At 45.5% G+C, this 143,596-nt stretch overlaps 1 protein-coding gene across 4 annotated transcripts; it reads left to right on the top strand.

Moving 5' to 3' along the window:
* The first annotated feature begins 37,112 nt into the window (after positions 1–37,112).
* Positions 37,113–114,390, top strand: TNC (tenascin C). 4 transcript variants are annotated; one of them, XM_054646404.2, is made up of 26 exons: positions 62,751–63,340; positions 64,292–65,512; positions 66,786–67,049; positions 68,054–68,169; positions 68,252–68,408; positions 68,982–69,251; positions 70,290–70,475; positions 71,233–71,322; positions 73,030–73,293; positions 82,785–83,057; positions 84,962–85,234; positions 86,288–86,560; positions 88,812–89,087; positions 90,666–90,938; positions 92,784–93,056; positions 97,641–97,763; positions 98,957–99,100; positions 100,281–100,400; positions 101,410–101,553; positions 103,156–103,286; positions 104,238–104,370; positions 106,345–106,496; positions 109,005–109,101; positions 110,408–110,569; positions 112,481–112,644; positions 114,268–114,390. In XM_054646404.2, exons 1-26 carry the CDS (start codon positions 62,878–62,880, stop codon positions 114,376–114,378), a joined length of 6,153 nt encoding a protein of 2,050 aa, XP_054502379.2. In that variant the 5' UTR covers positions 62,751–62,877; the 3' UTR covers positions 114,379–114,390. The 4 variants fall into 4 exon arrangements, with proteins under 4 accessions (XP_077045291.1, XP_077045292.1, XP_077045293.1 ...); XM_077189176.1 differs by lacking the exons at positions 86,288–86,560; positions 88,812–89,087; positions 90,666–90,938 and adding an exon at positions 37,113–37,346 and having other exon boundaries at positions 62,747–63,340; XM_077189177.1 differs by lacking the exons at positions 82,785–83,057; positions 84,962–85,234; positions 86,288–86,560; positions 88,812–89,087; positions 90,666–90,938 and adding an exon at positions 37,114–37,346 and having other exon boundaries at positions 62,747–63,340.
* The last annotated feature ends 29,206 nt before the right edge of the window (positions 114,391–143,596 follow it).

Below are 143,596 nucleotides of genomic sequence, written 5' to 3'. Positions count from 1 at the left end.
GATTATATCCAGGCAGGAATGCTTGGCTCCTCCCTCTGGACTCACATCTCTCAATGGGATGCTGTAGTTCTTATCAGCCATGCAGGGACATTCAATAGCTGTTATCAGCAGATGTCTCCTCAGTTGTGGAACAGATAAGGAAAACTGCCCATTTAACAGAAGCCAACTGCCATACAGATGGTGAATAAAACACAATTTGCTTGGCAGTCCAGGACACACAGGAGCTTGGACCACAACGCTCTCACCAGATGCACACTCACACGAAAACATCACTCAAGTGCTAAAGGAAACCTCAGCTCGTGCCCAAACTCCCCAGTTACGGTGTGACTGGAGCCCCAGCTGTGCTGGGGAGGATTTCCCTGCCTTGCCAGCCCTGGAAGCCAAGCTCCAGCTGAATTTCTGGGCCAGAGCTGTCCTGTGTTGCCCCAGGAGTGCCAGGCGGAGGTGGCGGAGGAGGAGGAAGCCAGCGGAGCACGGGGATCATCCAGAGCAGGGCTTGGCTAAACCCTGCAATGGGATTTGGCCTCTGGCCACGCAGCAGCTCGGGATGACCTTAAAAAGCAGTGGAAGTTGTGTTAGCATGTGCTGCTGGATGCTGACTCACGGGCTGGGAGCTGAGGGGGAAGGAGGATGTTGGGTTACTCATCACCAGCCAGGCCGGGCTGGCACGGGCTGTCCGTGCTCTCCTGCAGGATTCCACACATCCCCAGGGTGTTTCTGTTGAGAGGAATAGCAGATTTGTATTTCCAAACAAGCTGTGGGTCTGCTGGTAGATAAAACCAGCACTAGGAGATAAAAGAAACAATGGGAAGGATTCCACTGATTGATGAATGGAAGATATTTGCTTTTACAAACAAACTTTAGGTTTGCTGGTAAATGAAATTAGACATTGAAAGAATCAATGGGGAAGAAAAACCCCTAAATTCTGTATGAATTAAAAATTAAAAGGAGGGTTATACAAGAGGGAAATCTTTGGTATCAGGTGTATTGGGAAGTCTGTACCTCTCAAGTACCTCAGTCAATGGGGAAAGAGAGAAGGGAAATGTGGCTGGGAAATTGGGATAAAAAGGAGGCTGCATCTTCCAGAAATTGGAGAGACCCCAGGGGAATGCCCCATGGCCTCTCCCTTTATTGGAATAAAGTCAAAGGACTCCTCTGTTTCCTTTTTGGACATAAACCTCTGATGTTTGTGGATTAATTTTCCTGACACTGTGGAAGAGGGAATCTTGGCAGGAGGCAGATTCAGCTGGAATCCAGATCAGGCTCTGGAGGTGCTGCTCGGTGTCGGAGGGGCAGTGTGGAGGTTGTTGTACCCACAGGAAGAGAAAGAGAGGAAGGGAAATAATCCAGTTTCAATGTGGCTCAGCCAAAACTGGAGCTAGTTATGGATTCCTCCAGCAATTATTCCAATAAACAACAGCACTTGGGTTTGACCCTCAATGAAACAAACAATGAAATGCCAGAATTGTCTCCAGGTACTTCTCCAGCAGCACCAGGCCTTGACCCCACAGGAGTCATCAGAAGAGAGGGTGAGGACTGCATCAAAACTCATTAAATCATCAGAAAATCTTTAATATTTGTAGGCTTATCTCTGCTCTCAGAGCTCAAGGGCACTTGAATAAAATTCTCATGGCTAGGAGTGAAAAATGAATGAAAAATATTAATGAGGGAGCTTCATGGGCATTTCCATTTGTACAGAATTTTTGTGCTTTGGGGGAAAGACCCAAAATTTAAAAAAAAAAAAGCTCACATTTTAAATAAAGCTTCTAAAAGTGTGTGCTGGGTGTTTAGGGCATGGTTAAGGTTATGATTTAGGTGTGGGGAGGGTGTGGGGCTCTCTGTGGGGACAGGCCAGGGCTGCCCTATGCCCTGCCCAGCTTTTCAGCCTCCTCAGAGCAGGGCACTGCTGGGCCTGGGAGTTACCAGGGTGGTGCCTTGGTGAAAAATGGGAGTTAAAAAGGGCCAAAATGTCAGCCAGGCAATGAGGGTGAGGAGAAAAGGGTGAGGAAGCAGCTCTGCAAACACCCAGGTCAGCAAAGGAGGAGGAGGAGGAGGAGGAGGAGGAGGAGGAGGAGCAGGGATTTTGCTGCAGCCCGGGGAGAGGAGCACAGCAGAGCAGGGACCCTGCAGGGAGCCCAGGCTGTAGCAGGGAAATATTTGGTGTTTCCTGACAGGAACTGTGGCCTCTGGAGGACCCACACTGGAACAGGTGGGAAATGTAAGGAGGGAAGAGGGTCAGGGGGAGTCATGGACTGACCATCACCCCCCATCCCCTGGCTGCCTGCACTGTGCAGGGCTTGGGAAGCAGAGGAGCCAGGAGTGAAGCTGAGCCTGTGAATACAGGGGTGGGGTAGGCAAAGACCTTTTAATTCCTCTTTCTCAACCTATTTTAATCAGCAATACATTATATTTTTTTAGCTATCTGTTTTGCCAATGGCTGCAGTTGCTAAGAGATCTCCCTGCCTTTATCTCAACCTACACATTTTCCATCTTGTGTTCTTCCCCTGCCCTGTTGAGGAGAGGATTTTTTTTCAGTCTCCTGCCAGGTAACCAGAATCTCTAGAGGAAGAACTGATGCATCAGCATCTTCCTCAGAAGAGCCACCCCTGCCCACGGCCCTGGCAGCTGCTGGAGCCTGGGAGGTCTGTGGGAAGCACAGCTGGAAGCACAGCTGGTGAGCACCACTACAAACACTCATTTCTGGAGGAGAATTTATTGTTACCTTGGGCTAATAGTTTTAAACCACATCATCTGAATCAGAGACACCTGCCCAGGTAATCACCATGGGGACACCAAAACAAACAGGAACCTTGACATGATCAGCCTGAGGAAAGTGAGGAGCTGGGTTGCAGTTTTGGAGGGGGTTTAAGATGATGCCTGTGTGGTTAAATATGAGCTTGTTCAGCACTGAAGTGACCAAAAGGCACAGGACTGTGCAGGGCTCTGTGCCTGAGCCAGCACAGCCAAATCTCTGCAGACCTCATTAGTTTGGACAAAAGAAGCAGGGATATCAAGATGATCAGAGAGATGGAGAACCTCTCCTGTGGGAAAAGGCTGAGATAATTGGGATTGTTCAGCCTGGAGAAGAGACCAGGGGTGACCTAATTGTGGCCTTCCCGTGCCTTAAGGGAACCAAAAGAGAGAGAGAGAGAGAGATTGACAGCAGCCTGGAGTGACAGGAAAAGGGGAATGGCTTCAAACTGACAGAAGGCAGGGAGGGATGGGATATTGGGAATTGGGAATTGTTCCCTGTGAGGGTGGGCAGGCCCTGGCACAGGGTGCCCAGAGCAGCTGGGGCTGCCCCTGGATCCCTGGCAGTGCCCAAGGCCAGGCTGGACAGGGCTGGGAGCACCTGGGACAGTGGGAGGTGTCCCTGCCATGGCAGGGCTGGGATGGGATGAATTTTAAGGTCCTTTCCAACCTATGATTCCATGAAAAGTCCACAGCTGCAGAAGCTCTGTCTGACCTGAACACAGGCAGAACAAACTCCTGTCACTGTGACAACACACCCACCCTGAATCAGGCAAGGACAATTGTCACAGACCCGTGGCTTAGGAAAGAAAAACAACACCAAACCCAGCCAAAAATAGAGAGAAAAGAGGAAAACCCTGCCTTTAGAACTGCTGGATGCCAAGTTTAACCTGGCTTTAATGGGATCTCTCCTCCATCCATCTAACAAAGCAGGTGGGGGTTATTTTGCATGGGAGAAAATATGAGCTATAAAAAGGAATTAGAAGAATGTTTCTGATTCTACAGATGCTAAAAATCCTGCTCTGTGGTCCATGGGCTGCCCATGGATCACCAGTCCCTGAGCCTCCCTGGTGTCCTCCCTGCTCACTCTGGGCAGGGAGCAGCTCCCTAGCTGTGTTTGTACATACTTTTCCCCCAAACTCACTCAGGCAGCTGGCTGAGATGCTTGAAAGGATCGTTTGGCTTAAAGAGGAAAACAGTAAACAGGATTAAATTGGTATTAAAAGGAGTCTGGAGGAAGGAAAAGGGCACGGACACCCATATATCTCACTCTGGGGTATCTGCACCAACAAAGGCAGGAAAGCAGCTGCTGGGATTGTTTTGGGGAGCTCTGGAGTGATGATGTTTCTGCAGGAAAATGTGCAGTTAGAGCCTGCTGGGGTAGGATCAGCAGAGCTCAGGCTCCACATGCAAAGCAGCTGAGCTCTGTCTGTCCCCATCGAGGGGGGAATACCAGGCCCTTGGACTGCTCCCACTGCTGGAAGCATCTGGAAGAATGATCGAGTTCACAGCTCAGGAATGCTCCCAAGAAACCACAACAAGGGAATCTGAGCAACTGCAGACATGGAAAGTCTGTGAAGCACAGCCCCGAGCTCCCTGTGGAGAAGCAAAGAAGAAAAGGGAGGTGAGGATGACCCAGAGAAGGAAAACCTCTGGGATTTCTGACACAGCTCCCTTGAGCAGCTGCTCCTCTGGAGAATGTGGCACTGCCTGGTGGCATCAGCGCCAGGCTGGGCCAGGTCTGGCTCCTCCAGGCCTCCCCTTGGTGTCCATGAGCTGAGCTGGGTGTGGATGCAGCGCTGGAATGGCTCTGGTGGCCTTCAAACACACATGGCAAGGACAATTGTCACAGACCCGTGGCTTAGGAAAGAAAAACAACACCAAACCCAGCCAAAATAGAGAGAAAAGAGGAAAACCCTGCCTTTAGAACTGCTGGATGCCAGTTTAACCTGGTTTCAATGGGATCTGTCCTCCATCCATCTGACAAAGCAGATGGGGGTTATTTTGCATGGGAGAAAATATGAGCTATAAAAAGGAATTAGAAGAATGTTTCTGATTCTACAGATGCTAAAAATCTTGCTCTGAGCATTGGTTATGATATTTCACTTATTTTTATTCTGAAATGATGCCCCAAACTGGTACAGTTGGTGCAGGAGGTCTATACAAAATAAAGCATTCTGTGGAAGTGTTTAAATCAGAGAAGAAAAAAACCAGGGATTTTTACACATAACAGGGATAGTGTATTTTTTCCAATATGTAACAGATAAAAGACAGACCAAACAACAAAAAGCAGCAGCATAAAAGATTTGCAGATATGATTTTAATACCAGCCTCACAGAGCTTTGATTATTTTTTTTCCAGTCAGACGCTCCTAATGGAAAATTACAGTGTAGCATCAAACAGTTCAGAGTAAATTAATGTGAAGAGTAATTCTGGGTAAAACACATGTTTGTAAAGCATGGTAACGATTAACAATTGTAAAAATTGTGGAAATACTTTCCCTAATGCCTTTTGGCCTAGTGCTGTAAGTTCCTCTGAAGGACAGAATCTTTCAGATGGGTCATGGGGAAAAATTCTTATTTGGCACCAAATAGTGCTTTGGGTTATAAAATAGTAAACTCTGGGTTATAAAATAGTAAGCTCTGAGTAATAAAATAGCAAACTCTCCTTCCATGGAGAGTTATATTTCTGCCACAGGTTTCTGTTGTCATAGTGGGGAAGAACTCTGATAACTCTGAAGGTATCATAAAATACTAATTAGTTAATTTAGACAGATCAATAGCTCTTGTATCACCAAAGGGGTTATCAGGGACAGCCAAAGGTGATACAGAGACTCCATCATCAGAAGGCATGAAAAGCCAATTTATTATTAGAAATCTACAGTTCTTATAGAAACAATGGCAGCCTCAGGCCTGTGGCCACATTTCCCTTCACAGAGAAAAGCAAGGCACAACTTCCCAAGGATTTTCTGGGATTCACATTCTCTGAACCTCAGAGAAAGAAAAAACAATTCTTATCTCATTTACTGCTCCTGTGTTGTTCACAGGTGGAATGCATCATGGAACATTGATTACCTGGAGGGAATTGGTGATTGGATTCTCTGTGAGTGTTTTGATTCCCTGACCAACTGGACCCAGGTGTGTGTCAGGACTGTCACTGACAGTCATGAGATTCTGGGCACTTCAGTGCAGTTGGGTGCTTGTGCAGATTCAGTTTAGATGTAATGTAATATAGCATAAAATAATATCGTATAATAAAGTAATTAATTAGCCTTCTGATATCCATGGAGTCCTCCTTGTCATTTCTCCCTGCCAGGGAGGTTGCTTTGAATACTATAAAGACCTGATTGGCCTTCAGGAATCTCCTCTTGCACTCTTGGTGAACTATGGATGGCACACTCTGGAGAACCATCTCTATAAACAATGGTTACAGAAAGAGTGATAACAATTGTTTGAATTCTTTCCTCTAAGTTTCCTACAGCTTCTACTGAGCTCCCCAGGATTTTCCTGGGAAAACCATGTCTCTCTCTGTTCAGAGGATATGTAATTACCACAGCTCTTGAACAGAAAAAAATGAATATTTTATTCAAATATCCAACAGGTTTCAACAAGGGCTGTCCCAGCTTGGACAATATTCTTTCCCCAGCATTCCCAACTGCTCTGGGAGTTCCCCAGAGCAGTTCTGGGCCTGCAGGTCATCCTGGGTTCTGATAACCCCGCTGGCTTCCTGTCTGCAAACCCTGCAGGAGGCTCTGCTCCTGCTCACCAGCTCCTGCTGTGGCACTGAGCACTTCCCCAGCCCTGGCTACCTCCACAGCAGTGCCCTCAAAGCCTGATTCTTTTAGGGAAATGCATTCTGCACATTCCTGATTGTCTGACTCACAGCCCTGGTGCCAACACTCCTCATTTCTATTTATTCACCACGGGAAACCTAAAGTGCAAATACATTGGATGAGAGCCTGGCTCCAGTGGAGTCAAGGACAGAATTCCCATTGATGTCTGTGGGCAGAGAACTTCACTTCTGTGCTTTTGGTTGTTCTTTCCCATTCCTGGCTGTGGGCTAAAGGGACATTTGAAAAGGCTCTGTTGCCCGGAGTGATGCTGAGTCCCAGTGGCGCTTCCAAACGCAGCCCCAGTGCACAAGAAGCATCTGTTTGCATCCTGGAGGCTTTGTAGCTTCTGAACCGAGGCAGGCTCGAAGGAGGGCACAGCAAAGGTTTTTTTTTTCCACTCACTCAGACTCTGAGTCTGTTTGTAGTTGTCCCTCAGGGGATAAAGGGGATTTGTGGCTGGTGCAGGTGTTGCTCAGCTTTTGGAAACACACAGAGCTCAATAACAAGGTTGGGATGGAGCTTTTGCCCACCTGTCCCACCAGGTCCAAACCTCAATTTTGATGGTTCCCTCAGAGCTGAAACAGCCCCTTGGTGGTGGAAGCAGCACAGAATCCCAGAATGGTTTGGGTTGCAACCTCTCCTCTCATTGCAACCCCCCCACCACAAACAGGGATCCATTTCAGCAGAATTAATGTGACTCTAATCTATGCTGCAGTACCTAATGTCACTTCTTCTCTACAGAAAAGAATGATTTTGGATTTTACACTAGTTAGGGAGAGAGACCTGGCTGTAGCCTTATTAACACATTGTAAGGGCTCACTTTGTGCTCCAACAAGTACAAATTCTGATAAAGAACCTTTAAGGAATAAAAACCCCACCAAAATAATCCTAAAAAGCAACTAAACCCAGAGCAAACCATGCACTTAGGAGCATAAAATTTCCAGGGAAAAAAAAACCCAACAAATACCTCCAAGTACTTTGCATCTGAGTTGAGGAAAAGTCCGTTGGTTAAAAAAAATAATAAATAATACTGACAGCTCCCCAGTGCTCAATTAATCATTTGCTTTTAACAACAGCCACTCAGAGGCAGCCACAAAAGTGGAGCAGGAAAGCAGGAGAAATGAAATGGGCCTTTGTGCTGGGGCTGAACTTGGTGCCCTTGCCAGGACACGAACGGTTCATCTGGGGAGAGGAGCCCACTGGCCCACTTGGCACCCTGCAGCTGCTGGCAGGGCTGAACAGGGCAGTAGGTGGTCTGGCACAGCCCTCCTGGACGTGCTGTCTCACCAGGCCCTCTGCACTGCAGGCAGCAGAAACAGCTCCACAGAAAGGGCTGGGCCATAGGATTCGTAAATGGGTTCGTGGTACGTGGAGTTCTGTGTGAAATATGAATTCTGTTAGAATATTACAGCTATTGGAGTTGTTTCATGCTGTCCCATAGATTTCCTTTGGAAACCTGTTTGTTTTGTCTCAGTGATCTACACTGTGACCGTGGTCACAAGGGTTTTCAGGATGAAGAAGAGGCAAGAATGCTGACTCCATGATCAGAAGGCTTGATTTATTATTTTATGATATATGTTACATTAAGACTATACTAAAAAGAAATAGAAAGGAAAAGGTTTCTTCAGCAGCTAGCTAAGCTAAGAATAGACAAGAATGAATAACAAAGATCTGTGTTTCAGACAGACCAAGAGCCAGCTCTGCCATGAGTGGTCAGCAAATCCCAACATCCACAGGAGACCAATCCCAGGTCTACCTGTTGCATTCCACAGCAGCAGATAACCATTGGTTACTTTTGGTTGCTGAAACTGCAGCTTCTCACAAGGAAAAATCCTAAGAAAGGATTTTTCATGAAAGATGTCTGCAACACTACACAACCATTTTAGCAGAGAAATTGCAAGCAAAACACAATTGGTGCATTCAGAAATTATTAAAATTATCAGGTGAAATAATGTGGCTGAAACTTTCAGATGAAGTGATGGAGAATCCCAGTGCTTCTCTTTGCCTTCGTGTCTGACTGTATTTTAGCTCCAAAGGTTGTGACATTTTTCACTTTCTTACTTCAAATCTACTGGGGAGTTGATTGTGTTGGTAGTTACAAGTGTCTTTTAATGTTTTGTTGTTTCATTTATTATTATTATTATTATTATTATTATTATTATTATTATTATTATTATTAGTGCAGGAATATATTCATCTTTATATAAAGGATGCCTGACCTGCACTAAACTCTTGGAAGAACATTCAGCTTTTAGTTGAGAAATTCAGATTTTAACTGGGGAATCAGATAGAAAAAGGAGGAAAGAAGAAGAAAATTCAGGACCTATTGGCTCAATTTGACAAGGTTTTCTGTCAGTTTGATGTTATCTCTTAGAGCTCCTCTGTTCAGGGCTCATGGAGGGGATGCCAGGCTGTGACTTCTGAGGTTGAGACAGGGACACATTATTTATTTTTATAATAACTCAGCAGAGTTATTTCTTAGCACTTTACTCAGCAAAAAGGAGACCCAGGGAGGAAGATTTTCTTCCACTGGTGTTTATTCTGGTGTGCTTTTGTTCATTTTCCTCCAACAGATCAAATTGGTGCCTTTTCCATGAAACACAGAGGATTTATATGTGCTGATGCCCTCAGAAATGGGCAACTCTTTATACAGGTGCGGTCCTATTTAGTTTGATAGAACTGTCCCAGTTTTTTATTTTAAAAATTTGGATTTACTTCAGTTTTTTATAAAGTGCATAAGTTATGTCCACCCTTCCTCTGTTAACTCAACAACTCTTTGGTTCTCTTCCTGCAGGGATGGTTCCCATCAGTGCCAAAGTTGAGAAAAGCCCTTCCCAGTACACGAGCTACATAAACTTTCCTGTGACATAAAAAACCAGAATTTTAGATATCAAATGGGTTTTGGTGGGAAAAAGTGTCAATAACAACAAAGTTAAATGGGATTTTGAAGCTGTTTGAGATGCCCAAATTCAGTTCACATCCCACTTCAGTACACTCAGACCTTATTTTTCCTTTGTCTTGTACAATTAGTGGAGGCAAGTTGCTTTCTTCCATGAGGAAGTTGGGAGTTTTTACTCTCTTGGGAGCTGTCAGTGCAGGAAAGGGATTCCTAAAATATATATGAACAACAGCTTTCCATCCAGTCTGTTCTGTCTTCCAAATCAAGAAGCTGAACGTGCTGCACAGCAAGATGGAAAAAATTAATTAGATTTCTCTTTGTTTTTAGTAGTGTGAGTGCAGAGTGCTTTTGTCTCACTGTCAAGCACAGTGTCTCCATGAAATCTGTCTTTAAACTTTGAAGATTTCAGGAGTTCTATCAGCACATGCCAAGTCAAGTCAGCAGAGGGTTTTTGGGAGATGCTCCCACTCCCTTTCCAGGTAAGTGTGCCCACTTTGTTGGTTTGGAATCACCCAGTGTTTGCATCCACTCCCCATCACTGCCTCCTTTTCCATGTGAATTTCTGCCTGCCTGGTTTGTGTACAAGTTGATAACCACACTTTTCCCCCTAAGAATCTGTTCCTCAAGAAGTAAAAAAACCAAAAAAAAAAAAAAAAAAGAAAAAGAAAAAGGAAAAGTCACTCTTTTCCAAACAATTGTCAAGAGCTCCTAAGCCTTCTGGAGCATCACACAAAAGCAGCTTAATCCTGCTCTCTCTGCAAATGTCACTTTGCCTTGATCCCTGTGAGCAGGAATTTGTTCAGTTGCTGCCCTGTGTCACCGCCTCGTGCCACAAATCACACGCAGGGAGCTGTCAGGGGTAACAAAAACACACCCAGGATGGAAAGGCTTAGTCCTGTCTGAGGGATGCAGGGTCATAATTCCAGGGCACTCCTTGGTTTGTCTCTGTTTGCTTCTGCTGGAGCCTTTGAGACTGAATTAGGTCATGGATCTGTAGGGGGGGTGGAATTTGCTGTGCAGAGCAGAAAAAAATTCGAGTTGAGTGTAGCTGGGGCTTGATGCCTTCATAAGGATTTACTGAAAGTGCTTTTGTAGTGTGACCTTGTCCAGAGAGGCAGAGGAGAAAGAGTTTGTGGCTGCCTGGCTGCTGGGGCAGAGAAGGGGACAGAGGAGCCCAGGGCTGCTCAGTCAGGGTGAAAGTTCTGCTGTTCAAGCTCATTTTCCTTTTATTTCCAGTCAAGTCTCTTGTGGCCATTCTGAGTGCCCCCATGAGTCCCAGCTCATGTGAGGGCAGCCTGGAGGAGGCAAACACAGACCTGGCCAGGGTGAGCTCTGAGCTGGCACTGACATCCCAGGGCATGCAGGCCTGTCACCCTGATTTTTTAAGATTTTCTAAGCCTTCTGATGTTTGCATTCTTGTAATGAACTTTTTTATACACATTATGTAAATAACTTCTTGTTTTGCATTCGTTTATGGAGGAGGAGAAATTTGATGGGCTGTTGGTTTGTCCAGTGTCATTGGAGAGGTGGCACTGTCACCCTCCAATCCACTGTCACTTTTGGGAATCTATAAATGCTGGAGTCAGAAATTAAACATACTCTTCTTTACCTTAGAAAGTCCAGTGTCCACGTGGTTTTATTTTATGTCCCAGAGCAACACAGGCCAGGCTGTGTCAGACTGTCCAGGTGGGGATTTGCTGGGTTGCAGCCTTTGGGTGGCCTTTGGAGGTAAATTGTTACAATCATGGAATGGTTTGGGTTGGAAGGGACCTTAAATCCCATCCAGTGCCACCCCTGCCATGGCAGGGACACCTCCCACTGTCCCAGGTGCTCCCAGCCCTGTCCAGCCTGGCCTTGGGCACTGCCAGGGATCCAGGGGCAGCCCCAGCTGCTCTGGGCACCCTGTGCCAGGGCCTGCCCACCCTCACAGGGAACAATTCCCAATTCCCAATATCCCATCCAGCCCTGCCCTCTGGCACTGGGAGCCATTCCCTGTGTCCTGTCCCTCCATCCCTTGTCAATTGTCCCTGCAGCACCTCTGCTTGGAGGAAAGGCTGGGAGGGTTGGGATTGTTCAGCCTGGAGAGGCTTTGGGGTGACCTCATTGTGACCTTAAGGAGCCTGCAGGAAAGATGGAGAGAGACTAAAGAACAAAATAGGACTAAAAACTTACCCCAGCCCTCAAGTGAATTGGTTGCAGACCTATTCTCCTAGAGTGAGAACTCTACTGAATGTAGGATCCCTCTGCTGCAGCTCTTTTATTTCAGAAATTGCTTTTCACAGGGGAATTCTCTTCACTTGTCAGTGCCTGGGTGACACCAGGTGTGTGGCAGTGGCAGCACACAGCCTCTGGAGGGGACACTTGGCACTGGATGGGGAGGGAGGTGCTGGAGCTGGCCAGGAAAGTGGGTTTGTGTAAGAGCTGAAATGAGGGATGTGGGACTCCAGGCAGCTCTCCAAAATGCAGTTTATTGTATCCAAAATGCAGTTTATTGTATCCAAAATGCAGTTTATTCCATCTAAGAGGTTACAGCAGCCCAGGGTCATGGGTGACAGAGCTGTGCCCACAGCTGTCAGCTCCAGCTGCAGGCAGGCCTGGAGACCCTTTGGTTTTGGTTACAATGCATTATAGACTTTTCTTTGCTGAGCATCTCAATACAGCAGAACCAATCTATACCTTAACTATTATCTACAGCCTATCATAACTACTGTAATTACCATATTCATGTTACTGTTCTCCAATCACTCAAAGTTAGCACATTACAGTTTAAGCTAGGAGTTGTTTTTCAGTTTTCTTGCAGTGGAAAATTCTGAGACCTTTTTCTACTTGCAACTTTGCTGCCTTGTTTGCCTGTGCTCTCTTTCTGCTTGGTAAAAACATCTTCTTGTTTAGGGTGGGTTTATCCTTTGCTCTAAGCCATAAAACCCCCTTCTAACTAACACAGCCTTTGCCTCCTTGGTTATCCAGTGAGACTGGCTCAGCAATTCTTTTCTTCTAGATCAAAACTTGCTTCCATCTCTATTCCTTCATCAGACTCTACATTTACAAATCTTTCTGCTAAGCATCCATATCTGTGAGACTTTCTTGTCAAACTTTCATCCTTCCCAACAGGTTTGTACATGCAGTTATGGCTCATTAGCTGCCACTCAGTGAGTTTATTTTGGTGGTTTAACTTTTCCAGTGAAAGATACACAAAAGGTACAAGAGGAGCCTTCATTTCCATGTCCTGATGAAAGTGTTCTTCATTCCTGGGAGAGTAAGTGGTAAAGGAAGCACATATTTATGTGGGAGGAGATCCAGGTCTTCTAAGACAGCTTTGACAAAATTGTCAGAGGGGATTTTTCTGTCCATGCTGCCCATTGAGGATTTGTAGAGAGCTTGGCTCTTTTGTCAGAGTGGTGTGGATTCCTGCAAAGAATTAATAATGGCCAGATACACCTACTACATGCAGCAGCACACCAGCACTGTGGGGAAAAAAAATAATTTGTTTTTCGACAGGATTAAAGGAAAATAGTTTGTTCTTTTTCTTATAACAGCCAATTTACACTTTAAATAGACCTTTGGAGAGAAGGAATTCCCCATCTGGAGGGAAGATGTGGTGTGTGCATTCAGGTTTGCTGCTGTAGAAACAAGATGAGGAGGGTTCTAGCTGGTTTTTGCAGCTGAATCACTGAGCCAAGTGTTTTGAGCTGGGTGAGGGAAGGCTGATCAAGAATGGTCCATAATGTTCTTACAAGATTTTCTCAGGGCTTGCAAGTAGAAATTATTGTGTCATCACAGCAGAAGGGCAGCCTGGAGGTCAGCTCTGGTATGGGAAACCCCAGGCAGGTCCTTTAAAATAGCAAGGGCAACTCAAAATGATGAAATAATGAGGGAAGACCAGCTTGTTACTCAGCATGGCTTCCCCAAAATCAGCACAGAGCTGTGGCCCTAAATCCCAAAACATGAGCAGTGTATTTAGACTAGAGGATGTCATATCCTTGAAACGTTTCAATGCAAGCAGAGTTTTTTCCTACACAAACAATGTAGGAAAATAGAGACTATATAACTGTAACTATTTATAGATATAAATAGTCTATAAATACAGGACTTATTAATTTGATTGTTCACACAAGTACAGACTGACATTTGCCCCACAATTCCACCTCTGCTCAGTTCCCAGCAGGGCTCTGAGCCGTGGGAAGGGCGACTTTGCCCTGGAGCGTTTGGAGCTGGAGCGCCAGTGCCTGGGACAGCAGCAGATGTTTCTGTGTGGATCCCCACACAGTCTGGGAGCACGGTGTGGCCACTTCATTTGTCTGTGTCCTGTGTGACATGGCAGCAGTGGTTCCTCCCTCCCCACGAGGCCAGGACGTGCCTGCAGCCAGCAGAGCAGGACGAGCAGCATCTGGCACGCAGGGCGCGGGATGTTTGCAGAGGAGCAGCACAGGACACTTGAAAGCAAACAAAAGGTTGAAACAATCAGGCTCCAGGCAGCTCCAAGAGGAAGAAGAAGAAGGGCTGAGGCTGTGGAATCCCAGCCAGCACAATGTAAAACAAGAACTCTTTCACACTTCAGTCCCCCCAGCTCTGGGCTGTTGTGCCGGGCTAAGTGTGACTTGACTTTGATGTTCTCCAGACAGGCCCCATATTTGTCCATGTTTACATATTTTGACAGGAAAGGAACAGCTCTGCTTAACATCCCCTGGGCTTCCTCACAGCAGATTTAAACACTGCAGGGCAAATAACAAACCCTGCAGGTCCTGCAGAAAGCAAACTGCCACGGGCAGGGGTGTGTGGGGACGGAATTACTGAGGAGATTTGGGAGCTGGGGCCTCTCCTGCCTGCAGATGTTTGGAAAGCTCCCATTCCCTCCAAACAGGGAGAGGAAAGCCATGGAGAGGCTGTGCTGGGCCAGCCAGGGAGCTGCCTCCTCATCCTCACCCCTGAGAATGCCTGGGGAATTCTCCTCACAGGGGCTGGGCATTGAGGAGTTATCCCAACACCCCCATGGCAGGGACATCTGGAATTCTGTGTGCAGGCAGTGGTGTCCTGCCTTCAACCCAGATGTGAATGTGTCACTGAATCCCAGGGCTGTGGAAAATGGGGGTTTATGGAGTTGATTCTTTCTTTTTGACATTGAACTTAATTCTGATTTGATACCTTGTATGTAAGAACTGGGATGGAGCACATTTACTGAGCAATCTTGGTCTAATTTTGGCCTCAGTTCCACTGGTTTTGTGCATTGCTTGTCTTACTGCAGGCCCTGCTTTAATCTGTTGTGTTATGGGCAGAGGACCTGAAAAGCTGGAAGAAATATAGGACAGGTATCAGTGGATGAGGAAACTCAGGCACAAAGAATATGAATAATTTTTCTGTGTCTTGGGGGTTATCAGGGCATTTATTGCAAGACTGCCTTTCCAGATCCTTCTGAACTTTGATCATATTTAATATATTCTGGTTTATTGATCTGTTTTGCCTTTTGATTTAAGGAGGAAAAGCAACAAAGAAAGCACAAGTAAACCTGCAATGGATAAAATCTGTACACTGAAGATGTAGCATGCCCTCCTCTGAAGGATCTTTCATCTAAATCCTGAGAAGCTGGATTACCACTACAGGGAATAACACAGAAACACTTTTATCTGAAAGTCAAGGCAAGGCTAGGGATAGATACACATGAAAATGAGTGACCCCTTTTAGGGCAAAGCTTTTTCTTGGAGAAGCAGCAGATTTGGTTTAGGGAATTCCAGCACTACTCTTTGTCTTTTTGAGAACTCACTCTTTCCTTGATTTCTCTCCTTTTTTTTCCCTCTCTGAATATTGTGAAACAGAACATTGTGTCACACTTTCAACTGGAATCCAACAAGCTGAAACTTTATTTACATTGAGGATCAATGAGAATAAATGCAGCAAGCCAAAACCTTCATTAAATGGCAATTTCAGTGTCCAGCAAGCAGAAACACAAAGAAGCAGCAACTGGAGGAGCTGCTGAAATTACATGACTCAATTTATATTTAATAGCTGTATTTAAAAAAGAAATAATAATCCAGTCTTATCAGTAACTAGAAATATGAGACAAAACTGAGAAGGGTAGAGCCTTGTTGTCTGTAAATTGATATTTTAAGAAAAAAACTGGCTGCTGCTCCTGCAGTAGAGTCAGGGATGAGACCTCAGGTCTGTTTAATTTTCTGTGATGAAGATGAAATGAGAGCAGATTCAGAGCCTTCCTCTTCCCGTCCCAAAGTTCCCTTCCATTTATAAATAATCCATTTGCAAATAACCCCTTGTAATAAAGGGGGAAAAAACCTAAAGCCCTGGGCCAAAAATTTAATCCAGAGTTGTGTTTGAGCTGTGCCTTTGGAGAAGCTCCAGCTGTGGCACTCAGAAGGGGTGACTGAGAACCCCCTGAATTCAGGAGAAACTTTTGAACTAAACCACCAGAAAACCTCAGCAGCTGCAGCAGACACAGCAGGTTCTGGAGCTCTCACAGGACACCAAGGAAAGAAGTGATGTGGTGAGGTCCTAAATGTAAAATATACACAAACCCTGATCTGCAGCTGAGGAAAATTGGCTGAACTCTCTTTGAGCACAGTTGAAGTGTGCTGCTTTATATTTCATGGAGTTCTGTGCATTTTGGCAGGGCAATAGTTTAGGCTCTCTGACACACTTAAGTGTGGATGGGTGGATGGAACAAAGTATGATTTCATTCAGCCAGTTGTAAATATTTATGAACACAGCCATCATTGGTAGGGAATGCACTGTTACTTGGCATTAATAATGATGGAAAGGGCAAACATGGCTGAGGCTCGCCAGGCACGTTGGGGGCCAGTGAAATTCATGTACTTCCCCAGATTTCTGATACTTTCCTGAAGCTCTGGACATCTGGGCAGCTCTGCAGTGATGCAGATGCTCATTTCAGACTGAGGATTACTTCTGTGTTGGTAGCAGGATACTGAAGAAATACAGGAAGTGTTTGGGTTTGTTGAGGGCAGAAGTTTGATTTCAGTGATGTGTTTGTTCCCTGCTGGCTCTAATAATCCATAAGCTTGGTTCAGTTCTGTGTTGTGGCCCCAGTGAGCCAATGTGACACCAGTGCAGCAGATTTGCTGAGGTGGTTGCAGCTGAATGTGTCTGCAAGTCCAGGCTCTGACAGACACCAGGAGTCATTAGGAAAAAGTAACTTTTAAAAGATGGGAAAGGATTGTTAGGTTGGTTTTCCTCCTTTTGGAAAAGCTGAAATGTTTTTTTTTCCCCAGCTATGTCCATTCCAAAGAACATTTCCTTCTGGTTCTGCCTTGCCCAGAAGCCACATTCCAGTGCAGCCTTGGGAAGTGAGGAAGGTTTGCTTTGGCTGAGGATGCTCCTGGGTGCTGGCAGATCTGGCTGCTCCTGTGCTGCCTTTTCTGTGTCACAGGGTGGGCACCAGGCAGAGGATTTTGGAAAGACAAGGAATAGATTTATGCACAATTCATTGTTCTTCAAGTACAACTTTCAAACTTAGCCCTGACTTATTGCAGGAAGGATTTTATGCTGTTTGATACACCAGGAAGAACAAGTTTTGTATCCCAGAATATTTATTCTTTCTCCTTTAGGAAAGTACCTCTACAAATATTCCCATCCTTCACTGTATGACTCCAACACTTTGATATCTTTCTGCAGGAAAAAGCTGCCACAGGAGGGGCTTTTTAACTAAGAAAACCTCAGCAGCTGCAGCAGACACAGCAGGTCCTGGAGCTCTCACAGGGCACCAAGGAAACGAGTGATGGGGTGAGGTCCTAAAGTAAAATGTAAAATGTTTCTAACCTGAAGGAGAGGAAACCCAAACCAAACATCTGCCCTCACACAGCTCCAGCCAGGCACCTTTGGGGCTGGGTTTGTGGGCACAGCTCCATTTGCCAGGCTGTCCTGACTGTCACCCTGCAGTTCCAGATGTGTTCAGCTCCTTGGTTTGGTGTCCCTTGGCTGCCAGAATTGATTCTTGCCATGAGAGCCCAGGAAGAATGTCACCCCTGAAATGTTGGGGAAGGTGAAACAGGAAAGCCTTATAAATGTGATTGCCTGGCAAAAGATTTTGAGAATATGGAAACTATAAGCGAGATTGAAATGAAAGCAAGCTTTGAGATCCCTCAGTTACTGAACAACTGGAAAACAATGGTGTGGCCAGCTGAAGGTGATCCCCTTTTGATGGAACAACACCCTCTGCTTGCAGACAGGCCCAAGGCTCAGAGCAGACCCTGCCAGCTTGGCAGAAGGGGCCCAAAGAGGAGTTTGTAGGGTTTAAAATGTAACACAGGATGGTAATGGAATGATTCTTATAGGCTGTATGGAAATGCTGTAGGATTTGTATCTTGTACTGGATTGGTTAGTGAGAATCAGAATATTCAACACAGAAGAAGATTTATGGTATTGTAATGGGAACCTCGCTCTCTTTCCCTTTTACTCTCTCACCCTCTCATCCTCTCTCCCCCTCTCTTCTCTCAGGCCTGCTCTGAGCTGTGCCTGGCAGCTCCCAGCAGGGCCCTGCCCCCAGGCCCTTTGCAATGAACCCCAAGTTCCAGCCCTGGCTCCAGAGATCTCTCATCTCTGTCCATCCCCACCATCCTACCCCTGACACTCCTACACCACCCCCCTGCCACCTTTTCCACAGCCACCCCTCAGCTCCCAGCCTGTCCTGCAGCACCTTCCTGAGCTCATTCCTGGAAGTCTGGGCTCACTGGATGAAGGCTTGGCCAGAGCCTGGCCTGTGGACATTGGTGGTAAACATTCTCACGAAGGGCTCGCTGTCTGTCACAATAATTTGCTAATCTGTTTATAGCTGGGATTCCTACAAAATGAAATCAGTCCCCCACATAGCCTCTGCATCCAAATGTCTCCAAGTAGTGACTTGATGCCTTTGATGAGATCACTTTGCTTGCTGCTGCTTGGCCCCATGACATTGAGCAACATCCCACAGGATTTATCCCACTTTGGAACTCACAAGGTGCAGGAGCAATTAAATCCTACATCCTGTTTCCTTACTGCAAGGGAACTCTGAGCTGAAGATGGCAAAATTGTCTGTCAGATTCTGGTTTGCAGTAAATGCTGGTCAGGCTGTAGATGGGAGCAAAGTCATGTTTGCCAATAAATCTGAAATGTGAGTGAGAGTTATGGAATGGGATCCACTGGGAGAGGAAGGGATTGAGAGCAGCCCTGAGAGGGAGCTGGGGGTGCTGGGGGTGAGAGCTGGAGCTGCCCCAGCCCTGAGCCCCTGCCCTGGGCTGAGCCCAGCGTGGGCAGCAGGGCAGGGGGGATTGTGCCCTGTGCCCTGTGCTCAGGTGAGACCCCACCTGCAGAGCTGCCCCAGCCCTGGCCCAGCACAGGCAGGAGCTGGAGCTGCTGCAGAGACCCAGAGGAGGCACCAGGGGGATCAGGGGATGGAGCAGCTCTGCTGGGAGGAGAGGCTGGCACAGCTGGGATTGTTCACCTGCACAGGAGAAGCTTTGGGGGGACCTCAGTGTGGCCTTGCAGGGCCTGGAGGGGCTGACAGGGAAGATGGAGAGAGACTGTCCAAGGGCCTGGAGTGCCAGGACAAGGGGGAATGGCTGCAAACCAACCTAGAGTAGATTTAGATTGGATATTGGGAAGGAATTCCTGGCTGTGAGGGGTCTGAGGCCCTGGCACAGGGTGCCCAGAGCAGCTGGGGCTGCCCCTGGATCCCTGGCAGTGCCCAAGGCCAGGCTGGACAGGACCTGGTCTAGGGGAAGGTGTCCCTGCCCAGAGCAGGGGGTGGGATGGGGTGACCTTAAGGGTCCCTTCCAACCCAAGCCTGTTCTTTTGTGATTCATTACCCACCTAAACAATGGAATGATTTCTGTCACAGAATCACAGAGCCTCTGTAGGCAGAGGGCCTGTGGATGTCATTTTGTGCCAGAACTTAGGGGATCTTCAACTGCTTTAAAAGGGCTCTGAACTCATCAGAGCCCACCTCTCCTCTCTGCCCTCACATTGGCCAGAAAAACAGAGAGTGGATAAACAAATATCATCAAAGGCAGGAATTCCAAGCTAGCTTCAAAATGGGAGGTTTGAATAGTGAAGACCTTTAAATAAGACCAGATTTTATTACTGGACAGTCACAGTCTCCTGCAGACCCTCAAAGGCAACTTGTTGTAGCCAAATCCCCAGCACCACCTCCTTATCACAGCCTTTATCTGTGTCTCTGCTGTGACAGCAGCATGGGAAGTTTTATCTACATTTTGCTGCATCCCAAAAATATTTTGGGGTGTGTGAACAGGACTCTTCATCAGAGATCACACTGCTGCAAGGCCAAAGATCCCTTTCATTCCAGGGCAGGGCTCACCTGGGAGCTTCTAAAAAGGAGTTGATGGTACAGATCTCTAAAGAACTCACTAACTGTTAATATAAAAAGTTTCCATGTTGCTGCAAATTTTTACACAGCAAAGATTCTTGGAAAATTTCTGCTACTCCATTACTTATATTTATATATTTAAAATAATTTATTTTAAATATATAAATGATATATATTTATATAAAATAAATATAAATAATATATAAATAATATATAAATAATATATAAATAATATATACATAATATAATATAATATAATATAATATAATATAATATAATATAATATAATATAATATAATATAAATAATAATAAAATGCAAAGTATAATATAAATATAATATTTATATATTTATATATTTATATATTTATATATTTATATATTTATATATTTATATATTTATATATTTACATATTTATATATTTATATATTTATATATTTATATATTTATATTTTTCTCTCAGCTAATAAAAAGGGATGAGTTTTACAGTCTATTCAGAGCTTTTAAAAAAAGTCCATATTTACTAGCAGTCCCCAGTTCATCTGTCAGGTTCCTTTCTTTTGTGCTTAAAGAAGTGCTCAGGAACTCGAGGGAAGGCACCCCAGCCAGGCAGGAATGCTCATGGGAAGTGGAAAATCCCTGGAAGTCAGGCAGGGCTGTGCCCAGGGCAGAGCTGTCCTGCCTGCTCTGGCAGGGACCCACACAGAGCTTAAGGTGCAGCCTGAGCCCCTGGAAACAAGGGAAAGCCCAGCCCAAAAGTCACTCCCAAAAATATTTCACTTGCTGGGAGTCTCTGGTATTTGGCAAGCACCTTTAGCTTTTATTTTTCTCTTTTTATTTGATAGAGACAGGCACTGCTATGGAGCCTTTGGGGATGGCTGTACTGCAGGGCAGTGCTGGGAGGGAAATTTAACCTTGGCTCAAGTGTAGACAAATAAACTCCCCAGTTCTGTGGTGCTCAAAGAGGGCTTGGAACACTCCTGGGATTCTGGAACACACCTGTGATGTGAGGCAAATGTTAGTAAATAATCTGTATAGAAACTTGATTTTCTGAGCCCTCACACCCACCCAAATCCAGACTAAAAGCAGTTGGCATCAGCTGCTCTCACAATTTTTAAATTGCATTTTGCCTGGACATCAAACCATGTTACATCTTTTAAAGGGATTGAAGAGGCTGCAGCAAGGGCTCTGTATGGTCATGGTAGGTTTTGAACACCTTTACAAGCTGTTTCTAACTTTTTCTCTGGATCCCAAATTCAGGTTGAATGAGGAGACAAATGTCTGGGGGGACAGAAGGTACCAAGGACCTGCTCCTGTACCTCTCATTTCCACTGCAGGCAGGAGGAACCAGAGGGGCTGGTGTGCACAAGGAGTGTAAAATGAGGAAGGAAAGATATTTCTCTGAGCAGATTTTGGCAGCAGTCTGGTGACAGCTGCACATCCTGGACAGGCTTGTCGAGGGCATGAGGGTCCAGGCATTGCTGGGAGAGCTGCTGGTCCTGGGCATGGCAGAGATGTTGAGCTGATTTCTAAAACCTCCTTCCCTCCTCAACCCTGCTGGTTAAGAGAAGGAGAAGGAGAAGGAGAAGGAGAAGGAGAAGGAGAAGGAGAAGAAGAAGAAGAAGAAGAAGAAGAAGAAGAAGAAGAAGAAGAAAGAAAAGAAGAAGTCAAGTCCCAGATGGGAGGGATGGGGATGCCTTGTTCTTGGGGCTGAAATCCTCTTGTAAAGCTATGGAAAAAGGCTCTTTTACCCTATAATGGATGAAACTATGGGGAGATGAAAGTGTTCAATTTGATATGGAGCAAAGGGCCTCCTTGCCAAACTAAGCAGATAATAAAGTAGTTCTGATCTATGAGAAGTTTGAACAGAGAGAGAGAAGAGTGATGAGACCCTGTGCCCCAAGGGAGAGACCTCTGAGACTATTCCCAGAGATAAAGATGATTTTAGAGATAAATAATGAGAATGAATGTAGGCTTTTGCTCCTGGAAAATATTATTTCTATGGATAATGATGCTAGGATCTGGTGAGAGGGATAGTTAAGTCCTCTAATATGATATTCCATGATTATCCAGCATTGGGAAGTCACATTAAGAGCCCAGTGGTTCTAATGTTGGTGTGCACTCAGACTTGCATGACCTTGGGGGTGTCAACTCCTATTCTTTGCCCACTCTGCAGAATGGAAATGGTTGGTTTTTCCCAAAAAGAATTTACTTCAGGTTGGGTCTGTGACCAGGAACTTTCATCCCTGGAAAAATAAGTCATCATCATGTTTATGTAATCCTCAAAACCTCTGGTGCAATTTGCATTTTTCAAGGACAAGAATTGTTCAAATTATGCTTGGCCAGTCTCTGAGGAGAGCTGGGGTCCTGCTGTGGCCAGCCTGCTTTCCAAGCCAAACTGACAGGGGGCATTTGGAGAAAGCTTTGTAGAACAGGCCAGATTGTTGACATTTCTCCAAACAGACCTATTAACCTGGGCAGGAATTTGAGAATAGCCCACCCTGAGTCCTGAGGGTCCCTGAGCCACATTCTCAATGATCGCATTATTCATATTCCTGAGGTGAAAAAACACCCCAGCAAGGAACTCTGTCTGGCCTTGTGTTTCCTCCTTCTGCAGAGGAGGCTGCAGCTCTGCCTTTCTGATGTCAAATTTGACCACATTCAGAAAGTTTCTGTCTCCAGGTGGAATTCAGTCTATTGACACAGTTGGATTTTTACAGCGCGGTGAAACATTAACCACTTCCTCTCCTCCTCCCTAACTCTTGACCTGTCATTTAGGGGCAAAACTCATTTACACCAATCAAAACCTCAGTAATGACATGTTTTTGCAGCGAGGCTATTTTTGATTTACACCCCCTTAAGAGCAGAATTTGCTCCTGAGTGCTCTCCTTCCTCTCAGCCTCTTCCTGCCCAGTTCAAACATTGGAGTTATTGTAGCTCCCACATTAAATCCCAGCAACCTGGAGGTCAGGCAGTCCTAGACCACTGTGGTAAATCTATCAACTCACCCTGAAATAGATCTGCCTTTCATCAGATTCTTCTTTAATGAGGTAAGAGATTTAATTTCACGGTTAAAAAAGTAAAATGAAATAAAGGATATGTGATACATGAGCAACTCCATTAGAGCCCACAAGGAAATGGGAATTGCCAGACCAGGTCTAGACAGCAGCACAGGCAGCGTCTCTGAAATGGTTAATTATGGAACAAATGGCTCACTTTGAGTGCTGCCCTGAGAGAACTCCCTCAGTCCAGGGTCTGGAGAGAAAATTCCCATTGGAGTTAGTGCATCCTATTCATTCTCACCTTGGCAAAGTGCACTGAAAAAAAATAAAGTGAAAGGACTGAAACCAGAAAGATTTGTTGGTTTTTTGGTTTTTTTTTCCTGGGTGTTTTTTGTGCTTTCTTTTATTTTTTTTATACATAGTACAGAAAATATTAATTCCCTGGGTTGTTTTCAGAAGAGGAATCCTGAAAGACTCCTGTTGTTCCTCTCAGTATTGCTCTTACACCAACTGCATCCCTTGCAGCCAGCTCCTGGACAGGACATGAGTTAAGGTGGAAAACCCAGAACATTCTGTATGTTCCCTGCTCTCATTACTGGGCTGTTTGCTTTTGTCTGTCAGTCGATGCAAAGAATGTAAAATAATCCTTTTCCTCTTTTACTGTGGGTTATTTTATTCATCTGTACCACAGCACTGGAACAGGCACAGGTGCCAAGAGTCACTTCCAAGATTATATTTTAACAACTTCCTCAAGTGTCCATTAGCCTGCAGATGCAAATTGCTTCACTGAGGCACTGCTTGTTACTCTCTCTGTACTTATTAAATCTAATTTCTGGATCTGAGACCCCCTGAATCCAAGTTTCTGCTGTCTGAGCCAGCTGCTGAAAGGAGTAAATTCTATTACACTGTCCTTCCTCAATTGTAATGTCTTTAAACAAACACAGCTCACAACTGAGAGCTCTAGGGAATAAAAAACCCATATTTTTTTCCCAATTCCTTGTCTGGCTGCTTGCTTGAGGAGCTTCTTACTTTGATGTTTTCCAGTGTTGTAGGACTGTGGCACCTCCACTAAACAGGACATGGGCTTGCTTATACCTGCTCACACTCTTGACTCATTAAAAACCTTTATTAAACCTCCTGAATGGGAGTGTTGGAGTGAGCAATGCTGCACTCACACTGCTGGCTCTGTGCTAGAGGCAGACTGGGAGCACCAAGGGTTAATCTGGCCCTGGAGGTGGGGAGCAGGGATGGGAGGGGGCACGGGCAGGGAAGATCCCCTCTGGCTCTGGGGGATCCTCTCTGTGCTGCCCCAGCTGAGGAAGAGCAGGGGCTGAACAGGTCCTGAGCTCACTCAGGGGGGCTGAGCATCCTCTGCTCCAGAGGAAAATTTACTGTGGCTGCTCCAAGGATCTGAGATGCTCCAGCTCACCTCCTTGTCATGTCCAGACTCCAGAGGTGAGCTCCTAAAGAGGAGGATGCTGCCTTCCCTTGGAAAAGGAAGCCCCCAACCCCATGGGCAGTTCTTTGAGATCACAATATCATTTTATTTGCTAAATGTTTTCCTCCTGGCTTGCCTTGGGATGGGCAGGCAGGGGAGCACCTGTGGATGATTGGGAACAGGGATTTGTCTGCAGGATTATTGGGAACAGGGATTTGACTGAATGGGTCCTGTTGTCACTTGGTGGGGCTGAGCATCCTCTGCTCCACAGGAAAATTTACTGTGGCTGCTCCAAGCATCTGAGATGCTCCAGCTCACTTCCTTATCATGTCCAGATTCCAGAGGTGAGCTCCTAAAGAGGAGGATGCTGCCTTCCCTTGGAAAATGAAGCCCCCAACCCCATGGGCAGTTCTTTGAGCTCACAATATCATTTTATTTGCTAAATGTTTTCCTCCTGGCTTGCCTTGGGATGGCAGGGGAGCACCTGTGGATGATTGGGAACAGGGATTTGTCTGCAGGATTATTGGAAACAGAGATTTGTCTGCAGGATTATTGGGAACAGGGATTTGACTGAACGGGTCCTGTTGTCACTTGGTGGGGCCGAGCATCCTCTGCTCCATCGACACTGGCATTGTGCCAGTGTGAAACCATGACAAGAGGAAAATTTACTGTGGCTGCTCCAAGGATCTGAGATGCTCCAGCTCACCTCCTTGTCATGTCCAGATTCCAGAGGTGGGCTCCTAAAGAGGAGGATGCTGCCTTCCCTTGGAAAATGAAGCCCCCAACCCCATGGGCAGTTCTTTGAGCACACAATATCATTTTATTTGCTAAATGTTTTCCTCCTGGCTTGCCTTGGGATGGGCAGGCAGGGGAGCACCTGTGGATGATTGGGAACAGGGATTTGTCTGCAGGATGAGTGGGAACAGGGATTTGACTGAATGGGTCCTGTTGTCACTTGGTGGGGCTGAGCATCCTCTGCTCCATTGACACTGGCATTGTGCCAGTGTCAAACCATGACAAGAGGAAAATTTACTGTGGCTGCTCCAAGGATCTGAGATGCTCCAGCTCACCTCCTTGTCATGTCCAGATTCCAGAGGTGGGCTCCTAAAGAGGAGGATGCTGCCTTCCCTTGGAAAATGAAGCCCCCAACCCCATGTGCAGTTCTTTGAGCACACAATATCATTTTATTTGCTAAATGTTTTCCTCCTGGCTTGCCTTGGGATGGCAGGGGAGCTCCTGTGGATGATTGGGAACAGGGATTTGTCTGCAGGTAACTGGGCCAGGCAGGAGCAGAGTCCACACCACCCCCAACATCCCAGCCAGCCCAGTTGGGATCAGGATGGATTTTTCACACCTGTTTCTCCAAACTCAATCATAATAAAAAATTCCATGCGAGCCCAAAGAAGGCAACATTCCAGTAACATTTTGCTTTTACTGACTGAAGTTTCCCGTAAGATGGGCCTCTGGCTATGGTGTGGAAAATGTGTCCTCACTCACTTCCCCCAGCCCTCTGTGGAGACTCTGCTGGGCTTTGTCCCTGCCAGGGCTGGTCCTGAAGCCAGAGCCACCAGTGTCCCCAGCAGCAATCCCTGCTCCAAAGGATTTCTACACCCTGGGTCACTGCATTGCAAAGCAAATTGGGAGCAGCCTCTGCTCGTGTAGACAGAATGGGGAGGGGAAAAGGAAAACGAAATAAAATAAAACCAGAAGTCACAATGCTATCAGAGAAATATGTGTGAAGTCCCCAAGTGCTCCTGACCCTAGGCCAAAAGCCAGTTTTGAAATCCCAGATTCCTGATGTGCTGAGTTCCCACCCCAATGCTCCTTTTCTTTGTAGTTTATTTTTATTTAGCAACACACAGTGAGATACAAACTTTTCTGTTGCCACGCTGAGGTTGTGGAAAACTCCAGTAGGAGGCCATGGGCTGAATTTGGCTATAATTGACTGGAATTCATGACATGGGAGTATCTTTTGTTGGCTTTACAGAATGGAATCACTTCCTAACTGTAATGAGCAATCTTGGACAGGATCATTTTGGGATAGTAAAGCCCTGGCTGTTACACAAGAGCTTCCAAAGCTCCTTGCACAACGGGCTCTGTAAAAGGCTTTGAGGAGAGAAATAAAATATTTGGAATTTGATACCTATGGAGGTTCTGACTTCTCTCTGTTCTCCAGACATCAGTCTCAGCCTTGTGGGAGGCACTGCCTTTGCCAGAATAAATGCAGTTTAAAACAACAGCAGTCCTAAAACCCTCATATGCAGACATTAGTCTTAAAAATTATTTTAGATGAAAAAACTTAACTGCAATCTCACAAATCAGGGCTGTTCTGGAGAGGAAAAATTAAATTAGAGATCTTATTCACAGCAGCAAGATTTTTTTTTAATAATTTTTCTGGGCTAAATAGATGAATGGGGATACAATTCAGCATCATAAAGTCACTCCAGTACAAATCCACATTTTAGTTGCATGCTTCCCATTTGTTTAGGAAAAAACCTCTTGATTTTACCCCTTTACAACAACAAGACTTTTCTGCTCTGTCTTGGTCATTTTGGAAACAAAGGTATTGTTAAATTGACAATATTGAGGTTTATTGATGTGTAATATCAGCAGGGAAATTTAAAAAAAGGAAATGTCAGTTCTTTTGTGACAGAGCTCGTGCATTCAGTCAACTTTAATGCTGTAAATGAAGTTTAGGAGGAGTATTTGTACAATACTATCATACCCCTGGCACTCAAACAATGTGGGGATAAAAGGATTGTATTCAGAATAAAAGCAGCTTACATGATGTCTATTGTTGCACTGTCATAAAATCAACCTTGTTTTAATGTGCAATGATTTGGATTATTCTCTCCTGGAGGTTTGCTTTATTTGCTGGCTCTGAAACAAAGATAAACTTAAATGTGGGCTGAGAAAGGTGGTTATGAGCAAGGAAAAAGTTTAAACTAAATTTGCTCTTGTGCTGTTGATGTTGAGAGAGCCCCAGATTTGTGAGGAGGTCACAGGGTGCTGCTGGGGTTTGGAGAACACAGGGAAGGCAGCTGGTATAAGAAGGAGCCATTCCAGCCTTATCCTGGTTTAGTCTGGTGTATATTTTTCTCTTTCTGTGCTATTTGATGGACTCTGCTCTCAGTCTAAGCTGGATGTGAAGAACAAAAGGATTGTTCTGGGCTCAGTTACAGCTTCCTTTTTTTTGCTCAATTCATGACAAATTCATGACAAATCCTCTGTCTCATTCCTTTTTTTTCTTTTCCTTCCCCCTCAAAATTCTTGCTGGGCTGGATTTCCAAAGGCCCAGCAGTGACGTCAGCAGTGAGCTCACGCATCCCAACAAGTCTGGGATTACAGCTGTGTTTAATAAAACCTGAGTTAGCTATAGGGAATGTAAGTAAGCTAAATCCCATCTGCTTTGAGGTTTCCCTTTGGTCCCAGAAGAAGCCAAATGCAGGATATGAGCAGAGGTGTCCAGGCTGCTTCCGGAAATGCTGGGGGGAAAGGCAGGGAAAGAGGGGCTCCCTCTGCTCCTCTGCTCTGCCTTGGTGACCTCAGCTGCTGTGGGAGAGGCTTCACAGGGAATTCTGAGAGCCAGAGAGAAGTTTGATCAGAGGATCCACGTTCAGCCCTGGAAGAATTTCCTACCAAGGTCATTGACACAGAAACCAAGAAAGAAAGAAGGAGAAATAAGAGAAACCTGCAAGTGCCTGTTCCAATGAGCACTTTGCTTGTGACCAATAAGTGCAAACTGATGAGTTTGTAAGAATGTATAAAAATCATGCAGGCTATAATAAAAGCAGGTTGGAAACCTTCTGAAAATGGAGTGTGTTGCTTCATATTGTGACTGTCTGGACTATGACAAGCTGTGAGCAGAGAGGGGAGGGCAGTAGGAGCTTCATTCATCCCCTCACTGCTGGTCTTTGGCTCCTTTTTTCTACCTCTGTCAAGAGGGATTGAAGCTCTTGAGACAATATTTCCTGTTCAGGCTCATTATTTCTTATCTATATTACAAGTGGGGAGTTCTACAGCATTCTACCACCAAGGAAGGGCTTTGGGACACTTGAGCACATCCAGAAGGGTCAATGAGGCTGGAGAGGGGCTGGGAACACAAACCCTGTGAGGAAGCCCTGAGGGAGCTGGGGGTGCTCAGCCTGGAGCAAAGGAGACTCAGGGCTGCCCCCATCACTGCACAGCTCCTGAAAGGTGCCTGTGCTCAGCTGGGGCTGGGCTCTTTCTCCAGCAGCACTGACACAACCAGAGCACACAGCCTCAAGCTGTGCCAAGGGAAATTCAGGTTGGATATCAGGAAAAAGTTTTTACAGAAGGAGTGATAAAGTTCTGGAATGGCTGCCCAGGGAGGTGGTGGAGTCCCCATCCCTGGGTGTGTTTAACAAAGCCTGGATGTGGCACTGGGGGCCAGGGTTGAGTTCAGGGGTTGGGGCTGGGTTGGACTCGATGGTCTTGAAGGTCTCTTCCAACCCAGTGATTCTGGGAATTCTGTGAACAAGCTACAAAATGGGTAACTAACTCTTGTTGCAAGGTGTTTTAAGGCTAAACTGTCCAATTAAGAAATTACACCTAAATTATTTTCACTTTTAACCCAATAACTAATCACTCAAAGTCTGCAATACAGACTCTTCTGTCCAATTACAAAATACCACCCAAACCCATGGAGAAGAAGGAAGAAGAAGGTGAAGAAGAAGGTGAAGAAGAAGGACCAGCCTCTGCCCTAAAACCCCCATCTTGTCCCATATATTTTGCTATATTCTAAAACTTTAAACTCTAAATCTTCTACCCGGTGATATCACACACTTCTAATCAAACTCCACACCCACAATCCCAGTGCTATCAATCAATTTTGGAGCCTTCTCCACGGCCCCAGGTCAAATATAGCATTTTCTTGCAGGTTTGTGCCCTTCAGCACAGAAAGTTTAAAATTCTCAGCATCCAGGCCTCCAACACCTCACTGCCAGGGAAATGGAGTCAGAGCTCTGGAACACAGAGCAGCTCCTCTGCCCTTGCTGGTTCCACTGAAATCCCAGATAAACGGGGCAGCAGCAGGATCTGGGCTGTGCTCCCCTCCCTTCACACCTGGACATGAGCAGCTCCTCAGTCCCCACAGCTCTCAGGGCTCCTGTGAGGGACAGGGGATGATCATGAGCTGGATCTTGCCAGTATTCAGCAATTTGGATATGATATTTCAGATGGACAGGGGGAAATTCAGATAAGAAACCGAGGAGAGATGTCGGGTCCGTCTGTCTGTCTGTCTCTGCCCCACACGGGTAGGGTGGTTCTTGGGTGGCACGCGATGCAAAGGACGAGTCTGGACTCTTCAGCTTTTCAATCTTCAGATTGTTTATTGTTTCTTATCTACAGAATTTTCTGTCTGCCCAACAGAGGTCTGACCTGCAAGGCAGCCAAGGGCACTCTGCCCACCCACAGGGCGGTCGTGTCTTTTTATACTAAAATCTACGTACATGATATTTACCTTTATTTCCCAATACTTTTCACCCATATTAGCAAGTACACCTTCACCATAAACCAATCCCCAAGTGCCAACATCACCACAGGAGATGGAAGACAAGAAGAAGAAAGAAGAAGGACAAGACACGCCCTGATCCCTCCATCTTGTCTCCATAACCCCCCTGTACCAAAAACCTTAAAGTCTGTATCTCACCCTATAAATGTGTCTCTTTTACACCTTTTACTCTAAAGTGATTATCATGCCCTCAAACTCTTGTTACTTCTGTGGATGGATCAAAATCAAGCCACCAAACACTCTTGGCAACATTCCAGGATTTTCGAGACCCCCCAAGGGTTCTCCTGGCATCTCTGGACATCGGGAACGATGTGCTGAGATCCCACAGAGAGAGAGAAACAACTTCAAACTTTCCACTCAAAATCAAGATAAAGCTGGGAAATCCAGTGGAAATCCCCACAAGTCTGCTTTTCCTTGACCATAGTTTTGATGTGTTATCAAGCAGTCAGGAAATAATCAGGTAAATTAAGCCATAAAAACCTCCTGGTTGGTAATTAAGGAAGCCAAAATTATGTTTTAATTATATGCATCTGTTGTTCCAAATAGCCCCCTGCCCCTGCTCCTGGGGTTTTGCTCTTGAACACGAGATTCTACATCCAAAGTTTGGTTCTTCCTTGGAAAATTACAGGCCAGTTCCAAATTTCACAGAAAACTCATGTGCCAGTGCTCACACAGCTCTGCTGCCTGCTCCTCTCTGCTCTCTCTGGGACCCCTTCACCTTCTGCTGCCTGCAGAGGTGAGAATTGCACAGCAAATTCCTGACTTCCCCTGGTGGCTTTACCTGCTGCATGGGGAGGTCAAATATCCCTTTTTTCCCTAATCTATGACCATGGTTTAATACTTTAAAACAAGTTTTTTTTTTAAGATATGCTTTGAAGGCCAGAGACTTCAGTGTCTAAGGCCAAAACAAACAGGTTTTCAGTTCTTTGGGGGATTTTTCTTGTCTTCTCAGCCACACCTAGAGATTCTCAGCATTGCACAGATGGCTTTCTTCTGGGGGAGGTTTTCCTTTTTACTCAAAGGACAGACAGACAGACAGACAAACAGACAGGTCCCTTCTGCTCTTACTGGGAGGAATTGAATAGAAATCATGGGATCCCAGATTGGTTTGGGCTGGAGGGGACCAGGCTGCATAGAGCTCTGGCCTGGTAGAAGGCAGGGAGATGAAATAAAATGAGTTTTAAGGTCCCTCCCAACCCAAACCACTCTGGGATTCTGTGGATTCCCATCGGTTTTTCTATCAAATGGATGCTCAGGTGTGCTGACATCTGTTTGTGCTGTATATTTATCCACTCTCTGCCCTTCCCTAGCAGCAGGAATCCTCTCCCCTGTGGGGCACATGCTGGTTTTCATCATATTGGAACATTTTTCCTCTGGAATGGATAAGAGCTACAGATTTGCCTTGCTGCTTTCCTTACTTAAGCTTCAGTAGGGAAACTGTGCCTGCAAGACATTTAGGGATATGTTTAACATGATTAGCTGCAATTTTGACACCAACAATCTTAAAAAACATGATTGCAGTAAAGTGCATGTAAGTATTTTGGGATGTGTAGAAGCACTTGAGCATTTTTATGAAGCCAAGCACTTAGAGGGTACAAATTGCTGTGGCACAGGATAAAACCTTTCCAGCAGCTGAGTTGTTTTCCCTGTGCCATCTCTGGATTAAACACTCTTGGATTGATGCTAACAAGCTGATCAACTTTACACCAGCCCACAGAGTGAGCTTCACTTTCTCCCTCAGTCCTCAGGGGTTTGATGTTCTCTTCTTTGTCAGTTTTCATACCTTGGTGCATAGCCAAAGCCATATTCTGTCATATAAACTCTTAATAAATCTACTGCAAATATGATAAAAGCCAAAGAAGTCACTCTGTCTCACCAAGTCTGACACCAGCAGCTTGCATGGAAAATATTTATGTACCAGCATAGTCGTCATTGTCTATTTATTCTTTTTATTTTGATTTTCCTCGAGGGAGTTTTGCCCAGAGATTATCTTTGTAAATGTTTGTGATATCACTAACAACACATTTTTTTGTCTGGTGATTATCAGTGTGCTGATGCCTCTCTTGCAAAGGACTTTTATTTTTGGATCAGGGAAAAAGAGGATCAAGGTCAGGTCCCACTCTCAGGTGTCCTCAGCTTTGGGACACTGATGTGACCGGAGAGCTGGAAATAAATTGATTAAACACCAATATTTGCTCAATCCCTGCTTGTTTGTCATTAGGCCTGTGGCTTCCCAGGTTGGCAGACACAGCCAGGACACTCTCAGCTCTTTGGAGAGCCTGTCCCAACCCCAGGCACTGCACAGCCCCTGTGGATCTGTCCCCAGCAGCTGCTTCCTATTTCTTCATTCAGGGAACAAATGCAGCCCTTGGGAAATGCCCTGATACAAACAAACAAAAAAATACAAATAATAGAGGAAATTTCCTTCTCCTTTTTGGAGATCATCACTTAAAAATTGCAAAATTGTCGAGCATTTTTTCTTTGTGTTTTTTTTAGTGTTTGGTGTGATATTTAATGTATCATTGACTATTATGGGGCATTGCCTTTACAGTTTTTTATTTCTGCAGCAGTTGTAAACTTGCACCTTCAGTCTCTGCATTTTATTTAGCTCAGACTTCCCCAGGGTTAGGAATGAGCTTCTGCATTCTCTGATCCCAAACCTGTGGGCACCTTTTAACATGGGCTGCAATTGTCAGGATCAATCCCTCCCCAGATTAATTCAGCGTGGTAGTCTGACCACTACTCATAGTATTTGGGAAAGCTCTATCAATATAGAATTATATAAATTATAATTATATAAATGAGGGTTTTCACTGGAAAAGTGGCCAAAATCAGCAGTGTTTAGAAGCCCTTTTGAATCATTAGGGAAGGGAGGGGGGAAGGGAGGGGGGAAGGGAGGGAGGGAGGGGAGAATTTTTTGAATCATGAAGGAAGGGAAAATTTTAGTGTAGAAATAACGTGAATTATTGTAAATAGATATTTAAAGCAATAACTGAGATGTTTTCTGGGGAAGTAACCTGAAGTGTCTTGTTTAATTGTGTTGAGTGGCTCTAAGGAAATGCTCTCATAAAAATCAGTTTACAAACAATTGTCAAAGAAGAAGCAGCAAATTATTTTCTGCAAATTCCTGGGAAACCAACAGAAAAGTAGCAGATAATGTGGTAATCCAAGAGCCAGTTTTAGCAGGATTGCTGGAATATTGCTCAATAAACCAGAATGAACTGAGCTGTATTTGGCTACAGTGGTAAAGGAATGAAGGCAATGCAGGTGGAAAGACAAAAGCATCTTGATCTTGGTTCTGTGCCAGGAAAACCTTGTGAATGTGGTCTGGAAAGGCAGAAAATTCAGGGAAAGGATACTCAGTGAAAAAGGGTCAAAGGAATTGACCTGAAATCATCAATCCTAAGACTGGAGCACAGAAAGGATCTTAAAGTCTCCTTAAGGACCAGCCCTGTGGTATCAGAGTCTCTTTAAACCTTGCTGTTTCCTCTTTCTCTGGCAGCTAAAGGAGCTGTTTCCAGCAGGATGGATTCCCTGGCACTCACCTGGGGCTGCTCCCTGTTCCTGCTCTGTGCTCCCATCCCCGAGGCTGCTGAGCTCCAGGGGCTCCCAGGGATGCCCAGGCTGGGATTGCTGGGGTGCCAGGAGCTGCACTGGGTGATCTCTGTGGGTCCCTTCCCACTCAGGATATTCTGTAATCCTATCCCAACATGAATTTTCTCTGTTAAATGCATTTCCTTCCAGCCACAAGCACTGAGTGCTCCTGAAATTGTTCAAATCTTGTCATTTACGTTTCGGATGTTGCATTCCAGTGCTCACTACATTCCCATCTCTGAGCTCCTGGAGCTGGCTGTGCTCTGTGCATGGCAAGAGATTCTCAGGCTCCACTAAGGCTGCTCTTAATTCACATTCAGGGCAGCTTTCACTCTCAAAAATGCTGCTACAAAGCAGATTATTCCCAGGGCTGAGTGAACCAGCAAAGGTATTAAATTTGAACTAAATCTAATTACCTGTGTTGTAACAATTTTGTCCCAAGGTAATAATGAGGAGCATTATTTTTGCATTTCACTAATATTTCCCCAAACAATTAGTTGCTCTCTTTTAGGCTTTCATAAATATCAAACTATTCCTAGATTTGTTTATAATTTATGACTTTCCGTAGATCTTTGAATTTCATCCCTAACACTGACTTGCAAGCCCATAAAACCACAGCAACAAACTCCAGCATATTCAGCTTGGTATGTTCATTTAATTTCTCCCTGTTCCTTTCATTTAAAAAAAAAAATCAATTTCTATCCACATTCATCTAATGAAAGAGGGCACCTCAGGGCACAGAATCCAGTGCTGGTCCTGCTCGTTAGAGATCACAACCTGGAGCTAACTTTCTGATTAAAATACATTTTCCCTGTTCTTTCATGTTATCATTTGTTTCTGACTCAGCCCATGGTTCAATGTTTGCCACAGACTGTGATTAAGGATGGGTGAGCCCAAAAAAGATAAAACAAGAACAAGCCTGAACTCTTACCTGGAACTTATCTCCTGTGGCATTTTTTTTTTTTTAAGTCAGGTAAGTGGGTGGTGAATTATTGGAGAAAAAAAATTAGTTTAACTTTTGATTCAACAGCTGTTGGTGGAAAAAATGGCATTAGCAAATGCTTCCAAAATAAATCCCAGTTTCTTCCCTCAGTTTGACTTTGTCTTGTGTAGACTTGTGTGTATGGACAGGGAAATAAAGTGTTTTGTCAAACAACTACTGGAATAAAAGACAGGGATTGGTTCATTGTAAGGAGAATTGTCATTTCCACAGTCCCATCTCCCATGCAGGTTTTGGTCTTGAGCACACACTTCATTGAATTAGAAATCAGCCTTAAATCACAGAATATTCTGAGCTGGAGGTGACACTCAAGGATTGAGTCCAGCTCTGAAGTGAAGGATCCCAGAAGCTCGGGGTTATTTCACACCCTGAATTGAAGCAGAGCTGGCCCAGGCTGGCTGCAGGACCAGCTGGAGAAGATTCTGAGAACTGCACACAGAAATTGGAGACCCGCTGATGACTGCATCCAACAACCCCACTGCCTTTGGGGCTGCTGGAGATGCCCAGAACAAGAAGTTCTTCTAAGAAATCAGTGCTCAAGGAGGGTGCAATGCCTTTACCAGGACTTAAGTAACATTTCTGACCCTCTTTTCATCACAGGCTCATTTCTTCTCAGAGGGCATGACTGTTATGAAACACAGCATTTCACAAAATTAACGCAGAAATTGGAAATGGGTGTTGATATTTGGAAAAAAAACTAAAATTTATGCCGTGCATAAAGACTGCAATTTATGGGGAGCTTGGGGTGAGCTCAGTGATATAATCAGAATAAGAGGAGGCACACAGGGGGTCTATTGTTATACAGAAAAGCCACAGCAAGGAAAATTTAGGTAGTTCAGTGGGCAAAAAAGCTCTGCATTTGATGGTCTCCTAAAACAGTCAGAATTTCAGTATCAGGGATTCCCCCATCCTTTTCTACATGTGTAGGATTGGTAGTGCTGTGGAGGAGCAAAAAGGAAGAAAATCCTGAACCACATAATCATGGAATATCCTGAGCTGGAAAGGACCCACCAGGATCACCCAGTGCCACCCCTGCACCTGCCCAGAGCCCCAACAAGCCCACCCTGGTGCCCCAGTTCTGGCAGGGAGGAACAGGAGCACAGCCTGGGGTTCAATCACTGCCTGTGGGGGACAGGGGCTGCCCTTGCTGAAAAGGGATGGGAAACTCAGCTGGTGCTGCATGGACTGAGGGAATCAGAGCAGCACAGAATGTCCTGAGCTGGGAGGGACTGAAGGGATCCCCCAGGCCAGCCCCTGTCCCTGCCCAGCCCCTGTCCCAGCAACCCCAGCCTGGGCATCCCTGGCAGCGCTGCCCAAAGGCTCCTGGAGCTCTGGCAGCCTCGGGGCCGTGCCCATTCCCTGGGGAGCCTGGGCAGTGCCAGCACCCTCTGGGGGAAGAACCTTGCCCTGAGCTCAGCCTGAGCCTGCCTGACACAGATTCACACCCTCCCCTCATAGAGAGATGTGCCCGTGGAGCCAGGGAAGGGCCAGCTGGGAGGGGATGTGTTCAGAGAGGAATATCACCCAAAATTCCCAGGCAATCTGCTTTTATCCTTATGAGCATCTTTGCTCCTGAGGGGGATGCCAGGAGCAGAGGTTTGTGCTTTCATGGCCCTCAGCCATGTTTGGGTAATTCTTGCTTTCTAAACTATCCAACAGAAGAGTGATTTCATCTTTTATCCTGGAAGACAGACCTGAAACTTCAAGATTAATCTTCCTCCTTCCTCCTCTGCCACAACCTCCCCAACAGCAGAACCCAAGGGAAACAGAAACCCAGACCACAGAGGGCTGGGGTGCAGTATTTTAGTGTTAGGGGAGGGAAATCCATGCTAATGAGAATTCTTTAACTGTGATCTTCTCTTTTTTGCCACAAGCTTCAGGTTCCAGGGTACTGAGAGACAACAAAGAGCCCTGGAAAGGTCCCAGCTGAGCTCTCTGTGTGTCACTGATAGCTCCAGGATGGGAAGCAGGGAAGCCCTGAGCCTCACACAAGTGCCTGGGTTATCTGTACACACAGACAGCCACGTAATCTCTTTTTATCTGATCTGAGAAGAAAAGGGAATCCCTTCTGTGTTGTCCTCTTCGGGCTTTTATCTCTCCTATTTTAGTTCGGGGGTTTTTTTGTTTGTGGTTTTTTTTTACAAAGACTCAGGCAAGGACTCTGCTCACTTTTCTCATTAATTCCCCACACTTCTGCCTGCAGGTCTTCAGAGCAGGAGGGCAAAAGGATGAAAAAGAGATGACAGCTTGAAAAAATGGGAATATGCCAGATCCTCTCTTTGTAAATCTGAATTTTGCAGTTGATTCCAGTAGAGTGGGGTCTATTTACACTGACATTAAACCCATTAATTTCTGTAGAAGTCCCTGGAATTTAAACCCTCCTTGTGATTCCCCCGATTTCAAATAAGCTTGCTACTATTTCACAACGTTCAAATAATGGGGGTGAGGGGATTAAAACTCCTGATAACGCACTCCGCTGATGCTGTAGGGAAAATATTCTGCTTTCTGAGTCATTTGCCCTGAGCTGACTTTCTTTTTGAATGGTTCAGGGGGTTTCCTTCTTTAGCCATAAATTGCATGCAAATTCTTTTTGTGTGTGTGTGTGTGTGTGTGCCTGTGGATGACAGCGTGAGTGTGTGAGTGTGTGCGCGCCAGGGAGAGAGAGAGAGGCTGTTCCTTTAAAGCAAAACTGAAAAAAAAAATGCCTTCAGGCGTCCTATTACAGTGGAACGAGCCAAGGATCAGGATTTGCAGCTCAGCTATATAAACCCAGCAGAATCTGGCTGCTCTGACCAGTTTGCCTTGCTGTCAAAGCTCGCTGCCTTGCGCTCGCACACGGCACCGGACAACGCAACTTCGCCGAGTTTTGACAGGACGGCAACGAAAGTCAGGAGAGCCCAGCTGGCTTTGAACAGAGTATTTATTTCATGGAGGCTGCTCACAGCGGGATCTAAGCTCTGGCAGAGTCTCTAAGGTAAGTCTGCTTCCCTCCTGAATTAAAAAGTCCTCTCACACACGAGTTTGTGGCGACCCCGTGCCCCGGCATCGCCCTGGTGGCTGCGGCTGCCAGGTCAATGGGCAGGGATGCTGGTAGGGAATCACTGGGGATCGGAGCATGCCTGTCCCAAAATCTGTCTGCATTGTCCTGTGCAGGAATGTCAGAAATGTCTCAATGGGCAGGGATGCTGTTAGGGAATCATTTGGGATTGGAGCACGCCTGCCTCAAACTCTGTCTTGCAAATTGTCCGGTGCGATAATGTCAGAAATGTCTCGATGACATCCACCCGACCCAATGAATGAATGGAGCAGGAGCTGGCTGGGTGCTGGACATCCTCACAGAGCCCAGATTGACAGGCAGGGCAGGAAAGCAGATTTGGGATTTCCTCTTGGCTCCTGGAGTGCTGTAAATGTTTCCCCCAGCCTCACCTCCCAAACCAGACTAAATCCACTCGCAGGTTTTAACCCTCCCAAGCACAACTCTTCTTGTGCTCCTGTTTGTGACCTGATGAGAGCTGGGCCTTTCCCACTGGTCATTGCTGTCCCCACACTTTTTTTCTTTGCACCAAAGCCTTTGTCACCTTCCTCCCTGCCCCCACTGGGCTCCAGTTTCTTTTCAAAGTTCTGTAATATTAACCTGCAGTGGGGAGCAAAGCACAAAGGAAGATCCAACTGGTATTTTATTACCTCTGCTTTGCTGGGTGGGTTCTGGGAGCGGGAGGGTGAAATTCTCCATCCTCATGGAAAAACAGAGGCACTTGCTCCCTGTCTCAGCTCCTTGCTCCCTGGTGCACTGAGATTTTCTGCATGACTGTGTCTGCGCTTACCAGCGAGGCTCAAATTGGCTTAAAAAGGAGAAGCTGGCTGGGAGAAGGTGAACACACTTAGATTCATTTAGGAGCTAAACTCACTCACTCAAGACTTTGTGTTGCACCACCTTTGCAGAGCTTTCCCTGCCTGATTTTGTGTCTGGCTACCAGGACAGAGAAGTTTTTGGCAGTTAATCTAAACTTCTGAAAAGTCTGTCTCATACTATGGAAAGGAATGTTCGGATTGAAATGATGGCGATGTGTGGTGCTGCACAGTGGAAATATAAAATTAAAAAGCAAAATAAAAACATTTATCAAAGTTTTTCCTCATGACAAAACAGAAAACAATGAGGTGGATGTGATTCTATGGTCTGGGTAAAAGCCTTGCTGTCCAGCTCTTGGGTTTGGTTTTCTCTCCTGGTTTAATTTTTTAAGATCATATTAAAAACTGGGAATTCATTTTACACACTTTCTGATTAATGTTCCATGTGGGGGTAGTTTTATTGTGCTGGGCTTGTGCATTTGCCTTTTAAAGCTGTGAAATCATGGAATGGTTTGGGTTGGATGGGACCATGGAGATCATCCAGCTCCAGCCATGGGCAGGGACACCTTCCACTAGACCAGGTTGCTCAGTTTAGGGGTGCTGCAGTCCAAAACTGAGGTGGACAATGGGGATGAGGGACCATCCTTTGAATCCTAGGGGAACTTGCAGAAATGTGATGGCTTTTGGGTTGTTGGGAACACAGGGGCAAACTGAATCTGAAGAAGTTTGACCAGATGAAAGTGTTTAGCCAAGAGAAGATAACTGGTCTGTCTGTCTGCAGCCCAGCTTCCCTGGCAGGGAATTTGGGGAGCAGCTGGAAGAGCTGTCAGGGTGCTCCCAGTGCAGCTCCTGTCCCGTGCTCAGGGCAGGATTTGCACCTGAGCTGAGCAGAGCAATGGGACAGGAGTGACCAGGGCTGTGCCTCCCATCACTGACCCAGTCACACTCTCCCAAATACCAAACTGCATTCACCTCCCATATTTTTTGCTCATTAATTTTATCCTCTGGCTCCTTTCAGCCCAGAGAAATTTCTTTACAAGTCCCAGCCCTTAATCCTGTCACTACAGTTACTTTATCAGTGTTTCCAAAGCTCTGGAAGAGCCAAAGGATCTGCTGCAAAGCCCCCAGCCTGCAGATGAGAATGTCAGGTCTCATCTGGAGGGAAAGCAGAAATTCTGCTACAGAAATCACTGATGGTGGTCATGGGCACATGGAAAAGACAAACAACCAGACCCAAATCTCCTGTTGAAATAGTGATGCTTAATGGTGTTAGAACTTACTGGGAACATCCCAAAGCACAGGCTAAAATGTGCTCCACAAATTCTGAGTAAGTGTTAGCTGGAGACTTTTTGAAAGCCATCCTCTTTTATTATCCCAGCTCTTTAAAACTGAATCATTTCTCCTCAGTATTCACTCAAACTTAACTATCATGTTGCTCTAACATAATTTCTAAAGGTGTTTGACATTCAGCTTTTTTTCATATTGGTGCTTTTTATAAAATATCTAAAAAAAGCCAAAGACTATTCATGGGTGAAGACGTTCTGACTTGCTATAAAGAGACTGTCAAAGTTTGTTCTTGAGTATTGTCTCACTTTTTGATAAGAAAATGAGATTAAATGGTAGGGTCTGTGCCTTTTGGGACTCTCATCCTTTTCAAGAGTCAGGCAGAACTAAAAAGCAGAAATGTCTGTGAAACAGTGATGCTGCTTTGGAGCCAGAGCTTTAACCCTTTCATCCCTCCTGGCAAAACCATTTGGAAAACCAGCTTGGCCAGTTCTGTGCTGCTTGCCTGGTGCAACACCCCAGTGCCTCTGTCTACCCAGCCTTGCAGGATGTACCTAAAGGTTTAAGTGGTGCTGATGGCATTAATTGTCCTGGCTTGGACAATGGGTGTGTGGTGGAAGTGAATGTAAGGGAGAAAGAGTTTCCATCCAGTCCTGCATCACTTAGAGAGCCCTGGTGCCACTGGAGGAATATTACCTTTGGAAGGAAGATTAATGCACAGGGTGGTGTCTGTCTGGTTATCAGCTACACATCCACCTGTCCTACCCCTGTGCCACGAGAAATCCACAGGGATTAAATAATTACTCTCACTTGAAGCCTGTGACTTGATAAATTCCTCCTTGGCCTCGTGCCATCACAGTCTGCTAAGCTGAAGGGCCACTGACAGTTTTAAGGTCTAGTGGCTCATAAAACTCCAGCTTAGGAGTGGATGATTTACATCCCTGGAAAGTTCGAAATCTCAGCTTTCCAATAATAAAAGGAATTTGTTTTGAACTGTGTCAGTTTGAGATGCAGGGCTTTGAAACTGGGCTCTGATTTACCAACGTGTGCTTTCTCAGATTTAATTACTGGTGTGAGTTTAGCACACCCTGCTCAGAGACTGAGCTCTGATCTAACCCTGTGGTTATAAACTGCAGATGTCTGAAACTACTGTAAAATGTAATAGCTGCCCTTAGTGGTTTTCAGGAAGCTGCTGAAGTCATATTGCAGAAAAAATCATTGTTGCTGAAGTGGGAAACTAAGGAAGACAGCAATCTAAGTGAAATAAGTTAATGTTTTGTCACCTACCAGGCTCAGAAATCTTCAAAACTGCAAGCAATTATAGGATTAGTAACTAATGAGTTCTGGACAGGAAACACCATAACCTGAGGTCATGAGCTCAAAATTAGGAATGTGTACAGATTGCTTATGAGTTTTTAAGATGCAATTTAGTTCATTAAACTGCTTCATATTAAAGAGGACTTGTTGTCCATGTCTTTGGTTGGTTGATGTTGTAATAATTGCTCCAGCATTTTAGAGCCTCACTGTATTAGGAATGAAGAGATTTAATAAATTATGCTCTCTGCCACAAAGAACTTGCAATTCCTATTATTAGCTATTCCCCAAAAAATTCTTTGTATAGTGAAGAGAAAAAGGAAATAAGAAGGCAGCTCTTTGAGGAAGGAGGCTGCTGGAAAGCAGAGAAATGAAGAACCCTGAGGGACAATCTTGAGTGGTCGCAGTTTCCACCAAGTTCAGGGCTTCCACAAGTGTGAAACCTCAGTGCTCACTGTCCACTCGTGTGTCTGACCCTCTGGCCAGCCAGAGCTGGAGTTAAAAGCCTTTCACATGTGGGAAAAGTTAGAGACTGGGCATGGTTCCAGCCCCTGAAATCCCTGAGTGCATGATGTAACCCCACGGTGTGGAATGGGCAGACTGGGAGGAGGAGCCAGTGGGATCCTGCCTGACAAGAGGTGGCTCTGGAGCCTGCAGGAAATGTCTGGGCATTGAAAAGAGGAATAGATGGGGATCCTTCTGCTAAAAGGGAAAAGTTTGAATAATTTTGTGTCACTTTTTAGCATTGAATGAAGGATAGATGTGCCTTAATAACTAGAATTGTCCTTAATATAAGATTTTCCTGGGTTTCTAAATCCATCATTTCTCTCTCCTATATGCTGCCTGTGCTGTTGCTGACCAAATAACATCAAAAAACCTCCACCTATAACTTCAGAGAGCATACCCAGATGTAGAATTTGAATAATACTTACTAATATAAATTATACCTCCCAACACACCCCTCCTAAACAAAAGTGAGATTTGGCTGTGGAGTCAATGGGAAATAACTCCCCATTTATGTCCTCGTTTGCCTTATACATGAGCCAATCACCCAAGACAAATCCATCCCAAGCTGATCTCGTCGCAAGAAATTTCTCCAAGCTCCCATCCTTAATTGTCTGCAGTTTCAATTAAACCAAGGTGGGCTGGTGCCAAGTTTTCAGCACTTCCAAGGGGAGAGCCCCGGTGCCCGAATAGGCAGTGGCATTTTGTATTCTTTGGGGAGCGGAGGGCAACGTTGCCAAGTTTGCATTCAGTCATCCATCACATATTAGCCCACTGGAGGTCCATTCTTCCCAAGCAATGGGGGAGCTCTGCTTCCTACTTTGAAAGATTACTCCCACAGAAAGGCCTTTCCCCAAACCCAGCAGAGAAAGGAAGCTTTTCTTCGATTCATACAAGCGCTCCCTTTCCAAACTCCCCACAAAAATGATATTGTTTCATGCTCAGAAAAACATATTCTCTTCAGCAACTGAGGAGAAAGTGCAGGGTGGTAGGACAGAAACCTTAAATACAGATTTTTCCTAAAGTGCTTGCTTGAATCCTAAGCTCAACAAAGGTCTATTGTAGTGGCTGTCTCTTCCCATGGCAGGCTGGAGCATTGACTATGTGTGGATAGATATTGGCCAGGAGCCTCCCAGGAGGCTGAAACTGAGAGCCTGGGGAAATTCCATTATAATGATTTTGGCTTTAACTCGTGCACCAGAACTTGCCAAGCTCATAAGCCTAACATTGCAAATGGTGATTTTGTTATGGAATTAGGATATTTACCAGAATATTCATCTAAACAGTCTTGATTCTTCTTTAAATTTATCTTCTTTTCCACCATGCTGGCAGCACAAAGCTTAAAGGGAATATAAATTTCTTCTTATACATGAAAATCAAACTGTGAGACCCTTTCCCTGTGTGCCCAGCAGAACTGGCTAAAGAGTTATTTCCACCATTAAGGAAAGGCTGGAAAAGGGCTAAAAAAAGCTTTATTTCCAAGACATAAGTTCACTTTCCTTTGCCAAGAAATCAAAAGACTTGGAAAGAGGCAGATTTTGTTGGTCAGTTTGGGGTTTTGTCAGGCACAGGATGCAAGTGAGAGAGGCTGTGGGCTGAGGACTCTGGGGACAGTGGTTCTGTGCCCCTTTGCTGTGATGAAAATCCTTTATTTGGACAGGAAAGGGTCACTCCCAGTGTGTGCTGAGCACTTCAGCACCAGCCCTTGGTGGTTATCTCCCTCCTCAGGATTTCATCTTGTCAGGAGCTGTTTGTTGGCCTCTCAAAAGGAGCTCAGTGCCCACTTTGCACTGGCTCTTTGTCTCTCCTGGTTCCTTTGGAAGGCCAGCCTCTTTTGGGCCTGCTGAATCCTCCTAAATAGCTCCTCTGTGCTGTGGGACAAAGGTCTATGCCAAGAAAGATATAAAGGTAGCTTGTGATCTGCAGGCAGCCCATTCCTCTTGGCCAGAGCCAGTGTAATGCATATTTTCCCTTTGCTTGTGGCTTGTACTTCCCTCCTGCATTGCTTGTAGCACAGTAATTCAGGGCTGACTCCTGATGAATGCTGCACACTGTGGGCCACAAGGCACTGGAGAACAGGATACATATGAAGGGAAAGTTCTCAGATCATTTTTCTTACTGAAGGATTTTGGCCATGTAAACAGTTTCCAGGAAAAAAAAAAAACAAAAACCCTCTGGCATTTCCCATGGTGAGGGCTCCTTATGAATGTCCTATCTATTTTTCCAGTTTGGTGGCCAAGTGGAGTGTTTAGAGGAGGATATACCACCTACAAGCCAGGGAATTTATATTTCCACTGCCAAGTGTTAATTATGATGTCGACTTAGCCACTTTACAGGTTAGCAAGTCAATCACAGGGAGCCAGCACTCCAAGGGCTGCAGCTCCAGGCTTGATGGGAAGCCTGCAGCACCCAGAGAGTGCCATTCTCAAACACATCAGCATTATTTGTGGCTTTATTTGTCATTCTCTGGCTCTTACCTCATATATTGTTTATTTGCCTTAGCAAGAGCAAAATAAATTGTAAGGTTACCAAAACCTACAGGGAAAGACACCAGAGAATTGGAGAAAAATCTGCAACGGATCCAAATGCACAGGCCCAGTTCATTCTTTTACATCAACTGAAGGTCCATTCATTGGGATTTGCCAGAGTTGCTGTCAGAAACAAGGAAATTCAGTTTATTACCACCAGCCATGTGGCAGGGACACCTTTTTGGTTGTTCTGATCCCTGATCTTGAACAATTCCAGGGATTGGGAATCCCCAGCCTCTCTGTGTTATTTATGCCCTAAATACCCTGTAATCTTGTACCCTAATACCCCAGTAATAAACTGAACAAATTTAACTAAAAAATTTAACTAAAAATTTAACTAAAATTTAACTAAAAATTGAATTTAACTAAATTTTAAACTAAATTTGAATTTAACGAAAAATTGAATTAATTAATTCAACCAAAATTAAATTAATTAACTTAAAATCGAGTTTGTGATGTCAAGCTCCACCTGGGAGAGAGTTCTCCTGCTGACAGGAGCAATATTGAATTCCCTTTGGTGTGGGGTGTTGGATGTCCATGGAACACCCATTGCCTTAGTGCTATCTTTGTGCAGAGGATGCCTTGGGCTGCTCCAGTTTGCTCTGTGCTCATATAGGTCATGGAGCAGCACAGGGCCAAACCCAGGCTGCCAGAGGGGAAATTAAAACCCATGGAGCATTTTCCATGCCCTTCTTTGCCTGCATTGTCCCCTGGCCCCTCCAGCCTGCCCTGCTGAGGGGATGGGTTTCTCCTGGGCAGACTTCGGGGGCTGCCAGCCAAATTCTCATGTGACACAATGGCATTGATTTCACTGGGGATCTGGTGCTGGATAATTGAGCTCCATGTCCCTCCTTTCACCATGGCACAGCTCAAATTGCTGCCAGCCAAGGCTTCAGCACAGGCAGGGCTCAAGTCACAGTGGGTTAAGAGAACGAGGTCAGAGCTGGTGGAGGTCTCTCAAGCCTCCCATTAATGGGGCAGTGGCCAATTTGTTGACATTTGAGGCAGCAGTGCAGATTTTTGTCCGAGTTCAGTCACTAATCACTGCTCAGGGCTGTGTTTATGGCTGTAATTTCCATCACATTACATAAGTGCCTCTGCTTTACATCAGAGCACTGCAAAACATCCCCAGACTGGACTTTTCAGAAGCAGCCTCCTCTCTTTTTCCAAACGCCTCGCACTCAATTTGTCTCAAATCTTGTGCCTCTCGTTTATCTTTCATTTTGCCTTGCCAAGCCATGGCTGATTTCATTCCATCTTCTCTTCATGAAGTGTTTTGCTCTGCTCAGGAGTTTGCTACCCTTCCCTGGGTTGCCAAAGATGCAAATTCTTGATGCTACCACATGTGACAGAACTAGGCCAGGCAGATCTGCAGCCCGGGGGCGATTACTGGAAGTCAGATTTCAAGGAACTCCTTCTGTGGTCTTGTGAGTTAAAAAAAAATGTGCACATTCCTGTGTGTTTGAGGTGCTAGTACCAAGGACAGAGGAGCTCCAGCAGGGAGGAAAAGCTGCCCAGGGAAACTTGTAATTGGTTTAAAAGCAAGGAGCTGCCTGGTGAAGGGTTACCCATCTGTTCCCTCAGCTTCTTTTAAAACCATGCCTGAAGTCTGCTAATGACAGGAATGATAATTCTGGTCCCCAGGAACAGTAGCAGGCTTTTATGGCTGAGTCCTGAGTAATTTTTAGTGCTTGAATAAGTATATAGTTAAATCAAAGTAAAATTATAAAGCACCTGCAAATATTCATAATGGATTCTGAAAGTACCCTGCTGCCTGCTGACCAATATCATCTGCAGCAATCCATACAATTAAATACTTTCCATTATTCCAGAGCAATATAAATGTAAATTGTTCATGCTCTTACTTACAGCAAAGCTGTTAGAAGAATTCCACCTTTCTTGCTTCTGAACGTGACATTCCTTCAGCTAAAATGATTTTAAATATGGAAAAATGTGGGGTTGGGTGTGTGGAGCAGAATTCTGGCTCATCTCTTGCTCCTGACCTCCAGGAGAAATTTGAAAAACAGCTTCCTCAGAGGTGCTGTACAAAGCAGTGCTGTCTCAGTGCTTATTCACTGTGTATTTGTTTAATATGTCAGTAGTTTATGATTCTTGGAAATGATCTTTATTTCTATTGCATAGATTTCACCAATATTTTTGGTTAATATATTAATTTGGCATCTGGTTTTCTTTATCAGACCAGCTATTCCTTCACTTATTGTTATTATATTTATCAAAAGTATTGATGGATTATTTGCTACCTCTCATTATCAGTAAAAAATATGATGTTTAATACCTAAATCATGAACTTGTGAGACAAATCACACTGGCTGTATTCCCATCTCCAGGACTGGCTGCTCCTTTGTTCTCAGCAACTCCTGCTTGGCACGAAAGGAGTGGGAAGAAAATTCAGAAGTCTTGAATTTCTGCTCTTCCCATCTCATCCCCAAACCACCTAGAACTTTGTGAAATGGGCTCTGGAAAATTTATAGGTGGTTTTGGAAGCAGGAGCGTGGAGAAGGGCCTGGAAATGAAGCAGAGCTGTGTGTGTGGAAGGAACACGAGTTGCCGTGATTCATGCACACCAACCTCATGCTCTGAAACTGCATCAGCAAAGCCCTCAAAGTATTTCAAAGCAAAGCCTCCAGAAAATAATGAGCTCCTGACAAAGTGTAACTTGGCAGAGAAACTTTCCAAAGACAAGTTTAGAAAACTGTAGATCTTTTCCAGCTCCGCGTCTTTGCTGCGAGCAGGGAAAAGCCAAGAGCCCGAGCGAATGCTTTTGCTATTAGCAAAGGCTTTATTAAAAGGTACAGGACGTACTTGAGAGGCAGCAGTGGTTTCTGCTGGGAGGTTATGCACAGGAGCTGCTTTTGCTGTGAAAGGATTTTTTTTTTTAATATTGGAAAAGGCACTAATTGAGGCTTCTGTGTCTGTGGCAGCTCTGCCATGGCCTGCGTTCAATTCCCTGCTCAGCAGCCCAGAGTTCTGCTGGTGTCCTCAGAGAGGGATGGGGAAAAGTCACTCCTGGGCTGGAAATGCAAACAAGGGGATCAGGCAGACACCAGGTGTTTCTGCAACCCTGGTTTTGAAAGTGCTCAGCTCATAACTTCGTATGAAGGAAGATGCAGCACACTCTCCTTTTATAAATGTGGCCTTGATATGCTCCTGGTTTATTTACCCAGCTATGAAATTAGCAGTATACACATTTCATAGAACAATGTAGGACTAAGTAATTCTTTCTATTTGTAAATCAGTCTGAGAGAGGAAAGCATTTTCAGCAGAAGTGCCAAGAATTGCTGCTCTGAACTCAAACCCACGTGCAAAGGTATGAGAAGGATATTCCCTTTTCAGTATCTGCATTTAGAATATGTGTCTGGCCATGATAGCCAGGTGATTCAAACCCAGGCAGAAGGAGGGTGTGACCCACCCACCCTGCTTTCCCCAAGTCCCTTGGATGTGACCCATTTCCACAGCTCTGCTTCTGTTTTTAGAACAGCACCAGTTTTAGTGAATCCATTGCTGCCTTTGCTGCTCCCATCTCTGCTGTGCCCTGCTGTTTCTAACCCACAGCTTTTGTCCAGGCTGTATCTGTCATGGCCTTTTTCTTCCCCTCCGACAGCTACAGCAAGAACAGAGGTTTCTTTGCAGATGTGAGAGAAAAGCATTTAGCAGATGGCTTTTTTTTCCCCCCTCTCCCGAGTTTGTAGCAAATTGCTCCACTTGGCTGATTGCTGTGCCCCCTGCCAGGAGCCTGAATGCAGCTCCAGAGCACCCCACCGACCTCCTTGTTTTGTTTCTCTTTTCTGAGCTCCCGTTTCCAGAAATTGATGCTCAAATGTCCGAGCCCTTAACAAAAAACCAAGTTCCAAGGGCAGACTGGGTTCCCTGTTGACTTGTGCCTCATCCCAGTCCCTGTGAGTTAGACCAGCTGGATTTGCTGTGAGCTCTCCCATGGTTACCTCTTGTAATGCTGCTTCTCTTTTTCTTTTTTACTTTATATGCAACACATTTGAGTGATCTGCTCTATAAAACAACCAGGCTGTTTCTTGTGGCTGCTGTAAAATTCCTTCTGTGGTCAGAGCTGGATGAAGGATTCTCCTGCACTTCCCATGCACAGGGGTGAATCACCTGGGTTGTGTAACAGCAGCAAACATTGGCACACCAAGGAGCAGGAGGATCGTGCTCATGTGTGGGAATGATCCCTCAGATCCCATAAAACTTCCAGAGATGAAAGGACCTTCAGTTGATGTAAGAGAATGAGCTGGGCATGTTCATTTTGGGTCAGTTGCAGCTTTTTCTCAAATTCTCTGGTGTCTTTCCCTGTGGGTTTTGGTAACCTTACAATTTATTTCCATGGATTCATCTTCTCATTCTGGTAATTGGCCTGGCACAACCTCTTGGCTTCAGAGTCAGGCTGCAGTTTTCTATTATTACCCCAGAATTTCAGGCAGTCCTGTGGCTCTGTGCATTTGTGCTGCACATCTGGTCAGACTTTCTTCTTCAGAGCAAAAGATTTCTGAGAAAGAAAAAGAAAGAAAAAAAAAGAGAAAAAGAAAAAAATCAAACAATGACAGAATGGCTTAGTTTGAAATGGGCATTAAAGCTCATCCCATCCCAGCCCTGCCATGGCAGGGACACCTCCCACTGTCCCAGGTGCTCCCAGCCCTGTCCAGCCTGGCCTTGGGCACTGCCAGGGATCCAGGGGCAGCCCCAGCTGCTCTGGGCACCCTGTGCCAGGGCCTGCCCACCCTCACAAGGAACAATTCCCAATTCCCAATATCCTATCCATCCCTGCCCTCTGGCAGGCTAAATTCCCCCTTGTCCTGTCACTCCAAGCCCTTGTAGAAAGTCTCTCTCCATCTTTTTGTTGGCTCCTTCAGGTCATGGAAAGCTACAATTACCCAAAGCTTCTCCTGTGCAGGTGAACAATCCCAGCTGTCCCAGCCTCTCCTCCCAGCAGAGCTGCTCCATCCCCTGATCCCCCTGGTGCCTCCTCTGGATCTCTGCAGCAGCTCCAGCTCCTGCCTGTGCTGGGCCAGGGCTGGGGCAGCTCTGCAGGTTTCCCTTTCTCTCCCACATTGCAGGGATAACATTCCAGCTCTTTGCTTTTTAATGGTGTGTTTTCTGACAATTTTACAGCACTCTTCAGGAAGATGTTTAATTATGGAAATGAGGATTTAACAGCACCTTTCCTGTGAGGTCCTTGCAATAGTTAATTCACAGGGACACACGTTGCCCCTGTGAGGTTTTACCAGAGGTTCAACAGAGGCACAGCAGATGATTTCTGACATCATTTCAGAGCAGGATTCCTGAGTTTCAGGCCTCAGTCCTCACCATGGGACCACACCTTTAACCCCAAGGTTCTGGGCACTTTCTGGAATCTCTGCTGAGAGCTCAAGGTTTTGTGGCAATTCATGGCTCCATTTCTCCTGTCATGGAAAAGACTTGGGGATGGCAGACCCCCAGTCAGGAAGGTTTTATCTCAACCCTTATTGCTGAGATGTAGTTTTTCCAAGCTTGGGAATCCATTCATCCAGACCTGTTCATTCCCACTCTGCAAAGACACCTTAATTCTGCTCCTCACCATTCCACTAAACTCCAATTCCTTGGCCAGCCCTATTGGTTCACCTCAGACTTTATTCCACTTTAGATTTCCCCATCATTCAAGAGACTCCCTGATAAGCCAATCTGGCAATTTATATTCCCAGATTCCATGAAGGAGATTTTGTCCTCCCCAGAAAGGTCACAGCACCAAAACCAAGGCTCTGTGGTAAAGCACAGGTGAGCCCTGTGCCCCCTTTCCTGTCCATCACCTTCCACAGGACAAATCCAGGAGGAATTTGCTCTTTTCCTTATGCTGCAGGATCAAAATCACACCCACACGTGTGCCACTGTTGGAAATGTTGGCTGAAATATATTCTAAGAAATAAGATTACTCCAAATGAGCATTTTTTTTTTGGCTTTTCCAGCTCAGCATTCAGAGTTTCATCTCCTCACATCCTAAAGGGAATAGATCTCATTTGTAAGAAAAACCCTTTGCTTTTTATAGATGCAGCTTTTTCATTTCCTGGGCTTTGCACCTCTGAGAAAGAGCAACATAAACCATGAGTGAGACATTACTTCAGCCAGCCTACTCCAGCCTGCATTATTCCTTTGTACTCATTCAGCAGCATCCTTTTTGCATGGTCTTATCCTTTTTTTTTTATTATTATTTTTTTTGCCTCCAACAAAACCAGGATTTTTAAAACCATAATACACAGACATATTTTTAGCTGCAGTGCCAAGGGGTCAAACCCACCAGCTGGTCTAACATGTTGTGGAAGGCAGAGGGGAAGTGGAGCTGTCTAAGACACCAGAGCAGCACCATCAAATCCCAAACCTGAGAAATCTCAGTGTCTGTCTCCTCTGCTGCCCCTCTCTCCCCAGCTCTGCTCTCTTCTCTTTCCCCACTCTCCCAAGCTGTTTGTTTTGCATCCCCAGCCAAGCTGACTCCCAGCCAAACATCCTGGGGGCAGGAGAATGTTATTTATCCCTAGTTACAACCCTTTGGTGGATAACAAGCAGAATTTGTCTTGGGAAAAGGAGAATCCCTGTGCTTGGAGATGGTAACAAGCTGAAGGTAATTGGGCAGAGCAGCCAGCAATAAGGAGCCCTCTGGCTCCTGGACCAGTATTTTTTGTAGTATTTTGCTGCCTGAAAATTCAGTTTGGTGTTTGAAGATGCACTGACATGTTTTAATCCCCAATGGGCACAACTCTGAGCTTTTAGAGGTGGGAGTGAACATGAAATTAATTCTCTTTCTTCTGTCCTGGGGTGCAGGAGAGCACAAGCACTGTGGGTTCACTTTGATAAATTTTCACTTAGTAATTGAAGGCCAGGCTGCTCCAGCTTTTATTAGAAAAAGGAGCAGGAATCCTTTGAAGAAATGATTGAGGTTGGTATTCTTTCCAACAGGCCATTTGGTTCAAAGCAAGCCTTTACTGGTTTCAAACATTTACAAAAAAAAGATTTGTCAGGGAATTTTTTCTCAAGAATAGGAACTCCTGCAATGCTGCTGACTCCCTCTTAGTTTCCTTCTTGCTGAGTCTTCAGAATCAAATGAAAAATGGCACCTTTCAATGACCAAATATGTGTTGTGAAAAACTGTCAAGCACTTGTACCTGTTAATTTACCATCACTTGGCTCCAGTTCTTTTATGGAGGCAACTTTTACACCTTTTTTCTTTTCTGGACATCCAATGGAGAGGACAATGGAGGGAAATACTGAATAAAATTATACAAAATGAGGGGAACAAAAAGAAATATTTTCTTCTAATATAGGGGACCACTGATGTCACCAAACAACTGATTTGAAATACTGTCATTCTAATAAGTACAGTAGATATAATTTATAAATATTTAAATATCCTTGAGTGCTTACGGAGAGATCGGTGCAAATCAGCCAAGTCTTTCTTCGAGTCAAATAAAAATTGGAGTCCAATTTCAGTTTACCTCCTCCAAAATGGATCAAAAGCCCAGTTTGGTGAAGGGTTTCACTGCTGCAGAAGGTGGGTGCTGGGTCACTGCACAGGGAGAGGTCTGGGATGGTTTGTGCTCTTTGGGCTCTGCTTTGTGACCCTCCCAGGTGGCATTTGCCACATGGATGGGTGCAACTGGTGTCTGCCACAGGGCTGCCTCTGTAGAAATCTTGAGAATAGATGAAGATCTTTGTTCTGTCACCTCAGAACAAGGAATCAGTGTCTTATCCCCCTTTCCCATCTTATTCCTCTCTGCTTTTCCTGTTGGGCAAAAAAAATAAAAATAAAAAAAGAAAAACAACCAAATTCAATTTATTTATTCACTTCTCAATTCTGCCTGAGCCTGTTTTTTTAAAGACCCTTCTTTTGTGAGTTTAATCAGATGCTTGATAAGAGCAAAAGCGTTGCTAACTAACACAGGCTACAAAGCAGCCCCTTCAGGGAACACATGACCTCATCCCCAGGATTACTCCAGCACAGGAATTCAGCCTCCAGCATGCCCAAAATAAACCTTTGCAGGGAAATGCTTGATCCACCTCCCCTTGGCCAGGCATATGCTTTGCCAATGTCTTCCTCAGTGGCTGGGACGAAACCCGTATGGAAATTCAGATTTTGTGCTCCCAAGCAGCCTGCCCTGCTGGCTGGAGCTGCCTTTGGGCCGCTGCCCTGCAGGAGCAGCCAGCCCTGGCACAGGGATGCACTCATGGAGCTGCATTTCACTCCCAGCTCCCTTTGTGTGTTGGGTTTTGTTGGATGCTCGGAGCCCTGGCAGCCGGGAGCGGCTCTGTGGGGTCGCACACAGCGCTCCCCAAACCCCCCCTCTGCCAAAAGGTGGCACAAATCCCTCCCTGATGGATGAGAAGTGACACCATTGTGGTGTCTTGGAGCTCTCAAGGCCTTTAGCACCCAATATTGGACAGCACCAATATGCCAAGGATATCAAGGATACCATCCCTACTGGTGGGGTTCCAGCCAGCTGCTTTGGGATCTCAGTCTGGGCTCAAGACTGAGCTCCTGTTGCCTCTGTGATGAAGAGGAGGATGTGGTGAGCAGCTCCCCACCCCAGCACATTTTGCTGAACAAGGTCTCCAAGGAAATGCAGGACGGACTCCTGCCGTTCTTGAAGTAAAATGAACTAAAAGGCAAAATCCTGTTTATGCCTTGGGAAGGCTGCCCTAGAGCAGACTTGACAGAGCTAAAGAATAAAACAGGGATTTATTAAAATGCCTCAATGTGTAGCCATGATATTTTCTGAAAAATCCTTTCCTTAGGATCTTTCCTCCTGAGAAGCTGAGAGGCCTCAGGAACAAAATGTAACCAATGGTTATCTGCTGCTGTGGAATGCAACAGGTGCATCTGGGATTGGCTCATGTGGTTGTTTCTAATTAATGGCCAATCACAGTCAGCTGGCTTGGACAGAGAGCCCGAGCCACAAGCCTTTGTTATCATTCCTTCTTTTTTCTATTCTTAGCCAGCCTTCTGATGAAATCCTTCCTTCTATTATTTTAGTATAGTTTTAATATAATATATCACATAAAATAATAAATCAGCCTTCTGAAACATGGAGTCAGATCCTCATCTCTTCCCTCATCCTAAGACCCCTGTGAACACCACCACATCAATGGATCCACCTTGGGCAGCACAAGAGCCCAGCCAGGGCTGCACCCAAGATGAACCAAAATGGCCCCAAAATGCACGGCCGGGCACGGGGTCTCTCCCTTGGTTCAGTTCTGCTCCATTTGCATCTTGCAGTTCATTGTCCCATTCCAGCTTTAGCCCCTGCAGTCCCACCCTGCTTGTTTTTCTCTCTCCAGCCCACGGGGTTTGTGCTCTTGGGCTGAGATTTGGGTCATTTGTCCTTGGTGCCCAGCTGGAGCAGGAATTGTTTTGTCTCCCTGCTCTGTGCACAGAGCTCAGCATGCCCTGATGTGAAGCCCAGACCCACCCACTAAAGCAGCACAGAATGTGAAAAATAGAAAAGCTGAAACCTGAGGCATCAATGTCAAGTCCCAAGCTGGAGACCTGCTTTAAGCCCCATTATCCCTAGTCAGGAGCTCATAACCATGCTGGAAAGCAGCACATCTGTGGCTCACACTGAGATGTATCATTTATTTGTTTCTAATTATGCACATTTAGCAGCAAATTACACGAAAGATTAAACACCACATTATGAGTGTGGTCTGATTAATTCTGCACCATGCTTTTAAGTCACTCAGCAATTACCTTCACTCATTTTTTAACACAGATAATTTTATTAAATCTGGTGGTACCAAAAATGAGTTAAGAGCTTTGGATTCCTGTTTTTAGTGTGGTCTCTTCCCAAGGCTGGCTGCCTATATATAATTATTACATAATGCCACGTTGGATGCTTCTCATTTAAACAACAGCTGAAATAGCTGCAAGGCTCTGACACGAGCCAAGGCAAGCTGGGTATCACAGGGTTCAGCAGATGCCACTTCCTTGGCTCTGCTCCTGTAAATGTGAATTCTTCATCGTGCTTGGGATACCTGTTGGAGGGAGATGTTGCAGAGCCTCGAGGTTTGAGTTTATTCTACAAATAATTGGCCTGAAGAGAAAGTACTGCCCTAAACACCATGGTGGTGGTGAGAGCAGCTCTGCTCCTGCCAGACTGTGCCATTTCCAAAGCTCTCCTTTGCCCTTTTCACCATCAATCTTGTGCCCACATGTGACTTATTTATGTCAGGATTCAGGACATCCCTCTGGCTGTCCTGGATTGCTCCAGCCCCTGCCTGGGGGCTCAGAGACCCTGACACAGAGCCCAAGTCACACCTGTGCCTTTGGTTATGACCCATGGAAAAAATTGCCAACCTTAGATGAGGGTCTGCAAGCCACAAAAGTTTAAGTAGAATAATAGTTAGTTTGTCACGGGGTGAAAAATCGATTTTTTGGGTTTTTTAGAATGGGGGTTCAGGAGGCAAGATGGAGGAATCTGGGCATGTCCAGCCTTTCTCCTTCTTCTTCTTGGCCTCCACCTTCTGCTGTGATGGTGGCACTTTTGGATTGGTTTAAGGCAGAAGCTCAGTGTCTAACACAGGTGATAGGTATTGGAAAGGAATTGTAAACATTGTACAGGTAGTTTTTAGTATAAAAACATAGCCCCACCCTGGGGGCAGGCAGAGTGCCTGGAACTGTCCTGCTGGATGGACTTCGACAGGCCAGAGAAAGAATTTTATAGATAAGAAACAATAAACAACCTTGAGAATGAGAATAGAGGAGTTCTGACTCCTTCTTCAACTGCTGGGCTGGGAAAAGAGAATTTCTAATGCATCTTGGGGTCATCCTGACCAGCAGAAGCCCCAAGATATTTAGAGGGTGCCTGTGATTAAACCTTATTAAGAGCTGTAGGCACTTGGATCCTCTTATTTAACACCCTTGGTGCTACCTCTAATCCAGGTGATATATTAAAAGAATTAAGAATTCTAGCATGAAGAGCATAATAGACTTTGTGCAGAAAAACTGAGAGCAGAGGAAGCCTTTTTGTAGGGGTAAACTGAAGAATATTTCTAGAGCAGTTGGAAACACAGAATTAGGACGTTTCATTATTTGTACTTTTTTTAGACTTATTAGAAATCAGGGTGAGAACTGACTGGGCTGAAATGGCAGAGCTGAGAGATGATCTCAGCTCTCCCAAGTCCCAGCTCGCTGCCATTCCCACATTCCTGGCTCTCCCCTGAGCTCTTGCTGCTTTGCTCCTGATGGAATAGAAACAGCAATGGATGTTCAGGCAGCATTTCTTTGCTCTTCTCATCATCAGCCAGGTCATTCCTAACAAACATAAATCAGCAAAGTCTATAGGGCCCAGTAACTGGAAGGCACCTCTTGATTGCTGGGTTCCATATCCTGTTATTGCAGACATCTCATCCCATAATCTGTTTTTCACTTCTCTTTAATTATTGCATGTTTTCAGCAGTCATTTTCTCCCAGCTGTATCTCTGCTTTTCATTGAATTCATGAGATTTGCTCAATATATTCAATATTTCATTGATCAAAGGTGTCACTGGAATAAGACCACCTCCAGTCCCCGAATTTTTACTCTGCTTTGAAAAAAGCCAAACTTATTGTTTGGTTTGGAAAATTCTGTTCTCTCTCTGAGATCCTGAACAAGGATAGACCTGGAGAGATTTTCCATGGCTAAGAGGACAAAACATGTGAAACAAAAGTAGTTTATAATGGAATAATCATGGTAATTTACCTCAAAATAGTCACTGTACAACAGAAGGTTTAGTCTCTCATGGGTCTCCTTTTATGCTTATCATTCAGAATTTACCAGAGCTCTTTCACATTTTATGGATGTTGGCTTCAGTGGATTATTTCTCCTTCCTCTTTGTGGGACTGTCATGCTGATAGCTTTGAAATATGAGCCTTTGCTAAATTCTAAATTGTACACAAAGCAATTAATTAAAATTCCTTCCAAAACAGCCCTGGCAAAGCCCTGGCAGTGCTGCTCTCCGGCCAAGGTGGAATGGGTGGAGGCTAAAATGCATCCAAGTTGATTTATTTCACGATGGTGTGCAGTAGGATCTGTGAAGCAGAGACCCTACAGCTTCCCCAAAACAGGAACATCACCTCAGAGCTGTAGCCAAAGGTGAAAACTGAGCTGGAGTGAAGAGTTCAGGCTTAGCTCAGTGATATTTAATGCAGTACCCACGAATTGTTTTAATTGTTTAATTGCAGTTCTTTGAAAGAGTCTGAGGTATAAATGTGATCACAGGACCTCTCATAGGATTTCAGATAATCTAAAATTCCTGTTGTTTTCATGACTAATTCCAGTGGCATGGGCAAAGCCCTTGGGATGGGTGATGGATGCATTGATGGATGCCATTTGTGACAGCTCAGGAGCCAATCCTGAATTAAGTGCAGAGCAGCTCCCATCTCTGCACTCAGAGCGTTTGGGCCGTGTCTGTGCTCAGCCCCAGAGCTGCACTGCTCTGAAATGTGCAGTGCCAGCAGCAGATGGGACACAGGTGGCATCCAGAGCCCTGAGCTGCGGCTGCTCACCCACATCAAACACAAACTGCTGGTTTGTCCTGGAATGAGAAGGATTCAAGTCACAAAGGCAGGCACATCCAGAGGAAAATGTGCTTTTATAAGCCACAAATGCCTTCTGGGAGGTGTTTGAACCACTGTGGTGGGACTCAGCAAAGCTGCATCAGCTTCCTCTGGCTTGCAGTGGGTAAAATACCTCAGCAAAAAGGCAGAGGCTCCTGGGGAGCTTGGGATTCCCAGTGCCAGCCTCTCCATGTCCCAGTTTTCTGTATTTAAAGTGGAGGAGTGTGCTTTGTTTATCCATTATAATTCAAAAAGCTTTCAAAGAGGCTCTTTGCCTTTCTCCAGCACATGTGGATGCCATGAGGCTCCTCTTGTGGGGCTGTGGACATCACTGAGTCCCTTCTGTGGCAGAAAAAGTGGGTTTGTGTCACTTGTATCCCTACATTTCAGCTCCTCTAGTTGAACAACTTTTAAAACTTCCTTCCAGTTGTTTCCCCTCTGCCCCTTTCTCCATGGAGTTTTTCCAGAGGATACTTTCTTGCTTTTTCCCTCTTTTTCACTCTCATTGGACTCCCACAACCATTTTAGTTAATCCTTATCTCCCTTTGTCATTTCCAGGAAGAGCTTTAGTCTGAAATATGGCATAGGTGGGGTGGCAAAGGCTTTTTATTCAGGGCTTTCACATTTTGCTATTTATTAAAGGGAGGTCACCAAGCCTGGATCTATAATTTTGTGTGGGTTTCCCAGATGGGGGATTTCTCATCTAGAAAACTGTAGAGCATTTGCAGGGTGTTTATTCTTTGTAACCTGGACATGGAGGAAGAAGTGAAGTTGTTTGACCATAAATTCAAGGTAAGTCCTCAACCTAGAGCCTGGATGGATTCCTGCCTATCACTCTGCCCTTTATCTGATAAAGGCAATCAGCTTCCTCCTGTCCCCTTTGAAAGTTATGATTCTCTTCTCACCTCTTTGTGCAGCTGATTTAAGGCTTTGAAGAAAATTCCTGAATTATGAAAATTTCCCTTTGGAGCTTCATACCCTCAGGGCTTGCTCATATCTGTGGGGTCTAATTGGGGTTGAAACAATTGCCACACTTCTCTGCACACACATTCTCTGGGAGCCTTGGGGAACACAGTGGTTTTTCTGAATCACTCTAAATTCAGCTGCCTTAAAATTCCTCTCCTTAGAATGGATAAAATGTGAATAAAGAAGAGGGGAAAAAAAAAAAAGGAGGGGTGACAATTTGGCTTTGATCATTTCTGCTGAAAAGATTCAGGCCTGATGGCTTAGGACTGTTATGAATTTCTGCTCTCTACTGTGATTTAATGGAGTTTGACCTGCACTGAGTATCCCTGCTGATTCCTTCACCCTGTTGGAATTGGGAATGGAAAGAAAATTATTTTCTGCAGTTATGAATGTGTGGAACCAGCAGTGAATGATGAAGTCAGAGCTGTTCATGTTTTGCCCTGACGCATCAAAACTTCCAGGTCCCCCCAGCCCCTTGCTTTGAGAACATTTCAATTGACTTCAGATTTAATCCACTTTTTCTGGAGAAGATTCCCAGAGCCTCAGGAATCACAGAGTCTTGGTGAAACCAGCCCAGCACTCTGGCTTGGAGGGGTTGCACCTTTTGAGGCCTTGCCTTGTTAAAATGCCCTCTGGTCTCAATTTCTGAGTCCTGTGGAGCAGCCCTGCTTGCATTCCTGGCAGAAAATGCCCCAATTGTCCATGTCTGCAGACAGGCAATGGTATCAATATCCCCAGGAGATGATAACTCTTTTTGTCCTGGTGGCAGTAGCTGAGGAAAGGGCAGTGATAACTCCACACGTGCCCTGCTGGGCACTGCAGGCCGCAGGGAACACACAGCTCCCACCTTGCTGGTAACCCTGGAACCCTGAACTCCCTACAGGTAACAGATCACAGAAAACTCTTTGGGGTTAGCAATTTACAACCTCAAAATGCCCCTTGGTGTGTTCCCTGGAGAGGCCTTTGGCTCTTCTCCAGCTGACTCTTCCTCCCTGTCACAATCCAGCCTGCTGCTATTTCACCCAGATTTTAACAAGATGTGCTTGAATCCAGTATGGTGCTGACAATATTTGATCCCTTCCCACTGAAATGTAGGAAATATCTGCTTAGACAGGAATTATTTCCTTCCCCCCCCACCTCTCTTTTTTCCCTGCCATTTTCATGTCTAATTTCCAAGTCATGACAGGTAGAGGGTGTCTGAGCAAATCTAATCAGCCTTCTGCCTTCGTTAGGAAGGACAGCTGAGATGGAGTTTTTAACACCTCCATTCCTTCCTTGCTGCAATCTGTTTTGATTAAAATTGCACAGGGCTCTCATCTGCATATTTATCATTCCACATACCCACAAATCATCTCACAATTCTGCCACTCCTGAACGTTCAGGAGAGACTGGAGTGCTACAGCAGGACTTTAAAGTATGCAGGCATTAATTTAGTTTCTCACACCTGCTGCTTTCCAGCAAATATGGCTTTGGGGAAGGGAAATATTCATGCATTACCTTTGCTTAGTATTCCCCAGGAGTCAGGATTCCTGGGGGTTTTTTCAAGATTGATTGAAAATTTCCTATCAAGAAACAAATTTCTAATTAAATGGAAAGGTCCTGAAAAAGTTCTGATGCTGAGAGGGGGGCAAGGGGAAGGGGGATGTCTAAACAAAGAAATAACCCTTTTTAATAACATTTTTTCAGTTTTTTATAGCTAGACTGTGACATGCTTTCAAATCTTCAGATGAAAGAGCTGCCGTGGAAATGAAAATTATTCCTTCCCTTTGTGCTATTGACAGTCCACCTTACCTCCACCACATATTATTAAGTGTATCACCAGGCAGTGATCAAGTTTTTAAGGAGAGTTTTCTAGAAATAGCCCTTTTCTGCTCTTTGGTTAAAATCTAACTTTTAAAGTTAATGTTCACGTAAGAAAATTCTTACCTGAATCTCCTTTTCCCCCAGCTGGTACTGCAGAGATGCTACAATTTGCTTCTCAATTCATAATCTCTATTTTTTAATCAGATATTTAAGATGTGTGAGAGGCCACAACACATTTTTTTCTTATTTAAATCAAGGTGGTGCCTCAGAGAGCAGGAGGTAACTCTTGCCCAAGGAGGGTGGGAAGGTGCCTGTGACCAGATGGGGAGAACACAAGCTCTGGATTTCTTGTCCTGCATGACGAGCAGAAAGTTTTGCAGATCATCCACATCATCATGTCTGGGATTTTCATAGTCAGAGTGGCAGGAAGATCTGAGGGCACAGCTCATTAGGATGATAGGTGTTCCCTATTAGGCAAAATATTTGTAAAACTAGACACCCTGTGGGTCATACAAACCTCTCCAAGTACCTGAGAGACATCACCCAGCTCCTCTTACAGACCACAAGGCCAAACTCATGCTGGGAAGGGTCATTTTCTGCCTGCCTTTGCTGCAAGACTTTTAGGTGCCCCTAAATAATCCAGCAGCTGATGTCTGCAAAGAAAATATCAAGAGGTTTTCTCCAAGGTTTAAAATGCAATCCACACAAGCTGCTCTGAAGGGAAGAGGAGGGAAAATGAAGGTTCAGCAGAGCCTGGCAGTCACTGTGGCTTCATTTCTCTCCTGCTCCTGGGTGGTCAATTGTGGTCAGAGCTGTTGTTTGGATGTGTCTGAGGAGCTGGGGCTGGAGAGAAGGATGTCCTCTTTGTTCCCCAGCCAAAACCATGGCTAATGTATAAAGAACTGCAGGAAGGTGTCTTGTTCTGTAGGTGTCAGATGCAGGAGTGGAGCTCAGCTGACCACACTGGGCCCGTGGCAGATGGGATGAGAAACACCTGATGGGGATGAATTAGCTCAGACATCACACGAGGTGCCAAAGCACAGGGGGCACAGAGCAGGCAAGCAATGCTGCTCCTAGACCACCATGATGTTTCTCCAGAAACTTCAAAAGGATGCCAGCCCAGACATGTAAATTCTTCCAGTTTCATCTGTGAGCTGAGAAGTTTGGCTGCTTCTAATGCAGCAAGTGTCCTCTCAGAGTCCTGCTGTTCATGTGGCTTTCCCCAGGAGTGAAGGTGACAGTGACAGTGGCTCTTGCCAGAAAAGGTTTTTAATTTTCCAGGCATATTAAAGAAATCACAGTCTATGCCATGATTAAGTGATTTGTCAACTCACATTGGTCAGCAGAAAAAAAGCGCGACTTCCTTGGTTTGGGCAAGGCCCTCATTCCTGTGGGTTGGGATTTACAGAAGCCATAAGGGAATGGATGCTCAACTTTCACTAAAATTCAGTGAGAATGAGATGCAGAGCTGCCTCCAGTTTGTTCCATTTTCCACTGGTGATCCATCTGTCAAGCAGCCTGTCCCTTCAGTGACTACTTGAGGGTTAGGCACCAGATTTGGCTGTATGACCTTGTCCTGGGGCAAAAAGTGCACAGCAGCACATGGAATTGCAGGGGAAGCACTTTGCAAAGCCCAAGTGGGAGTGCTAGAGACTAAAATCCCACTTTAAATACAATCCTGAACACATTTCATGAACTGGCACCCCAGTTTAGGGATTGAGTCAGAAATGAGACCTGGACCATGTCTGTCTCTGTTATTCTTTATTAATAATCTTGTGATCTCTTCTGGTGCAGACAGGGCTTGCAGAAATATTTGAGCAAATGGGGTAAGTGTTAGAAATGCCTTAAAGCTGAATGGTTTTCCGTAACAAGGAAAAAACCTTCCCTGCTGCTTGTTTACTTCTGATTTATTCCCCAGTAAAAAGGGGTGAAGTTTGCCCATTCCCTAAAAAACCCACAAAACTCCAGTGAAGTGTCTGATGTGTTATTGTCATTCCCTCACAAATGCAGCTTGGGATAGCATGGGAAAAACAATCCCTCCACTTTGGGGGAATCAGAAGGGTGGAAGAGGCTGGTCTCTCATCTGACAAATAAATTAGCATCAAACCCATGATGTTTAGAGCATAAATTGCTGTTTCCTCCATTACTGGCATTTCATAGCTTGCAACCACTGAAAGCACAGCCACTGATCTAACCATTAAACCAAGATCTTCTGGGAGAGGGAAGGAAAACAAATGCTGAGATGACATTTATTAGGTGTGCTTGTTCAGGCAGTCCATTACTGCTCTGGCTCCGCACTCTACGTGCTCAGGGGCTGATCCTGCATGGAAGTCAATGGATGGCTTTGCACTCCCCTGGCTCACTCCACTGAAAAGGAACAGGCACAGACTGAGGAGGAAGAGGAAATAGTGGAGCTAATTGAAAGGAATGAGTTTCAGGAGGAGCTGTAGAGCCCAGCCAGGTGCTTGTAACTGTACACGAGTTATTGTGCTAAAGCTGAGGAAAGATCAGGCAGTGGGAAATGCTGCCTGATAGAAAGGGATATTGGCTGCTAAAAAAGCATTTTTACACATGTAGTTTTATTGCTGTCTCTGTTGTTGGAGTCTCTGCTTCTCTTGTGCCTCACTACTTTTATACTAAAATATCTCTGTGATACAAGCACTGGCACCAGAACCTTCCACCAGCAGAGAGTTCCATTTATCTTCATGCTCTTGATAAATCATCATATAGTGGAACTTACTATGGAGCTACAAGCCCTGGAGTTCAGATTTTACAGCAATCTTGGAGTAATTTAAAACATATAGAAAAGGGATGGAATGAGCTTGGTGGTGTTGATGCACCTTTTGACAATGTCTTGAGTTTCTTACATGGTCCAAACCTGAGCAGCCTTCAAGCATTGGAGGGATGAAGGAAATACAGAATTTTAACGTTGGTTAAATCATAACAGAACACATGTTTATTTCATCTACCTCTGTTTTCAGTTGAGCTGAGACTCAGTAAGCATCTTTTCCCCAGTCTTCTGCTTGAGGCAGTTAAACTTTCTACAACCCACTGTATTTGCTCTAACCTGGAAATAACAGCAGCTTTCTTCCTGCCTGGTGGCGTTTCCTTCAGAATCACAATGAGATCCTGGAAAACCACTGTTATTATACATCAAGCAAGCTCAGCAGCTTGGGTGAAGTGCGATGGTCCTGTGGTAAAAATTCAGCATTCTGATGTAAAATAAAAAACCTAAAATAGTTGAAGTACTAAAACACTGGAACGTATTTGCAGGTGTTTAATACTAGACAAAAAAATAACAAGTGGAAGCAAAACACAAAAGAAAAGTAAAGAACAAAAGAAATAAGCATTTAAATTATTATTACTGTACTGTTCATTATCAATTTGAATTAGATCTGGAGTTCAGCTGTGTAAAACCTGAATATGTTGTAGAGTCAAGTGTGTTGTTCTCTGCGGATGCAGCACACAAGCAGTGTCACACCTTTGCTGGGTGGTGTAGCTGCTGTTAATCCCTTACACTGTTCCTTCTTCTTTTAGGGAACAAACACACCAGGAAAAAAAAAGGCTCTCCAGCTTGGTTTGGCCTGGCTCTCCAATTTCTGCTGCAGATTACAAAGGCCAAGCAGAACTAAGACTCTCTCAGCCTCAAAAGGGAACCAGGCACCACAATGGGACTCCCCAGCCAGGTCTTGGCCTGTGCCATCCTCGCCTTGCTGTCCCAGCACGTCACTGGGGGACTCATCAAGAGAATTATCCGGCACAAGAGGGAGACTGGGCTGAACGTGACCTTGCCAGAGGATAACCAGCCTGTGGTTTTCAACCATGTCTACAACATTAAGCTGCCCGTTGGCTCCCTCTGCTCCGTGGACCTGGACTCGGCGAGCGGCGACGCTGACCTGAAGGCGGAAATTGAGCCCGTCAAGAACTACGAGGAGCACACGGTGAATGAGGGGAACCAGATTGTCTTCACACACAGGATTAACATTCCCCGGCGGGCCTGTGGCTGTGCAGCTGCCCCAGACATTAAGGATCTGCTGAGCAGACTAGAGGAGCTGGAGGGGCTGGTCTCCTCCCTGCGGGAGCAGTGTGCCAGCGGGGCTGGATGCTGTCCTAATTCCCAGGCAGTAGAAGGTAAGGCGGGCTGGGGAGCTGCTCCTAGGGGAAATTCTTGTGCTGGCTGTAGATGTTGTTTAGAGTGATATTCCAATCTCTTTCAAGAATGAGCTCAAGTCAACCTTTTAAATTTGAATCGTAATCAAAACTGGCAATGTGTTTGGCCAGTGTGCAAGGTACATTCATTCACATTTCCACGGCTTTATGGATCTGTGGGTCAGGAGGTGGCCTGGGACCCCTTGTAGATGTGGCACTGAGCATGGACAGCACTTGGACATGGTAAATCTGTGTCGGAGTTAAGATTAAAACTCACAGTCCAAGCTCTTGGCTCCACTTTTTGTCCCCTTGAGGAAGCTGCCAATGTAACCATTTTCGCTTCCAAGTTTTCTTTAGCAGAGACCAATAAAAATACAGCAGGACATAAGGCAATAGACAAGCACAAATAGTTATAGAAGAGGGAAAAATGTGTCTGTCTGGTTGATTTTTAAGTTGAGGGAAGCAGTTGGTCATATAAGAGAAGAAATACAAGTCTGCAGAGTGATGTGTCCCTCTGAGCTCAGAGCAGCCTCCTGGTTGCTGATACAGCTGATGACACAACACAATGTGCTGCCTGACTTTTGTGTTCTGGGGTGAATGGATGAATGATGTTCCACAGTGATGCCCTAATGAAGCAGTCAGGAAAGCTGCTCAGTCAGTGGGAGAGGATTTTGAGAAGGAAGGAGGAATCCAGCATGCTCAATTACCAAGTCACTGGCAGGGGCTCCTCACTGGCATTAGAGTGAATTAAAGCTTTTCTGGCAAAGTAAATCTAGTTAGAGAAAGAAAGAAAGATTCTCATTTAAAAACTTTAAAAACTGATATCCTGAAGGGAACTAGGAAAATCAGAGCCCTTTTGGGTCATGAGTGCCACTCTGGCCTAAGGCATCCTAGTGCCACTGGCAGTAATGAACTTTGGGCTCGTTGGTGCAGGTCGCCTGGACACCACACCCTACTGCAGCGGGCACGGCAACTACAGCATCGACATCTGCGGCTGCATCTGTGAGCCCGGCTGGAAGGGCCCCAACTGCAGCCAGGCCTCGTGTCCCAACGACTGCAACGACCAGGGCAAGTGCGTGGACGGGCTGTGCGTGTGCTTTGAGGGCTACACAGGCCCAGACTGCAGCCAGGAGCTCTGCGCCCAGGGCTGCGGCGCCCACGGGCGCTGCGTGGGCGGGCAGTGCCTGTGCCACGAGGGCTTTGTGGGTGACGACTGCAGCGTGCCCCTGTGCCCCCACAACTGCCACGGCCGTGGGCGCTGCGTGGACAGCGAGTGTGTGTGTGATGAGGGCTACACTGGGGAGGACTGCAGCGAGCTCATCTGCCCCAACGACTGCTTCGACCGCGGGCGCTGCGTGAACGGCACCTGCTTCTGCGAGGAGGGCTTCACCGGCGAGGACTGCGGCGAGCTCGCCTGCCCCAACGACTGCCACGGCAACGGGCGCTGCGAGAACGGGCTGTGCGTGTGCCACGAGGGCTTTGTGGGCGACGACTGCAGCGAGAGGAGGTGCCCCAGCGACTGCCACAACCGCGGGCGCTGCGTGGGCGGGCGCTGCGTGTGCCACGAGGGGTACCTGGGCGAGGACTGCGCGGAGCTGCGGTGCCCCAACGACTGCCACGACCGCGGGCACTGTGAGAACGGGCAGTGCGTGTGCTACGAGGGCTTCATCGGGGAGGACTGCGGGGAGCTGCGCTGCCCCAATGACTGCCACAACCGCGGGCGCTGTGAGAATGGGCAGTGCGTGTGCCATGAGGGTTTCACTGGGGATGACTGTGGCCAGCTGCGGTGTCCCAACGACTGCCAGAACCACGGGCTGTGCGTCAACGGGCAGTGCGTGTGCGATGAGGGCTACACGGGTGAGGACTGCGCCGAGCTGCGCTGCCCCAACGACTGCCACAACCGCGGGCGCTGCGTGGAGGGGCGCTGCGAGTGTGACAATGGCTTCACAGGGGACGACTGTGGTGAGCTCTCCTGCCCCAACGACTGCCACGGGCGTGGGCGCTGCATCAACGGGCGCTGCGTGTGCCACGAGGGCTTCATGGGTGAGGACTGCCGGGAGCGCTCCTGCCCCAGCGACTGCAACAACGCGGGGCGCTGCGTGGATGGGCGCTGTGTCTGCGAGGATGGCTACATCGGGGATGATTGCTCTGATGGTAGGTGCAGCGTCCCTCTGAACTGCTCCCCGTGGGCCAGCCAACAGCCTTGGATGCTTTGGGAAGGTTTTCCATAGAGCTGGGCCTTGTTAGTGCTTTTCCAACATAGTCCAAGCATCAGGATCAGGGATGCAGCAACACCAGTAGCTCTTGGCATCCTGAAATATCAGGGATAAGTAGTGTAGCGGTTTCTGGTGGCTTTTGGTGGTCACCAATACAACAGGCTGCTGATGGTGTTGCAGTGCCTTTGTCACCTCCATTTCTGCTCCCACCACAATGTCTCTGGTGCTGTAGCCAGCACTGGCTTAGATTTGTCACCATGACCCTTTAGTTCCTCACAGTACCTCTTGATGCTAGGAAAAGAAGCCGAAGGAAGCTCTTCTAACTAAGGAGAAAAGGGAAATGGTCCAGAGTCTTCTCCACATGTGTTTATGTATTCATATATATACATATATACATATAAATACACAATACATATGTATATGGATGTATGTATATTAGATCTCACAGAAGATTACAGGAAAATCATGGGATCAGCTGGAGTGGAAACTTAGCTATAAAGTCATATGCTTGGTTTCCCAAGACCAGTGACTCTATGGAAATTGATAGAAAATTTTGGCAGCCTGATAATGACAGGCAATACACCATAAATGAGGTCGTTTTCTTTAGTAGATCCTGGGGGAGAAATTGTGAAACTAAATTTTGGTAATGAAAGAGTACTTTGGGGCTGGGAACACTATAAAAGACAATGAATACCCTTTAAAAGAAATTCCCATCGTTCATCTCCTCCTCCTGGAAGGTGCCTAAGCCCACACTTTGTGATCTTGCACAGGCAGATCTATTGCAAGTATTTACTCAAATAAGAATGTTTTATTTTACTTTGGAAAAGCTGTGCAAATCCCAGGACTTCTAGCTCTACAATCACGTGTTGCTGGCAGTTGAATTAAACATCTGAATCCCTCGGGACCCAGCTATAGCACTCTTGTGCTGCAGCCATGAGAGGAGCAGCTGGAACACAGTCAGCCAGAGGTTGTGAGCAAGTGTGAGAGCAGAAATTGGCTTCTGGAAATGTCTGTAGTCTCCATCAGCTGAGCATTCCTTTCCTCAGCAGCTAATTTGTGGGACATGCCTTCCCCATTCCCTGCGTGTGAGATGAGCCTTAGGAACCGCTCCTGGGAAAATGTGAAACTGGGCAAGTCATTATTTCCTGAGCCTTGAGAACTTCTTATAACTTTGGCTTGGCTTTTTTTTTTTCCCCCCCTCCCATTCCCAGTGTCTCCTCCAACTGAGCTGACTGTGACCAACGTGACAGATAAAACCGTCAATCTGGAGTGGAAGCACGAGAACCTCGTCAACGAGTACCTCGTCACCTACGTGCCCACCAGCAGTGGGGGCTTGGACATGCAGTTCACCGTGCCAGGAAACCACACAGCTGCCACCATCCACGAGCTGGAGCCGGGGGTGGAGTACTTCATCCGTGTCTTTGCAATCCTGAAAAACAAAAAGAGTATTCCAGTCAGCGCCAGGGTAGCCACATGTGAGTTTAATGTTCCCTGTACTCATCCTTTTGTCTACTCCAGTTGCATCCCTCTTTTGGGGTGTTGCTTATTTTGTATTTTCTGTTTTCACTTTGTATGTGTTTGCTTGCATCCCTTTCTTGGGGGTATTTATTTTGAAGTCTTTATTTTCAGTTCAGATATATTGATTTATATTCTGGTTTTGGGATATTATTTCTTTTGTATTTTCTACTTCCAATTCAAATGTTGGCCTGGAAAAAACAGCCTTCTGCACTTTCATTTTCTACTTTTTTCCAGTACCAGGGACTGTGTTAAAAGCACAGTTCACAAGCTCTTCTGTTCTCCATGTCGCCCAGTATGGTGTCTTTGTGAATTAAGAACCTTGGCTTCTTTATAAAAATGCACATTTCTTTATTATAATGTACATTTCTTTATGATTATGTTCTTTTCTATTATAAAATTTTAAAAATTCTGGTAATTCTTCCTGAGAAAAAAATTAAAAATGCAACAGCATATAAAAGAGCAATATGAAATCACTTGAATTCAAACTATTTTGGCTAAAGTAGAGATTATATTTGTTTTGTATCTTTGCTATGATTTACTACATCTTACCTTTTATCTGCCTGTCTGTACTTCTGTTGTTCATCTTTTTGTTTTGTGCACATCACTGTCATATCTAAACATCCCAATATCAAAAGGTGCTCTTTACTTCTGGCACTGAGCTCATTTCTGGAGAGCTGGAGCAGGATTCAGCACTCCTGACTTCCAAAGTTAACACCAGGCTTCTTTCAAGAGGGCACAAAAAAGAGAATTTGAGGGTAAAATTCTTTTTATTCTAAGGTGACATTTAACCAGCTCAGGAAAGTCTCTCCAAAGCCACAATAACTGGATCTAAGAGTTTAACCACCTCAGCTGCAGATCCCCACCTGGCAGATATTTCTAGAAATGGAAAGATGCCCCACCCCAGTGCCCTATTTATGAGAATTTGACACTCATGTGAGAATATCCCTTTCTTCTGCCACAGATCTGCCTGCTCCAGAAGGACTGAAATTCAAATCTGTTCGGGAAACATCCGTCCAGGTGGAGTGGGACCCGCTGAACTTTTCTTTTGATGGCTGGGAGCTGGTCTTCCATAATATGGTGAGGAAGCAGATCACATATAGAATGAAAAATTTTTATGGATTTTTATGTTTGTACTCACTGATTGTCCCATGTGTTCCAGAAAAAGGATGATAATGGTGACATAACCAGCAGCTTGAAAAGGCCAGAGACGTCCTACATGCAGCCAGGTTTGGCACCTGGGCAGCAGTACAATGTGTCCATCCATATCGTGAAGAACAACACCAGAGGACCAGGACTGTCCAAAGTCATCACCACAAGTAGGCACAACCTGTGTTTGGTCTGGTTTTAGTTGGCCACCAACAAAACATCTGCTGTTTGGAGGTTTTGAAACAAGAGAAAGTCAGGCTCTACCCTGTGAGTTACTGGGGGTAGAAAGGAAATAGTGGAGTTGCTAATGAATACAAGAGGAAAAAAAGAATTCCTCTCCACTTCACCTGTTTGAAGCAGAATGGAAATGTATGTCCAGCTTAGCAATGCACTTTTATTCCTTTTTCAAGATGAACATCTGCAAGAACTAGAACTCCTTGCTAGAATTTGTTTAATCCTGGTGATATTTGCATGAAGAGCGTGTGAAGGTGGGGAACCTCTTAGGGTTCCTGCTTGACTTTCTTTTGGCATCTCCAGCTTTGAAGGAGTTTTGATGGATTTGCTTCTGATGGATTGATTCCATCTGGAGTCCAAAACCATAGGAACCAAAGGAAAAGCGTAAATGAGGATACTAATTTTAACTTTGTTTTGAATCATCAATTAAAAGCATAAGAATATGGGTGTTTTTCATGGCAGGATTTCTTTTTAAAGCCCCTTTTCCCCTCTCTTTTGCTTGGTAACAGAGCTTGATGCCCCCAGCCAGGTGGAGGCCAAAGACGTCACCGACACCACGGCTCTCATCACGTGGTCCAAACCCTTGGCTGAAGTTGAAGGTGTAGAGCTCACTTATGGCCCCAAGGACATTCCAGGGGACAGGACAACCATTGACCTCTCTGAAGATGAGAACCAATACTCCATTGGCAACCTGAGGCCACACACAGAGTACGAGGTGACGCTGGTCTCTCGTCGAGGGGACATGGAGAGTGACCCTGTGAGGGAAGTCTTTGTCACAGGTGAGGGGCTGGGAAGGTGCCACAGGGACCACCCATCTTCCTGTGCTGTTTGTGTCTTGTTGCTGGAGTTGGCAGCTACTGATCAACACAAAATCAGCCCAGTTTTAGAGGTACATGAAAGTAGAGAATAATTTCCTGTGCCTTTTATGCCTTGTTGGCTCACCAAAATATTTAGAGCCCCCCACAAGATTCTAAATGTATTTTAAAAACGGGAATTAGGTTATTGTGTCTTTTACCCTAAATCCCTATTTCAAAAAGCAAATTCCTCTAAATCATTTGTCTGTTTAATGAGCTAAATATCTTCCATGGTTCCTGTTCCATCTTACTTCTCTTTCCAAATTAGTTTAGAAGCAGAGATCTGGTTGTTTTTTTTTTTTTCTTCTTCAGTTCTGCTAATATGTCCTGCCATTCTTTTATAAATTTACTACGCTCCTCAGTGATTCTGGGAATGTTTTTGGAAAGTGTGGGTCCTTTAGCAGGTTATCAAGGCTTGATGCATTAAGAGAGCTGTGAATTAGATCCCTTTTCATCCTTAAATACAGTTATTTTGGGGAAGGATTTGAGGCTACTGTAGGTGTGAAAAATGAAAGCTCATTGAATTTCTCCATAATATTCACCTTTTTTTGAGACTAAGAGTTCCTTCTAGCCTTCTAGCTAGTGAACACAAATTCTAGAGATGACCAGTTTTTGCTCTTTTTTTTCTTTTGAAAGCTGACGTATTTGTAAAGGAAAACTATTCTCATCCAAGTATGTTTTCCACAAACACATTTTGTAATAAAAACTTGCCATAAAAACTTGTAATTACAAGCAAAAATGTTATTTTTGTCTCAGGAGATAGAAGTTAAATTTCTTGAACTGAAGCTGGTGAAATCTGCTTTTCATGCTAGAAGACCTCTGGTTTTTGTAGTTAAGACATAACAGGATCATGTGAGAGGAAGCTTTATGGGTCACTTCACCTTCTCAAAAGCACTGTCACAAGAGACTGCTGTCAGAAGAGAAATATTCCTAATTATTTATTTATTGCTTGGTTGGTTCCAGACCTGGATGCTCCAAGGAACCTGAAGAGGGTGTCCCAGACTGACAGCAACATCACCCTGGAGTGGAAGAACAGCCACGCCAATGTCGATAATTACCGAATCAAGTTTGCCCCCATCTCTGGTGGGGACCACGTGGAGATCACAGTGCCCAAGGGCAGCCAGGCCACAACCAGAGCTACACTCACAGGTAGGGGGAATGGAGAGATTGTCACTAGTGTCACATTGTTTTTGTCACCCCAGGGCACAGGACACGGAGAAAAAAATGTCCTTGTGGTCACCATACATTAGAGGTACAAACAAATTTTGAGTGATCTCAAGCACATTTTTTTTGGGACAAGAGGTTACAAATTTGAAATTAGATGAGATATTAGGAAGGAATTGTTCCCTGTGAGGGTGGGCAGGCCCTGGCACAGGGTGCCCAGAGCAGCTGGGGCTGCCCCTGGATCCCTGGCAGTGCCCAAGACCAGGCTGGGCAGGGCTGGGAGCAGCCTGGGACAGTGGGAGGTGTCCCTGCCATGGCAGGGGTGGAACAAGATGATCTTTAATGTCCCTTCCAACTCAAACTAGTGCATGATTCTATAATTGGAGTAGACCAAACTGAATTGAAAGCCATGTGAAATGGATTTACCAGCCAGCAGAAGACATGAAACCATTTCACCTCCACATGCATCCCTGAATCCAACGAATCAGTTCCCCTAATTCCAAGCAGTTCTGTGGAAGTGGCTTCACATCCCAAGCTCAAGAGGCATTTTCATGTGCTAGGGGTGGGATTCACTGGTGCCAGTCTGCAGCTTGTCAGCTGGAGGGTCAACAGAAACCTTAATTCTCTGCATAGAGGAAAGCAGATCTCTCACTTTGCATCCATTAAGCCTTCCTTATTCCAGAAATGCCAGCAGGCATATTCATATGGACAGGAACTTCTATTTCTTCTCCTCGTCTTGTAGGTTTGAGACCTGGAACTGAATATGGCATTGGAGTGACAGCAGTGAGGAACGACAGGGAAAGTGCTCCTGCTACCATCAATGCTGGCACTGGTGAGTGTCCTGATCCCATCACAGCTCTGGAGGAGGCAACTCAGGTGGAGCCACTCTTCCATTTCTAAGAGATGCTGGAAGAGATATTTTAGAAAGTTCTTGATTTCATTTTGCTACTTTTCTCCTCAAGGAAAACAAAAAAAATTCTGACAAAGGTCATAAACTCTCAATCTGACTTCTTTTTCCTGCTCCTCTTAATGTTCTGGGAGTTTCATCTCCAGGTGAGCTCCTTAATGATAATTATACTTGCACTGATCATTCTGGCCATCCTCTAAGCCTGTGAGGGTTTCTGGCAGGAATGGTGGTGGCCAAAATGTGGATGTGACAAAGAGAGGTTGCAGTACTCCTGGCTGACCTTCCAATCCAGAATTTTTCACACTATTCCCAGGTGAATTATCTGAAGGCTTTATTTCTCCCTCCCAAGTATAAGGGCAGGAAATTTGTTCTGGTTTTGTCTGTAAAGGAGAACATCATCATTATCTGTGGTGTTTGTGAGGTCCCCAGGACAAGGTGAGAGATGAGAATTTGACTCCATGTTCTCAGAAGGCTGATATATTATTTTATGATATTATATTATATTACATTACATTATATTATATTATAAGAAAACGCTGTACTAAAACTATACTAAAGAAAGAGAAAGGAGATATCAGAAGGCTTCACAAGAATGATAATGAAAGCTTGTGACTGACTCCTCAGTCAGACACAGCTGATGGTGATTGGTCATTAATTAAAAACAATTCACATGGAACCAATCAAACATTCACCTGTTGGTAAACAAGTCCAAGCCACATTCCAAAGCAGCAAACACAGGAGCAGCAATCAGATAATTATTGTTTTCATTCCTCTCTGAGGCTTCTCAGCTTCCCAAGAGAAGAAATCCTGGGCAAAGAGGATTTTTTAGAAAATATCATGGTGACAATTCTCTACCCATTTCAAAGGGTCCCAAAGGTGGGCAGACCCTGAGCTGCTGCCAGACCCCCAGTGGAGATATTTGTTGGGGAAGATGAAACAGGAAAGCCTTATCAATATGATTGCCTGGCAAAAGATTTTGAGAATATGGAAACTATAAATGAGATTGAAATGAAAGCAAGCTTTGAGATCCCTCAGTTACTGAACAACTGGAAAACAATGGTGTGGCCAGCTGAAGGTGATCCCCTTTTGATGGAACAACACCCTCTGCTTGCAGACAGGCCCAAGGCTCAGAGCAGACCCTGCCAGCTTGACAGAAGGGGCCCAAAGAGGAGTTTGTAGGGTTTAAAATGTAACACAGGATGGTAATGGAATGATTCTTATAGGCTGTATGGAAATGCTGTAGGATTTGTATCCTGTACTAGATTGGTTAGTGAGAATCAGAATATTCAACACAGAAGAAGATTTATGGTATTGTAACAGGAACCTCGCTCTCTCACCCTCTCACTCTCTTAATCTTCTCATCCTCTCTCACTCTCTCATCCTCTGTACCACTCTCTTTACTTCTCTCAGGCCTGCTCTGAGCTGTGCCTGGCAGCTCCCAGCAGGGCCCTGCCCCCAGGCCCTTTGCAATAAACCCCAAGTTCCAGCCCTGGCTCCAGAGATCTCTCATCTCCATCCATCCCAACCATCCTACCCCTGACACTCCAACAGATATTCCTCGACAGATGCCTGAAAAAAAATCTCTCAGGCCACTTCAGTGGCACCTCAACTTTGTTTGTTTTTCACCTGTAGATCTTGATAACCCCAAGGACCTGGAAGTCAGCGAGCCCACTGAGACCACCTTGTCCCTGCGCTGGAGAAGGCCGGTGGCCAAGTTTGACCACTACCGCCTGGTTTACACCAATCCCTCTGGGAAGAGGAGCGAGGTGGAGATCCCAGTGGACAGCAGCTCCTTCCTGCTGCGGGGGCTGGAGCCAGGCACCGAGTACTCCATCAGCCTGCTGGCAGAGAAGGGACGGCACAAGAGCAAACCCACCACTGTCAAGGGCTCCACGGGTGAGTAACAGCCTCTGGTGGTCACTAGCCCAGGGATAACTGCACCTGATTTCCTAATCCATGTCTGGGGATTGTCCTGCAGAGCAGACAGCTCTGCCAGCATGAGAGAGTGAAGGATAGATGGATTTACCAGCCAGCAGAAGACAAGAAACCATTTCACTTCCACATGCATCCCTGAATCCAATGAATCGGTTCCCCTAATTCTAAGCGGTTCTGTGGAAGTGGCTTCACATCCCAAACTCAAGAGGGATTTTCATGTGCTAGGGGTGGGATTCACTGGTGCTAAATCCATCTCTGTGTGTCCCTCCCTGCTGTGTTCACCTCCATGTTCCCAATGATTTCTTGCTCATCCCTTGAGAGGCCTCATAAAGAGCTCATCCACTGGTCCTGTATGGATGTAGAACTCATTCTTTGTCTTAGGCTAGGCTGGGTATTTTTCTACATCATGTCTTCTAACATGTTTTGCTTTCTACAGCCAAAAACCCAAGAGGAAGAGCAAGCAGAATGTGTTTAACTTTGTTTGTTCCTGACTAATTTATTCTCTTCACAGCAGGCCATCATCCCTTAGCAGGGCCAGTGGGGCTCTGATGTTGCCCTATTTCAGTTTTCTCATCCAAAAGAGGGAAAGGCTCCTGCCCCAATCTGGTCCAAGCCACCATTTCCACTGGCTACTGTGACTTATATTTGTCTGTTTCTGCCATCTCCATTTGTGCAAACCACTCCCACTGACCATATCAGATGACTTGCTGAACAAGGTTTTATCCTTTGTGAAACATTTTGAGCCAAGGCTTGTTGCATAGACAATTATATCTCAGTATAGAACACAAGTCCTGAATCTTTAGGTTTCTCAGCCTAAATCCTATGAGGCAAAGCCTCAACTGCTCTAAGCAAGCAGAGGTGGGGAGATCACAATCAGCTGGGCTACAGTTATTGTCCTTAGCAGACACCAAGGTGTTTATCCTTTTCTCCCCAGTGACCAGCTGTGAGGTAAGCACATGTCAGATGTTGTGGATTTTACAAATTAATAATTACACAGCTTAAATTAATAATTTACATAGATCAAAGCTGGGTTCGCATTCCCTGGCAGTGCTCACGCCAGCACAACCTCTGAATGCTTTATAGAGACAGCAATCCATCCATCAGAGAGTTACATGGTCTGGAAACCATCAGTCCTGATGAGTTGTTTGATGCCTAAGTCAGGCCTGTGTCCAGTGCAGGGAAAAATTAGGAAGCTTTGAGGCACATGCAGAAGAAAGGAAGATGTAGGATTGTGTGCCAGGGTGAGCAGGTTTCCATTTTCCAGCTTTCTCTGTTGGAAGACTGAGAGGTTTCAAGGAAGTGTGCAGAGATGGTGAAGAGGCAGAAACAATGTGCTGTGGAATCTCACAGCCTGGTCTTTGCAGCACCAGCTTCCAAAGCTTCACAAGGTGGCTTCTTTTTCCTGGTTTGCCTTTTATTTATTTTTTTTTCTTTAGAAATACCTCCTCTGGCTGCTGTATTTGTTTTGTGTCTTTACTCAGAGCAGCAGTAAACAGAGAGGGCTCTGCAGTGGGCTCCAGGGAGGAGCAGTTGACATAACCTGGCTCTGTGACCTTTCTGCTGAGCAGGAATGGACAAATCCAAACACAGAGCACAGGGAGCAGAAATTCTCTGGAAGCCTGGACAGTACAAGACAAGTGGTCTCTTCAGTTTGCTTTTCCATCTACCCTCAGGACACTCCTCTTTATCCATGTTCCAGCACTTGGGAGGTCCCAAGTCCTCAGGATGAAGCCAAACAATCTTGTTTTGCCCTCTCTTGTGGAGGCAAGCTGAAACATTCAGAACTCGTGAACCTCTAGCAAAGGACACATCACAAAATACATGATACAGGATGGAAGCCACTGTTGCTTCTGTCCCTTCACAGGGATGAAGTGCAGCTCGAGTGACAAAGTCTTTTTTAACTGATATCCCTGATCCTGCACTCAAGGGATGGCAAAGATTACAGAGTGACGTTTGCTAAATTTTGCTGAGAAGGAAAGCTGAATATTTCACATTTCCATTTGCTTGTTTGTCTCTTGTAGCTCCATGTAGCATAACCCTAATGCAAGCATTGAGTCCTGACCCAGAGGAGCTCCCTGAAATGAGGTTTTTTTTGCTCCAGAGAGAATGCAGGAGAATTCCATGAGGGACCTTGTGGTCCTGAGGGGAACAGACCACACAGCTTTAGTGTTTTGTGGTGAGTGAATAGAGGAGCCCATAGCAGTTTTGTGCTGGAGTAATGGGAGTGTCACAGCAGAGCCCTTCCTGCCCAGAGAACCCCTGGGAGCTGGGATTGACAGCCTCCAAACCAACACTTCCTATAGAATTGAGGTGTGTGGATGGGCTGGAGAGCAGCACTCTGCTCCTCTGGAAGCTGAGTTACCACAGGAAACTCCTTTCTGTTATTAGTGAAGGTGTCAGGAGGGTCCCACCTGCCATTGCACCAAGGTTTGACTCAGAAATTAAAGAAAATTACCCATTTTACCCCTTGGAGGGACCTTGCCTTGAGCATGCCCCAGCAGATGAGCAGGGTGAGCACATCCCCAGCACTCAGACTGCAGCTTTGTCCTGTCCTGCTCTGCCTCTGGAGCCCTGCCTGCAGAGCACAGTGTGGGGCCTGGAGCAGGAGGGGTGGCAAAACATCAGGCATGAGAGGCCTGGGGAGATAAATGAGTGAGCATTAGAGAAACCAAGAGCCAAGCTCAAATTCCTCTGCTGAAGGACCCAGATTGTGCAGCAACTGTTGATGGATCGTGGATGTGATGCTGTCTTGCCTCTGGGAGTGAGCTTGTACAGCAGAGCATGGCTTGGAGAAGTGACTTTTCCATTCTGCTGAATGTTTTCCACAAGATTTATGCTGTTTACCCAAGGCCCTTGTCCGTGGTGTGCGTCAGCCCCTCTTCCTCTCCTGGCTTCTCCAAGGCTCAGATTGCTCCACCCTTTTTTATACAAACTCAAAGAAACATCAGCAGGAATGATTAGGTGAGCCAGCTCCATGGGAAAGTGCAGTGCTGAGCACTGGGAAACTGAATTTGCCAGGGAAGATTGTCCAGTTTGTTCAGCTGGCTCCTGAGAGCACCTGAGTTCAAGATGAGGGTTTTTAGAGGTGATTACTCAATTTCTGGAGCATTGCTGGCTTGTGATGTGCTGCAGCAGTTTCTTTGTGAAATTCAGAGGTGCACAGGCACTGCAAGCCTGTTTAATCAGCTGATTAAGAGAGGGGAAAGTGGTTTAGCCAAAGGGGGCTGAAAAGAAAACCTTGCTGGGTCATCAAGAGATTGGGAAAGTGGCTGAGAGCTCCTCCTGGGGAATAATTTAAAATCCCAGATTCAGAAGCAAGAAATAACCCAGAATACCTCTTGCTTTATCCCAAGGAGTTGGGGAAATGTCCTGGCAGCACATGAGCATCCATTTTAGTACAACCACCAGAGAAACATTCCAGTGGAATTCCTCAAAAGGCCAACACCACTCCACAGCCTGGAGATTTTACCAAGAGTTATTGAGCTCTCTCCTAAGCTGACAGTAAGAAGTGTTCCAGCCTGGGAAGGAGTGCATGTTTGTTATCCATCCAGTTTCCCTCTTCAGCTTCTATCTCTGTTCATTCATCTCACCACTGTGAATCATTCTCTGGCTGTCACCCACCCACCTAAAGCTCTCAGAGCTCTCTGTTTTTTCTGCCCATCTCTTGTTAAATCAAGTGTTTGAGCTCCACTGTTCTTCAGTGGATTGTCTTTGATTGTCTTCCAGATTTTCCATTATCTGTTACAGCATTCTGCCTGCTAAACAAAGAACACTGATATTTCTGTGGTAATATCAGAGTATTTTCCATGTATTCACATCATTTTCATTTGTCCATCTTCTGTTTGTTTGTACACAAAGCCACATATTCCCCTGATACACATGGATTCACTGTGGGATATATGAGTGTTAATATCTGTGGTAGAGGAAAACCATTCTTTCTCACCCACAAGTTAATTTGTGGAGTCATTAAGTCCAAGGTAATATTCAGAATTACATTCCCTATGTTCCATGGGACAACCTGTACATGGCAACCTCCATGTTGTTGCCAAAGTTGGTACAATAAAATAAAATAAATCCACTTGTGAATCCAGCAAATTTCTGGATTCAAATCTCACACAGCTGGTTGGACCCTCAGGTTTTTTATAATATACTTGAACTGCTGCTGCATTTTCCATCCAGATTGGAGTCACCAAATCCTTGTGTGGCTGTGCTGGAACAGGCAGGGATGTGGGAGAAATGTGGGGTGATGAGGGAAAATGAGGGAAAATGAGGGGCCAGTTTTGACTGATCTTACACAGGGTCCTCTCACACACCCTCAGTACATCAGGAGTGTAATGCCACCCCAATTTTATGTTGCCTCTTGCATTTTTGAAGGTTTTATCTTCAGTTTCCAGCTCAGGGTTCAGTTTCCCAGGGGGAGCTGTCCCTGTGGGATGCAGTGCTGCCCTCTCCTCCCCACAGGGCTGCCCACTCTTGTCTTCAGCAGAAACCCTTCCAGCAAAGCCCAGCCCAGCAAAGCCCAGCCACCTCTGTGCCTGCTAAATGAACAACTTTGAGACTAAACAAGTGCCAGTGCTCTTGATGCTGTAATTTTTTGCCTGTTCCCAGAACAGGAAAGACCTGCTTGGCACCTGCTGATGCACAAGCAACTGGGAGTTGCAGAATGGTTCCAAACCTTCCTGCTTTGTTCCACGAGCAGCCTGGAGCAGGCAGATAACAATTCTGACAGGGATTTACTGGGAAAGAGGGGTTGATGGCAGTGGTGAGCATTGTAGCTGTGCCGCTGTGATGGAAACATGCTTATCTCCAGGATGCAGCATAGGCAGAGCCTGCTCAAATCATGTCTGGGGTGATTTAAAGGCAGTTCTTACCTAAATCAAGACTATTAATGTCATATGTAAATATAAATATTAATATTATATATAAATATAAATCAGTGCTTGTCTTACAGGCTTCTCTCCTTCCCAGAGGTGAGCAGAAAACAATGTTTTCACACCTGTAGTTAACCTGAGAGAATATTTACAAGCTAACATTTCTGCATCCATTTGAAAACATTTCTAATTGATTTTGCTCCTCTGGAAATGTATTTCTTTGTGAGGGATGTGTGAATTTGGAGACATGTAATGAATCCTGAGCAGATATTTGTGCTGAGCTGATGGATGGTGCTCCAGGACTTGCTCTCTCTTATTGAATGCAAGTGGAGCATGAAAGCAAGGAAGTCACCGAGGTGTGAAATGATGTGGCTTCCCACTAATGAGGAGATAATTCTGCATGTCAGAGAAATGCCCTGCCTGGTGCCTGGTGCCTGGCATCAGAAACACGTTGCCTGTGACCTCCACAGCTCTCAGATTTCCAGAATCTCTCTGTTCCACAGGACATATCCACAGATCATTCAGAATGTTAAAAGCCAGGCCTCTCCCCTTTCCATTCCTGGGAATGTCCTGTAAGAAATATTCTTTAAGTTCTTTCTCTCCTAGTTTTTAGGCAAGAATGTGTGTCCCCTCCACTTTCTTCTGCCTGTATCACAATGGGTAACTCTTCCAAGCCTGTTTTTGGTAGGATATGAGGAGCTTTAGCATGTTTCTGCTGTGATTTCTCAGCCTGGGTTTGGATGTGTTTGTGATTTTTGGCATGAATTCCCTTCATGGCTTGTGTCAGGAGCATTCACTGATGGGTGTAGGAAGGACAAAGGACCTGTTTGGATACTGAGGGTTCCAATGTGATGTAAATGAGCAAAGTTCTTTGGAAGTAATCAAAGAGAACTGATTTCCATCAGCTGAGGATGTGCCAGCTCCCTGCTGGAAGCTTTCCAGCTCCTCTCTGGTTCTTACAGAGCTCAGGGTGGCTCTGTGAGAACCAGGCTGTGTGTGCTGCTGCTCCCTTTGCTCCAGGCCTGGTTTCAGTCTCCAGAACCAGGAGAACTCCTCTGCTTGCTTTGTTTTCAGAGCTCCCAATGCACAGCACACAGAGTGTGTTGGAGCAGGTGTTGTTGTTTTGGGGGGTTATTATCAGGAATTTTTAGCACTTTTTAGCACTTCTGGAGCATCAGTCAGTGAAGCACCATTTGATCCTCCCAGCCCTGCTCCTCCCCAGCTCAGTTATTTAACATCCCCCAGCCCTGAGCCTCCTGCTCTGCTTTTACTCCCCCCTCACTCACCCAGCTCAGAATCACTGGGGCTCCTCATGACCTTAACATAACCCCCAGGACTTCCAGGAGTTCCACCCTGTCCTGGGCAGCACGGGATGAGGCATTTGATCAGTTCCCTCACACTCTGAAAGGCCTGTCCATTTTAAACAGAACACAGGAAATGTTTCTGCTGGGAAATCTTTGAGAAACAGAAATTCCCAATCTCCCAGCTGGCACACAATTCCAGATTAACCTCAGTGGAAGTACCCAATGCCAGCTCTCTTGGTCCCTGGAAGCTCTACCTGCTACAGGTATTTGCCATGGATTCACAGCCACGTGTTCATTTTCTGCTTCAAAATACAGAATTTCATTTCCATATGGCTTTGGTACAGACTTTAGGCTTTGTGAGTGAAGCTTTTCCTGCTGGCTGGTTTATTCTTCCTTTTGCATGGGATGAAACCCTTACAGCTATGGAATGAGAGCCTGGGGTGGTGCAGCATGGACAATGGAAGGTGATGCAGCATCAAATCTCTCTTTTCAAACTGCATGCAGAGAGAGATGTTGATGCATCTGCTGCTGCTAAGGGATATGGAAACAGAGAGATGCTGCATGTGCTTGTCTGGATTGTGCTCAAATACAGCAGGAGTTTGGCATGGAAATGGTGATGTCAGAGAGAAAAACATTGTGATACCTTTCCAAAAACTCCCACCTCTTACCCCCATTCCATCAATTCCATGAGGTGCCAGGGCTGAGTTCAGTAATGACCAAAGCACCAGGGTGGGAGCTCAGATCTGGGGACTGCACGTATCCAGCCCTCAGAACCAAACTCCCAACACGAGGTAAACCACTTATGTAGAGACACAAAGATTATTTCACAGAGCCAGAACAGCCTCACCTCTCCATGGTTTGTTCTCTATGATTACGGTTTTGGTTTTTGTTGGTTTTTGGGGTTTTTTTAAGAAACACCATCCCTTGATCTTTACCATGACACTGTTGTTGCTTTGTCATCTGTGCTGGATGCTGGATGGCTGAGGATTTTGGAGCTGCCCAGCATCCCTGTTTGGTTGGTGATTAAACACAGCAGGAGTTTGGCATGGAAATGGTGATGTCAGAGAGAAAAACATTGTGATACCTTTCAAACTCCCACCTCTTACCCCTGTTCCATCAATTCCATGAGGTGCCAGGGCTGAGTTCAGTAATGACCAAAGCACCAGGGTGGGAGCTCAGATCTGGGGACTGCACTTGTCCAGCCCTCAGAACCAAACTCCCAACACGAGGTAAACCACTTATGTAGAGACACAAAGATTATTTCACAGAGCCAGAACAGCCTCATCTCTCCATGGTTTGTTCTCTCTGATTATGGTTTTGATTTTGGGGGGTTTTTTGTTTGATTTTTTTAATAAGAAACATCATCCCTTGATCTTTACCATGACACTGTGGTTGCTTTGTCATTGGTTCTGGATGGCTGAGGATTTTGGAGCTGCCCAGCAATCCTGTTTGGTTCATGATTCCACACAGAACCCTTTGGTCCCTGGAGAGCATGAGAGGTTGTTTGCTTTCTGTCAGACATGCATGAGCAACAAATGGCAGGAAAAAGGGCTCTGCATCATGGAGGAGAATGAAACTGATCATTTGCAGAGAAATCAGAATTGCTTTCAACCTGTGATGGTTCCTGCATTACTTATTATAATCAGGCTTCTATTTTAAAGATTTAACGTCACTGTAACTTTAGTCTCACTTTCATTTTAAGGAAATGTATTTGTTGTATTTGTTTCTGTTGCCACCCACAGATTGTGATCTCTGATACAACCAGTTCCCTTGCTGTCCTGCTCTCTCTTTTCCAGATAACAGTCCTCTTTTGACAGAATTCATATTTTACCTCAATGAATCTCCTTTCTGTTCCTGATAAGGGAAGACTGCTCTGGATCAATGCATTTCTTTTATTGTTGTTGAACATTGTCATCATGTCATAAACAATCTCTTTCCTTCTAACAGGATGGGAAAAGCTCAACAGAACTTCTGCTCCTGAGTAGTAGCATTTTACTGATTTGTTAATGAATTTTACTGAAGGTTAAAATGATCTATGAGTGCTCAACCTCTGAAAATCCAGCCCCAGCTGCCTGCCTAAGGCTTTGAGCAGTCATGCAAAAATCACTTTGGTTTTACAGGGAGAAACTCCATAGGAGTGATGCTGCTGAGCCTAAATTTCATTTATTCCAGGGCCCCCTTAACTTCTGTATTACAATATGCATAAAGTTGATGTCTACGATTGACAAATCAGATCCATTTCCCTGCATGCAGCATCTCTTATGAATTCTCAGTCATGCAGAATGGGATTATTCAGAGACACTCTGTGCTTACTGTAACACTTATGTGCAACAATTCAAATAAATCAGAAGGGTGCTAGAAAATCAGCAGAGGCCACAGGTCAGTGACAGAGCACACAGGAGTTTCCAGGTAGAAAAACCAAGCAGTGCTCTCTCATTTTCCCCTCTGACTGTTAATGTTAAGGAATCAGTTGTATTCCCTTTGTAACAAAGAACTTTCCATTCTTGCTGAGCAAACGGCCTCAGCTTTCAGATTTAACAGCAGCAGAGTTACCTCTGATGGCTCCCAGCTTCCCTGGCCACCCCTGTGGGGCTTTGCGAGAATCTGAATTTCTGTGAATGAACATTTTGATTTTTAGACAAATATCGCTAACTCTGAAAGTCCTGTCTCCACCCACAGAAAGGTTTTGTGGGTAGAATAATGAGCTAAAACACAAATCCATTAAAGACATGCAGACATGGAGGCATTTTCCTCTTCTTTATTGTTTTGTATTAGAAATAGTTTGGAAGCATAAGCAGCATCCTTCAGGTGGATGCAACTAAAATCATAAATATCTGAATCCCAGCTACTCTAAACCATCCCCTTTCCTACCCTTACAACACAGTTACTTCAGAATGGCACTGAAGTAAGGTTGTTTCACAACTCAGTGTATCACCCTGAGTAAAGTTGTCACAGTAATACCTACTTATCTCATAGGGAGTTTTATTAATGCTGATAAAGCACTCACAGCTGTAAGATTCTCTATGAGCTGCTTTCTGTGGGCAGCCTCCCAATATTTGTTAATTATTACAATTCTTCTCTCACTGTTGTGTTTTGCCACGTCCCCAAAGAGACTTCATTGGAGTTATCTGAGGCAGCTGATAATGTAAATGCAGGGGGGGCATCTCTGTGGCCCTGATTAAATGTGAAATTCATTAACACAGAACCTCATTAAATAATCCGACATCAGCCCCGCTCTGCAACCCAAGTAACAGATTGCCTCTCTGTCCTTCTCCAGAGGAGGAACCCGAGCTGGGGAAGCTGTCAGTGTCAGAGCCTGGCTGGGATGGTTTCCAGCTCACCTGGACAGCAGCAGACGGGGCCTTTGAGAGCTTTGTGCTGCAGGTGCAGGAGGCTGGCAGCCCTGAGGAGAGCCACAATGTCACAGTGCCGGGGACACTGAGCTCTGTCAATGTCACCGGCCTCAAGGCCAGCACTGCTTACACCATCACCCTGCAGGGGCTCACTCGGGGCTACAGGAGCAAGCCCCTTTCTCTTGAGACCACCACAGGTACCTTCCCTGCAGCTCTTTCTGACAGAGATGTGAGCTCCTGGGAGTGCTGGCCACGTCCTGCTGGCTGGGACAGCCTTGCATGAGCTCCTTCAAGCTTGGCTGAACATCTGTGCCATGGAAATGCCTCATGGCCAGGCTTCTCAATGCCCTGGAGCAGCCCTTCCCTGCCTGCTTTCCCCTTTTTGTGTTCCCTTTCCTCATTCACCTGGCTGAAAATAACAGCAAAACCCAGCTGGATGTTGTACCTGCTTGGGAAAGGCCAGGTTGCCTGGTAAAGTTATAAAAATCATTCCTCTGTCAGCCCAGATAATCAAAGCCTGGGAGTGTTCAGTTTTTACCCTTCAGAAGCTGCCTCTGAAATTCTGTGTAAATTCAGACTCAGTAAACATAAAAACATATGTGTGTACCTGACTCAGGACAAGGACAAACCATATGTTCTCATATGGGAAAGGACACAAATTAATTGTTAATAAGACTAATAAAATGCATTAAGCCATCTAAGATCATGAAACAATCTGGCCTGTAAAAGATATAGTGCAAAAAATCAAATTCAGCAGAGCTACCCTGGCACAAAACTGGCCTGAAGGGAGGCAGGTGAGCTCTGTGATATCAGGAGCTTGCATGAAGTTCATCGAGGGCCCCAAAATAATTTTCTGGCTCATCATGTGAAAGGCAACAGTTTGAAATAAGAGCTTATGACAGGCTTTGACCATGAGAGATAAATGTATATTTACATCTCTGCTGTGTGGCTCTCTGATCCTCCCAGGTGTCATGATAACTGTAACGAACAGTGTGAATTAATTGGCATTAAAGGGGCACCAGTGGCCTTTCCTTCAGATAATTTCTACAAGAAATTATTACAATTAGACAATTTCTGCTGCCTCTGGGCCCCCCTCAACCCTTTGCAACCCCCTGTCTCTGTGAGATAGCCAGAGCTGGCTGGTGCCAGGCTGCCCCAAGCACATGGTGCCCTGCCCAGAAAGGGATGAAAGCACCTGTGAGAACTAATCAGAATTAAAGCACGAAGTGCAGCAGAGCTTGCTTGTTTCTGTAGAGCTTAGAGCAGCCTGGCTTGGGCAGGAATGGCTGTGCTGGGTCCCAGGAAAATGCTGAGCTTTGAGAGTCCTCACCAGGAGCTGGGAGCAGATGCCCATGGAGAGCAGAGCGATGTGCTGGACAAAGAGACAAAGCAGGAAACACATCATGGGTGTCCTGCCTCAATATGCAATGTGCTCCCTTCCTTTGCCCTGGTGAAAACAGCAGAAAATGCCCTGCTGAGGTTTTCCCTTCCCTTTCTGGGTCAAGCTCAGCAGCCAGCTTTTCAAAATCTTCCCTTCTGGGGACTTGCAATTGTTAAAAAATATCTGAACCTTCCTGTAACGCTGTGGGGATGTCTGCAGAGAAGAAAAAACCCCAAGGCATCTCTCCCTGTTTTGCATTTTGGCTCCAGCTCCAAAATTACAAGCCAGCTTTCACAGACTTAAGCTTTCACTGAAAGGGAAAGTAGAAGAGTAAACAAAACACAAGATTTTCTTTTGGATAAAGCAGCAGCTTTGGTTTTAGCTTCTCCTGAAACTGGAAGCTGTCTTTTCCAAATACCCCAGGGGTATTCAAGACAGTCCTTTTGCATCTGCTTTCACGCTCAGACCTCAAAGACACGGCTGCTCCTTCAGGGAAAGGGAAATAACCATAGTTTTAAATGTTATTTTAATATTTTTTTTCCTTATCTAACATTTTGCGACACTTTCGTTTGATTTCCTCCCCTTAGCACCTGTCTGCTCATAACAAGCTTTTACTCATGCCCTTCCCCAGCTGGCAGTGCTGCCAGCATGGCAGAGAGGAGCCTTTGAGAGCAGGAGGAGCTCGGGGGCCCTTCTGACGGGTGTTGTTTCCCTCCCCAGGAGAGCAGCCCGGCGTTGCTGAGCTCACGGTTTCCGACATTACCCCCGAAAGCTTCAACCTCTCCTGGACAGCCTCCAACGGCGACTTCGACGTCTTTACCATTGAAATTATTGATTCTAACAGGTTGCTGGAGCCCATGGAGTTCAACCTCTCAGGCAACTCAAGGACTGCTCATATCTCAGGGCTTTCTCCCAGCACTGATTTCATTGTCTACCTCTCCGGGATCTCTCGCGGGTTCCGCACACAGGCAATCAGTGCTGCAGCTACCACAGGTACACAAAACCTACCTCAGTGCTAACTCTGCTTTTTTGAACTCTTCCTTACAGGTTATGCCCCCTTCCCTGCCCTCAGCTACCCCACAGCCCACCCATTTCCCAACCTGCTGCCTTCCGAGGAAGACCGGCCGGGGACACTGTGAGCTGTGACTTGGAATTTGAGCCAGCATCCCATCCAGCACAGCCAGGCAATCCCATCATGCTGGGATTTCATCCACACCATGAGTCTAGACATCAAGGTTGGGGCAGCTTCTGAGGCAGAAGAGAAGCAAAGCAAATATCCCAAGAAGCAAGTGGGAGATGATTCCTTACATTCACCTTTCAGCCTGTGTGTGCATCTGTCCCACAGCTCAGAGGGGACACAGTTTCTCTCAGAAAAGCTGATTTCTAGACACAGATTTACCCAAAAGATGTCAGGCACATTTCAGTCTGTGCCAGCACAATCTTGCAAGGCACATTCACTGCTTGAATTCCACTTCAATTATTCAGGTTGTGTTGGGTGAGAGATTGAAAAGTCCATTTGAGTTGATGTCAGAGAAAGGGAATAGGCAGGCACTGAGTTGTTGGCATGTTGAACATTTCAAGGTTTTATAGTTGACAGCTTTCCCAGAAAAGACAGAGAAGTCAAATGCTCAGGATGAGAGTGGGAAGTGAGGACTGGACTACAGAAACAGAACATTGTTATTGTAGGCAGATAATGGCTCATGTTATGATTGTTAAACACCTCCACCAAATTTTGCCCCTCTAGGAAAAGTTGCTGTAGTGATTTGTCATAGGAATGGAGTAAATGTGGTCAGTGAAAGCAAAATATCAAATCTCAGCTATCAGATAATATAATATCAATTTCCAGCAGCAACAGAATGTGAATATCCTCATGTGATGAGGGGTGGCAGGGTCAGGGTGGCAGCAGGGGTATGGGAAACATAGAGAAACACAAGGCTGGGTAACCCTTATGATCCGTGGTCATGTGAATTCAAACTTCTCAATTTATTTTATTGCTTTGGCTTTTAATAACTGTGATACATTTCCATTTGTTTTTTCTTCCCATAGTAGAAGAACTTCTCCTTAGCAAACTCAGTGTATCAAACGCTACCTCAGCCAGCCTGTCACTCACCTGGGAGGCACAGGACAAGGCCTTTGACCACTTTATTCTGGAAGTCAGGAACTCTGACTTCCCCTTGGACTCCCTGGTGCTCACAGTGCCAGGGGACTCCCGGCACTCTGTAGTGAGCAACCTCAAAGCTGCCACTAATTACACAGTCCAGCTCCATGGGGTAATTGATGGGCAAGGTGGGCAGACCTTGACAGCCATGGCAACCACAGGTATTTCACTGTTTCACCTTCCAGGTTTGCTTTTTATTCTCCTTTCTCTTGCTGTCCACCACACTGCTCTAAAACGTGGCTCCAACTCATCGTCATTCCCTTGGGGAATTATAGTATGGATCCTTCCAACCATGAGGGGAGGCTGAAATGAGAGGGCTTGGAAAAAGATCTGTGGCAATGGAAAAGGCTGAAAAAGTGCCCCCAGCATTAAGAGAGGCAGTAGTAAACCATGATGGTTTCCTTATATATACACACCCCTCTGCAAGTTCAGTGTATATATAATTGCCTTGCTCCAGATGGTTGGTGTGTTTCACTCAGCATCTTTGTGCTTGATCTTGAATGAAGTTGTTCATCCCACCCTCAGTTGCTTTGCTGGGGGTGGGAGAGAGGCCTTCATGTGGTTCTCAGCCTGGAGAGGCTCCTGCATGTCAGTTTTGTCCTCCTTAAACCCAAATGTCTCCCCAGGCATTTGCATCCCTGGTGGGCGTTCAGTGCCGCATGTGAAATGATCAACCCAAACTGCATGGAATGGTCTGGTCACCTTCTGCTGGTTCTGATATTTTCTCTGCCCAGGATTTTTATGTTCTCAGCACAGAGCAGGGCTCAAAAAACAAATTCCCCCCTTCTTGGTGGTGAGCCCACCACTCTGCCCCTTGCATTGCTCCCTTTGAGTCTCCACAGCCTGTCTTGCTTCCCTGGGTGGTGGTGGTGATTCCAGGATGGCAGGAGATCACTCAGACTTGCCTGAGGATGTGATTCCAGCTCATTTTGCATGTAACATTCCTGGGAGTCAGGCTGTCATGACGGGAATGTGCCTGACCATGGATGCAGGTGGCATGTGAAGGAATGTGGCCATGCCAGGTTGAGGTTGGAAAGGCCCAGTTTGCCCTCTCTGAGCTGCATGTGAGGCTGAGGGCTCAGTTTTCCTGGGTTTTCCACCCAAGCCTCTTTGCTTTGTGGATATTTTCTCCTCTCCTTGCCTGTCTTCAAGAGCACCGTGGTTGTACCTTCCCTGCTGGCCATGAAGGCATCCATGGTCACTGGTTGATAGCATGACATCTGTGACATCTGTGTCCTTAATCGGGGCCACTTCCATTCACCTCTTCCCAGACAGTTCCAGAGAAGGAGGTGGATTATTATTTAAAAGTCTTGCAATGAGGGACATGAGTAAAAGTTGGAACATCTTGCAGCAGTAGTTGTTTTTACCAAAGAAAAAGATTTCACTCTTTCACCACTCTCTGTCAGTGGGATCCTCTCTCTGACTTTTCTCCCAGCATGGATCACTCTTCCATCATTATTTTTCTGTGTCTCACTGGCTGCATTTCCCAAGGTGTTCTTGGTTCCTACACAATTGACAACATAAAAATTAGAAAATCAGCCCAGAGAGCAAGCACAGGATTCTCTGACCCTCTGACTGCTGGGTCGTGTTTGTTCTCTCTCCGGGCTTTAATGAAACTTTAATGATTTTTGTGCTAAGTGTAAGTTTAAAAAGAGAATGAGTAAGGAGCTCTCCCTCTCCTGAAGGACAAGTTTCTCTCCTGGCAGGGCAAGGATGTGAATTTGAATTATGTCCAGCAGAAAAGGAAAGTTTTGGCTTCTTAAGGAGGTGCCCTGACCACTGAACAGTGAGGAAGGAGAGCAAAAGCGGGGTTGTGGGATTTATGGTTTATTAGACATTCTCTGATTGTGCCTAATCAGAGGATGAGGAACATCTTATCTGTGGAGTCCAGGGAGGTTTTGGCCTGAGATTAGTGCTGAGATAATCCCTGAAATCCCTCATAAACCTCTGAGTCAAAAAACAGAAGTATCTACAACTCCAGGCAACAGAAACACCAAACAGAACCTGGCCTGTGATTTCAAGGATTCCTGCCTGAATCCAGCTTTCTCTATTTTGGAATTGCTGTGGGTCTGTATTGCCATCAAATTCCCAGTGTGGAATTCCCACAATTTGCATGTGCATGTTGTTGATGCTTCTGTAAACCAGGCCCAGATATCATTCAGCAAGTTGAATTTATTTTAAAAAAATTAATGAAAAAATATAAAAGTCAGCACTAATTTCAGTGGCTTCTTTCCAAAACCTGAGAAAACAGCTCTTGCAATACTGCTTTTTAAAAAAATAATATTTTTTTTATTCAACCACAGCAAAACAAGGCTAAACCATTATTTTTGAGCACCTCCAACCCCCCCTGTGCTGATTTCCCCACCCCCCTGAGTAAAGCTGCCTGCTCACCTGTGTTCCTTTCTCCCCCAGAGGCTGAGCCACAGCTGGGCACCCTCGCCCTCACAAACGTTACCCCTGACAGCTTCAACCTGTCCTGGACCACCCGAGCTGGGCCCTTTGCCACGTTTGTTATCAAAATCCAAGATTCCCTGGCGGCACAGGAGGCCCAGGAGCTGACGGTGCCGGGGGGCACCCGCAGCGCCCACATCTCAGGGCTCACAGACCACACAGCCTATGACATTCACATTCAGGGCACCACCAGGGCAGGGCTCCACACAGAGCCCCTCACTGCTTTTGTCACCACAGGTACCTGCTCCAAGCTTTGGAGTCCCTTTCTTGGCTCAGGGAAACGCGCGTCCCAAAAAGCATCTCCCCGGCATGAAGTGTCTTGCCAGCAGCAATGGGTTTGTTTGAAAACCTGCTGCAAGGAGGGGTCAGAACAGGAATGTTGACCTTAAAAAAATTCCTAGGAGCAGGATTAGTTTAAAGGGAGTTAAAAGGTCAGGTTGGATGGGTCTCTGAGCAAGCTGGGATAGTGGAAAGTGTCCCTGCCCATGGAACTGTATGAGTTTAGGGTACCTTCCAACCCAAATTAAGCTGTGATTCCATGATTCTGTCATTAAGACCCCTCTGGAGCCTTTCTTCCATGTCTAATAATCTTTTATAACTCCTGAAGTTTGAGGGAGAACTTTCCCTGCTGCTTAGACATGACTGGCTCATGGAACACCTCCTGTCCCAGGATGTTCCCTTCCAGAGACCTACCCAAAATTTGAATCTTGGGGATTGCTTCATTAGAAGCAAATAAGATGCAAAAAATATCTCTAAAATGAGTACTCAAATGTGTAAATATTAATAGATAAGGAATTCCAAATGATAGCTCTTCAGGGGGGATTTTTTATGGCAAGTTCTAACAAAATCCATTTCAGTGTTTGTGAAATGTCAAAAGCAAACCCAAAGCCCTTTTCAGGAGAAGGTTCAGCCTTTAACTAACTGGTGTTTTCTGAAGTGAGTGGAGTTTTGAGTGGTTGGAAGATTGGCTGAATCAGCTCCTGAGCCAACAGATCAAGGCTGGACAAATCCTGTGCAGAAATACAAGCAGTGCCTGGGCTCCAGGATCAAGGCCAGGGCTTAGCAGAGCCACCTGATCTTCCTACTTGACTTGTCAGATTTTGAGTGAGCAAAATACACTGAGACCCTTGTGGCCTTTTTTTTTTTTGATGAGTCTTAGTGGATAAATTTTGAAGTGTTTTCCACATCTTTTCACTTTGACAAATGTCACACTGATGTGGAAAAGGAGCCCTCAGTGGAATTTAAGTTGTCAACAGAGCCCAGCAACAGCTGATTCGCACTAGCTGTGACCCTGATTGATTCATGTTCCTGTTCTGGCTCCTCTGACCCCTCCAGCACTGAAAACTAACACTGGAGATATTCACATGCAATAGGTAGAGAAGCAAAATACAGCAGCTGTGAATGCCCAAACCGAGCTTGTCCCTAAATCACTGATGGTGGAGGGAAGTAGAAATAAGTAAAAAAGTAAAAAAATTGAAAGCTTTATGTGCAGCATTTCTAAAGCAGTTTTGGTTATGACTTTCTTACAGTGCAAGGGTAGCAGCAGAGATTTCCTTACAGAGGGAGCTCGGGAGGGGTTCCAGTGGATCTTGTGAGAGGAGGTGCTCAGACATCCTTGAGAAAAATTCAAAATTGAGCTCCATTGAAAATCCTCATCTTGTGGTCCTGACTGTTAGATCCACACTAGGGGGCAAAATGTGATTTTTGTTTGATGGAATCTGTGACACTTTCTAATTTGCAATGTTTTTCACTTTTTATTTCTTTTCTTTTTTTTTTTTTTTTGTGTGTGTGTTTTTGCACCTTCCCTTCTTTTAGAGGCAATGCCCCCACTGGAAAACCTTACAGTGTCAGATATGAACCCCTATGGGTTCACAGTGTCCTGGATGGCATCGGAGAATGCCTTTGACAACTTTCTAGTAGTCGTGGTGGATTCTGGCAAGCTGCTGGACCCACAGGAGTTCCTCCTTTCGGGAGCCCAGAGGGAGCTGAAGCTTAAAGGCCTAATTACTGGCATTGGCTATGAGGTTTTGCTTTATGGGTTTGCCAAGGGGCACCAAACAAAGCCCCTGAGCGCTCTGGCTGTTACAGGTATTTCAATGTGAGCAAATTTTGTTCCCTTCCACCCTCTTCTCTCTCACTTTCCTTCTCACATGGAAGATGTTTCGTGCAAACCTTGGCTTTTGCATCCTTCCCTGCATCGTGGCTCCACGTAACTCCATCATGACCAGTGGAATTCTGTTCCCTTTAACTGGATGCTTCCCTCTGAGGGATCCTGTGGAGGAGCATGTGGGGGCCTGAGGGGTGAAAGTTCCTTCTGGTCTTGCAGGTACCTCTAACAAAGTCTTGAAAGAAGAATGGCTGCATGCAGAGCTCGTCTTGTTAACAGCTGGGCACATCAGCATTCTCCAACAGCAGCATCCTCCCACGTTCCAGCCACCAGGAGCTTCAGGAAGAGCCATGGACCTCTTCCCATGGCCTCCTCTCTTTCCCTCTCTGTGTGGTTCCACCCACAGTGGGATCATTGCCACCCCAAAGTTGGCACCTCTCTCCTCAAACCAGCTCTCGCTTCCAACCCCATCAGAGCTGCTGTGTTCCAGCAGCACTTGAGCTTTCTTGGGAAAGGATTGCAGGCTGATTCTCCAGCCCCAGAACCATCAGCTCTCATCTGAACATTCCTGGCTGGGCAGCAGTGAAGCTGGGAAGGGGAATCTGGTGGGAGGTTTGAGAGGAAATAAATAGGAATGGCTGTGTGTGGAAGGAAGAACTGCATATGGTGGGAGGTTTGAAAGGAAATAAATAGGATTGGCTGTGTGTGGAAGGAAGAACTGCATATGGTGGGAGGTTTGAAAGGAAATAAATAGGATTGGCTGTGTGTGGAAGGAAGAACTGCATATGGTGGGAGGTTTGAAAGGAAATAAATAGGATTGGCTGTGTGTGGAAGGAAGAACTGCATATGGTGGGAGGTTTGAAAGGAAATAAATAGGATTGGCTGTGTGTGGAAGGAAGAACTGCATATGGTGGGAGGTTTGAAAGGAAATAAATAGGATTGGCTGTGTGTGGAAGGAAGGATTGCACTGGAAGTGGGAGGTTTGAGAAGAAATAAATAGGAATTGCTCTGTTTGTGGAAGGAAGGATTGCACTGGAGGTGGGAGGTTTGAGGGGAAATAAATAGGAATGGCTGTGTGTGGAAGGAAGGATTGCACTGGAGGTGCTGTAGGACATAACCACTCCAGCAGCATTTCTCTAGCTAATGGTGCCTGACCATATGAGTTAGAGGTGTTTTGCAGGTAATTAATAACTTACAGCCCTTGGGATCCTTTTGAATGGGTTCATTAACCAAAGGCAGCAGCTCTTGCATTTAGATTGAAGGGTGCTGTTGAAGAGAGGAATTTTCATGGTTCCCCTTTGCTGTTTAAGAGCACAGTAAAGGATTCATCAGATCAGAATCATCACAGATGCCAGAAGTGCATGAAATAAGGGGTTTGCATGGAGAAAAAGAATTTTCAGTGGCTTCTATGTTGTCCTCCTAGCAGAGAGAGGTCTGACAACGTTCCAGACATGCAGTTCTGTAACAAGAGCTTGTTTTTATTTGCCATAAATGTGTCACACAGGTAGGGAGGGATAAATGCCCAGGAAACTCACCTTTAGCATGTGTAACTCTGCATGTGGGAGACAAACCTGTGTGTCCATGCAGTGGTTTGCTGTTCAAGAGTGAAAGTTAGAATGGGCCTGCACACACTCACATTTATTCTCTTCTGTATAACACTAATATTTTATTTTGTTTTTTTTTAATAGCTGGCAGATTGTTCCCCTTGCTTTGAACTGTGGTTGGATTCTTGCCGTGTGCTATAGCCAGACCTCAGGCAGGTCTCTGATCAAATGATTAAAAAATATTTTTTTTTTTTCCCCCACTGCTATCTTCTCCTTTTTTAGAAGCAGAACCCGAGGTCGACAACCTCCTGGTTTCAGATGCAACCCCAGATGGATTCCGTCTCTCCTGGACTGCAGATGAAGGGGTTTTCAACAGCTTTGTTCTAAAAATCAGGGACACCAAAAGGAAATCTGACCCACTGGAGCTGATAGTGCCAGGCCATGAGCGCACCCAGGATATAACAGGGCTGAAAGAGGGCACTGAATATGAGATTGAGCTCTATGGAATTAGCAGTGGACAGCGTTCCCAGCCTGTAAACACAGTAGCATCCACAGGTATTTATTGTCTTTGCAGAGGGAAAAGGGTGACATTCCCTGCTCCTCTTCACAGCCAGCTGGTGCTGTTCCAGAGGTGTCCTGAAGTGTCTCCTGCATGTCCCTTGTCCAAGTCACTCTTTCAGTGTGGTGTGGTTGTTTGTAATCAGTCCCAGCTTCCCAAGCTTCATCACTGTCTGTTTAATATGGTTTAATTAAATTACTTTAATGGTCAGGAATTAGGCAGCAGAGTGTGGCAATTAAAACAGTGTCTTTGAGGGCCAAGAAATATTGTCTGTGCATCAGCCTTTTCAGTGATTTTCTGTGACTAATTACATCTCAGCTCTGCACAACAGTTTACCTCCCAAGGAAAGAGTTATGACAAAATGAATTTACCAGGGCCATTGAGAAGTTTATTTATGGCTTGATCAGCAAAGGCCTAAGCACCATTAATTTAGACTGATCTTACCAGGAGCAACATGTGCTGGGTAATTCAAATTGACTTGAGTTTCTTTGCAAAATCAAAGCTTTGATTCAGGTTCATAATTGAAGCGTTTCATTTTGGCGCTTTTAAATGAAGTGTTTCAATCTTTTTTTTTCCACACCAAAATCGTGGTTTCATTCTGAAACACATTCAAACCTGAAGCATATGATGCAAAGTCTCATGAGCTAAATTTGGTCTTTAAAAAATGTTGAGCTTGTGAAAATGTGGTAATTTGAAATCTAATTAATTATGGGAGGAAAGGAAAAGGATGAGACAGGAGAGATCTCACCAGGGCTGCAGCTCCTCCCGAGGGGCAGCTCCCATCTCTGCTCTGGGCCAGGGACAGGAGCCAGGGCACGGCTGGGGCTGGGCCAGGGCAGCTCAGGCTGAGCTCAGGGCAAGGTTCTTCCCCCAGAGGGTGCTGGCACTGCCCAGGCTCCCCAGGGAATGGGCACGGCCCCGAGGCTGCCAGAGCTCCAGGAGCCTTTGGGCAGCGCTGCCAGGGATGCCCAGGCTGGGCTTGCTGGGACAGGGGCTGGGCAGGGACAGGGGCTGGCCTGGGGGATCCCTTCAGTCCCTCCCAGCTCAGGACATTCTGTGCTGCTCTGATTCCCTCAGTCCATGCAGCACCAGCTGAGTTTCCCATCCCTTTTCAGCAAGGGCAGCCCCTGTCCCCCACAGGCAGTGATTGAACCCCAGGCTGTGCTCCTGTTCCTCCCTCCCACCCTGTGGCCCTGATCTGAGGCCACAGGGTGGGGTTGTTGGGGGACAGGGGCTGGGCTGGTGGGTCCCTCCCAGCTCAGGATATGATTCTAAGCTCCACGAGTGAGCAAAGCAGCAGGAATGCCCAAAGGAGGCATTTGCCAGGCAGCAACACCTCAGTGTTGAACAGCTTCTCCTCCTCCTCTTCTTCCTCATCCTCCACCCTGCTGCCTGTGGGCTCAGCTGCACTCCTGCCATCCCATCCCTGCCATAAACAGCCAGGCCACCCTCACCATCCCCCAGACACTTCCATGAAGCAGAACCTGCACCAGCAGCCCCCCTTGGCCAGCACTACCCCCTGAACCTGACCAATAAATGAACTTCAGCTTCTTCAGCCAATTTTCAAGCCCATCCTTCCTAGGAATCCCACTAATCCTCATCTCAATAACATTCCCAGCTCTCTTACTACCCTCCCTAGACAACTGAAGAATTCCTAACCAACTCTCAACCCTCCAGCCATGGTTTATCAACCTAGTCACAAAACAACTAATAATACCCCTAGACAAAAAAGGACACAAATGAGCCCTAAGCAGTGGACTCCTAATGGAGAGGGGTGTTTAGAGCCCCCTGCATTTCTCAGCAGCAGTTCCCCATCCTCAGTGACTCCAGGATATTTATGGAAGTCACTGAGAGTTGTCATTTTCCTCATGATAATGTCCCTGTGCAGCCCTTGCAGGGAGATTTAGCACTTGTCACCTACTGGAGCCAATAGCCCAAGAGATGTTTGTCAGCTGTAAATAGCCCATGAATAATGGACAATAAAGCCACAAAAACCCAGCTAAATAATTTGGGCTGCAGGTTACACCACATTGGGTGGGTGGCTGCCAAAGCAGACAACTAATTTCTTTTTTAGGAGTGGATTATTGCACAAACATATGGATATTTATAGCATTTCCAATGTGGTTGCAAGGAAATATTTCTATTCCTGAAGATGGAATTTATCCACTGCTGCTCTCAGAGTTGGTGTCTTTTAGAATTTTATCTGTAAAATCTGTTAAGGTGCAATTTAACCCCCACAGGGAGATCACAACACATCTATGGTCCAATTAATATCCTTGTGGGAAGTGTGAGTCTCATGCTGCTCCTTCCCTCTTCTTCCAGTGCTGTTTTGCCACACTGTGACAGCATTTTTTTTTTCCCTGATTCGATCACAAAACACTTCACATGCTCTTGATTTGTGATTAATGCAACCTGCTGCTTCCTGTTGAGTGGGAGAAGAAAGCCAGGGAACATCCTCCTCTAGCCTGCTAGGAGTGAAAGAACAATTAGCAAAAAAACCCCTAAAAACCAGCCTGCCTCAGGTACCTTGGGTGCTTTAGCTGCCTCTCAGGAGAGTTCCCTCTCTCTCACACACCTCTTGGAGGATGATGCTGGAGGTTAAAGTTAATTCACCTGGGCCTGCCCCACAGATGCCCTGAGGTTCTCTGTGGGTGCCAGCTCAGGATCTCACTGGCTGCTTTCCATGCCTGCTTCGTTCTGGCTTTCAGGTAGCCCAAGAAGATGATTTAATTCATTTCTTTTTCATTTCCCTGTGCTCCAAGGTGCAAATCTCTCCCATCTCTGGGACTCATTCCAGGACAGATGCTCTGATGGTCCATTATATTTCCTGCCAGGTTCTCTCCCAGGAAAGCTGCAGCTGGGGGACTTGGGGATGTGGAAAATTCACATCAAAGCTCTTCTTACTGCTCTTTGTCATGCAGCTCACCTGGTGCAGAAAACAAGCCTGAGGCCCATGGAAATGTGCACAGCAGAGTCCAAGTGGGACGGATTGGGGATTTTATTTTCTGGGAAAGGCTGAAATTCTCCATGTGTATGCAAACCAAGTGCTGGTCCATCTGTTTGGTCTCCAAAATCACCACTTCCCTTTTTCTTCAGCCTCTCAGGCCACCTATAATGTAAAGCAAAACCAATCTAATTTTAATTTCTCTATCTTTCCTATTTTTTCTTTATTTCCTCTGATTTCCTTCAGCCTGTACCCAAACCAGCTGCACCTTTTTGTGCCACATAGATTTTCCAACCCCACCTCTCTTTCTTTCTTATCTGTAATTCTTTTCTTCCCTTGGCTTGTCCACGTGAGCAAACCCCACCAACACAACACTTCTAGTGAGCTCCAGAGACATAATTTACATTTCTCTTGAGAGCTCAGTTGTTTTTCTTTCCTTGCCTTTCAGTTGATTTAGTGCCCTGCTGCTTTGGGGACACATGGAACAAACAGCCTCTGACTCCTTTGCTGCACAAATGTTCTTTCCAAGCTATTTCAAGCCCTGTCCCTATTTTTTTCCCCTCCTCTTGCCCCCCTTTCCCTGCTCTCAGCCTGTCTCCACTCCTCTTCATGTGGCTGATGTTTGGGATCTCTCCTCTTTGTACTCATGGCCTGCTCTGTGTGTGCTGTTTATTTTTTAATACCTCAGGGTTGTTTTGGTTACAGCCAAAGAAAAGCTGGAAAAATTGGAAATGGGATGCTCAATGTAATCCTGGAAGTGGCAGCTCTCTTTACCACATCCTTCCAAAGCCCTTTCCATGCTTGTTCTGCAGGATATTAATTAAGCCTCCAACTGGAATGTTTCAGATATATGTTGGGTTTAAGTTTGGGTTATTTTTGGTAAAATTTTGGCCTTGTTTGCCCAGCTTACTGATTTAATTTATGTGAGCAAGTGCAGTGCTCAGGCTTTGACAGGGAAAGGCTGAGTTTTGTGACAAAGAGCTGCAGGTGCCTTCCCCATTACAGCTGTACTTGGATGTTCTCTGGATGGATGTGCTTGAAAGAAAAATCATGAGCTCAGAGAGAGATTCCAGGAGGAAAATTTTGTTGCTTCTGGTTTGAAGCCGACAGAAGTTCCAGGAGTGAGTCCTTGAGCAGAGCCTTGAGGGGCTCCCACACCTGATCCGGGTCTCCTTGGAGCACCCTGCATGAGGAACTTTATGCTCAGGAAGAGAGATCTGTCCCTGGCTGTCACTGCTGTGTGTTAGAAATCCTCCAAGTGAAACTGGATAGAAAAAAAATCTTAAATGCAGCATACCATGGATAGCAGAATGTCATTGGGCATGTTTCTCCTGCTTTTCTGCAGCACTGAAACCTCTGTTATTTTTATATGTAGAAACATGTTGGGTATTTTTAACGTATGCAATACTGGACTGGTCTTAAAAAAAAAGGAAAATTTGGACTAAATAGGTTGTTGCTGTAATAAAACCCTTCAGTTTTGTACCCCCTGCATTAATGTTGTTCAGAGCAGAACACTGACAGCACCAGCTCATGCTTTAGGGTGATAAAACAAATCAATTTTCCAGCACTAAGGACTGCCAAACAAACAATTCACCTTTTCCTCCTGTGTGCTGTGTTCTCTGTTCTCCCCTGACAGTGGTTGGCTCTCCCAAGGGAATTTCCTTCTCTGACATCACAGAAAATGCTGCCACAGTCAGCTGGACCCCCCCTCGCTCCCGCGTGGAAAACTTCCGGATCTCCTACGTCCCTGTCACAGGAGGTGAGCTGGGGGCCAGGGACAGCAGGAAGGGTTTGCTGGGCTGCCAGCCCTCCTTTCAGGGCAACCCCCAGGTGATCTTGCACAGATCATCTCTTTTTCTTCCTCAGGAATGAGGGAGTGCAGCCAACCTCTGTCTGGACACGGTGCGCACATCCCATGGGCAGGGCTCAGAGGTGGATGCTGGAGTGGTTGTGCTCCTAAGAAGTCTCTGTCTGAACCTCCTCAGCAGGGATTAGTTTCCAAATTGTCATTATTTTGTAGGCACCTCATGAGCTGAGCACACTGGAAAAGATGGCCCTTGGAAACAATAATCAGAATCCATGGTTATAACAAGTTTTCAAGGCAGTGTTTTACTCAGTGCTCCCCAACGTTGTCTCATTCTGGTTCAGTGTCCAACTTCAAAAGCTTCCTCTACTTCAACAGATTTTTAACCTAATTTAGGGACATCTCTGAAGGGAAAAAGCTAAAGGACAAACACTAAGACATCAGCACCAAAAAGCTGCTGCTCTTGACTGAGACAAGGAAAGGTTTAGATCTTTAGACAATATAGCCTGGAAGCACACATGCAGCTTTAAATACAGTGGTCCCACAGAAGAACAGGAACCCAGTCATAAAGTTAGGCACTTGTCTAAGTGCTTTCCTGGAATAAACCCAGAATTTGCAGTAAATATGGGTGCTAAGTCCTCAGCCACACACAGAGCACCTTTTAAAATAAAATATACTGTATCTTTATTCTAAATAAGGGGGATAAAGGAGAATCTTCCAGCCCTCACCATAAACAAGGCAGATCTAAACTGCAAGTCCTGTCCTCAAGGTGTTTGTACTCCCATGTAGAGACTGCTGGGGTTTCTGCTTACACCTTGCCTGGGAAATTGTATTTTTCTGAACAGAAATGACAGAATGGTTTGCATAGGAAGGGACCTTAAAGCTGATCTCATTCCAAATCCCTGTCACAGACAGGGACACTTCCACTAAAAATGTTAATTTTTCTTACTGAATACAAACCAGTGGTTTAGATTTAGGTGTTATGGCAACAATATTTGACACCAGTGGTTGTAACTAACTGGGAAAATTCCTCTCCTGCTGTAGAAGCACATCCATGGTGGCCAAAATATCTTTAACTTGAACAACACCCTTCAAGCATTTCCTGGAGTATTGTGTCACTCATCCCTTGGCATTTGGCCTCCTCCTAGGTACTCCAAATGTTGTCACAGTCGAAGGGAGCAAGACAAGGACCAAGCTGGTGAAGCTGGTCCCAGGTGTGGACTACAACGTCAGCGTCATCTCTGTGAAAGGCTTTGAAGAAAGCGAGCCCGTCTCTGGCATCCTGAAAACAGGTAATAATAGAAAAGCAGGAAATAGCAGCTCTTTAAATGGCTCATCTGACTCAGGGACTGGAGCTGCAGACCCACCAAGATCCCATTTTTGCTGCCCACACAAACTGTTGGAAGCTCTTTGTCCCCCCTCCTTCTTTGTCTTTGGATTTTACATGGAGATGGAACTTGTAAATTTGGTCAGGCTCCCATTTGCTAAATGCTAAATAAACCGGTGAGATGGAGACAATCCATGTATTTACCGTTCTAATTCACCAGAAAATAAAATCAGAAGTTTGTTTGGTTCTTTTTTTAATTAATGCTGGTTTGAGATGAGAGAGCAAAGGGCCAGCTCAGCCGAGCAGTTCAGGCCAGTTTCTGTTGTGGACTTCACAACAGCTCCAGACTGTCCTAAGCATAAAAACATTCTCTTCAATTTTCTCTCAGTATTTTTCTCAGTATTCTGTCTCCTGATTTTTTCTTTAAATATCCCTGCAGGAAATGAGGGCTCACTCTGCTCCTGCTGACCTCTCCTTGTATTCTTTTTGGGGGCTAACAAACATTCAGAGAGCTGAGGCAAAGAACAAGATGATGAGTACTGATAATGACAGGAGATTTATAGCCCATTCCAGCTGCTCTGGAGGCAAAGATTCCATCTTAATTCAGGGAGAGCATAAACCTGTGTGAAAAGTGGAGTCCTGAGAGGAGGCAAAGCAGGACATGGGGGGATTTTGGATGCCTGGCTGGCTGTGGGATTGGTTTGTTCCAAACAAGCTGCTGGAAGGTCACAGTAGCCATCAGCTGCTGTCATTTTAGTTATTTTCCCCAGCTCTGTCTCCTGAAATTGTTCTAAAAAACAACCCAAATTTGAGGGTGTTGAGAGAAATATGTCAGCTTTGACAGAGCTGTTGAGATCGATGGTATCGAGAGTGATCTGAGAACATGGTTAGCTCTGTTTGTTCCCAGAATTTCATCTCTTCCAGCACTGACCTCCCTTTCCAGGGGAGGTTTTAGTGTCTCTTCATAGGCACTGACATCTTTCCTGCAGAACTCCACTATTCCAAAGGGAGCCATAAAAGCTGCGCTGAGTTTTGGGCATTTTCTCTCATGAATTTACAGCAGAGCATTGCACAGAGCTGAGAGTGTTTTGTCAAATTCCTTCAATCTGTTTTTGTCAAATTCCTTCAATCTGTTTTTCTTCCAGCTCTGGACAGCCCATCAGGCCTGGTAGTGGTGAACATCACAGACTCTGAGGCTCTGGCAACCTGGCAGCCAGCAATTGCTGCTGTGGATAACTACGTGGTGTCCTACTCTTCTGAGAAAGGTGAGAGGAGCTGGGAACGGGTTGAGGAGCTGAAGGGTTAAAGCCCTCAAGAGGTGCTGATTGTAACACCAGGAAAATCACAGAATATTCAGAGTTGGAGGGACTCATTAGGATCATCCAGTGCCACCCCTGTCCCTGCCCAGACCCCCCAACCCTGGGCATCCCTGGCAGCGCTGCCCAAAGGCTCCTGGAGCTCTGGCAGCCTCGGGGCTGTTATTTGGAGAAGGGGCTTTGCTGGAAGCGTTTAAAAATTGATGGTTTAAATTCAGCACTCTCGATTCAGCTGTGAGCAGACCCAGGGGAGATTCCTGGGAAGCAGAGGCGGTGTTATAATCCCTGTGAACACTAGAGAGAGCTCACAGTTTTACAGAAAGGGCTCTGGTGGAACCCAGACTCAGCAGAGGTGCCAGTACAGCCATGGGCTTTTACCATTCTGCATTTGCACCAACTAGGAATAAAAGAAATCAGTGAGTGGAACACAGAGTTGAGCACAGCATATTTTCTGGAAAAATCTTTTTGCCAGGATTTCTCTCCTAGGAAACTGAGAAGCCTTAGAGAAAAAAGAAAAAAAAATTATCTCATTTGCTTCTCCTGTGTTTTGCTGCTTTGGAATGTGGTTGGAGATTGTTTATCCAACATGTGAATTGTTTTGACTCAATGACCAATCACAGTCAGGCTGTGTTGGGACTCTAGAGAGTCAGTATCTTGTTAAGCCTTCTGTAAGTATCCTTTCTCTATTTTGTAGTATAGTTTAGTATGGCATAATACAATATAATGCAATATAATAAAATACAACATAACACAACGTAATACAATACAACATAATGTAATACATCACATAATGTAATACAACATAATACAATACAACATAATACAATAAATTAGCCTTCTAAGAACATGGAGTCCGATTCATCATTTCCTTCCTGCCGTGGGGAACCCTGACACTACCACACACCCTGATGTGTCTGAATGCAACCAACATCTCTTTTGTGCTGTGTTCTGTTCTCAGAGCCAGAGGTGACCCAGCTGGTGTCGGGGAACACGGTGGAGTTGGACCTGCAGGGGCTGCAGCCCGCCACCGAGTACAGGCTGAGCGTCCATGCACAGAAGGACACGCAGAGGAGCGAGAGCCTCTCCACTCACTTCACCACAGGTGCCACCCCACCCACAGCCAGCCCTTCCAGTCCCATCTGCTCTGTGTTCCTCTGGTGCCTTTTTCACTGGAAACCTGAATTTTGTCAGTGTTTGCATCACCCTTCTCCACTGGGGCTGACCAAAGGTGGTTTTCTGTCAGTGATGCCTCAGGTTTCAGCTTTTCTATTTTTCAGATTCTGTGCTGCTTTAGTGGGTGGGTCTGAGCTTCACATCAGGGCATGCTGAGCTCTGTGCACAGAGCAGGGAGACAAAACAATTCCTGCTCCAGCTGGGCACCAAGGACAAATGACCCAAATCTCAGCCCCAGAGCACGAACCCCGTGGGCTGGAGAGAGAAAAACAAGCAGGGTGGGACTGCAGGGGCTAAAGCTGGAATGGGACAATGAACTGCAAGATGCAAATGGAGCAGAACTGATCCAAGGGAGAGACCCCATGCCCGGCCGTGCATTTTGGGGCCATTTTGGTTCATCTTGGGTGCAGCCCTGGCTGGGCTCTTGTGCTGCTCAAGGTGGACATTCTCAGTTCAGCTGAAGAAAGAACAGAAATAATTTCTCCCAGGCTGAGCCTGAGAATCTTAGAGGAAAGAATTAAAGCAATTATTATCTCTCCTTCTATAGCCATTGTTTATAAATATAGCTCTCCAGAGTGTGCTGATTCATAGTTCACCAATAGTCTGAGATGTTTCTACTTTGAAACCAATCAAGTCTCTCCTTACAAGTCACATTATAAAAAGATCCACTACTTTTATTAAACACTTTTCCCTTCTGATGCACCAAAAGACTGAAGGCTTTCTTCTTGTCCCTGACTCAGCAGTGTCAGGGACCAAGAACAAATGATCCAAATCTCAGGCCCAAGAGCACAAACAATGGTGGAATGAAGAGAGAAAAACAAGAAGGAAGGGACTGCATGCGCTAAAGCTGGAATTGGTCAATTAACTCCAAGATGCAAATGAACCAAAACTTACAAAAATATGAGATCATCAGCTCTGCAGAGTCTCAGAGCAGGAGCTCATTTTTTGGCTACTGAAGGCGCCCAGCTGGTTTCAGACTCGTGGCTTTCCATGAGCTTCAATGGGATCAGGGATGGTTCTCATTTTCCTGCCTTGGCTTGTCCCAGGGTATTAATTAGGGAGCCACACCAATCCAGTCCTGTAATCACAGAGGGGAAGGGAAGCTGGAGATTGGAGCCAGAACAAGCAGGAAAAGTTTTCCTATTCTATAAAAGTTTCCTATTCTATAAAGTTTTCCTATTCTAAAAAAAACATAATTGGAACCAGAGTTTTATTTCCTGGGAATATGTAAATACCAATCTGTCTTCATGTGAGAAATAATGAGATGCATAATTTTCTCTCAAAAGACATTTCAGTGCAACTGTTCATAAAATAAGGTGCCTGGAACAAGCCAATATTTTAACTTCGATAAAGTTAACACCTTTATTTTTAACTACCAATGGGAAAATTAATTCTTAACCACAAAAGTTAAGGCTGAAGTGTTTTTTCACACCCAAGTTTTCCTGGCTTGTTTTAATATATGGCCCACAAGATAACCTGTGGAGTTGACTTTGTATGGAAGTGATTGTAATTGCTGTGGTGTCTCCTGCAGGACTGGATGCTCCAAGGGATTTGGGTGCCACTGAGGTGCAGTCAGAAGCAGCTGTGATGAGCTGGAGGCCTCCCCGTGCTCCAGTCACTGGGTATCTCCTGATCTATGAAGCCATCGATGGCACAGTCAAGGTAAATAAACCTCAAGGTAAATAAACCTCAAATTTGAGGCTGTGCCTCAAATCTGGGCACTGGAGATGCTCTGAAGAGTCCAGCAATGCCACATAATCATGTGTCTTAATTTAAACACTACATTTAAAAATACTCACTGCCTCTTTCAGTGATAGGCTGAACACAAATGCATTTAATACCTGCTAAAGGACTTTTTTACATTATACTCTGAAACAGAAGCTCCATTGCAGCCTGAATTTTGCCTTTCACTCCCTCCGCAATACAGATAAATGCACAAACATTTTCCTTCATTTCAAACAAATATCATGGAGTAAACTCAAACCCCCAAAGGATGTGATTCACTTTTCTAAACTCAGGGGAATCCTGTGCAAAGGGGTGTCTAAGGAAGGATGAACTCGCCTCTTATTCTCCTATAATTTTATTTTGTTCCTACATAATTAGATTACACAAAATATTTAAATATTAATCAGGTGAATCCCAGAAAAAATAAAATTTTGGATGCCCAGCCTGGATCATTGGACAGGATTCTAATTGTCAGGAAGGCAAATTCCCCAAGCACACTGAAAATCAGTCTTTTAATGTCACACTAAAACAGCCTTTTAAAGCCTGGAGTGCATTTCCTTGTCCTAAAGGATGAGTTTCCCAATTTTTTATGAATTTCACAATCTGTACATCCAGGACGTGTCAACATTTATGCTGCCTTGCTTTCAAACCTCCCAGCTTGTACATTATAATGGCAAACACTCATTTCCAGGCAGGCTTTATTGAACTTTTAAAGATTAGCTTGGTAAAAATCTTAGAGGAGTAGCTTTATACTAATTAATCTAGATGGTTAAAGATACCATCAATAATTATGACAAAAACCAATGGGACAGACTAAAATACATAACCATTCTGGTCATTATGATTTATTTCTCTGAGATTTCCCTGTATTATTTCTTTTCTCCATAGGAAGTCATCCTAAACCCTGAGACAACTTCCTACAGCCTGACAGAGCTGAGCCCCTCCACGCAGTACACGGTGAAACTGCAGGCCCTGAGCGGGGCCCTGAGGAGCAAAACCATCCAGACCATACTCACCACCAGTAAGGACATTAGAATAATCTGAATCATCTAAAATAATACTGAATACTGATCTAAAATAATCCAAATACTGCTGAGCTCTGCTGTGAGGACACACAGACCCCACACAAGATTTTAATCCATTTGTAGGGGTGGTGCAAAGTCTGTTCTCCCAGACCTGTTTTCCCTTGGCAGGGTGAAATTTCAATATCCATCCACATCAGCCTCACAGTGGTGATGTGGATGGATATTGGAATTTCATCCTGGTCTGGTGAAACATCCTGCCTTGCCCATGTGAAATATCAGCAGGAATTCTTTAAAATCCAGCTGACACTTTGATTTCTCCCTGTATCGATCCCAGGGAGTGGGGGAAACAAAATCAGAGTTTGGAGCTGAAATAAAGCAAACCACAGAGGCACACACACAGATCAGAGCTGGGGGCTGAGCAGATGCATTTCTGGGCAGGTTTTTCTCCTCTCTCTGAGATGGGCTGTCTCAAAGCCCCTCTGCACATCAGCTCCAGCCCAACAGGACAGCTCTGCAAGGATAAATTGGCTTCTCTGAAGGTCACTTCACAGCTGACATTAAAAAAAGGAGTTGTTCTGTATTAGCTGTGACACTTTGCCTGTCATTTGTCTCTCTTTTCCCAGTTTTCAGCCTTTCAGGCCCAGCAGGACCTTCAGTCATCCCCATTCCCCCTCCTGCTGCTGGCACCAACTCCAACCCAAGGACTGCCAGAAGTCACCCAGCCCCGAGTCTGCCCTGCCACTGCTTGTGCAGAGCAGGATGAACTCACCAACACATCCAGAAACAGGAGAGGAATTAAATTAAATCTGGGTGTGTTTGGGTGATGTTTGGCAAATTGACCATGACCACACCTGACCAGGTGCCTTCAGCCATGTGAACAGTGTCAGACTCATTCAGGCAGAGGCTTAAGCTTGGGCTTAACCTAAAAATACATTTGTGTCTATTTATTGACAGGGACTATTTAGTGACTGAAGGAGCCCCCTGTAGAGCCACTTTTCTCCAAATCCCAAAGCTGATGGAAACTTGCATGGCCTTAATTCATACCAGGGAAGGTTTACATTCAATATCAGGAAAAATTTCTCCATTAGAATAAGCAGTGTTAGAGTCCCCATCCCTGGAAGTATTCAAAATATCTGTGGAGGTGGCACTTGGGAAGATGGCAGTGAGCATGATGGTGGGACTGTGTTAATGGTTGGACTTGATCTTAAAGGTCTTTTCCAACCTTAACAATGCCATGATTCTGTGAAATTCTCTGGAGCTGAAGCACAGGCAGGGATGTGTAACACTGGCAAGGACCAACAGCCACTCTCTGAGAAGCTGCATCCTTTGGATATACCTAGAACAACACTTAATTTGCTGAGAAGGTGAATGACCTGAGTGTATTAAAAAAAAAAAAAAAAAAAAAAAGAAAAGGTTTTTTTAGAGGGGTTAGAAATTGTTCTGACTGCAATGATTTTATTGCCTTGTTGTCAGAAAGCTTAACAACATTTTCCTGTAGTTTCAACTGTTGCTGTTTGCTTTGTTTTTTAGGAGTGTAGTTTTGTAACACATTGTCCTTGCTAGCAAAACACTCACAATTTATTTTTGAGTGAAGTCCTGATTGCATCCCCCTTCCATCTTCTGTCACATGAGCAGAGATTGGTAGATTTGTTTTCCCCAAAAATTGCTGTAACACAGCTCCTGAATTTCAGCCTTTAGCTGGAGGGTGCACTCCCATCCTAACAGGGAGTAGTTATCTCCCATTCCCAGCACTTCCAGAAGTGTAGACAGATGTGAAAAACCACATTCAAAAGAAGAATTCACCTCACCAGCTGTATCCTGTGGATGTTCTGTATGCAGGATGCAATTACAAACCTGTTCCTGGGATCTGCAGCTGTCCCACAAGGGATTTTCCTGAGCCATCTGCATTGGGCACATTCCTTGTAAATGCTGATTTCTTAAGGAATGCTTTCTCTTCCCTGTGTGTGCAGCTGGGCTCCTCTATCCCTACCCCAAGGACTGCTCCCAAGCCCTGCTGAATGGTGAAGCCACCTCTGGGCTCTACACAATTTACCTGAATGGGGACAAGGCTCAGCCTCTGCAAGTGTTCTGTGACATGGGCGAGGACGGCGGCGGCTGGATCGTGAGTATGGGGCAAGGGCAGCACGTCCCCTCCTGCTCCTCCCAGGCACCCTCACAGTGCTATTATCACACTAGGGCTGGCCTGTCTATAAATTTGGGGAGTTTCATCCTAGGTAGGTGTTGAGCTTTTGGCTCACTAATTTGAGATTTCACCCATTTTGAGGTTTCCCGGCCAATGCACCAATGAGTGTGGCGGGTTATTACCACAGTAGGATAATAGTGTTATTACTAAAGTAGGGCTGTCCTGTCTATAAATGTGGTAGTTTTATCCTGGGTAAGTGTAGGGGTTTTGGTGTGACTGTGGTCACAAGGGTTTTCAGGATGAAGAAGAGACGAGAATGCTGACTCCATGATCAGAAGGCTTGATTTATTATTTTATGATATATGTTACATTAAGACTATACTAAAAAGCAATAGAAAGGAAAAGGTTTCTTCAGAAGCTAGCTAAGCTAAGAATAGAAAAGGAATGAATAACAAAGATCTGTGTCTCAGACAGAGCAAGAGCCAGCTCTGCCATGAGTGGTCAAGAAATCCAAACACTCACAGGAGACCAATCCCAGGTCTACCTGGTGCATTCCACAGCAGCAGATAACCATTGGTTACTTTGGTTGCTGAAACTGCAGCTTCTCACAAGGAAAAATCCTAAGAAAGGATTTTTCATGAAAGATGTCTGCGACATTTTGGTTTGCCAATTTTTCACCAGTTTTGAGGTTTCCCGGCCTACACACCAATGAGTGTGGCGGGTTCTTACCACAGTAGGATAACAGTGTTATTATCACAGTAGGGCTGTCCTCTCTATAAATTTGGAAGTTTTATCCTGTGTAGGTGCAGTGGTTTTGGCTCACCAATTTGAGATTTCACCAATTTTGAGGTTTCATGGCCAACACAACAATTAGTGTGGCGGGTTATTATCACAGCAGTATAACACTGTTAGGATAATAGTATCACACTAGGGCTGTCCTGTCTATAAATTTGGGGAGGTTTATCCTAGGTAGGTGTAGTGGTTTTGGTTTGCCAATTTTTCACCAATTTTGAGGCTTCCCAGCCAACACACTGATGAGTGTGGAGGGTTCAGTGCTGGCCAATGCACTCACTTCCTGCTGTGAGATAGGAATAGGAGAAAGGCAAGGCAGGCTCAAAACCTTCAAAGGGTATCAAGAAAATTTTATTAACAGTAACTAAAAGAAAAAAAAGTAAGAATAAAAACAAACCCTTCAGAACACTTCTCCTCCCCCCACAACCTTTCCTTTTCCACTGACAATGTAAAGAAACAAAACTTAAAATTTCCAGTTAGTTTGTTAGCGTTCAAAAACACACAATCACATAAGCGATTATATGCGGTGCTTTTTATTTAAGAGCTCTGGGAATCGGGGTAATTTCCACCCAAATCTGATTCCGACCATACATTTGAGGTGAATGTGTTTTATACTCTATCATTACATAACTTTCATGTTAATTATTAAACATATTGTTCTATTGTATACACAGATTTCAGCTAAACATAGCCCCCTTTAAATTTCCAACATAGTTTCTCATGATTCTTCTTATGGTTATATAATAATTATATTTAATTACTAAACAATCACCACATCTAACAATTATATCTTTTATCATACTGCTTACACAGGTGCAGTGACCTGAGAAAACACAAAGTCCAATATTTTCAAAGACTATTTTTAACATTTTCTAGGGCTCCACTATCAAGTTTACCACCTCTAAAATAGCCTTTTCTCAGTTTACTTAGGGAGAGAAGTCCCTCTTTTAAAACTCTGACAGCAGGACACTGCAGTGCCCAGAACAGGGTTGCCAGCTCTTTCTGCAGCTGGAGGAAAAAGAGGTGCCTCTAAAGGATGGGTCACAGCCCTGGTTTCAGCCCTGATCCCTCTCCACTGATGGAAGGGCTGCTGAAATACCATATTGGATAACACATCTTCTAAATAATCACCAGGGAGAGGGGAGGGTAAACTGACTCTGAATGAGAGAGGGACTGGGGGAGGTTAAACATGGCCCAGGGGAAGCATTTGTTCAGCAGCCATGGGGTGCAGTGGCTTCCAAAGCCACTGTGCAAGGGACACATCCCACCCAGCCAATGGCAGTGAATGCCACCTCTCCACACTGACATCCCCAAATCTGAACTTGCCAAAGGGACCCAGGGCACAGAAAGGCAGGAGGAGCTGGAGGAATGCTTGGCTGGGAGATGAGGGGTGGAAAAACCCTTGGCTGAGAAACCCAGAGCTGCAGGATGGGTTTAAAAGAGCAGAGAGCAGGGACTGAGAGGCCATGTCATGCAGAGGAGCCTGGGAACCAAAAAGAGAAATTGGAGACTTAAAAAATACATGGAGCATCCAAAAACCTGTGTGCAACTCAGTCCTTGCAGTGAGGCTCTGCTGGGAGGGGTAAAGGCAGGGCAGGAGCAATGCTGGGCTTTGATTGTAAAAAAGTTTGAGAGTTTGTAAAAGCTCTTCCCCTCTGGCCAGAGCAGTCTGTCCATAACATTTCCTGCTTTTAGGTGTTCCTGAGGCGTCAAAATGGAAAGCAAGATTTCTACAAGAACTGGAATTCTTATGTGGCAGGGTTTGGAGATCCTAAGGATGAATTCTGGATAGGTAAGCGCTAAAAATTTGTATTTTTGGAAAAAAAAAATAAGAGCAGAAACACAGCCCAAAAGTCCAGGAGCTACATTTGGGTGGCAGGAGAATTTGTAAAGGAGAACAGGAGAAAAGGAGCCAGGGACAGCCGATGTGAGGGAGACTGAAAGGGCCAGGCTCAGCCTGCAGTTCAAGGGTGCCATGCTGGGGTCACCAAAAGAAGCCATCCAATGCTCACTGGGGCTCTGGGAGCAGTCAGATCCTGCAGGTTCTGCTTCCTGTCGTCCTGGAACACTCCCAGCAGCAAAGGCCAATGATCCAGAGAGGAAAAGCAGGGCAAAAGGAAGTCATAAACTCACATTTTGGTTAAACAGAAGAAAATCCTCCACATTTTCAAAAGTTGTGCTGCATTTTCTGGCTGTAAATTAAAGATGATGATGATGTTGATGATGATGATCACACAGCACAGCTTTGGTTCTTTTGCCCAACCTGTTTCTATTATTTGAAGGGAAGATGTCTCCCAGTCAGTCTGGGACCATTTATTTATTTTTGTGCTGACATTACCCTAGAGCTGATCCAGCTCAGTGTCCTCACCAGTGCTGGTGTCCTGCTCTCCTTGTACAGTCCAGTATGGCCCCATTTAGGGAATAATGACATGGCAAATGTCCTGGGTTTGCATGGGAGGGAGAACTTTGGCCACTTCTCTCTTTCAGCAATGTCCAGGGCCAGTTGAATGGCTTTGGGTTCAGTGACCAGCACTGAACAACAAATAAAAAAACATGGAGAGACTGATGCCTTAAGGAACCTGGGAATCAAACAACATGCTTTTGAGATAACATTAGTATAGGAGTAATGTAAAGGTTGGTCTTTATTGGAGGCCTCTAGAGGTAAATATGGAAAATGTCCACAAAAGCCCCTCCACCATGAGGTGAACACAGTTTTTGTAAATTTGGCAAATTAGCATAATTGACAAAATCATCAATTAGGAGCAAAAGTGGTGATGCAATCTCCCCCCTGTTCAAGCCCCTTCTAAATCCCAGCCCCTCAGATGGAACTGAATTTTATAGATGAAAATGGGTCTCAAAGAGCTTTTTTTTTTTTTGTCCTTGGTTCCCAGGGAGAGCCAAGATGGGATAGGGGCTTTGGAATGTATTTTGTGTTTCTGCCTATCAGGGCATGGAAAAGCACTGGGAAAACCAAGTAAGAATGCAGCCACAGGCTACAGAGCTCCAAATATGTGTGTAAAGGGTACAGAGAATACAGAAGAGAAAAAAAGGCAAAAAAAACATTCAGCATCAAGACAAACATTCCTTCCTGCCCACAGGTCTGGAGAACCTGCACAAAATCACTTCTCAGGGCCAGTACGAGCTGCGGGTGGACCTGAGGGACAAGGGGGACGCGGCCTACGCCGTGTACGAGCGCTTCAGTGTGGGCGACGCCAAGAGCCGCTACCGCCTGCGCGTGGACGGCTACAGCGGCACTGCAGGTGAGAGCAACACTGACTGTCCCTCCTCCTAGGGACACCCACTGCCTGCCAGGGAAACCCTGTGAGGATTGCAGAGCAGCAGGTGCCTCTCCTGTGGGAGGGTCTTGCTTTGAAAAGCCAGGTGTGTGCTAGGGAAGGCAGGAGCCACCATTGAAATGGAAAATGTAAACCCCCTCTCCATGAATGATGATGATCTCTATGTTGATGATGATGATCACACTCTCTCTGAATTATTATAACTTTATTGATTATTATAATAATTTTGAAACTAAGGGGCTCTCAGGCAAAGATATGGGAGCAGGAATAACAGTTCTTTACTAGGAAAATTAAAAATACAAATGTAATAGTACAAAAAAACCCCAGCAGTCCCTGTCCCCTGTGTGTCAGGGGGTGGCACAGCCCCATCCCATGGGGGCTCAGCCCTCCTGCAGTGCCAGCTGTGGTTCTGCTGGAGCAGGGATCCTGCACAAGGGGGGAGTTTTCCTTTGAAAATCCAGTGGAAAAGGCAGCTGTTCCTCTGGGAATGCAGTGGAAAGGCTGTGTATGGTGTCCCAAACCTCAGATTGGATCCAGGTAGGAATGCTTGGCTCCTGCCCTGGGCAATGCAGCATCTCCCCATGGGATGCTGGAATTGGATCAGCCCTGCAGGGACACTCAGTGGCCATGGACAGCAGAGATCTCCTGCAGGGAGGATTGGCTGGGGGAGAGATCAAGAAAAAACTGCCCATGGACAGCAGAGAACTGCCCCAGCTCTGACAGATGGGAAATACACCCTCACAAACCATATCTTACAAGCCAGGACAGTGAGGTGTTCAAAAATCAAACATATCAATATATTTATGTTTCTGTTTTATATCCTCCAGGCATTTTGGTGCCATATTTTACGGCCTGATTATGGCAGCATTGAAACAAGTGCATTAAACCACAATATATCTCATTTGGCCAATGTTGGCTGTCATTTATATAGCCAATAATAGCCTGGCACAGCTTCTTCTCTTGTCAGTAGAATTTGCAGCAAAGCCCTGCTGTAATGTGATTTATGATTTTGCTGAACAAATCATCTGCCTTTTGTAATCACACTGGGGCAAACCCTGCAGCTCTTGGTCAATCTTTTCAGGGCTTCACAGGATTAAGAGATAAACCCAGTTTAACAATATGTCTTAAAAGGGGATAATTTCACACTGCTGGGTGCATAAACCAGAGCAGAGGTGTGGGCTCTGCCCTGTGACCAGCACAGGAGCTTTTACCCAGACTACAGAGATACAAAGGAAATGCAGCAGCAGAATTAATGTCTATTTAATTTAGATGGGATATTGGGAATAAATCCTTCCCTATGAGAGTGGGCAGGCCCTGGCACAGGTGCCCAGAGCAGCTGGGGCTGCCCCTGGATCCCTGGCAGTGCCCAAGGCCAGGCTGGACAGGGCTGGGAGCACCTGGGACAGTGGGAGGTGTCCCTGCCATGGCAGGGCTGGGATGGGATGAGTTTTAAGGTCCCTTCCAGCCCAAACCATTCCATGAGTCTGTGATTTAAGGCAAATTGTCTAGTGCAGAGTAGGAGTAACTGCTACCATGAGTAGGATTCAGTCAGTGTGGAGACTCCTTTGGTCTTGATTCCTTCCTTGTGAACGCCTCTTTGATCTTGGCTTGTCCACACTGTAAAATCCAGCTTTTAGCAAGAAATCCAGAAATTGACCTGCATGGAAAAAAACCACTTCATATACTGGGGATTAGAGACCACCTGAAGAAATATTTTGACCTTCCTCAATAACAAAAATTGTGCATTTCCTTCTGTATTAAAGTCAATTTTAAAAAATCTAGATGCATACAGGACATGGCACGGTCCAAATATTTTCATGAAATCTAAACCAGGCAACCCACTGACCTTGCTCTTTCTTTTGTGCCCCCATCCAGGTGACTCCATGACCTACCACAATGGAAGGTCCTTCTCCACCTATGACAAGGACCACGACTCTGCCATCACCAACTGTGCTCTGTCATACAAAGGAGCTTTCTGGTACAAGAACTGCCACCGAGTCAACCTGATGGGCAGATATGGTGACAACAGCCACAGTCAGGTGAGTTTGGCCCTGAAGGCTTCTCTAATGCATGAGAGGAAGGGGAATTGTAATTATGGGGGTTTTTTTGATGGTTCAGCCAGCCAAAAATCACAGCATCCCCTCCTCCCACTGTCCAGGAAGACAGGGAAATGTCTGGGCTCACAAAACAAGAATTTAACATCAGCTGGGGAAATCTTGTTGGCTTTGTCTGATTTTCCAAGGGAATATCCCAAGTGTGCAGGAAATAATTGTCATTTTTAACGTGTGAAACAAAAATATTTTTCCTGCCATGAAAGCCAGGCAAGGAGGGACAGCTCTGAGGGACAGAGGTTTAACAAGACCAAGCTCAAGGTGCTGCCCCTGGGTTGGGACAACCCCTGGGACCAATCCAGGCTGGGATGAGCAGCGGGAGCAGCCCTGAGAGGGAGCTGGGGGTGCTGGGGGTGAGAGCTGGAGCTGCCCCAGCCCTGAGCCCCTGCCCTGGGCTGAGCCCAGCGTGGGCAGCAGGGCAGGGGGGATTGTGCCCTGTGCCCTGTGCTCAGGTGAGACCCCACCTGCAGAGCTGCCCCAGCCCTGGCCCAGCACAGGCAGGAGCTGGAGCTGCTGCAGAGACCCAGAGGAGGCACCAGGGGGATCAGGGGATGGAGCAGCTCTGCTGGGAGGAGAGGCTGGCACAGCTGGGATTGTTCACCTGCACAGGAGAAGCTTTGGGGGCACCTCAGTGTGGCCTTGCAGGGCCTTGAGGGGCTGACAGGAAAGATGGAGAGAGAAGATTTACAAGGACCTGGAGTGTCAAGTCCCCAGGACAAGGGGGAATGGTTTCACACTGACAGAGAATAGGTTTAGATGAGATACTGGGAGGAAATTGTTCCCTGTGAGGGTGGGCAGGCCCTGGCACAGGGTGCCCAGAGCAGCTGTGGCTGCCCCTGGATCCTTGGAAGAGTCCAAGACCAGGCTGGAGCAACCTGGGACAGTGGGAGATGGTTTTTCCCTCAGCAGGGGTGGAACAAGATGGTCTTTAAGGTCCCCTCAGCCCATCCAGTGTGTGTTTCCATGATTCTGTGACCTCATGTGGGTGGGTTTGTACAGGTTGGATGTCCCACAGCCCCTGTGCTTCCCAAAGCTCCTCCACTTTGTGGTGCTTCTGTGCCCAAACCAGAAACACCCCCATGTGGTGCTGTTTGCAGGGGTCCCAGGATGAGGGAAGAGAGGAGAATCTTGACTCCATGTTTCAGAAGGCTGATTTATCATTTTATGATATATATTATATTAAAAAAATGATATATTAAAACTATACTACAAGAAAAGAAGAAAGGATTTCATCAGAAAGCTAGTAAGGAATAGAAAGGAATGACTAACAAAAGCTCGTGTCTCTCAGAGAGTCTGAGCCAGCTGACTGTGATTGGCCATTAATTAGAAACAACCACATGAGACCAATCACAGATGCACCTGTTGCATTCCACAGCAGCAGACAATTCAGACAATTATTGCTTTTCTTTTCCTCTGAGGCTTCTCAGCTTCTCAGGAGAAAAATCCTGGCAAAGGGATTTTTCAGAAAATATCACAGGGACACCCCCGGTCTGAACCAGGGGCAGCAAATGCAAGTGTGACCCCCAACCTCTCTCCCCTTTGCCTTCACAGGGCGTCAACTGGTTCCACTGGAAGGGCCACGAGTATTCCATCCAGTTTGCAGAGATGAAGCTGAGACCCTCCAGCTTCCGGAACCTGGAGGGGCGGCGGAAGCGAGCGTAGGGCCCGGGGGGCTGCGGGCAGGGGCGGGAGGGGATGGAGAGGGGGTGTGGGGAGACCCTCTGGCATCGCTGGCCTGGGGGTGCGAGGAGCTGGGAGCGGCACCCAAGCATCGGTGAGCCCCGGCAGAGGCTTTGCAGCATTCCAAACACACAAAAAAAGCCTTAAAGTATCCCAGATTTTCCAGCAGAGCAGCTCCAGCTGCCCACCAGGAACGTCCTCCACACCAAAGACAACGATCTCAAGGGTTCTGTGTTGTTTCATTAATTTTTTTTAATTTTAATTTTTTTTTGCCAGAAAGCGTCTGGGATAAAGTTCTTCCGACATCTGACGATCTCTTGGGTGGCCCAGGGGAGGGGAGGGAGAACAGCTTTGTACATTGGTAGTTTGTTTTAGAACCAGCCATATTTTACAGACAGAAATGTGTAAGATTAATTATCATTATTATTATTATTATTAGTTATAAGTGAAAAGAATTGGTGGTTTGAATGCCTTTTTATATATATATCAAGTACCACAGAGAAGGAGGGAATGGGAAGGGAAAGCAGTATGTTTTTAAACTTAAGCATAAGATTAATATTATTAATATAAAGACAAAGTAATAATAATAATAATAATGATAATAATAATAAGCTACATTTTGTCATTTTTAAGAGAACCATGCTTTTGGAAACACAGCAGGACAGTGTCTGATTGTAAATTTTTTTTTTATAAATAAAAGCACAATTACTTTTAAATAAATTTCTACCTTTTTTTTTTATCTATGTGGAGTTTGTGCATGTCCAGGATATATTAACTTAGATGGGGAGATAAAGACAGACTGAGATTAATTAGGCTGCTGAACCCCTACTGAAAACTGTTCCTTTTGTCAGTGACTGGTTGTAATTATTCTGGTGGGTCTGTTACAGTGAAATGCCCGTGAGGATTTGGGTTCTTTCAGAACAGAATTATTTTTTTTTCTGCCCAAAATCTTCTTCCATGTTTTTCTAAGTGCTACTGACCAATGCTTGCTCCATCTAGGTGGGAATAACTAACAAAGCAAAACAAAGAGAACCCAGAGTTGTTGTTAGGTACCATGGGCAGTTTGAACACTTGTGTAAATAAAGGGCTCTCTCTTTTTTTTTTTTTTTAATATGAATGAAATTCCATGTAGTTCCTCTGTATCACACCCTGCAGTTCAAGACAATAAAAGATCTCTTGTTTTAATCCAGTCTCTCTGCCCTACTTCAAGGTTGCATTTTGCAAAAGTTTTGCAGATATTTTGTAAATGTTTCTTGCCTCTCTCCTGACTGAAGTTATACTCCTGAGCATTGTTTGTGTTGCACGGGGAACAGAAATCTCCTTTGACCCTCCAGAGCACTGGCAGCACTATATTAAATTAATTCTCTGTAATTGATCTCCCTTCCTAGGTGTTTATCACAGTAAATGATAGGCAGCATAAAGGAGAACAAATCCAGGAATGAAGAAATATTCTCTGCTCTCCAGATGCTTCCCAGCTATGAGGAAATGGCACTGGATCCGTGTTTCTGGGTGCTGGAAAGCTCTGGCAGTCTGTTTGCAGACAGTCAGGGGAAGAAGTGACATTTATGGAATGAGTTCCTCATTTCTGGTAACATCCCAGAGCTGCCTGGCTCTGCCTCTGGTGTCATTTACCTTGGCAGCTCCAAAGAGCTCCTGGAGACAGGCTCAGCTTTGTGCCTCACCCCAGACAAGACTCAAACACGCTGCACAAAAGGAAGCTGATATTTCCTGTAATTACTCACTGACAGATGCCCTGCTTGGTATTCTCTGTGATCTCCACTGAGAGAGGGAAGCTGGCAAATCCTTGGAGTCAGAGCTGCCAAAACACCCTTCAGAGCTGACACAAGCTTGATTTGGGACCAGCAGCTCCACCACGGGCTCCTGGAAGGGAAATTCACTGGCTTTCCCTCCTTTCCTGTTTGTAACTCGTGAGAAGAGTTTAAAAACATGCTCAGATTTTAAATCTGTTCATGAACCTGCCAAGCCTCTCTGCTGGGGTTCCTCCTTAACGTGATGAAGCAGTTTGGGAGCCTCAAGGGGGCAGGAGAGGAAGGGCTTCAAAATTATTTCCTCAGTCAGATTTAAGGTCCTAAAGGCACTGACAGGGATATCTGGGGGCATGAGAGGGGTTTATAGGGTTAGGACTGTATCCATGAGGTATTTTTGAGACAAGTGGCTGGAAAACTCCTTTTCCAGAGTCAGTGTCCTAACCTTAACTACAGTTTGAGCAAGACTTCAGGCTTGGGTTTCTTACTTAAGTGAGGTTTGAGCTTCAAGCCAGGTGGGCAGAAGTCAGCTGGGTGCATAATTTGAGGGAGTGAGGCTGATGGCAGCTTTCAAGTTATTCAATCCCCTGAGACTTGGACTGCTAAGTGATGTGGTTGTTTCTGACTCCAGGCATGAGTGTGCAGTGATTAGAGCACTCCAGGGTGATGTGGGAGATGACAAATACCTTAAATTCTTCCCTCTGCCACAGTAATACCTTGATGTCAGCTGAGCTGGAGCACCCACACGTGCTGCATCACCTCTGGGTGCAGCTGCCTCACCTCCTGTCCTGATGCAATTCCAGCCAAGGGAACTGATCTCACCCATTCTGGGCTGAATGGCAGCAGAAAGCCAGGGAATCTCACCTGAGCCTGCAGTAGTGAATAAATAACCCAGTGATTTGTGACAGAAAACACAAATTTTCCATCTTTCCTGCCCAAGGATGTCCCTTCAATCAAATGACAAGTTTGGCTTGGTTTGATTTAAAAGCAGTTGAGCGTAACTGAGGGTCAGAGAGCATGAAAAACAAGAAATTGAGTACACACTGATCCAGTGGCTGCCCCTGCTACTCATTTGGGCTCAGGCTTCACTATCTGAATCCAAAACTGCAGCCTTGAAAAACTTTTTTGCAGCTGCCCTGTTAATCCTGGGGGCTGTTAAAGGGGCAGTATGTTTTTTCCTTTATTTTTTTTCCCTTCTCCTTCTCCTTTTATCTCCTTCTCCCTCTCCTTCTCCTTCTTCTCAGCACCCTTTGTGCTTGAGCCACTGAACATTTTCTAGAACTTGATTAGAAAGGAAAGCAGAATAGAAATGTTCAGATGTCATCAACAAGCAGCAGCTTGATCCCAGAAAATGGCAAGGAGGTGGCATCAGCCTCACAGGTACTTTGCCACTTTTTATTTCTGACTTCCAGGGATGAGGACAAGATGAGCCAGGAATAGAGCTGGGATTGCTGAGGTGGTGTTTGGCTGGTTGCTGTTGGTTCTCTGCACTCCATCAGGAGCTCTAGGCAGAGTGGAATTCTTCACAGAATGTTACAAACACAGGGGATTGATAGAATGATACCATTTATTTAATGGGATGTGGGAAAAAATAATGTAAAATAAAAATACAGAAGTAGACATGAAACCCCCCCCCAGCAGCTTTGGAGCCCCTGTTCAGCACAGCCTTAACATTTTCTTTGAAAAAAGTCTGGTCCAGCCTTTGTTCCTCCACCTTTCCCCTGGTGATTTCCCCAGCAGGTACAGAAATCTCAGCCCTCAGAGCTCCAGCAGCTCTGTGTGTGTTCAACAAATGTTAGTCCTGATAAACAAGGTGTGGTTTGTCAGCAGGAGACTGCGAGCAGAGCTCAGCCAGAACTGCACGGATGATCTTTATTCTTGGAGGGCCCTGAAAAAACACACACCTTAATCAGGCCTTCAATCTAAAGATAAAGGAGTTGGTGTAGGTGAGAGGGAAAGACGATTCTCAGCAAAAAAAAATCAAAAATAAATCAAAAAAAAAAAAAGCAAAAAGCAAAAGACAAAACCAGAACAGAATACAAGATGATGTAAGAGCCGCTCTGGCTTTCTGGGTCACCCTCGCCTGCTCACAAGCTGTTCCTGGCTCCATCCCAAAAGGTTTAGGAGTAGAAACACAACCTGATGATTCTACAGTGAGGTTTTCACTTGACTTGCAGCCTTGCTGAGGAATTTCCAGAGGGCTGAGAATGAGTCTCCATCCGGGCTTGCATCAATCATGTTCCTGCTGCAAAATGAATCAGGCCTGTTGCACTTTGCAGTGGCAATGAGATCCTGAGTGGAGGCCATAGAAGGAAAATGTTACCCCACACAAGCATTTCAACAGCTCTGTAAGCTAAAGGAAAGTTTCCTGGAGGGGGCAGGAGTTCTTGGACAGGAGAAGTTATTGCAAAATAAAGAGGCTGGTGCTGTACCCATCTCTGTATCCCTTCCACTCCTACATTTAGGCCCACTCAGCTGAAAAATGCACTTCAGCTTTAGTCACTTGTGAAGTGTGGGGAGCTCATGGTCTCTCTGAGATGCTATCTGCAGGGTTACTCACTTGTGCCCTTTCAGATGACACTGAGGAGAAGGGTTTGGGTATTTTTAGGGCAAAAGTCCCCTTTCCAGACCTCTGAAATTTCAGAAGTCTGGGCTGAGCTTTTCCAAGGGGTCTTGCAATGGAAGGGGGCCCAGGTCTCCTTTCTTAGTGCTGCTGTTTGGCTTTCCCAGCTCAGCTCCTTGGGGAAGGACAGGTTTGGAATGGCAGCTAAAAATGTGTCTGTCCCTCCCTAGCTGTGTTCTTTGTCCCTCCCCAGGGCCATCTCACGTTCCCTGGAGGCACAGAGGGGCCTCCACACCACTGTGGGCAGAGTAACTGTGGTTAAGTGGTTTTTTGGTGCACAACGTGCAGCATGACTAATAAATAAATAAATAAATAAATAAATATCTGCTGTTATTCACGAGCCACCAACCGCTACTCACAAATTCAGAACTCCCTTTTTTGGGATTGCCACAGGAAAAAAAAACAAAACAATTTTCCTGTGCCAGCCTGCAAAAACCACCTGCAAGGTGTTCCAAGGCAGCAGCTCCTGAAAGCATCAGTGGCTGCATGGGCAGGGATGGCTCAAAGGATCTGCTGATGACTCTGCTCCTTCACCTCTCCGTCAGGTACTTTCCTCAGAGGAAATCATTCAGCTTCCTGTGTTTTTACTGTAAATTCTGTGCTGCAAAGAGGAAAGAGAGAAAGAGACCAACACAGATAGAGAGACTGGGGTGGGGGGAAAACCAACACACAGTGGTTTCGGTGCAGATAATCCCTTTCACTCCCACTTTTGAGGCATCCCCCTGGTTTAGAGCAGCAGAGAGGGTCAAAAGCAACATTTAACCTGAGAACTGGTCCCCTGCTTAAACTGAAACTACTTTCAGGACTCAAAGTGCTCATTTCCTCCCCGCCCTTCCTCTGCCTCTTTACTTTTACTTTACTTCGTGCCTTGTCCTTCTAGTTCTGTGATTCTGTGAAAGTGAGAGGAGAAATAATGTGAAAAAGGCTGGGTTTTGTCCAAGTGAAAGAAAAAATGCCTGGCTGTGTCACTAGAGAGCACAAGCATTCAGATTTAGTCTGAGAGATAATTTCCACTTTGTCATCACACCGATTGCAAAAGTCACAGCTTCAGGAAGAGCTGGGACTTTTTTATTAACGAGATATTCTAGGCTTTCATGCAAATAGAATGCTGCTTGCAAAGAAGGTACTCAGCAAAAATAAACCCACCAGGTCTTCCCTAGAAAAAGGTTTTAAAAGATAATTTTGAATGTCTCAACTCCATTATGACCAACCAAAGTGTAAATGGCTGAGAGAAATTGGAACAAAAGTAAAAAAATTCATATTCTGGGTTGCCTTATATGCTGAACTATTTGACTTTTCCCAAGGAAATAAATAGTAAAAGGTAGATTGGACCTGAGATTATAATTTTTATTTGTTTTCAGTGTAATCTATGTGTATCCTCTTCTTTTTGGTAACTAGACTACCTGGAAATTACCCCCACACACAGTGCAGCACTGGTTCAGCAGTCAAATTAATTGCAATTTTTTCATGATAAAAAGTACATACAGGTGGCAGCTCTGTGTTTTGGCAGTCTCCCATCAGCCCTGAGGAGTCTCCTCTGAAGCCCTTTGTGTAAAGATATCCCAACTGTGGAAACCCCCAGGGGAGCACTGACTTTGACCCTCATTCATGGGGAAAGTTTCCCAGACTTCAAGACAGACTAGAATCCACAAAAATGTGAAATTTGTTATAGAGAGTAGTGTAGGTGTATCACTTGGTGAGAAATTTAGGGTTTGGGAGTTCTGGATGGAAGCAAGATGGAGGGCACAGGGTGTTGTCCTGGGTTTCTTCTTTATGCTTCTTCTTCCTTATTCTCCGTGGGTTTGGGTGGCATTTTGGAATTGGGCAGGAAAATCCCCATTGCAGCTCTTTGGGATCAGTCATTGGGATAAAAGGGAAAATAATCCAGGTGTCAGCTCTTAATTGGATAGTTCAGTCTTAAAAGCCCTTGTACCAAGAGATTGTTGGCCATTTTGTGCCTTCTAATGAAAAGCTGCTGAACTCACAGTAGTGAGACTGTTTTACTGATGAGAAATAATAAACACCTGAGTCTGAACATGAACTACCTCAAGTGTCTTCAGTCCAGACCCAGAGAAACCAACAACTGGAACCAGCACACCCAAGCCTGGCTATGCCTGGATTCTTGGGTTCTGCTCTTGCCTTTCCATGAGGCTTTCCAAGCACTCCCAGCTCCAGCCACTGCTCTGAACTCTTCTCACTGAAATGGGGAAAAGCTTCTCAACCACCCAAATTCCAGTGTCCCTGAGCAATTCTGAGCCCAAACCATTTTCCCCCATGCCAAACCCTTCTCATCTCACTTGGCCTTGAAGGGAAAAGCAGCTCCTGGATGTGATGATGCCTTTGTGGGGCTACCTAAAAATAAAGGCCAGACAAAATGAAGGGAATAAAAAGCAGTTCTGTTTATTGAAGGACCTGTAACCCTGCAGTTCTTTAGTGTGTAACTCCAAACTCCACACACAGTAGGAGCTGCTGCTGCTTTCCCATTTGGGGCAGACACAACAATTCCTCTCCAGGCCTGGCAATCAAGGACACCTCACTGCCTCAGGCCCCAGAGATGGAAACAAAAGGGAGTTTGGGGGAGCAAACTTGGAGTCAATGACTTCATTACCTGAAGCTGTAATTAATTAACTCCCAATATGCAAATGGCCCAAACTTATAAAAGTGTGAAACCTGTGACCCCTCATCCATTTTGGGTGTAGGCCCTGGGGGGCTTTGTCTGCCTGAAATGCACCTGAAGGGCCTTCAATAAATAGAAATGCTTTTTATTGCCTTAATTTTGTCTGGCCTCTGTTTTTAGGTAGCCCCAAAAGGCATCACTGGGGCTGTGCCAGGGCAAATGCATCTCCTGGGGCTGGGTTCCACCTGCCCCCTCCAGCCTTTGCCTCCTGGGGTTTCAGTGATGCCCCAGGAGCAGGGTTCTGGTGGTGTTGGCAGGGGTCCCAGGATGAGGGAAGAGATGAAAATCTTAACTCCATGTTCCAGAAAACTAATTTATTATTTTATTATTTTATGATATATATTATATTTTAAAAAATAATATATTAAAACTATACTATAAAATAGAAGAAAAGACATCAAAAAGAGCTTAAAAAGAAAATAATAAAATAATAATAAAATCTTGTGAGTGACTAAAAAGTCTAAGACAGCTAAACTGTGATCAGCCATTAATTAAAAACAACCACATGAGACTAATCAAAGATGTACTTGTTGCATTCTACAGCAGCAGATAATTATTTTTTTTCCTTTTTTTCTGAAGCTTCTCAGGTTCTCAAGAGAAAAAATCTTGTCAAAAAGATTTTTCATAAAATAGGTCTGTGACAGAGGGGGGCACTGATGTGATCTGCCAAACAGGTTCAGCCTCCAGAGGGATGTGAACAATGCCTTAGGGTTTTAGGTTTTATATTTTTGATGCAATTGTAATCCAGCAAGTATTTAGTGCATAACTCTAAAGGATCTACGGGTGTAAAGGTGTGGATGTACATGTAAAAACCATCCATGTCTGTGTTTGCCCACAAACACCCAGACAGAACTATCAAACTAAATATGAGTATATACTATAAAAACACAATGATTTCCAGGCTGGGAGCATCACTGGGACTCAGACCCCTGGGTGCTGCCAGCTCAGCAGAAATGTCAGCTTAGAAAGCAAGAGAAAACCACGGAGGTTTCAGGTGGCAGCAGGTGCTGATCTCAGAGCTGCCAGCACTGCCTGGGGCTGCTGTGGCCTCAGCCCCACACTGAGGCACTCAGGGATCACCAGCACTCCCAAATATCCTGATGGATTCCCCCTCTTCCACCCCATCCTAGTGAGTGAATAATGTTCTTTCTTGTTAAGGTGTGATTATGAGCAGGAGTTCTGTGATTCCTGTAAAATCGCTGATGTCTGGGCTTCAAAGGACATGAGAGGAAAAGGAAGGGAGGGCCAAAGGGTGTCTGTGTCCTGGGAGGGATTCAGCCCAGACAGGAGCTTGTGTGCTGTGCCTCAGGCTCAAGCAGGTGGTGAACAAAATTAAAGTAAAGGCACAGTAATGGTCTACTCCCAGCTTTAGTGCTCCTATCTGGAAAGTTCTGCATCTCCCACAGAAAAATTTCATCAATCTGTGCCCTCAGAGCTTCTCTCCTTGCTACAGCTTGGCACTTCTCAACAGATTTCCCACCTCAACAGAGCATTGGTTTTGGAGGCTTTGTGACACCCAGGCTGCTGGAAGAAAATCTGTTTTCTTCCTCTGAAATAATCACCACCTGGTCAGGGTGCCTCTGTGGGTACCCAGGTCTTGTGAGCTTAGTCCTGAGATGTGCAGGGTGTCTCTGCTTCGGCCCACACGGCTGAAGAACGAGCCTGGACTCTTCAGTTTTCCGTCTTGAAGTTGTTTATTAATTCTTATCTATAAAATTTTCTTTCTGCCCAGCTGAGATCTGCTCAGCAGGGCAGCCACAGGCACTCTGACCGCCCCAGAGGTGGTGTTGTCCTTTTATACTACAAACTACATAGAACATATTGACACTTAATTCCCAATACCTATCACCCATGTTAGACAGTGCACTTCTACTCTAAATATAACATATTGACACTTAATTCCCAATACCTATCACCCATGTTAGACAGTGCACTTCTATTCTAAATATAACATATTTACACTTAATTCCCAATACCTATCACCTATGTTAGACAGTGAACTTCTACTCTAAACCAATCCAAAAGTGCCAGCATCACTGCAGAAGATGGAGGTAGAGAAGAAGAAGGACTGGACATGCCCAAGTCCCTCCATCTTGTCCCCAAAACCCCCATACCAAAAATCCCAAAATCTACCTTTTCACCCAATGATAATTTTATTATTACACTATTTAAACTTCCGTGACTTTCAGGTCCTCATACAAAGCTGGTAACTTGCTCCAGGGGTCACAATCCAATCCCCAGGTGCTCTGGGCTGTGTGCCAGGGTCCCTGAGCCCCGCAGCGGGGTCCTGGCAGCTCTGGGCACCCAGAGGGATGCACTGAGCTCTGACACCCAGGGAATGCTGCAGTGCAGCAAAACTGGGAGCACACAGCATCTCTGGGACAGGAAAAGAGCCATTTTCATCTGCAGTAAAAATGAGGATTTTCCCTCAGCTCCCTCCCAAAGGCACCACAAGCAGAGGCAGCTGCCAGGCCTGGGCTGTGTGGAGCTGGAGCAGAGCAGGACAGAAAATGGTGAGCACAGCCAGCTCTGTGAGCAGCAGGGGCTCACATGGGAGGGGGTAACTCTGTGCACACCTTGCTAGGCCATGATCTGGAGAAGAAACAGCAGCAGTGCCTGGCAAGGGGCTTTTATTTAACTGCAAAGTGACAATGCATGGAGAGACTTCAGTGTTTTTGCAGCAAAAAAGCTCTGAGTTTGCATCTGTCCTTGGCCAAAGAAACTCCAGCTGCTTTGTTTTCCATGTCAAGGCTGCATGAGCAGCTCCAAACCAAGGCCTTTGCCAGGGCTTTGTTCCCTGCCAGGGGGTCCCACTGGTACAGCTGATTTTTGGGGGCTGTTCTGCACGTGGCATTTCTGCACAAAAATCACCCTGTTACGTGGCCATAAGGAGATTTGAAAACCCTCACTGAGAGTCTTGCTTTGTGTTAGCTCACAGAATCCCAGAACCACAGATCCCAGCGTGGGTCAGCTGGAGGGGACCACAGTGGGGTCATGGTGCCACCTCCCTGCTCCAGCAGGGCCACCCCAGGGCACAGGGCTGATGGTTCTGGAATGTTCCTGGTCAGGGGGACCCCAGAGCCTCCCTGGGCTCTGCTCAGGGCTGGGCACTGCCCAGGGCAGCAGTTCTGCCTCCTGGGCAGGGGAATTGCTGAGCTCAGGCCCTGCCTATGGCTCTGGGGCCATTGCTGGGCCTGGAGCAGAGCCTGGGCCTGCTCTGACCTCTGCACACAGGGACAGACTGGGACAGACAGACAGGGATGGACAGGGACAGACTGGGACACAGGGACAGACTGGGACACCCAGGGATGAACAGGGACAGACAGGGATGGACAGGGACACCCAGGAACACACAGGGACACCCAGGGATGGACAGGGATGGACAGGAACACACAAGAACAGACAGACATATCCAGGGACAGCCAGGGACACAGAGGGACACCCCGGAACACTCAAGGAGCCCCAGGGACACTCAGGAACACTCAGGGACATCCAAGAACACTCAGGGACCCCCGGGCTCACCCAAGAACACTCAGAGACACTCAGGGACACTCAGGGATCCCCAGGGACACCCAGGGACACTCAGGGACACAGAGGGACACCCAAGACCACCCAGGGACACTCAGAGACACGGAGGGACACCCAGGGCTGAGGGCCCCTCAGACATCTCCCGAGATAGGTGTAGATGTGCACACAGACACAGACTCAGGTAAAGAGTGTCTATGTAGTGAATATATGATAATAGTGTTTTGCTTGGTCTCATAAATAATTTCTGTTTCAAACAAGTGAGTTTCTAAGGATGGGGTTTAGATCTTTTATTGTGACATGACTACGTGGGTATGTGTGGGTATACAATTTTGTGTGTATATGTGTGTATATATATATATATGAAAGACTACAAAAGCAAGTAATGACAGGACAAAGGGGAATGGTTTTACACTGGCAGAAGGGAAATTTAAGTCGAATATTAGGAAGAAATTCTTCCCTGTGAGGGTGGTGAGGACCTTGCACAGGGTGCCCAGAGCAGCTGTGGCTGCCCCTGGATCCCTGGCAGTGCCCAAGGCCAGGTTGGAGCAGCCTGGGGCAGTGGGAGGTGTCCCTGCTCGGGGCAGAGGTGGGATGGGGCGATCCTCACTGTCCCTGCTCCCCCAGGCCGTTGTGGGACTGTAAGGATGTCACAGAGAGCTGTTCTGTGTCTCCTGTGAGCAGCCCAAGAAATGCCCCATCAGCACAAACACGAGCAGCACCAGCAGCAGCCAGGAACCGAGGACATGGCGTGGAGAGCAAACATTTCACAGAAGGCTTTGCTGGTGATTGTTGCTATTTGCCCTGCAGAGCTTCCTAGAAGCATTTGCCATCAAGAAGATGAAGCTGCTGGCAGGGCTGCTGTGGAGCTCCTCACACCCCACCTGGCACCGGGCCCGGCTGCTCTTTTCTCAGAACAGTAACTCCCAAAAAGGATCTGAGAGCTCCATCCTTCAGTGGCCAAGGCCATCTGTGCCCAGGTGTTTTTCCACTGACAAACCACCCCAATGTCAGGGCTGGTGTGGTACTGCCATGTTCCTTTGGAAAACAACCTCTCCTCCTTCAAAGCTCAGCGATGTCAGGGGTCAAACATGCCAGAAAACCCAATGGGCCAAGGTTGTTTGTGGGATGCGAGTGGAGAAACCTTTTGTGGTCATCCCCGCTGACCCCAGGAGGAAACAGCAGAGGAACTGGCAGGTGTTGGCATCTGAAGTGGGCAGAGTGAGAAAATAATAAAGGAAGGCAGGCTGTCAAAGAGGATTTTTAGCACCCAGCACTCACGTTAATCCCCTGACCTACTTTCTGAAAGACCTATATAAGGAAAAATATTCTCCACTGAGCAAGCAGCTAATAAGCAGTGCCAGCGTCAAAGAGTTGGGAGTGCATCAGTTCTGAGATTCAGTTATCTCTTCCTGGAAAAAATTAAAGCACAGAAAACAAACACTCTTCAAGTAGAAAAAAAATTCACTGGCCCATTTATTTCTAACGAAAACTTTGCGCCTCCTCTGGGGAGTGATGGGCCTTTCCAGAAGGCTCCAACAACTATGGACTGTAAATTCGGAGCTTTTCTCTCAAACCCCCAAAACAAGTAACTGACACTCATTTATTAGACCTCCACCACAGAGATAAGGCATTCTGGTTCCCTAGGGGAAATCAGGCATTTTTGGACCACCAACCCTTCCAGCAGAGGAGTTTTACTGGACCATCCCCAGCAGCAGCTCCCAGATTCAGTTTCCAGCACTGAGGTCCTTCCTTAGCATTTTTGGGACTTTTAAAAATCTGTTATTAGCAAGGAAGCACCAACACTGCAGTGAAGGAGAGGAACACCCCAGCAGGATGTTCTTAAGCACAGTCACATCCCTGTGTTGGTTATCAGGAATTTGAGCAGGGCTGGGCCTGGTGTAAAGCTCTCAGCCCCTCCTGGCTCTGGGAAGAGCCAGATCCCCTGGATATTTTATGTTAATACCTTGATCTTTCTGTGGTTTTGATCAGAAATCCCAGTGATCCAGAGCTGTGAGTTGGCACCATGGTCCCAAAGGCTGTGTTTGAGGGTGAGCTGCCCAATGGGCCTCACCAGAAAGAAAAATCCCAGCCCTCAAATTGCCCCAGCTTGTTTTACTGGAGGTGCTGCAAACATCCCTTGAGGCACAGGCAGCCATGGTGCAGTCTTGGCACCAAAATCTTCAAATTCCCTCATGGGCATGGAGCAGGTGCAGAGTAGGGTGTGACACTGGTGAGGGGACTGGAGCACCTCCCCAGCAGGGACAGGCTGGGAGAGCTGGGAATGCCCATCCTGGAGAAGAGAAGGTTGTGTGGGCACCTCACAGCAGCTGGAAACCAGAGAGAGACCCTTCATGAGGACCTGCAGAGATGGGACAAGGGAGAATGGGCTTAAACTGAAAGAGGAGAAATTTAAGTTAGATGTTTGGGAGGAATTTCCTCACTGTGAGGGTGGGCAGGCCCTGGCACAGGGTGCCCAGAGCAGCTGGGGCTGCCCCTGGATCCCTGGCAGTGCCCAAGGCCAGGCTGGACAGGGCTGGGAGCACCCTGGGATGGTGGAAGGTGTCCCTGCCCATGGTGGTGGTGGATGGTCTTTAATGTCCCTTCCAACCCAAACCATTCTGGATTTTATGATTCTATTATTCTACTGTTCCATTACCCGTTCCTTTTTTTATGGTTTCAAACAGCTCTGAGCCTACAGACCTCAGGGGGAGGCCCCAAGGCTGGCACAAAGGGCTCTCATTCAGCCCCTGTGACCACATCTGGCATTTTGGGAGCCTTCATTTCCACCTGGCCAAGGGGAGATGTTTCAAGGACTCTTTCTTAGATACAGGATCTCCATTCTGACTACCAGTGGGGCTGAAGGTAGTCAGCACATTATTCTGAGGTTATGTGGACTTCAACATAGAGCTGTTGTCAAAATCAGATCATTTTGGGGCAGTTTTCACATCTGGTAGCTCTCATTTCACTGCTCACGCTGCTTCTAGGGAGCAGACAGCAATAAATTGCACCAGTGTTATTTATATTTTGATAATTTGAAGGCTACACCCTTAGTTCTTGCAAGAGTCACAAGGTTATTTTTCACATCTTCATCCTCTCAGGAGCTGTTTCACATGTTGCAGTGTAAGAGACACTGCAGTGTTTTAAAGCTGCTTAAGGATCCTTTAAGGTGTCTTCCAAACCTTTCTGTGATTCCATTGATCAGGTGGCTCTGGACAATCTGCCCCTGCTGGGCTCCAGAATGGTTTCATTTATTTAGATACATATCATTTATATACTTATTTATGTATTTATTTTATTTATTTATTTATTTATTTATTTATTTATTTATTTATTATTTTAAGTACGTAAGGAACACACCTTTCTGTGTTTATTGCTGCTCCTGGCATAGACACCATGCAGGATAGAGAAATACCAGAAATTCTACACAAGTGCCTTCCCCTGTGAGAGCCCAGCCCCTTTCTGAGTGCAGAAACATCAGCTCGAAGCAGCCTGGCCCTCAGGGTGAGGATGTTTGGGAGGCCCCTGGGAGAAAGTGAAACTCCATTGTGTGGTGCTGTGGTTGGGGCAAGACAGATGGGTTGGTTCATTAATCACCCAGTGTCATTGGCTTGACACCTTTCTGGAATTTTGCATTCTCCTTGCTGTCTCCCACCTAGGGAAGAGGGATTTCTTCATGGAAAAAGCCCTTCCTTAAAGCTTTTCTTATATTACTATAAAATTATAATTATATATTAATAATTCTAATTAATTTTAATGTTATTGTTTATATTATTTATACTATTGACAATTTGTTTAATTTAATTTATTAATTATTTATTTTATTTATTGTTCATTTACTTTATTATTTGTTTTATTATTTATTTGATTAATGTAATATATTATAATATTATAGTATATTATAATTATATATCTAATAATTCTATATTAAAATTATCTGTCACAGCCAGATAGAGGTGTCCATGTGGGCATGGTAAGGAAGGTAAAATAAATGTTCCTAATCTTTCCTCTTCTTCCATTAAATTTTTCTTCTCACTGAGAAATCTGCTGAAAAACACTTCCTACAGGAACCCCTCAAACACAGCAAATCCTGGGGATCTCCATGTCACCTGCATCAAAAGCTGAGCACAGAGACACAAACCAGCAGAGAAAATCACTGCCAGAGCCCAGAGCATCATCCTCTTCCTCCCTGCTCCTTCCCACCCTCACTGCTCCAGGCACAGGGCTGGGCAGAGCTCACCTCAGACAATGTAATAATTTCCACCCAATGTCCTCAGTGAAAGAAAAAAAAGAACAATTTAAAAAAACAACAGAAAGTACCTTAAAGTATTTTTTTCTTCTTCTTCTTTCAAAACTAAACTCTTCAGCAGCAGGGGAACATCTGACACAGCTCCCTCCTCCTGCTCTTTCTGCATCACTGTGTGCACGCAGGGTGCCCTGTGGGAGGCTCTGAGGTGAATTTGCCACAGGTGCTGGTAAATACAAACCACATTCTCCTTGCAGCTCCACAAGAACCTCACTGGCACATCCCAGCCCCTGAGGGACCACCAGGAGCCCTGGTGTGGGTTTGTGCCAGGGGCCAGCAGCTGAGCAGAGCCCCAGTTTGTGCCCCTGGGTAACCTCTGCCTGCACTGACCTGTTTGTTAGAGCACCACAGCACTTGTGGGTTTTTGTAAAGCTGCAAAACAAGAAATGTCCCCTGATTCTCAGGAAACCTTACAAAACCACACCAGAAATCTGTCAGGCAGCCTGAGGTGTGTTCTTACTGTGCCTGCATCTGTAGGGATGGGAGAATGAACACACATCAAAATTAAAAATGACCTGGCATCCGCTGAAATGAAAACAAACCTAAAAAGCTGCCTCAGCTCTTTTAACGAGCAAATAGTGTTTCATTGCAGTTTTTCTTCATGATTTTGGAGTTTTCTGCTCTCAGATAACCTCTCAAGGCCAAGCAGAGCTGCTCAGTGCCTCCCAGCCAGGCTGGCCTTGGGAAGGGCTGCATCCCTGCTGGCTCCTCATGCAGGGGATGGGTGCAGCTCTGGGTCCCCATGGGGCAGGGTCCTGCAGCTGCCTCATCCTAGAAACCAGAGAGACACCTTCCCCCTTCACCCAGCTCACTTTTCATGGCTTTTGCTCCAAGATAAAACTCAGGCACTTTCTGTCATTGTCCCACAGGGGTCACAGCCCTCTGGGTCTGGCTGCCCTGCAGGATTCATATCAAGACCACACCTTGCTTCTGATTTTCCTCCTTCTCTCCCTTGTCTGAGACTTCAGGCAGTGCTGCCCTGCCCAGCCAGGCTGTGTTTGCCCAGACACTGAAATGCCCCAGGCATGGAGCTCTCTCAGCCAAAGCTGATGGCAGCAGAGTCTCTGGGGAGGGACAGGACATGAACCAGGGGCATAAAATAAACTGGACAATCCCCTTTGGAAAAGTTCCATTTCTCTCTCTTGATTTCAAAACAAAGAGATTTCAAAGATCCCTGTTAAACCTTGACTGAGTGGAGGCAGCAAGCCAGGAATTAATCCAGGCCATAACCCAACAAACCTAAGGAGCACAGGGACAGGCTCAAGGAAAACAAACCCTTCAGCACTTAAAAGAAATTAAAAGAATGCTTGTTTTCTACATTGGACAACTAAATCATGGATATCATTGTCACAGGGTGTAACTGGACTCAAGCAGGAATCACTCAGGTGAATTCCTGCTGTATTTTAGCTGTTGTTTTTCCTCTCTGCCAAAGCATCTTGCACTCAGTTATTGCTAATGGTGCACTGGGCTGGATGGACATTTGGGCTGCTCTGTGCTCATTGCAGGGACCAAAGAGAGCAGGTGGTGACCCTGGAAGTGTCCAGGGCCAGGCTGGAGTTCTGAGCACCCTGCTCCAGTGGAAGGTTTCCCAGCCCATGGCAGGGGGTGGAATCAGATGATCCTTTTAGGACCTTTCCAAACCATTCTGTGATTCCATTGATCAGGTGGCTCTGGACAATCTGTCCCTGCTGGGCTCCAGGAGGGTTTTATATATTTATATATGTATTTATTTATGTATGTATTCATTTATTTACTTATTCTTTTAAGTGGATATGGAACACAACTTTCTGCTCTGGCACAAAAATAAAGATAGAACTTGAAGCCATTTTCTTAAAGACATTTTCATTTTTACTCAGCTAATATTGAAAGGGTTGTTGATCTGTTGAGTCCAGGTCATCAGTGGCTGAATCCACAGACTCCTCTAATATCTACTCATTCTGGGAGTCCCAGGGAGGGAATTGTAGCTTGCAGTTTTCATGGAATTATTATCATGTATTTTCCTGCACTTTCATTCAGATTATGGTATTCTAATTTGTGCATGCTGTCACAGTCATGATTTCTTGAAGATGGGGGAAGATTGCTCAAATCTGTGCTCTGAATTACTCAGAGAGGAGATTACATCTGTTATTATGGCATCCGTTGGTAAATTAATCAGCCTGGTTATGGATGAGGAAAAATACCTCCATCATCTGTCTCAGGGTTTGGCAAGAGCCAAATCAAGCAAGCAATCTTGGATCTAAACCACTGCTTTATCTTGTCTAATTGTGATGTTTCAGCGCTTCCAAAACTTGTGGTTTCACCTCAACCATTCAGCAAGACCCAACTCAAATTCATGAACAGGCTTGGTCAACATGAAAGTTCCTTTTCTAATGAACTGATGAGTCACTGAATGATTTTCTCCCAGTTTTGGAGCCCCAGCATCTCCTGGCAGGCAGCTCTTTGCTCACAGAGATGGCTATCACAGCCCATTCCACCACAGGGGTGTTGAAAGCTGGGGCTGTGGGCTGTGCAGCCGTCTAAGACCGTATCCTGTGCTAACCTGAGCTCTTGGGGGACTTCCTCCTCTACCTCTCAATTAATCCAACACACCAATTGCCTTTCAATGGCTGCACCCAGTGAACCTCTGGCTGAGGTCACCAGACTCTGCTTCTGACTGGGATTTGCTCTGACTTGCAGGTCCACAATGTGCTCTGTCGTTTTGGTTTCCACCTGGCTGCTCTCCTTCCCTTTGTGCTGCACACTCAGCTGGAGGCCAGGCTAAATATTTAGACTAAAATAAATAAGTAAATAAAAATGTGTTATTTAATTTTATATTTAATTAATTAAATAAATAAATATTTAGGCGAAATATTTCAATTTTGACATTACAGAAGTCTCAAAGGCTGCCTACAGAAAATTCTTCTTCGCATGGAGAATCCCTGATCCAACTGCTGGCTTTAATCAGAAAAATGGTGCCCAAAATAATTTCCTAGAGAAATTCAGTGCAGTCACCAATGTTTGTTTGCTGCTCTGCTGGAGCTGCCTGCCCTCTGCCTGGCTCCATCCCCTGGAACAGTGCCCTGCAAGGATGGGCACCTTTCCTGTGCCCAGGTCCTATGAAAACTTCATTACAGCATTCTTCCCACTCCCTTGGACCCACAAGTTAATTCTTTCATCCACCTAATCCTCACTTATCCCTACAGCTCCTTCCTTCTCCACCTCTTCCTATAATCACCTGTTTTTCCTGCCTGCAAGTCCCTGTCCTCTCTTGTGCATCATCATCCACTCCTTGTTGCACTGAGGAATTCTTTGTTTCTTCAGGAAATAAAACATAAAATAAAACTGATCCTTTTCCAGAGTGTTACAAAATCCATTAGATTGGCAGTAAGGGAAGGCTTCCTGAATTGCTGAATAGAAGTGCTGACAGAGTTTGCTATCACTGAAAAACTGCCAGTGATGCAAATATTTAATCAGGAATTAATTAGCTGTTGTGTTTGGTTGGTAATGAGGCAGCTTAAGAATAAATTCTATTTACAAAAAAAAAAAAAAATCCTAGAAACGTATCACAAAAAAAGTCCCTTTCTCCACCACTAAAATGTAGCAAACATAGATCAAAAGGCTTAATTTTCCCAATAGTTTCAAGCTGAATAAACGTATTGAATAAATAAATTAATAACAAGTGAAGAGTTCCAAAACAAAATGTCATTTTTATAGAAAAATGAAACCATTCTATTCCCCGAATGCTGAACTTGTGTCTTTCAAGCTTATTAAAATAAAGGTTGTTTTTTTATTATTATTATTTCTGAATAGTTTTATCAGAATGATCCTCTTTCCAAAATCCAGTTTTGCTTTTAGTGAAACAGCTTTTCTGAGAGGAGGGGAATCCACTGCAATATTTCATAGAATCCCAGAATGATTTGGGTTGGAAGGGACATTAAAGCTCATCCCATCCCACCCCTGCCATGGCAGGGACACCTCCCACTGTCCCAGGTGCTCCCAGCCCTGTCCAGCCTGGCCTTGGGCACTGCCAGGGATCCAGGGGCAGCCCCAGCTGCTCTGGGCACCCTGAGAAGCTCCAGCTGGTTTCAGATTTGATGGCTGAGGTTGCCCTGAAGGTCACTCTAAAGCTTCACTGGCCAGATGTGCCCCCAGTACATCCCAAATGCCACAGCACCCACAGGGTTTAGGGTATCTTGGCTTTGCTGATGCAGCTGGCAGGGATTTTCCAGCTGTCCCCCATGGCCACAGCCCACCTGGGCATGCAGAAATGCTTTGGGTGCCTCACAGTTCCAACTCCAAAGGTTTTCTCTTGCCCTCCCCCCAAGGGCAGATCCATCCCCTGCAGGAGCAGCACTGAAGGCTTTGCTGCCCACCCTGGGGATGCTCCAGGAGAACAAGAACAGTCCCTGCACTCCAGACTGCCACACAGAGCCTCAAAACCCTGATAAATGTGCTGTGCTTCTCCTTCTCATCAGCCTCTGCACCACCTGACCAGGCTGCCCTCCCCAGGTGTAGCCTTGATATTTTCTGAAAAATCCTTTCCTTAGCATTTTTCCTCCTGAGAAGCTGAGAGGCCTCAGGAACAAAATGTAACCAATGGTTATCTGCTGCTGTGGAATGCAACAGGTGCATCTGGGATTGGGCTCTTGTGGTTGTTTCTAATTAATGGCCAATCACAGCCCAGCAGTCCGGACTGTCTCAGTCAGTCATAAGATTTTGTTATCATTCCTTTTCTATTCTTAGCCAGCCTTCTGATGAAATCCTTTCTTCTATTCTTTTAGTATAGTTTTAATATAATATATCTCATAAAATAATAAATCAAACCTTCTGAAACATGGAGTCAACATTCTCATCTCTTCCCTCATCCTGGGACCCCTGTGAGCACTGAGGTCACACCCAGGCTTCCTCAGAGTGTGTTTGTGTAGCAGCCCAGACCCCAGGTGTCCATTGCTGGCTGGCACCATGACACCAGCAAGGCTTTGCCAAGGCTGAAATGCTTCCTCAAGGGCTCTTCTCACCCTGCCCAGCTGCTTGGCAATGCCTTCATGGCTCATTTCTAGTTTTGAGGCTTTCAGGTCTTCGTGTGTCTGCCCAAGGTGTATTTTGGCAAGAAAAACGCAGGTAGGGATATAAATAATATCCAAAGTACCAATTCACAGAATCATAGAATGACCAGGATGGAAGAGACCTTCAAGACCATCAAGTCCAATCCATGCCCTAATACAACTAAACCATGCACCCAGTGCCACATCCAGGTTTTTTTAAACAGAGATGGTGACTCCACCCTGAAATGGCCCTGGGCAGGCCATTTCAGAACTTTATCACTCTTTCTGTGCAAAACTTTCTTCTTATATCCAGCCTATATTTCCCCTGATGAGCAGCTTGAGATTATGTCCAATAATCACAGCCCCAGAGCAGCAGTGTGGCTGTGCCATCCCTCCCTCACCTATATTTGGTTTGTGGTGAGCCCAAACCTGGCTCATGTCAGCCTCAGCCCCCGCCCTCCCCTGCTTCACATTGATTATTAATAACAACAACTTCTTTGTGGGCTGTTTAGCACCCACAGATATCCACCCCCAAAAAGCCCCAGAGGAAATAACACCGGCTAACTTGTTGTGTATTTTTCTATTTATAAACAGAACAAGACGATTCCCAGCCATAAAAGAGACTGAGATGTTTATCTGCTACAGCAGAAATGTCGAGTTGACTTTTTGAAATTCCAAATGAGAAGTTTCCTCTGCTTGTGTCTGTGCTGCTTCATGTTCTCTCACAACCTACACCACCACCTCCTCATGGTCTTCACCACATCCCTCCCTCATTCCTTGCCTTGCTCAGCTGGGACAACAGGGACAAATGCCCCTGTCACAAATGCTCCTGGAGCTTTTCTCTGCCCAATGATCCTGTTGAATTCAGAGAAGAGCCCCACTGCAGCTCCACAGACCTCACCCAATTCATCTGGCAAAGCTTTTAGGGAGTCTCTGCTCTATTTTTCACTTTCTCCATCCCCTGCCTGAAGTTTGCTGTCTGTAAAATGGTAAAAAATCAAGAAGATTTTGCTTCTAACAGGATTTGAGCTGTGGGGTGAATTTAGCCATGTAGATATTATCATGATCAGGTGCTTCTGCTCAGAGCTGAGCTCAAACATCTCCCTTCCCAAGGTGTTCATGGAGCAGCAGAAAAGTGCAAAGCACATCTTGGTGGCTCTTAAGTGTTAAGCTGTAGGAGGAAGAGTTAAGACTTTTTTTTCAGATACATTTGCTTCTATCATTCTTTCTGCCCTTGGGTGGTCTTGAGTCCTACGCTGCATTCAATTTCCTACTTCCTAGTTCTTGAAGAAAATGTTAAAATATACGTTATCAAAAGCTTCCCTTAAATGAGATATGCTGGTCCATCCCATAATCAGGTAAATGTTTGAAGTGGTGAATATTCCTAGTGAGCTCATAGCTTTAATTTTAATGATTTGGGAGCTCCTGGTATGTAGTTAGCCAGGAATTTTACTGTAATATTTGGAATGTATGTAGCATTGAATGCCTTTCTACCTGAAATGCATCTGTTTGAAACAATGGGCAGCAATAAAAGAGCAATTTTTCCTTGTAGAGTGATGACTGCTTCTCTACCACTCTTTTCCCTGGGGCTTCTGGCCTAAGAAACTCGAGGCAAAGTCCTGAATATCTCCTCTAAAATGATGCTCCACTTCCAAGGGATGCTGACACTTCACCCTGCTCCTTTCTCCCAGAGCCACCAGGGTGGGACACGGTCATGACACAGCCCTGGGCAGGGACCAGATGTGAAACCAGATTTCCTCCCAGTCTGGGTTTTTCCCACGGGCCAACCTCCTCTAGAAAACAGTTCAAACCCAAGCAAACCAACCAAAAACAGAATATCAAGACACATCCTGAAACTGCCTCGTTACGTTCAGCAGTGGCCACACAGAAAGGGGGTATTTTTTTTCATTTGAGTGGATGCCTCAAACGTTTCAATTATTTGCTGTGTTTTTATTTCATTCATTCAAAACACTGTTTGAAGCTGCATTTTCCCATCCTACGTGTTTTGAGAAGTCACTCTCTCTGTTGAGCAGGGGAAATTGGGGACAGATTTTCCGTGCTCAACAGGAGCAGGAGTGAACAAATGGTTTGGGGTCTAGAAAATATCTTTACGAAGAAAAAATTGACAAATTTGGTTTGTTTATTTATTTATTTATTCCAGCTGGGGGAAGAAGAAAATCTGAACCTGGGTTCATGTGAATTTAGGTTAAAATAAAGAAAGTTCTGACCAGTGGAAATGCGAGTTAACAACAACTGAGGGAAAATGATCCACAAGGTTTTCCTCTTTTCTCTCTGTCTCTGTCAATCCAACAGAAAAGAGAAGTAAATCCCTCAGATTGGAGTAATTCAAACATTGTTGTGACTCCTTGGAAGTGGCAAATCCATCCTGACTGGAAGATTTGAGCTGAAACCTGGCTGTCTTCTAAAATGAAATCTTCCAGTCTAGTTGTTTCTTGGTTCAGTTGTGCTCAGTAAGGCACTTCCTAAGGAATTCAGCAGAATGGATCAGCACTGATGTATCCTGGATGACAGAATTGGCTCAGGAGGTGAGACACAGCCTTTGGAAGTGTACCCAGGAAAAATACACACATCTGCTTGTGTATCACTAAAAATGAGATATAGTTCAAGACAAATTTTCTACAAATTTTCTCCAGCATTGCTCACCCTCCATCTCACTCGTGTTTTCATTTCTCTGCCATTTGATTGTCACGAATTCAAGGCTGAAGTTGTCTTTCATGTGCACCTCACTCACATAGGTGTGAAACTCTGAGTGACCAAGTGCTTGATCATTTCCCTGATTTAGAAATTATCCAAGTTTTAATCTCCCCCGGAAGAATCCCCTGTTAATCAGTAAGAGAGAACAACACCAGAGTCTCAGCACTTTCTAAATTTCTTTAAACCCTGAGATATAGAAGATACAGGCTTGGCTATACCACACCTGCACTGATTTCCCACCATGAGAAAGAATCCATGATTTTTGATCTTCCAGACATGAGTTGATGGTGCCCACAAGCATCACTCTGTCCCTTGGGTGGGTGACAGGGTTGAAACCATGCTGAGAAGACCAAAGCAAGGGCCAAAACCAAGCTCAAAGCTCAGGATCCAAGGAGGGCAAATAAATCAATCAATTTTCACTTAAAACCAACCGGGGAGCACAGAAATGACTCTTGGCAGCAAAGATTTCCATCACCAACCATTAAATTCCCAGTAGGCCGAAGTGGACAGGCCAAAACTCAAAGCTTTGTGTCTATTCTATTTCAGACTCCATGAAATTTTCATAATAAAACCCCAAAAACAAGGTGAACTGCATGGTTTGGTCTGGAGACCATGAGAAATTCTGTGGTTTTGCTTAGGTTTGTACTGAAACCAGTCCAAACTGGGGAGTTTCTCTGAACTCAACACAACCTGAAGATATTGAATTCATTCACACCTGAAACTGAGAGCGAAATTTAGGGGGCATGAACCCACACAGAGTAAAAGAAGGAAAAGGGCTTTGCATGAAACCGCAGGCCAGGTTTGCTCACGGAGTTCAGCATCACCTTGAGTTGCTCTGGGTGGTGTTTGCTGCTCAATCACCAAACCACAGCTCCTGGATCCCACAGGGCTTCAGCTCCTTGGGAATTGTCAGCCAGCTCTGGGAACACACAGGTCCCCAAGGGCTGCTTGGTGCCACCTCTGCAGGTGTGGCTGAGCTTCCCCTTGGGGCATTCCTTCCTCTGGGAGAAGAGAAGGCTCTGGGGAGATCTTAGAGCTCCTTCCAGTGCTTGAGAGGACTTAGGAGAAAGTTGGGAAGAGATTTTCGTGAGGATGGGCAGTGATGAGACAAGGGGGACTGGCCTTAAGGTAAATGAGGGCAGGGGTAGATGGGATATTGGGAATAAATCCTTCCCTGGGAGGGTGGGCAGGCCCTGGCACAGGTGCCCAGAGCAGCTGGGGCTGCCCCTGCATCCCTGGCAGTGCCCAAGGCCAGGCTGGACAGGGCTGGGAGCACCTGGGACAGTGGGAGGTGTCCCTGCCATGGCAGGGAGTGGGACCAGGTGATTTTTAAGATCACTTCCAACCCAAACCATTCTGTGATCTATGTAGGCTGGCAGGGCTCCACTGTGGAAAATCTAAGGAAGGAGTTTGGAAAAGTAGAACTCTCAGGATTCTGCTGGTCAGGATGACCCCAAGATGCATTAGAAATTCTCTTTTCCCACCCCAGCAATTGAAGAAGGAGTCAGAACTCTTCTATTCTCATTTTCAAAGTTGTTTATTGTTTCTTATAAAATTCTTTCTCTGGCCTGCTGAGGTCCATTCAGCAGGACAGACAGAGGCACTCTGGGTGCCCTCAGGGCAGGGTTATGTCTTTATACTAAAAACTACATGTACATTATTTACATTAACTTCCCAATACCTATCACCTATGTTAGACACTGAGCTTCTGCCTTAAACCAATCCAAAAGTGCCACCATCACAGCAGAAGATGGAGGCCAAGAAGAAGAAGGAGAAAGACTGGGCATGCCCAGATTCCTCCATCTTGCCTCCTGAACCCCCATACCAAAACCCCAAAATTCTACATTTTCACCCTGTGACAAACTATTATTCTGCTTTGACTTTCGTGGCTTGCAGATCCTCATATAAGGTTGGTAATTTTTTCCATGGATCATAATCAAAGTCACAGGTGTGACTTGGGCTCTGTGCCAGGGTCTCTGAGCCCCTAGGCAGGGGTTTGAGCCATCCAGGACAGGCAGAGGGATGTCCTGAATTCCAACACAGAACTGCCAGAAAAACGCTTTTTGTTACAGTGGCTGGTGTTGATGGGCTCTCTTGAGTGTCCTTCAGGCATCTCAGTGCCCAGCTCTTCTGGACAGGGGAAATCCTGCTTTTCCACCAGCAAAACCTGCTCTCTGTGGTGTGCCCAAGAAGCCCCAAGAGATTTGCACAAAGGCATCAAAGAAAGGAGTAAGAAGGAGGCAGAATTCAAGAATGGGCAAGATTGAATTGTTCAGCCTGCACAAACTGAGAGTGACATTGCAAAAGATTCTGGTGTTTCATTAATTCAACAGAAACTGGAGTAGAAATGATGTAAATACCAATAGCAATGCACAGAGCTTTTGTATGCCCTGATTGGAATCAAAGAAAAATGTCAAACTTAATTCCACAGAGAGCAAACCAAACAGGATCCAGAGTGGATGTGTCCTTCTTGTGTCTAGGAAAAACAGCTCTGAAAAGGCTTTGGATAATTTCAGGGTAACTGTTCCAGAGAAAAATGCTGGCAGATGCAGGATTTTACCTGACAAATAAATACCTGTAGAGACAAACAAAACTGTCACTCGAGGCTGAATATTTTCATTTTCCTTTTCCATTCTCCTGTGATTTATACATTTTGTGGCTCATGTAAATGAACAGTGGTGATGCCCTGGCAGTCATGGCTGTTGTTGGCATTGCTGCCAATCATGGCCTCCTCAGGACTCTGGGGGAGTCTTGGGAACTGCTTAAGGGAGCCCTTAGGGGCACAAACACCTAAAGAGGGTGCTCAGACTGGAGGGCACAGCTGTGTCCAACCCCCAGTGTTAAACTGAGACCCTTCCACCTCCTGATGCTTCATTTCTGCCTTTTAGTGGGGAGGTAGAGGAGGAACACCAGCACTGACCCACCTCAGCAGCTGCTGTGGGGATGATTCCACCCCAGACTCAGTGACAGAAGGTGGCCCTGGCACCCAAGGCACTCTACAGAGGGAATTTTGCAAGATCTTTCCTTATTTGCCCTATAGGGATGGAAAAAAATAAACAACTTCACAGTTTCTTGCCTGAGCAGAAGAGTGATGGAGCTTTCTTATTTTGAGAAAGGTGAACCAACAAAGCCTTTCAACCTGCCAGAATTATAAATAGACTTTCACCCCACATTCCTACACTCCCCTTGATGTTCAGACTGCATCTCAAGCTAGAGAGAAACTTTGATTTCTCAGTGGTTCTCACATTATTTCCCAGCAGGGTTCAGTGTATGAATGCCACACTGAGCAGACCCTGTTTGTAGCACACAGGGAGATTTGAGAGGTGTCAAATGCTGAATGATAGATTTTGGGTTTTTTTTTTTATTTCTACTCTGGCTATCTCAGGCAGCCAGGTGAATTCAGCTGTGGGGTAACTCTGCTCTCCCAGTGAAGTCTAACCAGAGATGATGTGGTCCCTAGAAAGGTTTGGTTGTTTTCAATCTGACCTCAGATCTCTCATCTCTCTTTTATCAAAAGCTTCCAACACTCATGCACAGGGAACACAAATAATAATTCCCTGACTAACCTTGAGTTCATAGTTCCACTTCTTTCCATGGCCAATTATTAATATTTCATACTGACACAGGGGGAAATTCTGATTATTACAGCTGAACCACTCCAGAGCCCTGCCTGTCCTAACCCAAATCCTCGGATCTGTGTCTTAAGGACACCCAAGCTGCCCTTCCCAGTGTCCTCCCTTCCAAAACCACTGCTCATCCCCACCCCTGGGTGCCCCACACTGTCCCTTGGATGGGTGACAGGGCCACATGCAGGTGCAGGATGCTGCTCCAGCCTGACCCAGCCCCACAGCTCAGCCCCCACCTGATGCTCAGCACAATTCTCATTTTCCAGGCTTTGGGATGAAACTCTGTGCCCTTTCCTGAATAGTGTGTCCAATTATATGATCTAAAAAACCCTGTCTGCCTTAAATCCTATAATTTTCCTGCAGATTTTGTGGGTAAGATCCCTTTCAGTGATGCTTTTGTGGTGGTGCTGCCTCTCTGTGCCCGTTTGGGGTGTGTGTGGCACTGTGCCAGTGTCACTGCCCCTCACAGCACTCTGGAATTGTGGAATTGAGCTTTTCCCTCCACACTCCTGGGCTCCAGTGCTTGTTTCCTCCTGCTACCCAAATCCATACATGAGCACTTCCTCCTCCTGACCCAAATCCACCTCATGGATTTTCTCAGGCCAAGATTGCAGAGACTTTAAGAGCCACACTCACACCAGCAAATGTCAATGTTCCTTTTCTCTCTCTTAATGACCTTGAAATAGATACAATCCTCTTCTATTTTCTTATTAATTAGATCCCAGAGTATGCATGAGAGTCTGAATGTACTTCTGTATGGCTCAATATTTTTATTATGCTGCTGAAATCACACAGAAATAGCCTGGTTTTCAAGAAATTATGAGATCCTTGTGGGAAATGAATGTTCTCCTGGTGTTCTATAACAGAATAACTGGAATTTCAGTGATTTGAAATCTCTAGACATGCCTGAAAATCTCATTCTGAATAACTCTGCTTTTTTTTTTTTTTTTTTTTTTTTACTTAAACTATATTAATTATTCCATTTCTACCAGCTTTGCAATTCATCTATTATTTTCTTCTGGTCATTAAGTAGAACACAGAGGGGTTTAATACCCAGAAATGAGGTTTCCACTTGGATTGACTCTCTCAAGTGCTGCTGAAAGGCACCAGAGGTTTTCCAGCTCCCCAGTTTGGGGGATGCCACAGGAGAAGGACTCTGGGTGTGTTTGAGCAGACAATAAATCCCACTGAGCAAACTGTCTCTGACAAATTTGTGGAAGTTATTGCACTTTTATAACTGTTCCATTTGTACTGTTTTATTATTGCATTTTATTATCTCTCCTAACACCTCTGCTCTCCAAAGGAGATGGATGATGCACATCCACTGCAGTATCAAGACGTGTTTTTTTTTCCCCATAACCAATTTTCAGCTAATTTAATACATCTGATTTTCCATATTCTTACAAGACTGAGTGATATAATTCTTTTGAGCAAGGAGGCAGCAGCACAGCATGAATAAACCCTCTGCAGCTTCCCAAGGAGATAACACTGCTCAATGGCAGCTTTAACCTTCCCTTTTTCCCCTCACTTTCCTCCTATCTGATGTCTATTTTTATTCAGTGATCTTATTTAAGAAACAAAATGAGTAAAGGATGTTGCCATTCCTGGAAACCCTCCAAGGGGCTGGGATGAGAGATGGGAGATAGGCAGCATCTCCCTCAAAAGAGAGTTCAGTGCTGCCAGCCAAAGGTATCCTCACAGCAGAGGGGGGAATGAGATACTGGAGTGTCATTTCCTCTGCTCAGGACCATGTGAATGGACAGAGATTCTAATAGACACAGTTTAAAAATAAACCCAAACAAGTTTTCAGCCTTGGCCAAGGGCTGAGATGTGCAGCTCAAGCACAACCCCTCAGTGATTCATCGGAGGAAACAAAGCCTCCAACGAGGTGATTCATCCTCAAAGTGCTCTGGGTGTTTTGCAGCCACCTCAATTTCAATTTACTGATTTTGCATTTCCATATCAAATGCTCTCCACATGTGCTGGCATGTTCATGAGTGTGCAATCAGCTGCAGCTCAGAGGGGGCCGGAGAGCCCTGCAACCACTGGGGTCTCTCACTGAAGATAAAGGATTGTTACAGACACATTTTATGAAAAATCCTTTCCTTAGGATTTTTCCTCCTGAGAAGCTGAGAGGCCTCAGAAACAAAATGTAACCAATGGTTATCTGCTGCTGTGGAATGCAACAGGTGCATCTGGGATTGGGCTCATGTGGTTGTTTCTAATTAATGGCCAATCACAGTCAGCTGGCTCAGACTCTCTGGTCAGTCACAAGATTTTATTTTTCCTTTCTATTCCTTTCAAGCCTTCTGATGAAATCCTTTCTTCTATTCTTTTAGTATAGTTATAATATATCACTTTCTTTTAATATAATATATATCATAAAATAATAAATCAGCCTTCTGAAACATGGAGTCAGATCCTCATCTCTTCCCTCGTCCTGGGACCTCTGAGAACACCTCCACAAAGGATCTTGGAAATCCTCTCATTCCAGGCTGGAATGGAGGATGGAGCTCTGAGCAAACTGGGACAGTGGGAGGTGCTCCTGCCCATGGCAGGGGGTGGGACCAGGTGATTTTTAAGGTCCCTTCCAAGCCAAACCATTCTGTGATCTATGTAGGCTGGCAGGGCTCCACTGGGGAAAATCTAAGGAAAAAGTTTGGAAAAGTAGAATTGCCAGAAAAATGCTTTTTGTTACAGTGGCTGGTGTTGATGGGCTCTCTTGAGTGTCCTTCAGGCATCTCAGTGCCCAGCTCTTCTGGACAGGGGAAATCCTGCTTTTCCACCAGCAAAACCTGCTCTGTGTGGTGTGCCCAAGAAGCCCCAAGAGCTTTGCACAAAGGCATCAAAGAAAGGAGTAAGAGGGAGGCAGAATTTAAGAATGGGCAAGATTGAATTGTTCAGCCTGCACAAACTGAGAGTGACATTGCAACAACGG

Source organism: Agelaius phoeniceus, chromosome 21 (genome assembly GCF_051311805.1).
Source record: "Agelaius phoeniceus isolate bAgePho1 chromosome 21, bAgePho1.hap1, whole genome shotgun sequence".
NCBI classification, from domain to species: Eukaryota; Metazoa; Chordata; class Aves; order Passeriformes; family Icteridae; genus Agelaius; species Agelaius phoeniceus.
Note: the sequence above shows the minus strand (reverse complement) of the source record. Positions and strands in the feature narration are given on the sequence as shown.

Coding starts and splice junctions, on each gene's coding strand:
- TNC (XM_054646404.2), top strand. CDS start 62,878: ATGGGACTCCCCAGCCAGGTCTTGGCCTGTGCCATCCTCGCCTTGCTG. Junction 71,323..73,029: donor TACCATCAATGCTGGCACTG/GTGAGTGTCCTG, acceptor TTTCACCTGTAG/ATCTTGATAACCCCAAGGAC. Junction 90,939..92,783: donor GAGCGCTCTGGCTGTTACAG/GTATTTCAATGT, acceptor CTCCTTTTTTAG/AAGCAGAACCCGAGGTCGAC.